Genomic DNA, 138,529 nt, shown 5'->3' on the forward strand with positions numbered 1-138,529 from the left:
GGCGCAGTCGGTTAAACGTCCGACTTCAGCCAGGTCACGATCTCGCGGTCCGTGAGTTCGAGCCCCGCGTCAGGCTCTGGGTTGATGGCTCCGAGCCTGGAGCCTGTTTCCGATTCTGTGTCTCCCTCTCTCTCTGCCCCTCCCCCGTTCATGCTCTGTCTCTCTCTGTCCCAAAAATAAATTAAAAAAAAAAAAAAAAAAAGTGCTCTTAATCTCCTGGAAGCCCCAGGGCCTGAGAAGGAAAATGGTAATAAGGCACGAATAAAACCGCTTTGCCTCTCAGCCAGCAGCTCTTGGTTTATCGAGTTCCCAACTGCTCAATCGTCTCTGCTAAAATCGGGACTGGGTGTGGGTGAGGGATACAGGCCTGGATATTGCTGGACACCCTGCTTCAGTAACATATTTAACCGCACCCCACCTCCCCGGAGGCCTCCCAGCCTCCTTGTCCCTCTCGTGTACAGTACGGTGCACTTCTGGATCCCAGGTGCTGAGGCCTGAGTGAGTCACACTCCTCAATTCACAGCTGCTTGTCCTTGCAAAGCCCCCTCTTGTTCTGTAGATTATTTACAGCCTCGATTTCCAAACCACATTCTCCAACCCCCCATCCCCATGGCTAAAATAGGTTTCCTATTCCTATGGTTTGTAATCCTGGAAAAAACTTGCACATTCCTCATCAGATTACTAGCCCCTTAAAGCTTAAAAAAACCCACTCACTTCCCCCCCCCCCCCCCCGCCTTTGGACAGCAGAATCAAGTGGTTGAGTTCATCAAACTCTTACATTCATGGCACTTTATCATCAGGCTGTGCACTGATTGTCTTATTATATTAATTTAAAATGTTTTTTTTCTTGTCTCCAATCCACCCCTATTTTCCGGCTCTCGGGAGGATGGGCAAGGAAAAAATCGATCGTGCAGACTGGCAGGTCGGGGCCCCAGACGACAGGAAGCCAAATGACTGAGACAAGGTGAAGGTTCGTGCAGGTTGGCTTTGAATTCCAAGTCGAGGGCGAGCGTCTGGGCTGGCCCTCCAGGACTAACAGGGAGACGTCGGGCCCTCCGGATTCTCCCCACACCTCTCTTCCCACAGCCTTCCCCGCAGAGGGTCTATGGGCAGCTCTCTCTTCTACCCGCCCCCGCCTCCAGTGGGAAGTCCTCTCCGCCAGCCTGTCACCACCCCCCCTCCAGGTCCACACAAAGGGCAGCCTCCACCTCCAAGTCTGATGGGGCTCAGTTCTTTGAGTCTGGGCATTCCTGAGCTCTCTTGGAAAACAGACGCTTTTGTTATCCCAGATTCCTCATCTCTCCTCCAAGGCCTCTAATCTGCTGGGGGATGGTGGGGGGGAGCCCAAAACAATGACCTCTGACCCAGCCCCAAAGCTCCCACAGCCCGGTTTCCTGCCGTGTGAACCTCCGGACAGCTGACCTGACACCTGCCCCCCGCGGCCTCTGTCTCAGCTCAAGAACGATGGACATTAAAATATAAAGCCTCAAAAATAACGTTTTTGTTACTTACCAATGTTTTCCATTCCTTTATCCTTCCCAAGCTGTGTGACTTTGGGCAAGTTGCCCTGTGTGCCTCTGCTCTTTGTTTATGAAGTTGGGAGAATAATACAAAGTTTACAGAGCTAATTTGAAAAAAAAAGTAGAGGAGATGATTCATTCAAAGTCTAAACATGACCTGGCCAAGGTAAACATCCAGTGTTGACTCAACTGAGTAAGAAACCGATGCGCAAGTAGAAAATTCAGTTTCCCCAAAGTCATGGGAAATTGTGCACTGCTCCTCCATTGCTGTTATCAATTCCTTGCTCTCTTCACTATTTTCTCCTTGCTCAATGACTCGAGAGCAGAAGACATTTCATCATAAACTCTGACTCAGTGGTGGGACTAAGCGGCCTAAAATCTCCACTGTTTGAGAATTCTGTCCGGGAGAAGAGAAATTTCCAGGGCTTGGGCTCCACGGTGGGAGGGCACTTCCTGTCACCATGGCGTCCCGGTCCACCTGCCCGTTCCAGCACCGCTGCCTCCTCCTCTTCCATCCACTGGAGCCGCTTATCCAGTCCCTGTTGTTGCCTTTCCGGAAGGTGCAAATAACCCCCCTCTTGTCTTCTCTCTTCCAGGTTCTTCACTTCCTGCGGACCCCCGCCTGGCGACCCCCCTCCCCCGATAGGGCCAGTAGGGCCAGTTGAGCACAGCATCAAACCCAGCCTCTCCAGCGTGCACCACGCCTATCTGGACAGGCTCCCGGCCTCCTTCCCAGCACCCCTTCCTGCGATCCCCTGACTTCGCACCAGCCGAATCCATCCAGTCTCTGAAACACACCTCTTTGCACTTATATTCTTGAACTTGGAGGTCAATTATTCCGAGTACTTTGGGATTCCACCCCCCCCCCCAAATTATCTCTATGTTTCTTCCCACCTAGAGGACAAGGATGCAATTTTATCAGATTTTACCAAACAAGATTTTAGGTGGAAACGTTTGTAACCTGAGCCATAGAGTTAAGGCTGGAAACCTGTCCAGACCTAAACTGAACCATAAACTCTTCTCACTTTCTGACTTTAAAAATCCTACACCTTGCCCGTAATCCATGATATTTAATACACAATGATGAAGTTTTAAGGTGATGGTGGGGTGGTCCAGAGCCAACGGCCAAGAAAGAATTCTTGAAGACATCTTTGGTGCAAAAAGGTGATTTTATTAAAGCACAGGGACAGGACCTGTGGGCAGGAAGAGCTGTCCTGACAGATAACTGATTATGTACCCTCAGGTTGGGAGGGGGTCAGGGGTAGAGTAAGTCTGCCAGGAATTTTGGAAGCAGGGTTTCCAGGACCTTGAGGGGCTGGTGTTGCTAGGGAAATGCCACTTATCACCGTTTAGTAAAACCTCAGTCATGAGACCCTTCAGATGTAGGGTGGGGTTGCATATGCTTGGAGTATGTTTGCCAGCATGTATCTCAGGGCGGTTAAGACAAAGGAAGTAGACTTGCAGGATCCTGGGGGGGTCAGGGTAATGTTAAGCCAGGGTTCCCTTTGCCCCCAGCGACGTGTCATCATTGAGGCAGCTGACCCCGTAGAGGGAGGTCATTCTATCAGTTTTGAGGATTTGTCGATGGGCTGTAGGCAGTAAGGGAATTTAATTTTTCATTTGCCTTAGTTTCCCACATCATCATGGCAAGCACTTAAACCCCTTTCTTTTGTTCTTGGACAGCCAGGAGTGTTCAAGGAAACACATGTCCCACCTGGGTGGGGGGGGGGGGATGGGGGGAGGCTATAACCTGTACTTTGCCCTCAGCTCATCCCACACAGGGTGGCAGAAATCACTATGTCTCAACCACTGCCTACTTTTCCCATTCAGACTCCAACTTTTCCTTGAGCTAGGACTCCTTGGAGGAGAACTTTCTTGCCCAAGGTGACACAGCTAATGAGCGGCAGTTAAATAAAACCTCCAGACTCCCCATCCTCACTTCTGTTACTGACTTGATCCTGCCTGAAAATCGACAGCAAGTTTCTTGTGTTTTAATTAAAAGTAACAGAAGTTTGGTTCCTTTGGTTATAAAGGAAACAGGTTCAGCTTTTGCTGAGATGCTGTCCACCTCTTCATCCCAGATTCAAACCCAGCCTCTGCAACGCAGACCTCACATAGAGATTTTGGTCCCCATTTAGTTTTACTTGAATATTTTCCCTGAATTCGATCATCTCCATTGGCATCTGGGATCCCCGTTCAGACCTCCAGGATTTTCTTTACTCTGGGTGCAAGTGTGAGGCATACGACTTATCCCTAAATCTGCAACTTTAAAATAATATTGCATATGTTTATGTAACATTTGTAGTTCACAAATGTCCTTCACATCAGTGATTCCATTTAGCCCTCCCAGCAAGCCGGTTACGCAGATAGGACACGCATTCCTTGCTCGAATTTGCAATGGAAAAGTGAGGTTCAGACAGGGGACATGACTTGGGCAGTGTCAGAATAGTGTAGACCTAGACCAAAAGTTTGAGTTTTTATTTCAAATCCATTTGTCTCTCCACTCTTAGCTCAATTCCCCATAAAACATGTTTGAGAATGGAGGAAAGTCCCAGAGAGACCACAGGCCTTTTGCATTTAATTTTCATCCACACGTGTTCTTAACCTGCTGACTTCCTTTCCCAAACTTGCTGAGGTCTGGGACTCTCCCCTGGTCTGGGCTGACTGTGGCCCCGAGAACTCCCCAGAGCCAGGCGGCCTGGCACACGGCCGTGTCACTGACCCCAGCTTTCTGCTCCAGGGAGAGCTCTGCTGCTTGGAGGTGAGGGTGGGAGGCAGTGAGAGGAAGGGTGTGTGCTCCCCAAGGCGGTGTTCTTGTCTCTTACTCCAGCTCTAATGGGCTGGGGGAGGGCGTGGGAGAGAGCTCCGTGTCCTGGCACAACTACCGGAACCCGAGGAACCTACACGGTTGGAAACCAGAGCCCTCCCACCTGCAGATTCTGCAGTCTGTGCCTCAGGCCCTTGCTCCCAGGGAAAGAATAAATATGCTAAATAAAAGATGCCCTTTGTCAACAATCATGCCCTGCGGCCATCACCAATGACGTCCCAGGTCTGTAAGGCTTTGAGAAAATACCTCCCTAGACCTCAGTTTACCCATTTATAAATCAAAAAATCACCTAAATCCTTTCTAAGGCGACATTCTCAGTTTTTTTGTCTCAGCTTTTGAGAGAGATTCTGAGCTCCTCCGAAGCTGAATTGATCAGTTGTTACCCCTAGGCGATTGGGAAGCAAAAGTAAGAATCAAGAAATTCTGTGGATTTTGAGTTCTCCTGTGGCATATAGGTTTTCCAGGCCACAGCTGTATATGTGAGAGCCAGATGCTCAGTAAAGTAGAAAGACTGGCCGGTCCAAGCCACCAGGCCAGGGCCAGACACAGCTACAACCGTACCCCCACAACTGTCTATCCACGTTGCAATCAGATCGGATGCAGAACAGATTCGCTGTTGAGACCACTTGGCTTCTCTATCACCCCTTCGCCTCTGGCACCCTATGAAGGGTCTGAGGGCACCAGAATAACACCAGGACTTGACCTAGAAAACCCCTGCAGTCACCCCAGGACTTGACCTAGAAAACCCCTGCAGTCACACCCAGGGACAAGGTTGGCTCTCTTTCTGCCTAAGATCAAGAGAGGCAGGACGTATTTACATATGCAGTGATATGATGTTTGGAGTTTGCATCAAAATCATTCCGTGTGTCTGTGCAAGGGGGGAGGGCTGGGGGCACATGTGGATGTCGATGAAATTGGCCGGGAAATGTGCTGATCACGGCTGAAGCAAGTAGGAGGTATATGAGATCAATGATACTCTTCGCCCTGCTGCCTGCGTGTGTTTGAGAGTTTCCATAGAAAATATTTAATCAAAGGTAACAAGCTGGGAAGGGGGCTTCTTAAAATTAATGGATAGAAAAGGAATAGCACAGTTAGAGGGTAAATAAAAGAGATGAATGGAGAGGCAAGGGGAAGGAAGAAAGAAGACAGACAAATAGTGGGATTTTTGTGAGTAGTCACTAAGTCCTTACTCTGTGCCAGGCATTTCTAGGTATAAATTCTCACTAACGTTTATTTTAAAAGTCATCGTTATTATGTTCTTTTACAAAGAAGAAACTAATACACATACAAATTAAAATTGCTCAAAATTGCATAGCTAGAAAGAACTCAAAGCCAGTTCTGTTTAAGCCCTAAATCCCAACTTTTGTCCCTGGACACAACAGGCAGGGAGAGAAAGAGACAGCAGCCATAGACAGCGAAGGGTATAGAGTGTAGAAATGGAAACAAATGGGAGACAGAACAAGGCTCAGTGAGTTAGGCATCAGGGACCAGGTTGACAAGAAGCCCTTTCGAAGCCATTCCCGGATCGGTGGGCAGTCGGGGCTGATCCCTCTCCCCCGCCCCGGACTCTGAGGAGGAGGGTTAATCTTGTATCAGGATAAGTTAATAGAAATCTGTGATGCCATCTGGAGCTTGCTGTGAAGGAAACATGAATTCCATAGTTCCATCTCCTACTGGTGCAGGCACCCAGGAGAATCCACGACCTCCCAGACATTTGTGACTAGCCTTGCCACGAACTTCCTGTGTGTGTGTGTGTGTGTGTGTGTGTGTGTGTGTGTGTTCAAGCTAAATTATAGCAGAAAGGGAACAGGTGGGGAGGGATGTCTGATTGGCTGTCAGGTTAAGCATCCACTTTGGCTCACCTGGTGATCTCCTGGTCTGGGAGTTCGAGCCCCGTGTTGGGCTCTGTGCTGACAACTCAGAGCCTGGAGCCTGCTTTGCATCCTGTGTCTCCCTGTCTCTGCCCCTCCACCACTCACACTCTATCAAAAATAAATAAGCAATGGGGCGCCTGGGTGGCGCAGTCGGTTAAGCGTCCGACTTCAGCCAGGTCACGATCTCGCGGTCCGTGAGTTCGAGCCCCGCGTCAGGCTCTGGGCTGATGGCTCGGAGCCTGGAGCCTGTTTCCGATTCTGTGTCTCCCTCTCTCTCTGCCCCTCCCCCGTTCATGCTCTGTCTCTCTCTGTCCCAAAAATAAATAAAAAAAAAAAAAACGTTGAAAAAAAAAAATTTTAAAAATAAATAAGCATTAAAAAATATTTTTTAAAGTTCAATTGCCTGGGTGGGTAAACTAAAATGGGCACCAATCTCAAAATGGCAATTCATATAAACTTAGACTGACTTTTGGTTGACATTAAGGCCAAAGTGAATAATAAAAAATAAAAATGAGTGAACTGATAGTGTTCCAAGGATATTATTAGAGAAAAGAATGCTACCTTGGACTATATTGATTAGTGCACAGTATTCCAAAAAATGTGCTTTATATTGATCGAATCAGACCTGAAATAGCGTTTCTACCTGCGGGCAGACCAAATAAAAATGTAGATTAATACATCAGAGCATGTTCTAAGGAAGAGCGTCAGGATGTAAGCTGGCTTCCAGTAGGTATTTGTTGAATTATGACGCAGGTAGTTAGACGTGCGTGAGGAGGGATAAAGCAGGTGCGGGCCACAACCTCTGAGCCACCTCCAAGGAATAACAGGACAGGAAAGGCCTAACCGCAGAGCCGGCTCAGAAGCCACAGCGGGGGCGGGGCGTGGGGGGAGGGGGTGGCGAGCTCCAAGAGCTGAGCATGCGCACAAAAGGTACAACTTGCCCTTCCGGTCACAGCAAAAGCTCGTTAGAAACCCATAAATACGCACTGCGTGAATAAATACAATTAGAACAATGCATCAGGGGCAGGCGCATGCTCCAAGCCAAAGTGTGATGCACCCACCAGCTGCCGGTCAAACAAGTCAATCCAAGTCCAATCTGCTCGTACACAAAGCAAATTTAAGAGGATGCGGCCAGAGCTTCCGGGGCCGGTCCCACTGTCGCTCCGCAGTGGCCCGCTCTCTCTGTTGCGTGAACGGTACGTAGCAGCCCTATGAACTATGCCCCCACTCTGGTGTCGGGTCTCCATCCTTCCACGCGTCTGAGTCAAGAACCGAGCGAGCCGGTAACGCAGAGAAACTAGATGAACTCATGAAGGGAGGCAGAAATGATCTGTCATCTGTCTGCCTCGATTCGGGCCCCCACAGGCCCTTTACGATGCAGCAGGCAGAGTGAACGTTGTAAAAATATTCGGTTAAATCTGACACGGTGTTTTCCCGCTTGCAGGTCCCAAGGCTGCTCAGAGAACGTCCAGAATCCAAATGACCACGAGGCGCCCCGGAGTCGGAGCCCTCGCATCCTCCAGCCGCTCCGGTCTGTTCTGGGTCTTGCCAGCCACCTCCACCCGGCGCTGCCTCTAAGTCTTGCCGTGTCCCAGGTCTCACCTCCCGGGTCCCCTGGATGGAGGGACCCCCTCTGACTCCTCCCGGTTACGCTGTGTGATCTCATCTGTGGTCTTCTTTCCAGGGCTTCTCAAATTCTGCAGCTTTCTTGTTTATTCCATGAAACGAGCATGCATCGATTTATGGTCTACCTACCCATGAGGTGTAAACGGCCTGAGTGCAGCTTACTCTGTCCAGCTTGTCTAAAAGTCACCTGCTTTGATTCATTCGGAGCTTAATAAACACTGGTCGGATGAATAGGCAGACCTCTAGATGTCTTAGAGTAATAGCTCATAGATCTGGTTGGACGCACATAAGCCATTTTACAGATCTGTTGAAAACTATGGACTCCTCACTCTCTAGAAAAATGACGCTGCGCACTACGGTTATAACACCAAGGGGTTCCCGACCCCTCAATACTCTTGCTGTCTATAGCGATGTTAGGTTTGCCTAAAATAGCAGGAACAGAAAATCTTTTCCTCTAAGGACATGAGTTTCATCCAGAAACTGAGAGTGGATGTTCTGGCCAAATATTTTTTCCAGTTCCCAATGTATTCAGAGCCTTTGAAACAAATACAGCTACCCCTAGAAGCTCAGAGTGTCTCTCTGGTCCTGAGCTAGTGGTTCAGGCTACAGCTTGAAAAACTGTAAGTCTGCGGCTGTGCCTGTGGGAGGCCCTACCTGCCCCCACTGAAGGAGACACACACACACATAGGCCTTCTGAGCTCTGAGAGCTAGTGCACAGAAGTAACATTCCGTGCTTGTACGTGTGCTGTGGCATCGAAGTGTGGTGCCCAGGACAGTTCCGTAACTGGTGACTTCGTACAAGCAAAGCTTGTGTAAAAAGCCTCTGTACGCTCCTCTATGCATATGCTAGGGCTTCCTGGGGACCTAGACCAATCAAGGCTCAGCATGCTAAGAACAAGGAGACAATAGATCGAAAGCATGTCTTTGCTAGAAATCTAAGAAGTAGAATCACACGCACAGCAGATGCGTGGAAATATCTTGTAGGTCAGCAGGAATGCACGAGTAGGCTTTTCTGGTTGATCCTGTTACTCTGCTCTACGAGATCTGTATACTTTCAAATTTCAAATTTCATTTCATTTCAAATTTATAGTTGGTTTATAGCCCAGCATATGGTCAATTTTTGTAAATATTCCATGTGTGCTTTAAAATAATATGTATTCTGCAGTTGTTAGGTGTTCTATATATGTCTGCTAGGTCTAATTTGATAACTGTGCTGATTAAATCTCATATGCCATTATTCATGTTTTTCCTGCTTTTTCTCTTACTAAAAGAAGTATGTTAGAGTTTTCCACTATATGCAGATTTGTATATTTCTCTGTAGAGTTCTGTCAATTTTTAATAACTTTTTTTTTTTTCTAGTAGGCTTCACACCCAGCACAGAGCCCAGTTCAGGGCTTGAACTCACAACACTGAGATCAAGACCAGGGCTGAGATTGAGAGTTAGATGCTTAACCAACTGAGCCACGCAGGTGACCCAGTTTCTGTCAATTTTTAATTTATATATTGTTAGTTATGCTATTAGGTGCTTACAAACTTACAGTAATTATATCTTCCTGGTGAATTATATGCTTAATCAGTACGAAAAATTTTTCTAAATCCTTTGTTATCCATTTTGCCTTAAAGTCTACCTTGTCTGTAAACAACATAGCAAATTTTATTTTGGTTTATTTATGCTTAGTAACTTCTACCCTTTACTTTCAAGCATTATTTATCTTTCTGTGTTAGGTGTCTATTTTGTCTCTTCTGTTCTATATCCCATATTCTCTCATTCTAGTTTTCTTTTGAACTATTTGGTATATGTTTATTCCCCCTCCCCCACTCCCATAAGGTTGATGATTATATACACTTTGAACATTCTTTGAGATTACAAAATGCATCAGGGATATATGCATCCAGGATATATATCTGAATATATCATTCAGAGTCTATTCATAAATAGTTAATCTGCCTCATTTTACCCTCTTTCTCGGCAATGTAAAGACCTTAGAATTTTATAACACTATATCCAATCTCTTGAATTATATAATTATATGGTATATTACTGTTGTGATTAAACATAGGCATTACCTATCTAAATATATAAAGAAAAAGATGTTGTCCACATTGTCAATCTTCATAATACATTCACCATGATGGTTAATTTTTTGTGTCAACTTGATTGGGCCATGGGGTGCCCATATATTTTGGGTGAACATTATTTCTGAGTGTGTCTGTGAGGGTGTTTCCAGATGAGAGTAACATATATACGTATTTTTTAATTTTTTAAATTTCATTTAAATCCAAGTTAGTTGACATATAGTGTAATAATGGTTCATGAGTAAAATTTAGTGATTCATCACTCAGATGAAAGTAACATTTATTTATTTATTTTGAGAGACAGAGATAGCGTGAGTGGGGGAGGGGCAGAGAGAGGGAGAGAGAGAATCCCAAGCAGGCTCTACACTGTCAGCACAGAGCCCAACGCGGGGCTCGAACCCACAAAACCGTGAGATCATGACCTGAGCCAAAACCAACAGCCAGACGTTCAACCGACTGAGCCACCCAGGTGCTCTGGGAGTAACACTTAAATTGGCAGCATGAGGAAAACAGATTGCTCTCCACAACGTGGGTGGGCCTCATCCTATCTGTTGAAAGTCTAAACATTAAAAAAAAAAAAAAAATGGCTGAGTAAGAAAGAATTCTTTCTCTCTGCCTGTCTTCGAGCTGGAGCACCAGTCTTCTGCCTTCAGACTCAGACTAGAACTACATCAGCTGTCCCGGTTCTCAGCCGGCTGATAGCCGATCTTGGGACTTCCCAGCCTCCACAGTCACATGAGCCGATTCCTCATAATAAATCGCCCTCCCTCCCTCTCTGTCTCTCTACCTATACATATATACACAAACATAAATACACCTACATTGATACAGATATCTATATATTTATTTTTTAGATATCTACATATTTAATAGGAGATAAATGTAGATATAAAGAGGGATATATCTATATATTTATCTATATATTTATATTTATTTATATTTATCTCAAAGTGGCTTTGGAATTGGACAATGTGTGGAGACTCGAAGAATCTTGAGGTTCATGATAGAAAAAGCCCAAAATGCCTTACCTCACTGTTGCAGAAACAGAGATATGAAAGGCTGCTTGTGGTAAGGGCTCAGAAGGAGGAACACGTCAAGAGCAACTGGAAGAAGGTTCGTGACCCCTTCCTGGCGCTGCTCCAACCTCTGCTCCCGTTGTCGTATCTGTCCTGTCTTCTTAGCAAAATCTCCCTGCTTCCCTCCCCTAAGAATGTGTGTGATTGTATTTAGTGCCCACTCAGACCATCCGGGGTAATCCCTTTATCCCAAGATCCTTAACTTGATCACATCTGCAAAATCTGCCAGATAAGATAACGTCTGGGTTCCGGGGATTAACACCTGAAATCTTTGGGGGCCATTACTTCAGTTACCACAGGGTCCGGATTTGGGATCAGAACATACTTGAGTGTGAGTCCCAGCTCGACATATTACTCGGCCTGGAACTCGGGGAGCTATTTGTTTTTACTCTGTATTTATATCCTTACTTATAACACGGAGAAAGTATTAACCTTATGGTTATTCTGGTGATGCTTTCATAAGAAAATCTACCTAAATATTCCTGCTACTCAGTAAACGGGGAGTTGATGCAGACTGATTCTCCTCCCTTTCTGTTCCTCGTACTCTGTTCGCTCCTTCCCCTACCCCCCTGATGTCCCCTCTCCCCTCACCACTGCTCTATTTCTCCTATCTTCTCCCCTTCTGGTTCTGCCGCCCCTTCTGAAGCCTGTGTTTCTACTCTGCTCCTGCAGGTCGTGTCCAGAGAGAGGACGAGTTGCCCCAACATAGGCTGGGAGCTGCAGGGACCTCCCAGGCCAGAACTTGGCGTGAACCATTGGTGGAGAGTCCCCTGGAAGAGGTGACACTTCCCAGCTTCCCTTTGTGGCCCCTGACTTGACCTGATGGCACAGGGACAGAGACCAGTGCTTGCTTTTCAGGTAAGGCCACCCGAGGCCAGAGGGGCAATCGCTCCACTTTCTGGGCCTCTGAAAGCCCATATATGAATTCAAGAAGCTAAAATATTCAAGCATTAAAATTTTAGAGGTTTCCGAGTCAATACTTTCTCTTTCCAGTCTTCCCAAGGTGAAATCTGGTCAAATTAAATCACCAAGAGGTCTGGTGGCCTCCTCTTAAAAGATGTGGAAATATGGGGGCACCTGAGTGGCTCAGTCGGCTGAGCATCCTACTCTTGATTTAGGCTCAGGTCATAATCTCACGGTTTGTGGGTTCGAACCACGCGATGGGCTCTGTGCTGACAGCTCAGAGCCTGCTTGGGATTCTCTCTCTCTCTCCCTCCCTCTGCCCCTCCCCTGCTTTCTCTCTTCCTCAAAATAAACAAACAAGGAAACAACCCAAAAGATGTGGAGAAATGAAAAGATACAAAGCGTCAAAGGCAGTGAAGATGTTCATCTCATAGTCCCAGATCCCTGCCCAGGTGACAGGCTTTGGCTTGCAGTGTCCCTTCCTTCCCAGGGAGGAGGAAGGCCAGACTCACGGAGGCTCTGGGACATCGCCTTGCTGGGGGGCGGTGGGTCTATGGAGGACGAGTCGGTTAACTCTTGTGGCTGCCACGGGGTCTCCAGCGCCCACAGTTGTGCGTGGACACGGGGGTGCTCCCTGGAACATGAGGGTGGGAATAGTGGACGTCGGCTTCACCTGGGAAAGGGCACGTTCCCCTGCACATGTTGTTTCCTTTGTCTCACTGAACACAAGAATGATCTCTCGGAGCAGATGAGGGTGGGATCTCTGGCAATGGTGGCAGGGCCCCCGAGGACACAGTTTCAGGACCAGCGGCCCTCCTGAAGGCCACAGCCAGCCTGGATCTGAGGCATCCTCAAGGGTAAGGCTGTAGTAGTCATGAACTTGGACAGAAATGTACCAGCAAAATCATCACTCTTCTCAAAATCCAAATACGTGTTGTTAGTGCATTTAAAGAAGTCAAAGAAGTTTTAAAATCAAACAAAAAGTTAGATTTGAAGCCAAGTAACATTTCTTTTTTTTTTGAGAGAGAGCAGGAGTGAGTGGGGAGGGGCAGAGAGGAAGAGAGAGAGAATCCCAAGCAGGCTCCACGATATCAGCGAGCAGCCCAATGTGGGACTTGATCCCACGAACCGTGCAATCATGACCTGAACCGAAATCAAGAGTCTGACACTTAACCGACTGAGCCACCCAGACGCCCCATGGCCATCCTTTTATAAAAAACGCCAGTCACATTGGATTAGGGGCCCACCTTACTCTAGTATGACCTCAACTTGTCACACTGGCAGCAATCCTATCTTCAAATAAGGCCACATTCCGAGGTCCAGGGGGTTAGGGCTTCAATATATCTTTTGGGGGAACATGATTCAGCCCATAACACCCTATGATCTGGGGCAGATCACTGATCTGCCTTAGGACCCCTCCCTATCATCTGGAGCAGATCATTGCCCCCCACCCCCACCCCAGGACCCCTCCCGATGTCCTGTAAACTGCTCAGTCCTGACTGGGTCACAGAAACAGCGATTGAGACAAACTGATCTGAGTCTCACCCTTTTCTGCCCTAGGCTTTAGCAGACCTGATCTTGGGTCCAGTTCAAGGCCTGGTCAAGCTCTTTAGGACCTGATTAGTATCTCAGGCCTCAGAGAGTTACCTCTGAAGTCTTATTTGATAGAACTGTGTCCCATTATTTTTGATAAAAATATGTAACTAATCTATCAAGAAACCTTTCAGGAACGATCCCAAAGTACTGGCCCAGGTTTTACCTAAGAGGTCAAGAATCAACACCCTGATAGGTGGACTTGGGGTGATGGAGCAAGTTCAATCTGCCAGAAACGTAGTATTTACAGAGTGAAGGATAGGCCCGGAAATTGGGCCGATGTCAAATCTGGAGTGCTCCATAGAATTTCAAATTAAAGGTGTAGGAATTAGGGAGGAACCAAAGCATTTTCAACATAAGAGTGGTGTCAACAAAGTTGATCTCCAGCAGATCATACAACAGAGGCAGAGCGTGGAGGAAGACGGACACAGAAGACTCTGGAAGGAAGGAGACAAGGGATGGACCAAAGCAAAATTCCTGGAAGCAGGTCAGGATGCAGGCTCCGAAGGAGGAGAGAAGGGAAATGGAGCCCTGACATTCATTCCGGTGGACCGGAGACAGGTGCATCCTGGTGTGCGCCCCACACCTTCACTTCTGGTTGCTGGAGGCCCCAACCCAAGGCGCTCGAAAGTTCACGAGGAATGTTGGAACGAGACCTGGGGAGCTGGGGTTTGGGGCCATCGGCCCTACTGATGATCTGTGATGAAGGGTCCTCACCACTCAAGGGAGGGTTACTGTATGATGAGCAAATGTCCCCATGAGAGATGGTGGGGATTTAGTCACAACTGATGATCCATATGGGAGAAGACCAAGGGGCCTACAACAGGAACCCCGGGTTTGCTCTCATCTCACCATGACCCGCTGGTGACCTCCCTCCAGCCTCAGGTTCCTCGAGCACGAAGAGGAGTGTGTGAATGGCTGCTTGCCCGTGTCAGGCGCTGGGCTCAGTCCTGTATCGTTATCAGCACTGCTGAAGCCTAGCAGGTAGACACTATTAATTATGCCCATATTACAGATGAGAAAACTAAGGTTCAGAGACCTGAGCCTTTTCTGCGTCAAGGAGCTGGTCAGTGGTGCACAGGGGTCTTGAACTCAATGGTCTCCGGCACCTTATAGTCACCTCATAGTCTGCGGTTGGGCCATTATTTGGGGGCTGAGAGCGGGGAGAGGCCGGAGAGCCTGGGAGTGCATGTAGGCCTGCGCACCCCCCCCCCCCACCCCCCGGAGGGAGCCTTCTGCTCAGCTGCTGCAAATGTCCTGGGGACCTGCAGGCTGGAACAGGGATCAGCGACCAGGCCAGTTTACAGGCCCCTGAGAAGAGCCGGGAGATCTGAGCCGACCGGAAGCGTGTCTTTCCAGAGAGTTCGCCAGCCTCGGGGTCAGGCGCAGAGGCGCGCGCGGGTGATCCTGGCAGAGGCGGGGCGGAAAGGGCTTATAGCCGAGAAGGAAGGACTTAGCACCTGCGTTCACAGGGGTCTTGAGCCGAGCCGAGCCGAGCCGAGCCGAGCCGGCGGGCAAACCGGCGGGAGCAGGTGGGAGAGCGGGTGGGGGCGCCTCTCCACCCAGTCACACGCCTTGCAGCGCCCCCGCCCGGTGTCCGTTAGGGCCTCGCAATGACAGGTGTTTCGGAGGAAGCGGGCAGGTGCTTAACAGAGGGAGACCCCAGCCCAGGGCCGCTCGGGACTCACAGTGTAGGTCGTTCTCTCCCGCGACCGCCCTGCAGGTGTGACCCCACCGCCCCCGGCTGCGCCACCTACGCGAACGAGGTCCTCTCCGGGGGACACTCGGGCCCCGCGGCCAGACTGCGTCATTAGGAAACACAGTGTGCCGTGACTACCGATGGAGGTTTGGGACACAGGACCGAGAGGTACCGTCCTCCAGGACTGCGCTTCTCAAGCTTTACTCCGCACACGAACCACGTGACGCTCGTTTTTGAAAAAGCAGATTCTGATTCAGTGGCGGCAGCTTCACTTCCAGAATGCGGGGAGCACCTAGGGGCGGCCGGTCACTTGGAGAGGGTGGGGACGGCACTTCCCGGTCCCAGAGAGTGGCCTCCGCCGCCACCCGCCCGGACACGTGCGCCAGAACAGGTGCAAGACGTCTCCCGGATGCACCCGGGCTAGCGGAGGGCGGTAGGCGCGAGGGAGGGGCGAGCGGGCAGGGGGAGCGGGGAAGGGGAGGGGAGGAGGAGCGTGCAGGGGCAGCGGGGAGGGGACAGGGAGAGTGAGGAGGGGAGGGGGCAGGTGCGTGCGCGTGCGTGTGTGTGTGTGTGTGTGTGTGTGTGTGTGTGTGTGTGTGCGCGCGCGTGCACGCCGCCCTGCGATTGGAGGGCGCGCCTTCGCCCCGCTCCCGCCGGGCGCTCAAAAGGGGCCGACGCTCCGCGGCAGCGCAGAGCCTCCTGGGCGAGCGCGCACCGGCCATGGCCCCGCAGCTCTGGGCTTCGTGCCTCATCCCCCTGTTCCTGGGAGGCCTCGCTCAGCCGGCCCCGAAACCGCAGACCATGAGGGTGAGTGTCCCGTTGGGGACCCAGCGGACCGCAGCGCCCGACGACTCACCTGGCCTGCGGGGCCTCGTCCGAGGCCGAGGTGTCCGGAGCCCTGCTGAGCGGCCCCCTGCCGGGCGGTGGTGCCACCGCAGGTGGGACCCAGGCTGCCTGGGCGCCGCGCCCCTGGTCTGGAGCTCGTGGGAAAAGAGCTAGCTGATGCCGGGATGCACTCTGGGGCGTCAGGGTCAGGGAACAGGGGCTTCTTTTTCCCGGGGAATAATAAAACACACAAGGCCAGTATTTGTTGGCCCAATGTAATTTTAGGGGACGTGGGCTGGTGAGCAGCGGTTGGGGGTGGGGTGGGGGTCCAAAGCTTGTACCAGAGGAGGAGGATTTGCTCTCAGGTCGCAAAGCTCCTGATGCCCGGAAGTCCCCACACTGGAGGTCACCAGCCACCCTGTAAAACATGTGTGTACGAGCCTTAGGACACAGGGTGGGGACTCCGTAGGTGCCTTGAGGTACCGGCAGATTTGAACTTTAAAACCAGACAAATTCATTCAAAAACAGCCTCACTTGTGGCCTTACACCAGTTACGTCCCTTTTTCTTGGCCTCCCCCTGGTCTGTAGAAGGTGGAGAATACCGTGGTAAAGTGCAGGGACCCCCAGACAACAACCAGAGGGGAGGCCCCCCATGAACAGTCAAGAAAGAAGTCTTGAGACGTTTTCAGTGCAGAAAGGTGGTTTTATTATAGCACAGGGACAGGACCCGGGGACAGGAAGAGCTGCACTGGGGTTGTGAGGAGTGACTGATCACAGGAGGTTGGGGGACAGCATAAGGGTCAGGAATTTGGAAGCAAGGCTTCCAAGACCTTGAGGGGCGAGCTGCTGTTACGATAAGGTTAGTTATTACTGTTTAGTAAGACCTCAGTCCTGAGACCCTCCAGATGTGTATTGATCCGTATGTCTGGTGACGATTGCTAACGTATATGTAGGGGGGTGTTTGTGCTTCGTGAAGTCACACTGACCAGAGCAAAGCTGCAGTGGTAAAACGTGAGAGGAAGTCTCGCAGGAGCTGTAGGAGTGTTACGGTCTACACGCCTCGGGAGCCCTGCCTGGAGACTGCGAGCCACAGCAAAATTCGGCCTTTGTTCGTTCTTCTCCCATCACCCGCAGAGTTTCCGATTCCGCAGGTCTCGGGAGAACCCAGGAACTTCCGTTGCTAATATGTCCCCAGGTGATACTTGTCTAGGTCCGCAAACCACTTTGAGCGCTCTGCCATTGGTCCCTGTGATGTGTAAGATGATGCATATAAAATGCCCAAAGACTGGTAGCTGTTGTAAGACCGTTTCCCCTCTCTGAGAGGACAAGACGCAACCTGTGGGAGGCATCCGGTCTGTGCCAGCCACTACCGCCTGGTTGGGGTGGCCTTGGAGCGGTAGAAAGCCGTCCTCTGAATAAACGGCTGCATTTTAGAGTATCCTGATCCCTTCAGACTGGAGCAGAACTCACCTTGGAGTTGGGAAGGCCCACCCTTCAAGTGTACGGCTTTCTTGGGGTTCTGTATCCCACTTACGGGGTGATATCCACGTGAGAGACAAAAGCCGGGAGTTGTTGAGCCCAGACGTAGTAAGGTCGCATGAAGGCAAGAGGTGCACGCATCACAGCTCTTAGAATGATTTCAGTGTGTGTGTGTGTGTGTGTGTGTGTGTGTGTGTGTGTGTTACTGTTTATTTTTGAGAGACGGAGAGCATGAGCAGGGGAGGAGCAGAGAGAGAGGGAGACAGATTCCGAAGCAGGCTCCAGGCGCTGAGCTGTCAGCACAGAGCCCGACGTGGGGCTGGAACCCACCAATTGTGAGATCATGACCTGAGCTGAAGTTGGTCGCTTAACCCACTGAGCCACCCAGGCGCCCCTCCATGTGATGTTTTAAGTTAAGTAGCGAAAAAGGCAACTAGTAGGAAGGGTTTGCGTGGAGCCAAGGCAGAGGCACAGGAACACAGGCGCACGGATGACAGCATCTTAGGGGCGTTCGGAGGCCAGCGTTCCCAGACGTTTGGATCAACGTGTGTGCTCCGGTGTGGACGAACGGGCGGACACCTAGAGAAGGCGCCTGCCCAGGGTCACCTCCTCCTCCAGGACAGTGAGGAAGCAGCTACAGACTCGAGAAGCGGACAGCATGTGGCCTTTCCTTGCGGAAGCTCGTCCATAGGCGGTCCCCTTACTGCTCCAGGCCGTCCTTTATGGACCAGATCCCTGGAGGCTCCCGCTCCATCGTTCTAGAATCCTCTGACTTCTGTGCAGTCTCCGGGGGTCTGACATCTCCTCAGACAAGAGCAGTCCAGCCTGTCACCCGGCCCGGTCTGCCTGGAACACGGCTGCTTGTGGGTGGGCAGCTCCTTCCCCTGTGTCCCATTTCATCCGGGAGCAGTCACGGCTGTCCACAACAGGGGGCAAGACAGATGAGTTCTGCAGCAGTGGGCACCGCACTGGCAAGGCTCTGGGCACGGCCTCCATGGGACCCAGACGGAGAACACGTTATTGGCCCAGCTCTGGGGGAAGGAAATCACAGTTTAAGAACGTATAGATGAAAAATGGATGTAAAACCGCAGAGGTCTCTTAAGCAAACTCTAGAAGGGCTGGGATGACTGGAGCATGGTGTTAGCGTGCAGTGTCAGAGCACAGGGGACACTCGTACTGATCTTCCAGGGACGGCTAGAGCGTCACACGTGCACACACACACATACACACATGTTCGTGTGCACATACATACATGTGTGCATGCATGCAGACATATACACACGTGCATTCACATGCATGCACACACACGTGCACATAAATGCACATGTGTGTGCCTACACATATGTGCATGTGCATATATACACATGCACACACGTACAAACATACACACATGCACATACAGGCACTTTTTTTTTTAAAGATTTTATTTTCAAATAATCTCTACACCTGAGGCACCTGGGTGACTCAGTCGGTTAAGCCTCTAACTTCAGCTCAGGTCCTGATCTCATGGCTCATGAGTTCGAGCCCCGCGTCGGGCTCTGTGCTGACCGCTCAGAGCCTGGAGCCTGCTTCAGATTCTGTTTCTCCCTCTCTCTCTGCCCCTCCCCCACTCATGCTCTGTCTCTCTCTCTCTCTCTCTCCTTCAAAAGTAAGTAAACATTTTTTAAAAATTAAATAATCTCTACACCAAATGTGGGGCTCAAACTCACACCCCCAAGATCAAGAGTCACGTGCTCTACCGACAAAGCCAGACAGCCCCCCACACACACACAAAAAGGAATGTCACTTACAAGACACACATTCTAGTGGTGGCCTCGCCATAACTAAAAATATTGCTGGAAAAAGTGTCCTCAGTTCTTAGACTTCCACGGTACTGCATGAAAGAACGTCAAGCACTTTGCAAAAATCCACGGGTGTTGGGGATCATTGTTTATGTCAATATCATCTCATTATGGTTGTTTTTGTTACATTCCAGATGGATTGCTATACAGGGGTGACAGGCACCATCTACGAGTACGGTGCCCTCACGCTCAGTGACGGGGACTACATCCAGTTCAAGCAGTACGCGGGCAAGGTCGTCCTCTTCGTCAACGTGGCCTCCTACTGTGGCTTGACAGCTCAGTATCCTGGTAAGAACTCGTGTTTCAATTCTTTTGGAACCAGCTTTGTCAGATGGCCACATCCTAATTCCAGAGGTTTTCCCAATTTGCCATTGGGGGAGGGGGTGGTGATCACATGCGTCCGTCCCCCTCAGTCCTGCCACCACTCTACTCCTTGGGGGCCAACAGAATTATCTCCAGATCTGAGAAATAAGATTCTCCCGAAGATGCAGTCAGAGGCCAGGAACGTACCTGTCACCAAACGAGGTGGTTTGTTCCTCGACGCCCTGAGGTAGAACATTTACTGTGGGGAACCATGGGGCTCCTCAGTAAGAAGGTGCTGGAAAGAACTTATTTGAGAATCTGGGCTTGTGTTAGGTGCTCTGGGAAAGAATTCAAGGAGTGGAAGCTTTGCCCTGAACTGGATGCTGTCAGGAAGTGAAGAAGTGGGGACAGTTCTGTGACAATGATTAAGATACACCTTCATAGGGGCGCCTGAGGGGCTCAGTCGGTTAAGCGTCCAACTTCGGCTCAGGTCATGATCTCGCGGTCCGTGAGTTCAAGCCCCGCATTGGGCTCTGTGCTGACAGCTCAGAGCCTGGAGCCCGTTTCAGATTCTGTGTCTCCCTCTTTCCCTGCCTCTCCCCCACTCATGCTCTGTCTCTCTCTGTCTCAAAAATAAAATAAAACATTTAAAAAAATTTTAAAAAAAGATACGCCTTCATAGGGGCACCTGGGGGGCTCAGTCGGTTAAGTGTCCGACTTCAGCTCAGGTCATGATCTCACTGTTCACGAGTTCGAGCCCTGTGTCGGGCTCTGTACTGACAGCTCAGGGCCTGGAGCCTGCTTCAGATTGTGTGTGTGTGTGTCTCTCTCTCTGCCCCTCCCCCACTCATGCTCTGTCCTTCTCTCTCAAAAATATACAAACATTAAAAAAAAAAATTGTCTCAGTAGATCCTATCTATGAGGTAGGAGGATAAAATAAGGCTAAAACTGTAGCCAGTGAAGAAGCAGAAGTCCCTTACATTGACAAGAATAGGGAAATTTGGGGCATTTTTGCAATTTGGACAGGGTTCATGTTTTGTCTGTGTGACAATGTGATTATGGAGCGGTCTTGTTTTGTCTTAAGTCCTCGTGGTCCCGTGTTGTGTGACACTGATGTCCTGTGTAACTGTACCAGGGAAACGCCAAGCCGTGGCTGGACTCCCAGGCCAGAGCCTGGCTTTCAGGGGCCGCCTCTGTCTTTCTTGCCCGCTGGTGACAACAGCAGAGAGGACTGATCTCTGATCTTTTGGAAAACACTCGGGTTCCACGGCACTGCCACAGGACACAAGAGGGAGATGTGGTTTTCTAAGCGATGATCTTTGGTGTGGTGGCCGTTTGGGAAGATGCTGTGTCTCTCCAAACCTGGCCCGACCTTCTGCCACGCCTGAGGTGGATTCTTTCTTTGCGTGAGCTCCTGGGGAAGACTCTGGGTTCCCTGTTGGTCCAGACGTGGTTATTTAAAGTTTTAGATGGATTGCAGTAGAGATAAATGCAGTTTCTGACACACCAAGAATTTTTCTGCCTTTTTAAAATGCTTGTTTTCAAGGTTAATTCAAAAGGTTAAGTGCACCAAACGCTACAAAGAACGGAATCAAAATAATACACGAACAGCTTTTAAGAAGAATGTCCCACATGTTGACATGTCCACATTGGTATCTATTCAACTGATCAAAAACAAATTTCCTGGGCGCCCAGCCTGGGCGGCTTAGTCGGTTGGTTAAGCGTCTGACTCTTGATTTCAGTTCAGGTCGCAATCCCGTGGTGTGTGAGATCGAGCCCCATGCTGTCAGTGTGGAGCCTGGTTGGGATTCTCTCTCTTTCCCTCTCTCTGCCCCTTCCCTGCTCCCTCTCTCTCTCTCTCTCTCTGTCTCTCAAAATAAATAAATTTTTAAAAATTTTTAAATAGAAAGTCCCATCGATTTGTCCTTTTTTCTTTTTATTCCCATCAATTTGTCTTAATGAAACTTCAATAATAAGAAATCCAAGAACTTTCTCTTTTTTTTTTTTTAAGTTTTAATTTAAGTAATCTCTATACCCCATGTGGGGCTTGAACTCACAACCCCAAGATCAAGAGTCTCACACACTTCTGACTGAGCCAGCCAGGCGCCCCCAGGAATTTTCTCTTTTAACACCACTTAAATTTAAGTACATTGCAACCTCATCTCTAAGATACGTGGTTCACTATATTTTGATATTTTATTTTATTTTATTTTATTTTATTTTATTTTATTTTATTTTATTTTATTGTTTAATGTTTATTTTGAGAAAGAGAGAGAGAGAGAGAGAGAGTGCAAGTGGGGAGGGGCAGAGAGAGAGAGAGACACAGAATCCAAAGCAGGCTCCAGGCTCTGAGCTGTCGGCACAGAGCCCGACTCAGGGCTTGAACTCACAAAGCATGAGATCATGACCTGAGCTGAAGGCAGATTCTTAACTGACTGAGCCACCAGGTGCCCCTAAATTTTGATATTTTAAAATTAATACTTAGCAGGTGCTATGGTCTGAATGTTTGTGTCCCCCCAAAATTATATGTTGAAATCCTAATGCCCAATATGATGGTGATAGGAGATGGGGCCTTCAGGAGGTACTGAGGTCATGAGAGTGGAGCCCCCATGGAGGGATTAGACCCCACAGAACACCCAACCCTTGCACCGTGGGGGGACACAGGGAGAAGGTCACGAGGGTGGGACCCCCATGGAGGGATTAGACCCCACGGAACGCCCAGCCCTTGCACCATGGGGGGACACAGGGAGAAGGTCACGAGGGTGGGGCCCCCATGGAGGGATTAGACCCCACGGAACGCCCAACTCTTGCACCGTGGGGGACACAGGGAGAAGGTCACGAGGGTGGGGCCCCCATGGAGGGATTAGACCCCACGGAACGCCCAACTCTTGCACCGTGGGGGACACAGGGAGAAGGTCACGAGGGTGGAGCCCCCATGGAGGGATTAGACCCCACAGAACGCCCAGCCCTTGCACTGTGGGGGGGACACAGGGAGAAGCCGGGCAGTGTGCAGTCTGTAGAGTAGAGAGTCTTTGCCAGAAACCACCACAACGGCACCATGACCTCCGGCTTCCAGTTTTCAGTTCTGTGAGCAATACACTGTTATTGTTCATCAGCTTCTAGGTCTATGGTATTTTGTTACAGCAGCCTACAAGGGCTAACACGGACGGGGCTGCTTGATTTAGGCAAAATTATATGAATTTTATAATTATATCTAATATATATTATAATTATATGTATATAATTATATAATGTACATAATTTAATTAAATATAATATTTAAAATAAATTATATAGTTATATGTAACATAAAAGTATATTATATATATTATAATTAGTTAATTTTCGAAGAACCACAAAAAAAAATGGTTCACATTCACCAAGGGACTCTAAAGACTTTTTAAATTTAGTGGTGAAATTGTGTATAAAAAGATACTCTCAAAAGCACAGATTATGAAAAGATCTTACATTTAAAATAGTTTGGGGGGGGTCACTTTATATTTATTATTTTTTTATGTACAATTGGCCCTAGGAAAAACCCTGAAAAGCTACAGACTAAATTTTTACTTAATTTTTACAACACCTCAGGATCTAATTATAAGAGCCTAAATAACAGTTTAATATCACTTAGCAAGTAGCAATTTTCTCCCTTCAAACAGTTAAATTGGAAACAATATAGTAAGTTTAAAAGTTATGACATTTAGGGGTGCCTGGCTGGCTCAGTTGGTAGAGCCTGTGACCTTGATCTCAGGGTCATGAGTTCAAGCCCCACACTGGGCATGAAGCCTACTTAAATTAAAAAAGCAAAAACAAAGTTGTGATGTATAAACAGCAATTCCGTGGAATGAGAATCTGCTTTTAAATGTTCAGTTTTAATTTAAATTTGTTCTGAAAAGGGACTGTATTCACAACATTTAAAATGTAAAAGATACAAAAGGCTTTAACAGTGCAAACATCCACATTTCTTTCTTTTTGGGAAACCACTGTTATCCGTTTAGGGTGTAGACTTTCATAAACCTCTAATGTCTATGCAGGCAGATACCTCTCTCCTGTAGAAATACACGAATACACACGTGCAGTCCCGCACCTTGCTTTTTCACATAATCAAGCATCTTGGATGTTATTGTGTATCAGTGCGTGATGAGTTTCTTCATCTATTCGAAGGCATAGTTTCCACTCTGTTGCTGCGATATAATTTATTAAACTAGCGCATGAGAATCATAAAGAGCGTCTCATTCACACTTTACTCCAGATGGGGAAATTGAGAGAGTTAAAGGAATCCGCCGAAGCATTAGAGCCAGGATCGGCTAGGTGTTTCTGCCACAGGAAGGGACTGTTCTTGAGGGTTAAAGACAAAGGTGAGTACGGACGGTCGCTGAAGAAACATACACAAACAGGAAGGCACTGTCACTTAAGAAGAGGTTTTGGGGGGAGGCAGCCGCGGCAGAGCCCAGAGCGGAGTCTGCGTGGACTGACTGGCACTGGTAATGCGGACCGAATACGTGGGGACTGAGAGTGGCTGACGATGAGATGCTGGCAGGGTCTGGACACAAGTCAGCAGCTTCTGGCAGCAGGAGAGCACAGGAGTTTGTGGTCTGGAATCCCCGTGAGCGTTCCAAGGCAGCAGAGTAAACAAGAGGGGAGAGAATGCTCTGGAACCAGGCTCTGAATTTCTGCGCCCAGGTGACAGTACCCGAGAGTGCTCCTGGGAGGAGGCCTGGGCATCAGGTGTGTGGTCATGGGGCATCGTGGGGGGTGAGTAGCTTGTCCATTTTGTTTGCCTTTGCCTTGAAAATTTTTGGCCAGTCAGTCAGTCTACCACTAAGGAAGGGGGCAGTGGCATTTAAATCTCACTTCCACTCAGAATCACACAGGCCCCCGCCCCTGCCCCTTTCCTCACCCCTGCCCCACAGGGCTAACCGACCTGTGCTTTCTAACAAGCACCCCCACTGGATGACGCAGCAGAGCCACTTACGGGAACCACCACACAAGAACAATGGCCGCTGTTTGGGTCTGTTTCTGGAAACTTCCGTTCCAGCTTCTTGCTCTGCCTCCTCAGTCTCTGTGACCTTGAACTTCTCGCTCATAGTCCTCAGTTTATTCATATGATCAATGGATCCATCCAGTGGTCTTTCCCTGTGCAGGGTGGCCTGCAGGCCAGTCTGCCCATGCTGCTGTCTTCCCACAGAACTGAACGCACTTCAGGACGAGCTGAAGCACTATGGCGTGGTCGTGCTGGGCTTTCCGTGCAACCAGTTTGGAAAACAAGAACCAGGAAAGAACTCAGAGATCCTTTCTGGGCTCAAGTGAGTGCCTGCTGGGACCCTGCAGAGACCCTGCCAGGATTTCCCTTCCTCCTTCTGCCTGGAGGCCGGCTTCCTCTGGAAACTTCCAGGGTGGGTGGTGGATCGTTGGCTCCAAGAACATCATTGTGAAGCTTTGCTTGCAAACTTGCCTGCTGGCCGTGCTCAAGCATTCGCTCTGCCTTGAGCTCCTTGATAATGACATGAGGGGAATGTCCAATGGAAAAGAAGTACGGGACGACGGCAGGAATGTGGGCAATAAAAATGAATCGGGATCCTGACCTTAAAATATGCCTTCCAGTTTTCTTGGAAGTCTCTACTGGCTCCATAAAGCATGACGTCCTGACTCCCAGAGACCTCTCTTTCCTCACCTTCCGTCTTCCGTGTCTCCCTCTTTATCCTAACTTTTGTGGTAGAGTTATGGTGGCCTTCGCCATCCCTCCTTGTCCTAACTTGCGCCCTCTTGGGAACACGCTGGTTCATTGCAGGTATGTGCGTCCAGGTGGCGGCTTCGTCCCCAGCTTTCAGCTCTTTGAGAAAGGGGATGTGAATGGAGAAAACGAACAGAAGGTCTTTACCTTCCTGAAGGTGAGTGCCCACACACCTGGCAGGCGTTGGTCATAGGCAGAGATGCCCCGAAAGCATGGGGCTCGTTTTGGATCGAGGTTGGACTCCTTGGAAAGAAATGCCTAGATAAGTTCAAGAATCATGGCAATGTCCACGGTGAGGCTCGAGCTTCAACTACAGGAAACGTAACCTGTGACAGTCCTGATGTGGACCAGCGCCCCTTACTGAAGGGTAGCGATTCACTCTTCGGTGGTCGTTTATGGAATCCCCATAGGTGTGAGGATCCCTGCCCACTGGGAGCCCAAAAGTGCTAATAGGGCCCAGCCCTTCCCTGGAGGCTCCTCTCCAGTCAGGGAGACGGACATGGAATTCATGGAATTCATAACGTAGAGTGCGTATGGCAACTTGTCTTAGCGTCACCGAGTCTTAGAACCACCCAGGTTCTCTTAGGCCACAGGTTCCCACATGCTGGTCTGCCAAACAAGTCTGGTCCCCGTTGAAATTTTCACCCATCCATTGCAAACTGAAGAAAAAAAAAAAAAGGCAATGTGGGGAGTTTTTCGCAAAGCTCAGCTCCTTGAATCTAAGAGACCATCATTTATTCTGATATTAAATTATTTGTTAAATCCTATAAATTGCCATTTCTGTTGCTCAAAAATGGTGATGCTATTGATATTTCTTCGACCTACTCCTTTCAAAGTCTGCTAATTTTAAATTTTACAGTTAGGTAGACTTTTGATTTTTCTTACTGTCAAAATAAATGTGGGTTATTCTACATTCATCTCCGGAAAATAGTTATTAAACCTTTACCACCCTATGCAGCCCCAAACTCTGGGAACCGCAACTCTAAACCGAACCATTTCTCTTTTCGGGTAAGAAAACCAAAGCTATAGAAATGGTAGGACTTAGCAAAGAAAACAAGCTATTATTTTACTGAAGCACCATGATATAACCATGGGAGAGGCAGACTGGGAAGGGAGGAGTATTTTCTGTCATACTGTCTAGCTCTTGGTTGTTGTACTGGTGATGTTGCATTGAAATGTGTGGTTCACTGGGGGCACGTGGATGGTGGGTACTCTGGGGCTCCAGATAAAACTGGACCTTACAGAAGCACGGGGGAAAAAAAAACTTTTCTCTTTTTCATCTCTCTGCTCCAGAACTCCTGCCCTCCGACCTCGGATCTTTTGGGCTCACCAGACCAGCTGTTCTGGGAGCCCATGAAGGTCCACGACATCCGCTGGAACTTTGAGAAGTTCCTGGTGGGGCCCAACGGGGTCCCTGTCATGCGCTGGTTCCACAAGGCTCCCATCAGCACCGTCAGATCGGACATCCTGGAGTACCTGAAGCAGCTATAAACCAAGTAGAAAGGCCCAGAGGCCGTCAGAAAAAGCCACCTGCCTCCCACCTGAAGGACGTGGTTGAACACTGGGTCCATCTTTGCTCCACATGCCTTCCTACCCAGCGTCCCTGTGACCCCGCCATCCTGGATGTGCGTGCGTGTTGGTGTGCGTGTGTTCGTGCGTGTGCTTGAGAACAAGGCAACGAAAACCTATCTCCCCAGCTCTCTGCTCCCCGAATATCAGGTTTTTTCCACTGCATTGCAAAGGAAAAGCAGATTTCCGGGTAGATGGCTCAGACTACCAAATATCCCTGAAAAAGGTGATCCCCAGGAGTTCTGGCGTCTGTCCTTCCCCATCCTGGAGGTTTGAAGAAAGCAGGAACTGGCAGTGAGACCCTCAAGACCCCCTTCATAACCTCTCCTGTCCTTGAAGATAGCCCTGGGGTAGAAGCTCTTCCTCTCCCAAGTGAGGCCTTCTGTCCCCCACACCCTGCACACTCCTACAGGGCCTCTGAAGTCGGGTGAGGGTGGAAACCTGGGGTCCCTGAAGGAAGGCAACTCCCTGATGGGGGCCCCCGGCCCCTCTGGGTTGGACCTACCCAAGCTTCCTTGGCCCCTGTCCCTTAGTGGTTCCAGGGCAGGGATGTCCCTTCATTCTGAAGTTGGGGCTTTGTCCTCACCCTGAGCCTCCCCTGCCACACACATACCTCTTCTCATCACTGACTCAAATAAAGGAAATTCTGCAGCAGAGTTGGTTTCCCGAGGTGTCTCCCTGCTCCCGGATTACATCCCTGCACCCTCAGTATTTTGTATTTCCCACATGCACTCTGGATGCTTCCCTGGCCCATCCAGACACCAGGTGGGGCTGGCGGCTGTAACCGTGGACACTGACCTTGCAGAGGCAGCCGCCCCCTCCCACTGGGGTCTCCTGGGGGCCTACATGTGAGGTAGCCCTGCTTCTCTCCAAAGACACAAACATTCTGTCTGTAAAATTCCTGCTCACAGTTAAAAATCTAAAAACACAGAAAAATGGAAGAAAAGTGAAACAAAATGCCCCCCAATCAGGGGCAAAGAACGTGCTGGGATGCCCCGTCCAGCGGCTGTTTTATCACCGGGGTTCAGTCCTTTCTGTGAGCACAGACTGCAGAACACCGGAAAGTAGGAGAGGCTTGTACGAGGAAGTGAAGCGAAATAGCTGTTTTTCTTTTCCCTTTCAGAAATTACTTTCAACAAATTTCAAATTTTTTTTGCACTTTAAATATTTTTTTGCACTTAAAATGTAGAGGGAATTTAAGTGTCAGTGGTGAGACATGATCATCGGCTGTGCGCCGGGACGGAAGCAATCCCTGACTTAACCTCTGTGTAGAACGTGCAAACTGGCAAGGCCAGCGATGGCAGGGGAAGAGATTCAGACCTGGGGACTCCAGCTTCCAGAAGGAACAGGTGCTCTGGGAGCCCAGGAACGCAGGCGTTCACGGGGTCCTCGGGGAAGACCTGGCCTCCTGGAGGAACTGCCGTGGAGACTCTTGGGGTCTGGCCTCCAGGGCTGGGCTGCGTCTGACCTCAGAGGAAAATGTTTTCCCCACATTTGGATGTTTTGTCTTCTTGCACTCAAAATCCAGTCAGGAAAACAAAGCCTGGCCGTCTGTGGCGTCCGCTCGGGATGTGAGACCCCCAGAGGCCTCGCCAAGCAGGGAGGGAGTGAGGAGGGGCTGCAGGGCCTCTCCGGTCACGGTGGGAGATGTGTTCCTTGTGGAGTTTCTCCTGAGAACCCCCAGGGACCGTAGCAAGGCCTCAGAAGCTTCCACACCTGTTACTATTTTCCGATGAGGATCATCAGGTGCCAGGAAGTGGGTGCAGGAGGCGGGGGCCACTCGAGGTTCCAGTACAGCATAAAGCAGAGAACTGCTGTGTGAGAGTGAGCGCTCCGGGCAGCAAGTCCCCAGTCCGTGGGAGAGTCCCGAAGCCAAGAAGGAAGAGGACTCAGCTTCCCCGAGTGGTTATGCTGAGCGTCTGTGACAGGCTCCATCCTGTAGCTGCTGTGAAAAATGCAGGTTCCCTCCGTGATGCCTCCCCCCAGGGCTGACCCTGCAGGGAATCCTTGATGCCCCCCCAAGGCTGACCCTGCAGGGAACAGAAAGGCTGATCTGAGGCCAGAGAAGCGGGGGAACTTCCTGGCGCTGGGAGGTCGGGGAACTGGGGCAGGTGTGGGGGCAGGTGTTGCAGAGGATGGTGGCAATGATGAGGAGAATGTAGAAGTCTTTATAAAGGGGGGATCCGGAGATAAAGTGCCCACTTCTCCCCTCCTCACCGACCCCTGTGACAGATCTTGGTCCCCCGGGAAAGCCACACACAGAACCTTCTGGGAGCGGGCGGGCTGCGCAGGACTGCTCAGGTCCGTTAAGGAAGTTGGAACCTTACTGTTGCCGTCCTGGTGCTCATCATGACCTCATTGGCTCTATTATTGCTGCGGAGTTTTTTCTTCCAACCAGAAGTTCCCACAAACTATCATGCAAATTAGATACACTTGATGCGGTGTTTTCACAGGCATCTACCCCACCAGCCACCTAACAGGTGTCTGAAATGACTATTGCTCTGCGGATCACAAAACCTTTGAGGACAGTCCCCAGGCGGGATGGGGGGTGGGGTGCGGTTTCCAAAGTCCAGGGAACCAGGGCTCAGACCCTCTAACCGCCTACTCCCAGAGTTGAGATGCGGCCACTCCCGGAGGCCAGACCCCAACACACTCTCCCTCCGGCAGTTACCACGTAGAAACGAGGCCTCCCCGAGGACTGCGTGAACGTTGGCGTTCCTGGGCTTTGGGAGCACCTGTTCGTTCTGGAAGCTGGAGTCCCCAGGTCTGAATCTCTTCCCCTGCCATCGCTGGCTTTGCCAGGGTCCATGCCAGAACACATCGGATCTCATCCTGTGACCCCCACAAATACCCCTTGACTTGGCTTCGGTTCCCAGGAAGCAGACTGAGACTGAGATGTGGACACATGTCGCTTACTGAGTGGTCTCAGGAGAAGGGACCAGTGATGCAGGATGGGGCAAAGGAAGAAAGAAGATAACGCGGGATTTCTGCTGGAGATTACCTCGGGATAAAGCCCGCTATCATCATTCCACCTTGAAGGAAGAGGATGGTCTTTTGTAACTCAGGTCAGTCAACCATTGGCTGTGGGGTCGCCCCCAGCCCCAGGGTGAGACCTCCAGGTGAGGTGACTCCTCTGGCTGGAAGGGGCAGCTGGGAGCCACAGGCGGGGGCAGGGGCACCATCCTGCCAAAGCAGACCTGGGTAAGGCCATGGAGACTGCCCACTACCCTCCACAGTTCCTTACCCAGAGGGACCCCCGAGAGTCTCCACCCACCCACGTGTTCCCCTCCTCACCCTCCATCCATAGGGAGTTCATTCTCTCGGCGATGTGTCCTGACCAGGACCAGCAGCAACAGCATCACCTGAGAACTTGTTAGAAACGCAGTTCTGAGGGGCGCCTGGGGGCTCAGTCGGTTGAGCGTCCGACTTCAGCCCAGGTCATGATCTCGCGGTGCCTGAGTTGGAGCCCCGCATTGGGCTCTGTGTTGTCAGCACAGAGCCTGCTTCACATCCTCTGTCCTCCTCTCTCTGCCCCTCCCCCCTCGTCTCAAAAATGAATAAACATTAAAAATATTTGACAAAGAAATGCAGTTTTTAGCTCGCTCCCAGACTTACGGAATCAGAAACTCTGGGGGTGAGAACAGCAGTGTGTGCTTTAAAAGGCCTTCCGCCTGGGTGGCTCAGTAGGTTAAGCCGCCGACTTCGGCTCAGGTCATGATCTCACGGTCTGTGAGTTCAAGCCCCGCGTCGGGCTCTGTACTGACGGCTCAGAGCCTGGAGCCTGTTTCAGATTCTGTGTCTCCCTCTCTCTCTGCCCCTCCCCTGCTCATGCTCTGTCTCTGTCTCAAAAATAAATAAACGTTAAAAAAAAATTTTTTTTAATAAAAATAAAATAAAAAAATAAAAGGCCTTCCGGGCGATCCTAGTATATGCTGCCCTGGGGAGTGGAGGCTGTGCACAAAATGCTGGCGTCTTGACACAGGATGAAAGAATTGCCCCTGCACTTCACGTGGTCGCCCACTGTGCTCAGCCCCAGCCCCACTGCCTCCCCCGTTCAGCCGGTAGGTGTTCCTAAGACCCAGGGTCGACATGGACCGTTCAGCCATCCCCCGGCTGTCAGTGCCCTCAGTGTCTGACCTCTGTGGTCTCCACGTGGGCCCAAATTCAAGGTGTATCATCACACACACCTCCTTGACCAGACCTTGGTCAGGCTCCTCCGATCCCCCTTCTCAACTAGGACTTGACGTTGGCCAGGCTTTGCCAAGAATCCTGCTACGTCTCAGTAGTGCTTGGCCCACTTCCCCTCACCCTGCGTGTCAGCTGTAAGCGCCCACACGTCCCTGCTGTGTGCAGAGCGGAGTTCAGTCTGGCTCCCCTATTTCCAGACTTTGGGCTCTGTTGCAGATGTCTTAGATAAAGTCTTCTGTCCGTTTGAACAAGTCAGAACAATTTTCCTTTGTCCTCCCAAAGACTCAGACTTGCAATGTGATTTGGGGCCCGGGAAAAGTCTCACTTTCTCTTCTCCCGTCACCACCCCGCCTGCCAGCCCACCTCACCCGCTGCTCTGACTACAGAATTTTCTCTTGCTTTCCTCAGGTTTCGGGTCAGAAACATTATTTTCTTTGAATCTGGGAAGTTCCTGATAGAGATTCTGTTCCCCTTCCCCCCCCCCCGCCCAAATTTTCCTTGTGAAATCACACAGACTACCCACCCTTTTGTTCTTCTAAAAGGAAAGAGCAACGTACGTTGAATTCTTTCAGACGCCGTTTGGCCTCAGAAATGTAGTGGCCTCGACACGGTGCAAACCATTTCGTCACCTCAGAGCGACACTTAGGGCAGACGTACAGCTCATACCAATTCTTAGTTTTAGGTTTTTTTTATTTTTTAAAAAATTCTTATAACATTTACTCATTTTTGAGAGAGACAGAGCATGAGCAGGGGAGTACGGAGAGAGAGGGAGACACAGAATCGGAAGAAGACTCCAGGCTCTGAGCTGTCAGCACAGAGCCCGATGCAGGGCTTGAACCCATGAGCCATGAGATCATAATATGAAGTCGGATGCCCAACCAACTGAGCCACCCAGGCACCCCGTCAATTTTTAGATTATAATTTCAGAGGGACTAGAGAAAAGATGACTGGGGATCTTTTCTTTTTTCAGATCTTTTCTCTCTTTCCAATTTCTTTGCTTCCGGCAGGCAAATCTGTAGGAATTGAGATTGAGTATCACCCAACAGATTAGTTTTGAAGAACCTGATATGCTGACACCTTGAGCCTCACACGGTAGCCCTGCCAGCCTGGGCCTGGAGCTCTGTCTTCACCTCTGGGACCTCAGGACCGTTCGTGTACAGGACACTGTTAGCCTGCCCAGAAATACAGAATGCTCAGTTGGTGGGTCGTGAAATATGAGCTTGCTGTACTATTTGATAATATGTGATATGGAAAGTGGGAAAGCAAATTGGATGGATAAAGCCTATCTAGGGGGTAATTAAGGTAGTCGCTCATGAGATAAAGGCAAAACTTCATAGGATGTGGGAAGCATAGATAATAAGTCGCTGGTGAGACAGGCGGAATTCCTAATTGTGTTAAATATAGATACCAAGGACATTAGTAACTTGGAAGATAAACTAAATGGAATGTAAGGAATACATGGAATGCACAGATTATATGATGGAACAAAGAGGACTGTTACTTAGAAATGGTCATCAAAACTAAGTGATACTCAGCAGGGCAATTTTTCTATTCCCTTAATTAGGGAAAACTGAGTCTCAGACAGTGACTTCCCACCAAAGGAGAGAAAATAATTTACGACTTTAATAGTCTATTTAAAATTCTAATATAAAATTGGGGGTGCCTGGGTGACGGAGTCAGTTAAGTGTCTGACTCTTGATTTCGGCTCAGGTCATGATCTCATGGTTTGTAGGTTTGAGCCCCACGTTGGGCTCTGCTGACAGTGTGGAGCCTGCTTGGATTCTCTCTCTTTCTCTTTCTCTCTCTCTTTCTTTCAAAATAAATAAACAAAAAATTTAAAAATAATAAAATTCTAATATAAAATAAATCGTGATCAATCACTGTGTTCTAAGGGTATCTCCTGGCTTCAACATATATTCCTAATTTGCAAAGTTACGTAGAAGCCATGCCTCTATGTCTGCTATCAAGTTCTCCTGAAATCAGCCACTTTATGCCAGTACATTTTCACGGACCATGTCTAAAAACCCTAGCCAAAATGTGAGCTAACTTTAAACTTTCTACTTGTCTTCTCTCAGTGCAAAGAGGATGAGTAGTTGATGTGAGCCTGGCATTAGCCACATGGAGCATAAGACCTGGGGACGCAAGACTGTGGCAGGTGCTCCATAACTGGATTATTCATCAGGAACCAAAGCCCACACCTGTCCTGCATTTTAAGAGGTACCATCCATCAGGGGACAGAAGGTAGCAAGAAGGCGAGGACAAAACGCTTGCCTTGAAGTTTTGAGGTGCCACGGGGCTGCGGCTCATTCTGCCCTTCATGGTCCCAGCCAGGAGGTCACCCGATGTCTACAACTCCCTCCATGCCAAGAAGGACAAACTTGGGACGCTACATAGCATCATTTAGGATTGGTTTTCATAATTTGGGGGGCAAATTCAACTATCCCTCATGGGAAACTTGATCCAGAATGTTTTTGTCCAGGCAAAACCTCAGGTTTGTATCTACTTAAACTACAAGGTTCTTTAGAGACAGTATCAGATTAAAACTAGAATTTTATCTTTGGAATAGCTGGTTTATTGATGGGTTACCTGCATTAATAGCAAAAACTCTCAATGACATCAAATTATGATTTCACAGTAGCAGGCGCCACTTGGAACACTCTACTAATGCTGTGATTGCCGTGGTGAGTTCCCAAAGATCCCTATTTGAGCCTCAACAGCCGTGACTGCATATTCCCTTATGAATACATGCGTGAGGAGGGAACAGATGATGGAGCATCATCTCGGGTACTTACCCGGTTTCTGGATTGTGGTGTTGACAAGGAGAAAAGAATAGGAAGGACTGGATGTGCTCAGGTATCTGTGAGATAATAAGGTGGAAATGTCTCATAGGCAGCTGTCTACAATCCTGTGAAATTCTACAGAGGTCTTTGTGAGAAAGATATTTAGAAGCCATCAGCCTATTTTGGGTAGTTGGGAGATGTGAATGTTTGGAATAGTATGAATATTCTCTCCAGGAAAAGTAGGACAATGAAGGATGAGACCTAGAAAACACCAACATTAAAAGGGTGATTCTCCCGCTCGTCCCAGATTTTCAGGTCAGAAACACATTTTATTCAAGTCTCTGGGAAGTTCTTGGCCAGAATGAGAGATTCCATTACCCCTAGATTTTTCTCTAAAAGGCACACAGTAGGTCTACTCAAAAATCTCAATTGCAGTTTTTCCCAGCATTTTAAAATTTCAAAACCATGGATTTAAAAATACTAAAAGTTATAAGTGGAGTTACAAAGATTTTTGCCTTTCGATACTTATGCTCAAAAAAATAAAGCAGCAATTTTCATTCAGCAGAAATTCATCAGAGATACAAGTAGAAAGACACAATTAATAATTGGCTTTAATTTACCATTCTCACTCCAAGAAATATCAATGGACAAAGAAATAAGCAATAAGAAACTTTAAAAATAATCAACAAAACTAACCCGATAAATACAATCAAATTATTTCCTAAAGATGGAGAATACACCATTTTAAAATTACCCATGGAATTTCATAACTTGACTATATATTGGTCAGTAAGAAACTGTCAAAATATTTTCTTAATTTAGAAAATAATGTACTAGAAAATAAGGATAAAAAAATAAGAATCAAAATATAATTTAAAAATATAAATTTTTTTGCTTAAAAAAATCAAATTCTTCTTAAAATATCTCAAAGAGAAAATCAAAACTAAAACTGAAGGCTATGCACAACAGAATGAGAAGACAACATATATCATTACCAGTAGGATGTAACTAAAGCATGCCAGTGGGAACAATTCATAACTTCAGATGCATTTTTTAAAGAATAAGATGAAAAATGACTGAATTACTGTTTAGTACACCACTTAAAAAATAAATAAAAGACCACAAAACCTATCAAATGAAAATGGAAGAAAGAAATTTAAAAAGAAAAACTGTTTACATGCTAGGAGAGCTAAAAAAAAGTCTTCTTGACAAATGAAACCAAAATACAACCCAGTGGAAAGTCTAATCAAAGGAAAATATAAAATCAGAATTCAAAATTAGTAATGAAAGTGTAGAGATATGAATAGATGAGAGATAGTTTAAGCAAAAATCAAATATTATTTACAACTTTATACCTCTGTATCTGATGATAAGAGTAATGAATGACTGAGTTTAGGACAATATAAATGGCCAACATTGATGTGATAATAATAATGAGCAACATCGACTGAAGGCTTGCCTGTGCCAGGAGGACAATATACGAGGACAATAGACACAGTGAATCAGTTAGTCTTTTAGTGTCGTTGTCTCTCAACAAATACACCGAGAATCACAGACAGTAGGACATGCCCAAGTTAAACATTCCGCTGGAATGTTAACCAGAGAAGCAAATGAACAGGGCGTCAGGCCTCTTTTCCACTCTGAGAAGCACTCACTCCCTTAGGCAAGTCCCTTCAAATTGCCAAGGATCAGATCACTCCCGTGGTCAGTTGAAAACAGTTCCAGGGCATAAGAAATGGAAAGCTGCCTGACCTGCTGGTCAGGGCCACCAAAACCTGATATAAGTAGCACCCAAAAGAAAACCAAGTGAGAACAATTCAACTCTAACGTCTAAAGATCAACATCTCAAATAAAATATAACTAAGAATCCAGCAAGAATAGGTAATTCAACAACACCAAACAAAACTCACTCCAGGAGTCCAAGGATTTTTTTTTTTTTTTTTTTTTTTTTTTTAATGGCAAAACTCATTTTACAAATGCAGACTGTGGTCTCATGACTACTGGCTAAATAGAGCGGCCAGAACTTCTCTCCTACCTCCATGACCATAATAGACAGTTCAGATCCCTCAAGTGTTTGGTGAGTCATGTCTATTTTCCCTCAGTTTGTGAACCTCAAAATAGTTTGCCGAGATTCAAAAAACAAACAAAACTTCCAAGTAAAGTGAAAAGATAAATGAGTAACTGACCCAAAAGTATTATTCACAGTTCATCGCGCACACGCGCCCCGCGCACACACACGATTCTTTCGGAGCTATTTCCCGTGTGGAGAACACACACCAGGCGGCCACGTGCGCGTCACCCACTCCCTTTGGCACAGGCGTCGGGAGTCCCACGGCCTGCAACCCGCACAGTCCGAGGCTACGCGTGTGCTTAGACCGCCCCTTGAGCCCACCGACCGGACGCCAGGTGCCGAGCCCCCGGATTGGATCGTCCGCCTGAACTCTGCCCCCGGGACACGGGGCTGGGGGTGCGGAGGGGGACCCGGCCGGGGAATAAAATCCGGCCCCGAACCCCCGCGCGGTCCGGGTGGGCCCCCGACTGTACCCCCATTGCCGTTCTGGCCTCCCAGCCGCCGCCCCCAGTCCCGGCCCCTCCAGGTCCCCCCCACCCCGCAGACCCTCGGGTCCCAGGCCCCGCCCCGCCCCGACGCCGCGCCTCCCGCCCGCGCAGCGCAACAGGGCGCCTTCCGGGTCCAGGGTGCAACCGAGGAGGTGAGGGTCACCGCGGGGCTGCGACCTCGGGAGGGGGGCAGGGATGACCTGGGGGGGGGGGGCGAGTCACTGCAGGAGGGCGACCTGGAGGGGGCAGAGGTGACCTGGGAGGGACAGGTCACCTCAGGGGGCGACCTCGGGGGGGAAGGGGTCACCTGAGGGCGCGGCGGGTTCGAGCGGAGCAGGCCTGCCATGCTTGGCGAGCTGATTTTCAGACTGTCGCCGAGAGCAACCGAGGGGACCGGAGATGCGGGAAACCAGCCGACAAACGGCTTTTTCCTCGTGGATGCTTCAAAACTTGACCACGTGGCTCGCACTGCGCACCCCTCCCGAGAGGCGCCCCCTGCAGAGTCGTTCCCGCAGATGTTGGCTGAGCCCTGGAACAGGGCCGGGGGCCCGCTGCCACCTGTCGCTGAGGGCCCCCTGACCTCGGCCTCCTCCGCTCGCCCGGGGACGCGCGGCTCTTCGTGTCCCGGATCTGGAGGCTGCAGGCGCCTCGGGCAGGTACGCGGGTGCCCGGGCCCGGCCGCTCTGTGCAAATCCTGCGGTCATCCTTAAGTTGTAAATAGCCCTTCTTGTCACGGTCTTCGCCACGGATTGCGTGGCCTCGACCCGCTGTGGCACTCTACCTCCGGAAAAACCTTGGTCCGCCCCTGCGGCCTCCTGGTGCTTCTGGTGTTCTGCCCCCAGCGTGTCCTGCGGGAGGGAAGCCTCCCTCCGCACCTGCGTGTCTTCCGGAGACCACCGCGAAGCTCGCTTCCACCCTGTCCAAGGGACACGAGGCCTCAGCGCGGTGCCGGCTCCCGGGTGGCTCTATGGCTTAGCTGGTTAAAGCGCCTGTCTCGTAAACAGGAGATCCTGGGTTCGACTCCCAGTAGGGCCTGGCGTTTTCTGAAACCCACTCTTCCTGAGAATCGTTTTACGTTGGCGAGGCCCCTCGAGGCAGTCCTACTCACCCCCCACACTCTCACCAATCTCCCAGCGGTGGAACCCGAGCTGTTCGGTTGCAGCTTGCTCGAGCTCCTTGCTCCTGAAAAGTGGATTCTTAGGGAGATGACAGTTCAAATGCGACCCACTGCCGAGGAAGGGTGCTTTTCCTAGTAGAAGGGTGTTTGAGCACCTGCGGGGTGTTACAGTTTAAAGCAGGCAGACACGGAGAGATGCGTAATGTCTCTAGATTCTAGCAATCTCCAGCTCTATTGATAATGATTTCATAAAATAAGAGAAATTCATGAACCATGAATCCTCTGTTGACTACAGAGAAAACTTGGGGTGTTTGCGGGGGCGGGGGGTGTGTGGAGAATAAACAGTTAAGATCCCTTGTTAATCCTCTTAAGGAAACTTTAGGAATAATGATCAACTGCAAGTTAAAATGTCCGGGACCCAAGAATTCCCAGGGGAGGACAAAGTTACTGTGGGAAAAGAGCAGGTTGGGGGACACCTAAGGCCGCTTCGTTTGAAACGAAGTTTGTAAGATTGAACCCTGCATGTGGGCTCTGTGCTGACAGCTTGGAGCCTGCTTGGAATTCTCTCTCTCTCCCTCTCTCTCTCCCTCTCTCTCTCCCTGCCCCTCCCCCGCTCTCTCTCCCTCCCTCTCAAAATAAATAAATAAACCTTAAAAATAAAAAAGAAGACATCCAGATGGCTAACAGACACATGAAAAGATAACTCCTAAAAAAACCCCAAACAACTCAATTATTTTATTTTTTTAATCATGATAACTGTAGTACTCTTTAATCCCTACTCCCTATCTCCCCCAGCCCCCCACCTACCTCCCCTCCAGTAAGCATCAGTTTGTTCTCTATAGTTAGGAGTCTGTTTCTTGGTTTCTCTCTCTCTCTCTCTTGTTTTCCTTTGCCTATTTCGTCTCTTAAATTCCACATGTGAGTGGTCATATGGTATTTGTCTTTCTCTGACTGACTGACATTTTGCTCAGCATTATACTCTCTAGCTCCATCCATCTTGTTGCAAATGGCAAGATTTCATTCTTTTTAAGGCTGAGTGATGTTCCACTGTATATTCTATGCCACATCTTCTTTATCCATTCATGTATCCATGGACACTTGGGATGTTTCCATAATTTGGCTATTGTAGATAATGCTGCAATAAACATCCAGGTGCGTGTATACCTTAGAATTAGTGTTTTTATATTTTGGGGGGGTAAGTATCTAGTGGTGTGATTCCTGGATCATAGGTTAGTTTTATTTTTAATTATTTGAGGAAACTCCATACAGTTTTCCACAGCAGCTGCACCAATTTGCATTCCCACCAACCCTGCGAGAGGGGTCCTTTTTGTCCACATCCTCACCGACACTAATTATTTCTTATGTTTTTGATGTTAGCCGTTTTGTGTGAGGTGATAGTTCATTATGGTTATTTGTATTTCCCTGATGATGAGTGATGTTGAGCATATTTTTGTGTGTCTGTTAGCCATCTGGAAGTCTTCTTTTTTTATGTTTAAGGTTTATTTATTTATTCTGAGAGGGAGGAAGAGAGAGCGGGGAAGAGGCAGAGAGAAGTTTCCAAGCAGGCTCCAAGCTGTCAGCACAGAGCTCACATGCGGGGTTCAATCTCACAAACTTCGAGATCATTACATGAGCCAAAATCGAGAGTCAGGGGCTTAACTGACTGATCCACCCTGGCACCCCTGGCCATCTGTATGGCTTCTTTGGAGAAATGTCTGTTCATGTCTTCTACCCATTTTTAATTGGGTCATTTGTTTTTTGGGTGTTGAGTTGTATCAGTTCTTTATAGATTTTGGATACTAACCCTTTATCTGATATGTCATTTGCAAATATCTTCTCCCATTCTGTCGGTTGCCTTTCAGTGTTGTTGATTGTTTCCTTTGCTGTGCAGAAGCTTTGTATTTTTTTTTTAACGTTTATTTATTTTTGAGACAGAGAGAGACAGAGCATGAACAGCGGAGGGGCAGAGAGAGAGGGAGACACAGAATCTGAAGCAGGCTCCAGGCTCTGAGCTGTCAGCACAGAGCCCGACGCGGGGCTCGAACTCACGGACCACGAGATCGTGACCTGAGCCGAAGTCAGCCGCTTAACCGACTGAGCCACCCAGGCGCCCCCAGAAGCTTTGTATTTTGATGTAATCCCAAACCACTCAATTTTTTAGATGTGCGAATATCTGAACAAGCAACGCAACCGAGATAGAGTTGGCAAATAAGCATACGGAAAGGTGTTCAACACCGTCTGCCGTATCAGGGGATTGCAGACTGAAACAGCAGTGGGATACCACTAGGTGGCTACTGCTATGGCCAAACTCCAATACACGAACAACGCCAACTGTTGGTGACCACGTGGAGCAACAGGAGCTCTGATTCGTTGCCGGTGCGGAAGCAAAATGGGCAGCCACCGTGGAAGAGACGCTGGCAGTTTCTTACTAAATGAACAGAGTCTCACCGTGTGACGTAGCAGTAACGCCTCTCAGTACTTCACCCTTGTCCACGCTGAATGGATTCCGAGAAAAGCCCATGTAGACCTGGGATTGAAATGGTGACTTCTTTACCGTTTCCTCCTCAAACCGCCTTCCAGGAGGTGCGGGGACTTGACACCAACTGAATGAAGTCTTTTACGGAAAAGGGTGATCTGGAGCCTGGCGACTTCGGGGAGGGAGGGCCTCCTGCCCCAAGCCTGTCATCCGTGGAGCGCACACTCTGCATGGCATCCACAGGACACTCACCCGGGTCTTGAGTGTGAGATGGGCAGACACTCTGCCAACTGGGACAGAAGGCAGACCACCCGGAAGGACGCTTAACTCCCAAGATGTCAGAGTGAGGGAGCCGGCTGAGCGTCCTGCCTGGCCGGGAACCTGCGCTGCCTTCAGGGGGAAGGAAGCCCAACTCCCATGGCGGAGACCCGGCGGGAGGGGATTTTTCCCAGGCCTGGAGAGCCGGCCCAACACGAAAATCCAAAAGGGACTGGGGAACTTCATTTTGAACTTGCCCAGGACTGGTGCCTCCTTCTTCCCTCAAGGGCTTCCCTTTGCAGGGGGAGTCTCTACCATGGTTATCTATGCCTGTCCCACCGCTGCATTTGGGGGAGCAGATAGCCTGTGAATGTCGCACATTTGCAAACGGGGAGGAATTGTGTCCGGAATCGCTCACGCGTAGAGCCACCGCTCACACACCCTTCCTAACTGGGCGATTTAGACGAGTTGAGATCTGGGGAGACTGGGCTGGGGTGCGTGTTTTGTCCTGGGGGACCCGTGGAAGGCTTTGGGGAGCAGGGGGCAGGTTGTTAGGTGCCATAGCGTCTCCCCGCCCCCTCCCCGGGATCTCCGCTTCCCAACCTCCAAACCTGTGAGCACGGTGTCCTGCACGGCAAAAGGGGCGTGGAGGGCGGGAGTGAGTCACGGGTCTTGAGGCGCGGTAGTGGCCTGGCTTCTTGGTCCACAAGGCGTGGGGAGGGGACAAAAGTCGCGTGCCTTCTCTGAGGCTCGAACTCAGGACCTTCAGATTATGAGACTGACGCGCTGCCCGCTGCGCTAAGAAGGCACCTGCCCGGCGGGCCTCTCGGCCTCTCCATCCGGTCCAGCCCCGGCACCCGAGGCACACCCCGGACCCGGGAGGTCCTGCCCGCTGTCGTGCGGCCCTCCGCGGACACTGTGTCCCCGGCAGGTCTCAGTGACCGATCCGAGTCCCCGGGCTTTACCCTCGAGGAAAGAACCCGCCCCGAGCGGCGCCGCCACACGGCTGATTTCACCCCAGCCCCACGTCGGCCCCGCGTGGGGCCAGGGCGCGCACCCTCCCCACCCCCCGACCCCCGTGGGACCTCCGGACCGCGGGCCCCGCGCCTGCCCCGCACACCTGCCCCCTGCCCCCGGGCGGCCGCGACCCCCGTCCCCGACGTCCAGGCAGCAGGTGCGGCGGGACCTCCGAGGACCGGGAAGGAGCCGCCGGGTCGGCCCCGGAAGACCACCGGCCACGCGGACCGCGTCCTGACTCAGTGCAGGCCTCCCACGTGCCATCTGGCAGCCCAGGAAACGATTCGCTTGGTTTTCCTGCGAGTAGAAGTTCCTGATTGGAAGGGCCTCGTGGAAGGGCTTCGTGATGTGCGAAACGGGATGACGTCTAACAGGAGTGTTTACGCCACCGAACCCTGGACACAAGACGGCCGCGGATGCTCGGGAGGGACGCGGGTAGTGACGGTGAGCTCCCCTGGGCCGTGCTCTTTGAAGCCACTTACCTGAAGTGACACACGTCTCTCCATCCCTTCTGTGCGCACGTTTATGTCCACGGTGTAGATGGGCAGTGGCCCGGGCCTGGGCGAGAGGGGGGCGGGGGTGCACTGCCTGGCCGCACCCCTGCACGCTGCGGCGCTGGGGCTCTAAGCGGCGCCCCCCCCCCCGTGCGGACCCCGCGGGGTGTGCGGTGTTCTGGCCCCTGGGGTCGTGGGAGGGGGAGAACCCCAGGGAAGGATCGCGGGGAGGGGGGGGGGGGGAGGGAAGTTTCTCATCACCCGCAGGATCCACGAACGGCAGGCGTGCGGTAGCGTGGCCGAGCGGTCTAAGGCGCTGGATTAAGGCTCCAGTCTCTTCGGGGGCGTGGGTTCGAATCCCACCGCTGCCAGCCTTTATATTGTGAGCAGACCTTAGAAAAAAGTCTGGCTGCTAATTATTTATATGTAATGTAAGGTCATGAGGTTCACACGGAGGTGAGATCTCCACCAGCCACACCGAGCTCCCTAAACGGCAGGTGCGCGGTACCAGGGGAGCGGTCGTGAGACCCGACCTGGGGTGGCACTTTTGTTGAGTCTGGCCTCCCCCAGATGTTACTAAACTGTCTTCCTATAACGCCTGGGAAGGTCCTGGTTCCCCACCAGCCTGTCGCACAGTGTGAGCATCACAACTGCCACGTATGTCCTGCTAGTCCCCTGATACTGTCATGGGTTCCTTAAACATATTAAGCCATCTAATATTCTCAATAATAGGCAAGGAGATTTACATTAGAGATGCAAGGAGAGAAGGAGACTAAAGTTAAGACCAGGAAACCCCGTGCCTGTAGGTGGATTCAGGACGTAGTGACGGTGGTAGACTGAAAAATACCCCTTCCTCCCCATTCCTGGAAGCTGTAAATATCACCTTATATGGCAAAAAGTTGAAATGGGGAAATTATCCTGGATGGTTCAGGCGGACCTCAACTGCCTCACAACTGTCCAAGAGAGAGGGGGAAAGAAAAAGGGTATGGATACGAGGCCGAGACAAGCCACTGCGACCCTGTCAGCGCCTTGATTTCCCCCCAGTAACACTGACGTTGGGACTTGTGGCCTCCAGCGCTGGGAGGAAATACCTGTGGCTTCAAGCTGCTGAGCCGGTGGTAACCTGTCACAGGAGCCTGGGACTCTCAATCAGTGTGTGTAAATGCTAAGCAACACCAGCCCAAACAATTGTTTTTGTTAGCTTCTTTGATTGCCAGTCTGACAGGTGCAACGTGGGGTTTCACTGCAGTTCTGTAGCTGCATTTTTGCATTTCTCTTAAGAATAATATTACTTATTATAATCTCATACATCTTATAATTATTAAAAGATTAATAATATTTCCATGTTTCACAGCCATTTGTTTTTCCTTTTTCATGAACTCAGTGTCTATACCCTTTGCACATCTTTCCTGTGAGTTGGAATGTACTTGCTGAGGTATAGAAGTTACTTATATTAGGAAAATTAACTTCACAACACAACTTACACATTTCCCCACCACTTGTTCATTTGATTTTTCACTTTGCTTATGCAATTTCCTTGAGGGGACGACGGAGTATCTAAGCAGAATATGGCTTTAATATAGTGAGTTACGTCACTTTCATTGTTTCTGAATTTTTTTGCAAAAACTCGTTTTCTACACCAAAATCATAAAAATGTCTCCCTTGGCAGTGCTAAGAATTATATTTCTGCCCCCCCCCACTTCTAAAACTTGTATCTACTTGGAAACTTTTATTATTGCAGGTGGTGTATTGCTGTAAGCTTTGTTTTCCCAAGTAACTACTCAACACCATACGCTGAGCAATCCCTCCTGCTCTGTTTACTTAGTTACCACTGTTATCATACTCTAATGTATATATTTGCCGCTCCCTCCTTTGGACTTTTTATTTGCTATACCAATCACCGTCACTACCCGCGTCCCTCCCGAGCATCCGCGGCCGTCTTGTGTCCAGGGTTCGGTGGCGTAAACACTCCTGTTAGACGTCATCCCGTTTCGCACATCACGAAGCCCTTCCACGAGGCCCTTCCAATCAGGAACTTCTACTCGCAGGAAAACCAAGCGAATCGTTTCCTGGGCTGCCAGATGGCACGTGGGAGGCCTGCACTGAGTCAGGACGCGGTCCGCGTGGCCGGTGGTCTTCCGGGGCCGACCCGGCGGCTCCTTCCCGGTCCTCGGAGGTCCCGCCGCACCTGCTGCCTGGACGTCGGGGACGGGGGTCGCGGCCGCCCGGGGGCAGGGGGCAGGTGTGCGGGGCAGGCGCGGGGCCCGCGGTCCGGAGGTCCCACGGGGGTCGGGGGGTGGGGAGGGTGCGCGCCCTGGCCCCACGCGGGGCCGACGTGGGGCTGGGGTGAAATCAGCCGTGTGGCGGCGCCGCTCGGGGCGGGTTCTTTCCTCGAGGGTAAAGCCCGGGGACTCGGATCGGTCACTGAGACCTGCCGGGGACACAGTGTCCGCGGAGGGCCGCACGACAGCGGGCAGGACCTCCCGGGTCCGGGGTGTGCCTCGGGTGCCGGGGCTGGACCGGATGGAGAGGCCGAGAGGCCCGCCGGGCAGGTGCCTTCTTAGCGCAGCGGGCAGCGCGTCAGTCTCATAATCTGAAGGTCCTGAGTTCGAGCCTCAGAGAAGGCACGCGACTTTTGTCCCCTCCCCACGCCTTGTGGACCAAGAAGCCAGGCCACTACCGCGCCTCAAGACCCGTGACTCACTCCCGCCCTCCACGCCCCTTTTGCCGTGCAGGACACCGTGCTCACAGGTTTGGAGGTTGGGAAGCGGAGATCCCGGGGAGGGGGCGGGGAGACGCTATGGCACCTAACAACCTGCCCCCTGCTCCCCAAAGCCTTCCACGGGTCCCCCAGGACAAAACACGCACCCCAGCCCAGTCTCCCCAGATCTCAACTCGTCTAAATCGCCCAGTTAGGAAGGGTGTGTGAGCGGTGGCTCTACGCGTGAGCGATTCCGGACACAATTCCTCCCCGTTTGCAAATGTGCGACATTCACAGGCTATCTGCTCCCCCAAATGCAGCGGTGGGACAGGCATAGATAACCATGGTAGAGACTCCCCCTGCAAAGGGAAGCCCTTGAGGGAAGAAGGAGGCACCAGTCCTGGGCAAGTTCAAAATGAAGTTCCCCAGTCCCGTTTGGATCTATTTCTGGGCTCTGTTCTGTTCCATTCTATTTTTGCCACCAACACCACACTGTCTTGATCACTATGGCTTTCTAGTAAATCCGAGGTCAGGTAGTGACAGTCCTCGAAATCTGTTCTTCTTCAGTTTTGTGTTGGTTATTCTGAGCCATTTGTCTCAACTTTGGAATCGGTTTGTCAATATTCTAAGTAACTTGCTGGAGTTTGGGTTGGGATTTCCTTGAATCTATCAACCAGGCTGTGTTGAGTCTCGGGTCTGCGGTCCGGGTAGACAGCAGGGAAATGTTTTCAAGGTCTGCAGGTGGAAGTCACCAGGGTTCCCTCCCCGTCCCTGCCTCCCCCCCAGGGGAGCTGCACTCGGGGTTGTGCTTGCCTGACTGGCGGAGGGTGGGGGAGGGGAAGGAAGGGAGGGAGAGAAGTTTGGGGAGGGAGGGAGAAAAACAAAGACCCGGAGTTTAGGTCCTTTGGAATTCGGTGCGGATGTCACGCGGGGCAGAGTCCACACGCGGTCTGGGCGCGTCCTCCCACGCCGGTCCCTGCCTCCCGGTCTCCCGCCCTCCGCCCCTCACCTCCGGGTGTCCAGGACCCCTGCCCGCAGACATCCCCCCAGTCCCAGACCCCACCCCGGTCAGTCGCGGAGCCTTTCCGGGGGCGCAGCGAGACCAGGTGTCCGGCTTGTGCGCCTGGCTCTCGGCGCCCTGGGTACGACCTTGGGGAGGGGGTGCGGGCCATCACTGGGGTGCGACCTCGGGTGCGGGGTGCGGGTCACCGAGAGGGATGCGACCTCGCGGGGGGCGGGGGGGCGGGTCATTGCAGGGAGGTGCGACCTCGAGGGCGTGGGTCAGGTCACCGTGGGGTGCGACGTCGGGGAGGCGGGGGGAGGGGGCGGGTCACGGCTGGGTGCGACTTGGGGGACGGGGGGGTGGGTCACCGCGAGGGATGCGACTTCGAGGGGGAGTCGGGGAGCGGGTCACGGGTTGGTGCGACCTCGGGGGGTTGGGGCGGATCACCGCGGGGGATGCGACCTCGGGGGTTGGGGCGGATCACCGCGGGGGATGCGACCTCGGGGGGTGGTGCTAGAGGGGAAAAGGCGTCCCCGTCGCCAGCTGAAGACGCCCCGCCCTCTCAGGCGGCCCGGGCTGCGCGGGGTGGACGGAGCAGCGTTCGCCGGAACCGTAAAGCCCCAGGAGGACCGACCCGGACCCACGAACCAGCTGGAGCGCCCGGGGCCTCTCCACCTCCCCTTCGCCTCCAGCGGGGCACCTGCGCGGGTCCCGGCAGCGCCCTCCGCGCGGGCGTCGTGGATTGGAGACGCGGCATGCCTCGCTTGGCCGAGGTCCACACCCCGGCATCCCGCTCCCAGCTCCTCACCCTCCCTGCAAGTGACTGCTTGCGCAGTGCAGGTGCCGGGTGCCCGGGCGGCGCTCCGAGAGTCCTGCGTGAAGCTCCTTTGTTAGAGACCCCAACTTCGCACATTCGAAGGTGGAGTCCACGTTACAGAAGGGGCGTAGCCCCCGCAAGGTGTGATTTTGGAAGACGTCATCCCGCTTGGGGGTTACGGGGGATGGCGTCGACTTACTGAGGGCTAGCCTCGGCCTGAGAGAGGTGCTGTGGGTTATCCTTGGACCGAACGAAGCGCTGGGAGGCCTAACAGGGCAGAGGCGCGGAGCGTGTCCGCTTCCCACCGGGTCCTGCACCTGCACCTGCTGGGACGGGAACGTTTAGTCTAAGAGCGAGGACAGACCTAGCACCGACCCCGCTGTGTGCGCAGGCCCCATGGCTTAGTTGGTTAAAGCGCCTGTCTTGTAAACAGGAGATCCTGGGTTCGAGTCCCAGTGGGGCCTCGGCTTTTCTCTTATTGATCCATTAACCCCTTCTGCTCCTTGTTCTGCACTGTATTCAGTGTTTCTATAAATTCTGACACAATCGTTCATAAAGCACTTGTGACCGTGAAATTCTCACTCTCAAGGGAAAGTGATGTTCCTTTATGATCAAAGTGATAACGACTGTAAGAGAGGGAATCAATAGAAATGGACCTCCGGTGACTCTCAGAGCCGAGAAACACAGAAATCGGCAACTCCCTACTTCGCTGAAGCTCCAACGTGTCCTCGCTTTTTTGGGGGGAGGGAAGTGGCGAGGGAGAGGGGGGAGACAATATAAATGTTCCCAAGTCTTAAAACCTTTTTCTGAACTCCCACAGAATTTATTAGTGATTGTAGAAAACCCAGCATGGTATGTTTTACATGTGATTTTCCAAATACTACTAAATTATAAAATAGTAATTTATATTTTCTTATGTGTCTTCAGTCTTCAAGGGAGGCTTTTAGTCCCCAAGAAACTAAATAAATTGGCCCCACGGGAAACTGAACTTCAGTTCTGCAGTTTAAAACGCAGAACGATCCTACAACGCAGTGATTGCCAAGCTGGGTATGCACTGGAGTCACCTAGGGAACTTGTTAAAACAGTTTCTTGGGACTCATCCCCAGAGGTTTTAATTTGGTGAAGGACCCAGCTGTGTGTACTTTTAGCAATTACCTTTGCAAAACTCCAGCTTAAAATATTGCAGACAGAGCTGAACCCAGAGGGAGGTGGGTGTATGCCCTTCGCATTTTCGTGCTGGTTCACGAACATCCACTTACCCTCCTATCATCAAGTTCGAATTGTGGGACGTCTACAATATTCCAGGTGTTTCCAGACCCACCCTCTCTTAACCCACCAATCCTGTCGAACACGTGTAATAAATAGATCTTTGTCAATATGAAAACAGCCTCGATAATGTTCACAGACACATAGTTAAGGACAAAGTTCAATGTCAAACCCAAGCCTGTCTGATTCTAGAACCCATGCTTTTCTCATGATACATGTCTTCTATTTTATTAGAGTCAATAATGAAGTCTTTGGTCACAGAACTGAACAAAGTTAAGTGACTTGGACTGATCTCAAACCTAGTCCAAAAAGGAAAAAAAAAAACCTAGTCCAATGGGTTTGGGAGCAGGAGATAACTCTGGTTTTTGTTTGTTTGAGAAAATTCTTGCCCAGTGAACGACTGCTCAACTCATGTTTGAATCATGGAAGAGGAAAATGTAAAACAAAACCTCAGGAAATGATGTAAGAAGTTCTCCGTGAGGAATGAACAGACCCTGTGAACAAACTGGGCCTGTCTCCTAGGATCTATCTTCTTTTGCCCTGGACAAGCTCTCCTCATCCCCTGCTTCTTTTGATTTAAACATAGTGTATTAGTCAGCTGGGGCTGCTGTAACAAAATATCACAGACTGGGTGGTTTAAACAACAGAAGTTTATCTTCTCATAGTTCTGGAGGCTAAAAGTCCAAGACCAAGGTGCCATCAGAGTGGTTTTCTGGTGAGGCCTCTCCACCTTGTAGACATCAGCCTTCGTGCTGAATCCTCACATGGCTTTTCAAGGGGAGAGAGAGACAGCGAGACACTGTGATAGATCTGCTAGTTCTTTCCCTTCTTATCAGGACACCAGTCTTTCTAAGTAAGGGCGCCACCCTTATGACCTCAGTTAATCTTAATTAATTCCTTAAAGACCCCATCCCCAAATACAGGCACATTAGGGGTTAGGGCTTCAACATATGAGTTATGAGTTGGAAGGGTGGGGGTGGGGGGACAAAATTCAGCCCATAACAAGCAGGAGAGGGAGAATTGTGTGGCTGAGCTCTGAGGAACAACTTCGTCATGACAGCATCTAAGAGCTGCTAAAGTGCTACCTGCTGAAAAGGGAGCTTTGTGGATGTGAAGAAAGTGTTGAGAAAAAAGTGTTGTCATATAGTCAGCAAGGATTTGGCCTTTAAAACACTTTTTAAATGGCTTTTTCTGTTCTGCCTGGTCCTGAGGAGTGACCTGGTCTGACATATTCTCCCATATCATAATGGAGATAGCTGGAAATTTTCCCAGCCTTTGTAGGAAATAAAAGGAAGACTTAATTGGATTAACACCATCCTGAAGCCAGCTGAGAAAGACATGAGCCTTGTCTCCAAGGAACCTCCAATATGGTTGAAAAGACCAAATAAACACATATCCTAAACACTACAGGCATAAGAAAACCAATGCTTACTCATGACATTTGCAAAGAATTCACTTGGTGTCTGAATTCTGGAAATGTGTGAGCCTTGGGTACATTGGACAAATTACACCTTTTTAAGCTTCAAGTTCCTCAGCTATAAAATTAGGACATTAGGGGGCGCCTGGGTGGCTCGGTCGGTTAAGCGTCCGACTTCGGCTCAGGTCACGATCTCGCGGTCCGTGAGTTCAAGCCCCGCGTCGGGCTCTGTGCTGACAGCTCAGAGCCTGGAGCCTGTTTCAGATTCTGTGTTTCCCTCTCTCTGACCCTCCCCCGTTCATGCTCTGTCTCTCTCTGTCTCAAAAATAAATAAACGTTAAAAAAAATTTTGTTTAAAAAAATTAGGACATTACGGGCGCCTGGGTGGCTCAGTTGGTTAAGTGTCTACCTTTGGCTCAGGTCATGATCTCGTGGTTTGTGAGTTCAAGCCCTGCGTTGGGCTCTGGGCTGACAGCTCAGAGCCTGAAGCCTGCTTCGGATTCTGTGTCTCCGTCTCTCTCTCTCTCTCTCTCTCTCTCTGTCCCTCCCCTGCTTGCATTCTGTCTCTCTCTCTCTCTCAAAAGAAAATAAACATTAAAAAAAATAAAATAAAATGAGAACATTCATAGTGCCCATCTCAAGGAGTTGTTAGGAGCATTGTATGAGAACATTCGTGTAAAGTGTCTAGGATATATTAAGCTACTATCATCATCATCATCATTAATGCAATATATGCTTTCTGCAAATTGTTGGGGTAAATCCTACTCACCCTTGCTATTACAATGGGACTAATGGGTGGAGGCAGTGACGCCCTCTATAATCATAACCCAAACTATAAATAAAAGATGGATGCTGTTTCCCCAGGGAGATTCACTTGCCAGGGATGTGCCCCACCCCGCCCCCAGGGGCCACTGGCATAATGGGTGAGAACTGGCTTTATATGCCTTTGAACCAGACTTGGCACCCAGGCCTCAGGAAACACATTCACCCTACCTGCCGCATCAAGACCCTTAGTGGCTCTTACCGAAGCCGAATCGTACTTGCTTCCCTCTCCCAGGACTTTTGGGATCCAACCCTTTGGCAATCTTTCTCCTGACTAAAAGCTTCTATAGCTAAAGACACCTGCTTAATACAAGTTCAGATGAGAAGAGGTATGTTCTGGTGATGTCTCTCTCTAGTCACACCAGCCAAGAGGGAAATGGGTATTGTTTGTTTTGAGACAGAAAGTGAAGGTTCCAAACTGTGAACAAGATCAAGCATGGTGAGGCGACCCCATGAGCTAAAAGAATTCTCATTCTGCCAGACCAATGGCTAGCGTGTATCCACTTCAGTCCAGAATCATGTGCAAAAGATCCCATTGTCCAGGAGACAGGAGGAAAGAGAGCAGGTGTCACTAAAAATCAGTTCTCTAAAGGCCAAGACTCTGAAGATAAATGCGAAGATCAAACGTTGTGAACAGTGACCAATAAGCCAACGTATTGAGGATTTTTGGTGGGGGAGGGGATGCTGTGGGATCTTGTTTTATTCTTTTCCTCTGCCATTTCATATGCAGATGTAGGAACTTCCTGGCAAATGTAGTTTATTATGTTCCCTGTTTTGTGTTTTTAATTTATTTTTGAGAGAGAGAGAGAGAGAGCATGAGTAAGGGGGGCAGAGAGAGAGGGAGACAGAATCTGAAGCAGGCTCCAGGCTCTGAGCTGTCAGCCCAGAGCCCAACATGGGGCTTGAACCAACGAACAGCGAGATCATGACCTGAGACAAAGTTGCCCACTTAACCGACTGAGCCACCCTGGGTGCCCCTGTCCTCTGTTTCCGGAGACATGTTCCCTTACCACTGCCTCTGCCCTGATATCTGTCCTTGGTGGTGAAATAGCAGCAACAAAGCGTCCTAACCGTAGATTCAGGTGGTTGTGTGACACTTCATGAATGGGAAGTTGGTCAAGTTGACACAGAAGTGACTTGAGAAGCAGAATTCATCCTCTGGACCCCGAGGACCCTTTGTTACAGGCCAAGCTTTAAATTTACCTTTTTTTAGGATGCCTTTTTTGGTTAAATCACATACTCCTCTCAATCCTCACATACAAGCCCCTTCCTGTCCATTGCATTTCCATTCTCTCAGCACCTCGGACTAACACTTCAGATTTCTCCCCACTGCTTCCTCTGTCTTGCACACATACCTGGCTCCTGATCATTTCCTAGCCGACACTCTCAGCCTCTCTCCCTGGACTCCTGCAGCAAATTTCCAACCGACCCCCCAGTTTCCAGTCTCCTCCCCTCAATCCCTCATTCTGCGGCCCTAGTAAATGTTCGGAGTGCCGCTCCCGTCATTTCACAGCCCTTCTGAAAAAAGTCCTGATTCGCTCAGACCCCTTAACCTCACATTCAAGATTTTCCGTATCCTGGACTCGAGTTATTTCTACAACCTAGTTTTCCACTGCGCCAGTCTATGCATCCTAGGCTGCATCAGTGCATGCTTCCAGTTTTCAAAAAAATGCGTCTCTCTCTAATGCCCTTTGCCATCACTTAGAGATCTCAAGATACCCTTCCATCCCTTTTCATTTAATTTTCATTTCCGTTCAAAGTTAAGAAATAAAAGAATACTATGAGCTCGCATCGAAAAACCTTCCTCATCGCTCCTCACTCTTGATTCCTGTTCGCCTGAGGTAACACATTTTTAATAATTTTGGTGTTTTCTTCTATTCACCCATATTTCCTAATAACCAGCTTTCATTCTGTTTGGATTTTTTCACTTTAAACATGATTTGTTTATTATTTACTATGAAAAATGAGAGGGGCGCCTGGGTGGCGCAGTCGGTTAAGCGGTGGACTTCAGCTCAGGTCACGATCTCGCGGTCCGTGAGTTCGAGCCCCGCGTCGGGCTCTGGGCTGACGGCTCGGAGCCTGGAGCCTGCTTCCGATTCTGTGTCTCCCTCTCTCCCTGCCCCTCCCCTGTTCATGCTCTGTCTCTCTCTGTCTCAAAAATAAATAAAACGTTAAAAAAAAGAGAGAAACTTTAACCCTTACATAACAAAGAGTGAGTGAAAGGAAGAGCAAATGAGAGAAGACAGAGAGAGAGCGCTCTACGCCTCACCCTTCGAGTAGTCACACATCACCCTGTTTAGTTACAGCAGCATTGAGGGTTCACGCTTTCGTGGCTGTGTAAACGTTCGTAAGGATGGAATCATGTAATGAACCACAGCTGCTTAAAACTCTCCTCTCAGTTCTATCGCAGATGGTACAAAATTCCTCTTTTTTATTTTTATTTTTTCATTGTTGGAGCTATGCTGTTCGACCCTTGCTGTACTCTAACACGTTCCCAAGACGCCCCATTGCTGTTGTTATGGGATTGCCCCTCATCGCGGGTTCCCTGTCTCCTGGGGTCGTCCTATTGTTTTGTTCTCGCCCCTATTTTGAAGGTGCATAGCTTCCGATAACTCCCTAAGAAATGGTGCCTGGGAAATGGCATTTGGGGTTTTGTTCATGCCTTCAAATGTCTTCTTCTAACTTCATACTTGATTGCTTGGTTGTGAATAGAATTCTAGGTTAGAAATCATTTCCTTGAGAATTTTAAAATCATCGCCCTTCCCTTCTCACTTCCATGGTTGCTGTTAGGAAGTTCAGTACCATTTTTTATTTTGTTGTACTTCATATGCATATTTTCCCCTCTGGAAGTCTTTGGGATCCTGTCATCCTGATTTATCTGGATGCCACCTATATCCTCATTCCAATTCTTGGAGTCCCGCTCTTTCCTCCTCAGTGCCCCGACTTACGAGAGACCTGCAGAAAATTTCAACCGACTTTCTGGTACCATTTTCTATTTCAGTCAAGGTCCCTGGTCGTAAACAAAGATAATGATTATGATAAGTTAAGCAGAAAGGAGATATTGGAAGAGTGGTAGTTTACAGCGCAAAAGGAGAAGAACCAAACTTGATCAACAAGCAGAAACGAAGGGAAGCAAGACACAGCCAAGATCCCACTCCAGAAAGACGATGAAGGATATATCCTTTAATGCTGTCACATGGGACATCAGTCAGGGAGGCACCTGCTCTGACAGTCCGTTTCCTCCTCCCCATTCTTTTGCATCATTTTACCAAGATTCAAATCCTGTGTAGAAGAGTCTGACTGACCACATGTAGATCACACGTACCCTTTAGCTCAAGGTTGCTGGGAGAAGAATACACTGCCCACCTCCCAATGGCTTCTTTAATGATACAGAAGAGCCACAACCACTAATGTCCACTAACCTATCACACAGTGCTTTGATTTAGGAAAGAGATAGATAGATAGATAGATAGATACATATAGATACATATAGATACATATAGAGATAGAGATAGATAGCTATAGATATAGATAATATAGATATAGATAGATTTGAAAGCACTTTCTCTACTGAAAGGGCTTTTCAAATGTTACTTTATAATGTTAATTATAATTATGATATTCATTAATGTTATGATTTATATTGAGCATGTCCCCCACCTGTCTCGCATAAAAGTATATTTTTTCTCATGTCTTCAAAACTTCTGCTAACTTGGGGTTTTAAAATCAACCTTATCTTCCTTGATCTTAGCAGGTGTCTCCCATCAACATTCAATGAAGCACATGAATGAAAGTTTTCCAGAAGATTTAATTCTTATGGGTTTTACCAAATACCCTTGGTTGGATCTCCCTCTCTTCTTTGCCCTCCTGATCTCCTACACGTTGACACTGTTGGGAAATATTGCTATTATTCTGGTTTCTCAACTAGATTCCCAACTCCAAAGTCCTATGTATTTCTTCCTCACAAACCTCTCCTTTTTGGACCTCTGTTTCACCACTACGACTGTACCCCAAATGCTGTTCAACTTGGGAGGCTCCAACAAGAATATCACTTATATAGGCTGTATGGTGCAGGCCTATATATTTCACTGGCTGGGCTGTACTGAATGTGTCCTGCTTGGCATCATGGCCTTAGACCGCTATGTGGCTGTGTGTAAGCCTCTGAGGTACTCTGTAATCATGGACCACAAGCACTGCCAGCAGCTCTCCAGCTCAGCCTGGCTCATTGGTCTGGCAAATTCACTGCTGCAGTCGACACTCACAGTCCAGCTGCCCCTGTGTGGGAATCAGGAGCTAGATCACTTCTTTTGTGAGCTGCCCGGGCTTATTAAGATGGCTTGCACGGACACCACAATCAATGAGGTCACTTTGGCAGTGGTGGCCACCTTTCTGATAATGGGACCCCTCTCCATGATTCTTGTCTCTTACAGTTGTATTGCCCAAGCTGTATTTCGAATCCCTTCTGCTGATAGGAGATTTAAGGCCTTCAACACTTGTTCATCACACTTACTGGTGGTGTCTTTATTTTATGGCCCCGGCATCTACATCTACATGCAGCCCTCAGGGGACAGCCCTCAAGACCTTACCAAAGCTCTGACACTGTTTTACTGTGTTATTACTCCTATGGCCAACCCATTCATCTACACCTTGAGGAACAAGGATGTTAAAGGAGCTGTGAGGAGATTTCTGAGGAGTGCCATTTTGTCCAAAAGAATATGAGAAAATGATGCTTTACTCTGAATTGAAAAGCTCAACAATAAACTGAAATATATCCTCCTTTAAATATATGTTTCACCAGAATTGTGCTCAAAAGCCAACTCAAGAAAACCTTCATGTGCTATATTTATCTACACCACTTTTAACACCAGTTATGTTGGTTTATTTCCAACACCAGCCAATTCTCTGACACCAATGGGGTGGCCTACAATTCGATTCAATTCTGATACTAACTACCCAGAGTTAGCATAGACTCCACAACTTAAGGGCTCAGTCCCACAAAAACAGCCTCCACCTTGGATGTCAAGCAGAAGTCCAGGCCACCTACACTTATGACCCACAAACTAAGTCAAGGATTTCTACAACCTCCTCAGGTTTGATAATTGGCCAGAACAGTATATAAAACTCAAGGAAACACTTTTCTTACTTTTACCAGTTTGTTACTAAAAAAACAAAACAAAACAAAACCACCTAGGAAGTGCTGAATGCAAGAGGTGCATGTGGTGAGGCTTGGCAGGGAGGGGGGTGGGTAGGGTGTCCATTCATTCTCAGAGCATGACACCTCCCAGCACCTCAATGTGTTTACCAACCTTGAAACTCTCTAAACCCCATTGTTTAGGGGCTTTTATGAAAGCTCCATTACACAAGCATGATTGATTAAATTATTGGTGAGTGATTCAATCTCCAGCCTCTTCCCCTCCGGGGAATCCAGGGAAGGGGCCAGAAATTCCAACCCTCCAATAGAGGTAGTTCCCTCTGGCAACCAGCCCCTTCATCCTGAGGCCATGAATCACGTTATTAGGATAAACTCAAGTATGACTGGGAGGGCTTGTTATGAATAATAAAAGATGCTCCTATCACCCCTATCATTCAGGAAAACACAAGTTCTGTGTCAGGAACTGGGGGCAAAGACCAAATATATATTTCTTTTTCTCACACTTTGCTTGTGAAAATAGGCACCTTCATAAAAAACACATTTACAACAGGTGTTGTTAATTGCAACACATTAAATGTGAATCAAAAAGTTGGTATGGTAACTACTTAATTTGGGTCTATTCTTCATAGTCTAAATTATAACAAATTATATTTGAATCAAAAAGTTAACATTTTTAAAAAGCTTTTCATGAAAAATAGTATATTTTTCTGTCACATTTGTAGAAGGGAATTGAATTTATGACAATTGAATAAATGGAATGTAAGACCAAACAAGATGAATAGAAATGATAAAGATGTGTGTCACAAAATAAACATAAAAAGTAAAGTTGTGGTTTTGAAAGTGTAGGCAATAGTATATTTTTTTCTATGCAAAATATAATAATTATGTAATATATACATTACCCTGCAATCACTAAATACGCAACAGCTAATAAATATACAGATAGTTTATGTATGGGGAAACATAGGGAAATATACCATTATGTGACAAAACTTGGTCTTGCAAACAAATTTTTAAAAATGCAGACAAGGTTGCAAACTGACGTGGGTTCCTGGCTCCTTCTGCTAATACAAGCTGGGAAATGTGATAGGTATATGAAAGAAGTTGAGGGGTCTTAGAAAATAACATTTTTTAAATGTGAGAAATAGTTGGAATATGTAAATTAGCTTAGTGCTGTTATCTGGAGGGCAACAGGACCCTAGAGAAAGAGCTTTGAGGGCCAAGACTAGAGGGTAATCTTGGGAAAACCTTCTCGCTCACATGTGACATGAGGGGATCCTTGTCCTCATTTTGGAAAAGCTGTCTGTTGTTCTTTGAAATATGAGGTGGTTACAGCCTTTTGGAAAGCAATCTAACAGGACCTGTTATTATTAAAAATATATATGTTTTTCTACCCAGCAATTTTACTAGAAATAAAATCATCTGTGAGGAGGGCATGCATAAGAATAAATGCTGCAGGGGCACCTGGGTGGCTCAGTTGGTTAAGAGCCAACTTCGGCTCAGGTCATGATCTCGTGGTTCATGAGTTTGAGCCTGGAGTCAGGCTCTGTGCTGACAGCTCAGAGCCTGGAGCCCGCTTCGGATTCTGTGTCTTCCTCTCTCTCTGCTCCTTCCCCACTTGTGCTCTGTCTCTCTCTGTCTCTCAAAATAAATAAACATTTAAAAAATTTAAAAAAAAAGAATAAATATTGCAGACTTGTTCGTTATAACAACAACAAACAGAAATATTTTTTAGGGGGATCCTGGGTGGCTCCGTTAGTTAAGTGTCCAAGCCTTGATATCAGCTGGGGTTGTGATCTCACAGTTGTGGGATCGAGCCCTGAGTTGAGCTCTGCATTGACAGTGGGAAGCCTGCTTGAGATTCTCTCTCTCCCTCTCTCTGCCCCTTTCCTGCACGCTTTATTTCTCTTTAGAAATAAAGAAACGTCAAAACAAAAAGAAATATATTTTAGTATGCTATTGATAGTAAATTAGCTATTAAAATAAATGCCTTAAGACCATTAAAAATAATGCTTAAAAATTATTCCAGATGACTTGGAAGGATCTATCTGGCTGTAGGGGCTCTTTACACATGATAACTGCCTGATATGTGTACTGTTATTCTTATTTTACAGATAAGGAAATGAGGTACACAGAGATTTAGTAACTGGGTCCTGTAGGGACCAAGGGCAGGCTGTCCCAAGATGGGCCTCCTAGGTGTGAAGGCTATTTTGAGTTAAAAAGCAATAGAAACCCAGCAGATTCTGGAAAAGCTCTTTACCGCCCCCACAATTACCTAAAAAGAATTTAGGTAGAAGAGCTGCTCCAGGAAGAGCGGTAACCATGGACAACCACACTATGGTATGAAGTAGGCATGGTGGACAGAGAGGAACCTGGCAAGGCTTCTTTGATCAGGGTCCTCCTCTATTTCCCATTGTTTCTGAGCGGTCGTGAAAACGTTTGTTTACCACTTAACTCTTTTTCATCTGGTGAACTGCATTCCTTCCCTTGGAGTCTCAGACTCCGATCCCTTCTCTTTAGTTGAGAATGACATATGTGCCTCATTTTGCCAGTCTTGGCAATTTCATGTCTGTGTGGCTTCCCCTCACGTATACTATTAAATTTGATGTTCTCCCTTCAATCCGTCAATTTGATTCTTTTTGGGCTAGAAGGATCTTTAGGGCAACAGGTATTCTTGCTCCCCCACAATCCATAGCACAAAACTAACCGACCGGTTAAACCCCACAGTGCCCGTCTGTAATTGCACATGAACATGTGTCTGCATATATGATCACACGAGCCGGGAGGAAAATGCGGAAAGGGACAAGGGGAAGTGTAGACTTCGGGATGGCAGAGGTGGAGAGAGGAAGAGGAAAACCGTGGGGGGGGCGGGGGGGGGAGTGGAAGAAGAACAAAATCAGTATCTCCAGACTGACGGTCATTTCTGGACCAGCCAGCCAGGTGTTGACCCGGCAGAGCCCTGGTTCTGCCAATTCCCAGGCCACGCGAGACCACCTGGGACAAAACGCAGCGGTTTCCGGCCGGCGGGAGCCACAGAGACGAGAACTCCTAGAGCGGCACGGCGCACTTCCGGGTTATAGGCCGGCCGGAAGTGGGGTTTCTGGGCTTCCGGGTGAGTGAGCCCAAGCTCACCGACTTAGCTCCGGACCCGCCGCGCCGAGGGTAAGACCCCGCATGCAGGAGACGGGTCTCCTGGTGACCCACGAGGGCCCGCCCCGGCGGCTCCCGTCCCCAGGGCTGTCCGGAGTGTCAGAGGGGAGCCCCGCATCCGGCTCTGTGCTGTTTGCAAAGCAGGCCGAGCCTGCTTGGGATTCCCTCTCCCCTTTCCCTCCCCAACTTGTGTGTGCTCTCCCTCTTTCTCAAGAAAAATAAATAAACTTGAAAAAAAATTAATAAAATTGAAAAGGGTTTAATTGGAGTAGAGTGAGCACAGGAAAGACTGGTAGGAAAAGGATTATTCCCTTAATTTCGAAAATAGTCAGAAATTTCCATTAGAAAAAAAAAATTCCATTACCAAGAATGTCAACTCCTCAAATCATCTACATCAATCATTGTTAGCCAAACTTCAAAAATCTTTTCTGTCCTCTGGGCAGCCTTTAACGTAGATTAAATTGTAGATTTTCCTTTTTAACTGGTGGTAATTTTTCATCTTAGCACTTTCCTACATTTTGTGAAGGGGAATCTCCTTGCAGCAGAGAGCCGTCTTCGCGGACCCCTCCCCTCGCCCCCAGCTGAGAGAAAATGGCTACAGATCTTATCCAAGAAGGACAACAGGAAGGACCTGCGATGGTAAAGGTGGAGGAAGATCACTTTTACGTACAAGAAACTGACTTGCAGCTGAACAGCCAGTCCAATCAGATCTTCCACCAGCGCTTCAGGCTCTTCCGTTACCAGGAGACGCCTGGACCCCGCGAGGCGCTGCGCCGGCTCCGCGAGCTGGGCCGCCAGTGGCTGAGCCCAGAAACGCACACCAAGGAGCAGATCCTGGGGCTGCTGGTGCTGGAGCAGTTCCTGACCATCCTGCCCGCCGAGCTCCAGGCCTGGGTGCGGGGACAGCACCCGGAGAGCCGGGAGCAGGCGGTGACCGTGTTGGAGGATCTGGAGCGGTTGCTGGACGAGCCCGGAGAGCAGGTGGGAAGAGAGGCATGTTCTGTGGTGACAAAGGGCAGCATTTACCGGTTAGGTCAGTAGGAGAGCTGTGAGGGCAGCCATGAGCTTCCGTCCCTGTCCTGCATCATTGTTTCTGTCTGTTCCTTTTCCTGCCTCATCTCTCCTTCTAAGCCTGTTGAGTCCTTTCTCCCTGTCCTGGCTCCATGGGAAGTACTTCCCAAGGTTTTACATCTAGTTCTCAGGGCACTTTCTTCCCAAGCCCCGTGGTCCCTAATTGTCCCCAGGGCACATTCCAAGCAGATGGACAGGAAGTGCTCTGGGAGGAAGTGACATCCCTGGGAGCCGGCTGCCAGTCACCATGTGATCAGCTCCAGCACGTGGAGACCCCGTCCAGCATGACCTTGGAGCCCCATTCCCTAGAGAGAGGTGAGGAGAAAGAGGAGGATCTGTCTGGAAAGGTGGATCAGGGTAGCTGGGCTCCCGCTTGGCCAATCACAGCCATTCTTTACAGTTTAATCAGGAGTAGTATCCAAGAAGACTGATGGCCGTGCATGATTTCGCCCAAAATCCTCCCTGGCTCATCTGCCTCTCTGTTTGCAAAGTATAACCGGTATTCTTGACCTTTTAAGCAAAAGATCTTTATTTACTTATTTACTTACTTACTTTAACATACCCATCTTTGCTTTTCATTGAAACATGGAATTATCACCTCATTCAGTGGCTTCTTATATTATCTCTCCATTATGATCTTTACAGAGGCCTCCTCAGTGTCTTGCCCTATCCTGTCTTTCTAAGTTTTCTCTACCCGTTAGGATAGAGCCACCTTTTAAACCTTTCACTTTGACTGCACTGCTCCTATCTTCTTCCACATTAAATTCCCTCCTGTTTTCATGCCCATACCTTCCCCTGCATCTCCAGTCTACTTTCAACCCTTTTTCCCTCCCACATTCTCTCCATGTCAGGAAGAACTTCATACACAGCATGTCAGATGTGCTTCCCACTAACAAAGTTTCCTGATCCCCTTTTTACGTCCTGATCCCCTTCACAATCTCCAGAAAATAGGGATAAAGTGACCAGAACAGCCAAGAAATCAGACCTTTTCCGGTATTTCCTTTGAGTTGAGGTAGAATCTTCATCTTAATGAGTTTGGTGGGACATTTATCTCCCTCGGGCCAAATTTCAGTAAAACTGTTTTTCCATATCTTAGTTAATATAAGGGAATTGTCAGTTTACACTGAATCTTCAAGAAGTGCCCTATTTGGGGGAAGATTAAGAGGAAGTTTTCTTTCCAAGCAATAGAATGAATACACGTTTGCCTTTCTGCTATAATTGAATTTGATTGCAGTTTAAAGTGCTCTTTATACACTTAGACTTTTTTCTTAAGTTTATTTATGTATTTTGAGAGAGAGAGAGCAAGCACAAGCTGGGGAGGAACAGACAGAAAATCCCAAGCAGTCTCTGTGCTGTTAGTGCAGAGCCTGACTCGGGGCTTGATCCCACAAACCACGAGATCATGAGTTGAAGTGAAGAGTCTGATGCTTAACCAACAGAGCCACCCAGGCACCTCCTATAAACTTAGACTTTTAACAAACATTTTAATAATCTGTGCCCTTTGGTAAATTCTGTTCTCTGTCCTACCTTGGTAAGTATCACTTTCACCTTTCCTCTCTAGTACTTGCCTTCCTTAACTGAGCTGAGGACATATTTATTGATTGTTGGGGGAACATGACCACAAAAGAGAAAAATGGTCTCTTGGGGTGTAATAGACCATCAGCTCAAACAGGTGACATTTCCATTTTGTTTACTTTTATAGATGTTTAAAATTTTCCATAACAAAAAGTTTGGAAAGAAAGTGACATTGGAACGATCCATGCCCTAGTTTAGATAGTGAGACCAAGCCCAAGGCTGGGACATTGGCTGGGAGGCAGGAAGTGTCCAAAGGAATGGAATCAACAGAAGATGATACTCTGTGGAATCTGCAGAGGCAGGACCAGTTTCCAGGGGACCCATCTTGGAGACCTTCATGAATGCAAGGACAGGTCTGGCAGGCATCAAGGAAATTCAGAGGAAGGAGAGCCACACAGATGTGATCAGTGTGGGAAAAGCTTCATGCGCAGCATCAGTCTTCTTGGATGTCAGAGAATCCACACGGGGGAAAAGCCCTTTCAATGTGAAGAGTGTGGGAGAGCCTTCAGTCAAAACAAAGCTTTATTTTAAGTGCCCCCTGATTCACATGGGTGAAAAACGATATTAGTGTGATCAGTGTGGGAAAAGTTTCAGTCAAGACTCAGTCCTTCTTAGATGTCAGAGAAATCACACTGGGGAGGAAGCTTATGAGGAGCGAACGTGGTAAAACCTTCAGTAACAGCACAGGACTCGCTCATTGGAGATGCCGTTCCTTAAACCAGCACACTGACTGTGGGAGGGTTTTCAGTGAGTTCAAACCTCACCAAACATGAGCGAGTTCATATAGGAGAAAAACCCTAGGAATGTGATGAATGTGGGAAAGTCTTTAGTGGAAGTTCTGACCTGAACAGACATCACAGAATCCACACTGGAAAGAAACCCGATGAACGTGGGAAGGCCTTCTGTTTGATCATGTGGCAATTCTATTAATTTTTTTTTTGAGGAACCTCCATACTGTTTTCCATAGTGGTGGTACCAATTTACATGCCCACCGGTAGCGTACAGGATTCCTCTTTCTCCACATCCTCATCAACACTTGTTATTTCTTGATTTCTTGTCTTTTTTATTTTAGCCATTCTGACAGGTGTGAAGTGATACTGTGGTTTTGATTCGCATTTTCCTGATGATTTGTGATGTTGAGCATCTTTTCACGTGTCTGTTAGCCATCTGAATGTCTTCCATGGAAAAGTGTCTATTCAGGTCCTGTGCCCATTTTTTAATCGGATTATTTGGGCCTTTTTGGTGCTGAGTTATAGAAATTCCTTATATATTTTGTATGTTAACCCTTTATTGGATATATCATTTGCAAATATCTTCTCCCATTCGGTAGATTGCCTTGTTATTTTGTTGATGCTTTCCTTTGCTGTGCAAAAGCTGTTTATTTTGGTGTAGTCTAAATAGTTTAATTTTGCTTTTGTTTCCCTTGCCAGAGGAGACATATCCAGAAAAATGATTCTCCGGTCAATGTCAAAGAAATTACTGCCTATGTTTTCTCCTAGGAGTTTTATGGTTTTAGGTCTCACATTTAGGTCTTTAATCTGTTAGTTTATTTTTGTGTATGGTGTAAGAAAGTGGTCCAGTTCCATTCTTTTGCATGTAGCTATTCAGTTTTCCAAGCACCATTCATTGAAGAGACTGTCTTTTACCCCATTGGATATTCTTAACTCCTTTGTTGAAGATTATTTGACCACATACGTGTGGGTTTATATGTGGGTTTTCCATTCTGTTCCATTGATCAGTGTGTCTGTTTTTGTGCCAGTACCACACTGTTCTGATTATGACAGCTTTATAGTATATCTTGAAATCTGGATTGTAATACCTCCAGCTTTGTTCTTTTTCAAGATTGCTTTGATTATTCAAGGTCTTGTGGTTCCATACAAATTTTAGTATTATTTGTTCTAGTTCTGTGAAAAATGTTTTTAGTATTTTGTTAGAGATTGCATTTAATCAGTAGATTGCATTGGGTAGTGTGCATGTTTTAACAATATTGGTTCTTGCAGTTAATGAGCATGGAATATCTTTGTTTCTGTTATCTTTAACTTTTTCTATTATTCATAATATACTATGGATCCATTTTTAACAAGGATTTAATCATTGGGGTTATGATTGCATAAGAAATACCTAATGACCTGTCATATTAACAAAATTTGAATGTTTAAGAACATACAGTCTGGGAGGCTATGTGAAAAGAGGCACTCTCAGAGTGCAAAGTAATACAGCCCTTACAAAGACACCTCCCTTTCTCTCTCCTCACTTCTCTTTTCTGTTTCTTCATTGATCATTGATCATTGCAGCATTGTTTGTTAAAATATTGGAAACAATCCAAATACCCATCCCTCAAAGACTAGTTGAAAAAGCCACACGATGGAGTACTATGCCACTGTAAAAAAAGAAAAAAAAAAAAAAAGAATATTTGAATGAACAAATTTAGAATAATTTCCAGGTTTTTTAATAAGTGATAAAGCAAGGTATAAAAGAGTGTATATAATATAATTTATGGAGGTAAAGAAGGCAGGTGGTTATTTTTGCAAGAGAAAGGAGAGAAGGAAGGAAAGAGGAAGGAAGGACAGGATAAATTAAAACTAATGAAAATGGGGCATGAGTATATAGCTGACCCTTGAACAAGGCAGGGATTGGCGTTCTGACCCCTGTGCAGTCAAAAATCATGTGTAACTTTCCGGGCATCTGGGTGGCTCAGTCGCTTAAGCAGCCAGCTCTTGATTTCAGCTCACCGTTTGTGAGATGGAGCCCCACATTGAATTCCGTGCCTGCTTGGGACTCTCTCTCTGCCCCTCCCCTGCTCCCTCTCTCTCTCAAAATAAATAAACTTTAAAAATTGTATTAAAAAATGAGATAAAATCCTGAATAAAAAAAAATTATATATACACTCAATGATATGGCCTAGAAGCAATGATATATCCTACTACCCATGGCTTATCCGCTGGTTTCTGTATACCATTCTCCACTGAAAGGAACCAGAGCTTCATGCCTTATGGAACAATGGTGGATTCTAGGTCCAGGGCAGGTAATATATAAAGTGAACCTGAAATATCTCGTGCAATTAAGTAAAGTGCACAAAAATGATTTCTTTGCAGGAATGGCAATAAATGCAGAGGGAACGTGCGTCAGTTTCCTCATCTGTTAAATGGGGATAACTATCTAACTTACAGGGTTGCAATGCAGAATGAATAAGTTAATATGGGCTAAACACTATGTTGGCTGTTGTCCCATTGCCCCCGCGGGGCAGAATACACCTCCCAGCGCCTCGCTCCACCTGTGGAGCCGATTCGGCGGGGCGACCATAGAGGCGTGAGACCTCCGGGCTTGCTAGAAGGAAAGCGGCCGGAACGCCGTCCCGGAGGTGGCACGCGTGACGCACTTCCGGCCTTTGTAGCCGGTCACTGTGCGGGCTGTGGTTGTCAAGGACGGGGAGGCGGTGGGGCCTGGCGGGGTGGCCTCTCCTCCCGCGGATGCTCGGTGAGCTTCGGAGTCGGGCCGCGCCGGTGTGTGAGCTCTGTCACCGGGCCGGGTGCGGGAGGCGGGGGCGTCCTGGCCGGACCCGAGCTCGGGCGCCTCGGGCCGTCTCCGTCCCCATAGTAGGATGAGGGGACAGGCGCCGACGGACGAGCGTTCCTCTCGGCCTCTCGGGGTCTGGTTCACCACCCACGGGGGCGCTCGCGATTTGCTTATGTTTGTTAAGCGAATATTTCAGCAGCAGGTAGTACGTTCTGGGCAGGCGTTGTTCAAAGCACTTCCCAGGTAGTAACGTATGTAGGTAGGCTCCGAGTACGGACCAGCCCTCTCCTGCCCCCTTTTCTAACATCGAGAAGGAAAGTGAGGCCCACTCACTCGACCGAACTCATACCAGCTGGTAAGGGGTGTAGTCAGGGTTCAGATCCAGGCCGTTTTCTTAAACCTGCTGTGCTGACTCTGTTCTCTTCTCTATATTAGCTTCACGGCCACAGCCCAGGGGTTACTTATCTCGTTTGAATCTGGTCCTCCTCACTTTCAGGCCTCAGGAGTCCTGGGCTTCCGGTTAGGATTTAAAAGTAGAGAAAAGTGTTATCTGAACACATGGATGTCTTCCAGAGTATGTTTGCAAGGTTGGTGAAACAGCTACTTTAGTGGTGTGTTAACACGTGCTTCCCCGCCCACTTACCCTTGCTGTGCTTTGGGCAATAGGAAGGAAACCTTACAGTCTTGGCCCCAAGGGTAGGTAGCAGGTATTGATTAAGCCACCTGAAGCCAAAAATTGTACAGTATTTCTTTAAAAGGTGGAAGTTTATTGTGTGCCAGGCTTTGTGCCGAACCATTTTGTATGCATTGTCTCCTGTAATACTCTTGACAACTTTGCAAAGGAACTGTCCTCATTTTGTACACGAGATTGAGGATCAGAAAAACCAGTCAAGTAACTTGCTCAAGATCACATTGTTAGTCAGAATTCATAACTAAATCTGCTACCTTATACCACTTTCTACTTATTGCAGATGAATAGGAAAGGGTGTGTGTGTGTGTGTGTGTGTGTGTGTGTGTGTCTGTGTGCGTGCACACATTAAAGATGCACAGACGACGAAAAGATACATTCTAATCTTTTTAAATTTTTTTTTAATGTTTCTATTTATTTTTGAGACAGAGACAGAGCATGAGCAGGGGAGGGGCAGAGAGAGAGGGAGACACAGAATCCGAAGCGGGCTCCAGGCTCTGAGCTGTCAGCACAGAGCCCGACGCGGGGCCTGAACCCACAAACCGCAAGATCGTGACTTGAGCCAAAGTCGGACGCTCAACCGACTGAGCCCCCCAGGCACCCCTGATACAGTCTAATCTTTAACGGTGTCTACTTCTGGGGAGTAGAGCTTGATGAAGGAATTGGCTATTCTGTACTTCTGGGATTTTGGTTTAATGTGAGAGCTAACTGCAAGATAGAGACTGGGGGCAAAATGATAGAAGAGCTGGAAGGAGGAAGAGGGTGGGCTGGAATGCATGAGGAAGACCTCAAAGGATGTGAGATTCAAATCAAGGTGCAGAGGTTGGGTAGGGTTGGAACAAGTGCAGCTGGCAAGACCACGGATATGGAGCAGGGATGAGGAAAGCCTGACTAAAGAACAGTGAGAAGAGAAGCCGGAGTGGAGCGGTTTTGCATGTGGAATGTGGGAAAACAAGAGGGGCCCAACAGTTGAAGCTAGAGACCTGACTGGTCTTGAGCCGAGCTTGAGTGTTTCGGGGGCCTTAGATGGTGATATCAGGGGGCAGAGTTTGGGAGTGCGTACAGTAAGTAGTCGGGGGCCTTAGATGGTGACCTCAGCGGGGAGAGTCTGTGGCTGCATCCAGTAAGTAGTGGGGGGCCTTAGATGGTGATGTCAGGGGGTGCGTTATGATAAAAACATACTTGGTTGCATGCTGCTTGATCTTCAGCAGCATGTATTTCTTTGGTAAAGAGCATTCCTCCCTGAGGGCAGTGGTAGATTTGGGAGTATCAAGCTTGCTGAGACTCTAGGAGAAACCGGCTTTAAAATGCAGATGTGGTTCTTTTAAGTGTGAGAGATTATTATGCTAACTCTCTACCTGGCATGTACCACCCCATGGGTGGTACACGTTCATACTACTTCGAATTATGAGTTTGATCTTTCTCGAGTTGCTCGTGAGAAATAACGGATACATTTATAACCATTCTGTTTTTCACTGTCAGGACAATATTCCCTAAGGTACATGAGATTTTCAGCACTTAACAACAAAACAGGATTTGTGTTAGGTGATTTTGCCCCGCTGTAGGCTCATTTTTACGGTAAGTGAGGCTAAGCTGTGATGTGTGGTCGGTTAGGTGGACTCTGCATTTTCAGCCTATGATATTTTCAATTCATGGTGGGTTCATCAGGACGTAGCCCCACGGTAAGTCAAGGAAGGTGTGTACAATGGGGTGGTGAACCTAAGTGAGATTAATAGCTGTATGTTTGTGAGCAGGAGGGCAGCACTGGGTTCAAAAAGCAGCAAAGATGTGCCGGTGTGAGGCCACCAGACAGAAGTGAAATCGGGAGGAAAGCGAAAGGGAGCCTATCCAGAGAAGAGAGGGAAATCGATCTTCGTGAAACTGAGTAAAAATGTGAAACACCACAGAGCGGAGATGACGTTCTATGAGCAGAGCTCAAAGCTGCAGCTGCATTTTCTGTGAATAGAAAATCTTTGACTTAAAGCCAAAGCAGACAGGCAGCAAATAGGAAAGAGACCTTTTTCAGGGCCTAGAAGATTGACAAAACAAGAGGGCATGAGTAGCCGTTTAATCCTTTGAACCTGTGTTCGGTTAACTGAGTGACATCAGAGCGCATGTCCTTCACTTACCTGTTTGATACTTGCACCCCAAACTTCCACACCCTAGAATAGACCCTGCAGACCACGCTTGCAGCCACAATCATCGCTCCCTCAAAGACTAGATAGCTTCTGTCTCTGCTTCCACTTTTCCCATAGTCTGTTATCACGGCAGCTGGTTATACTTTCATATCAAGTGTAAGTAACATCTCATCGCCACCCCCCACCCCACTGTAAACCTCAATGGCTTTCCACATGTCTTAGACTAGAAGGCAGAGCCCTCCCGTGGCGTTTCATAATCTCCCGACCTGACTCTGTCACTGTACCCTTTGCTCTCTCTGCTGTCACCACATTGTTCAACTGGTTGTTGCTTGAAGAACGCAGCCGTGCTCCGGCCTCCAAGGACTCGGTTCCCTTTGCGTGGAACCATCCTTCTCCAGGGAGTCCTGTGACCGCCACTCACTTCTCGAGTCTCTGCTCAGACGTTACCTTATCCGCAAGGCCTTCCCTGATGCCCCACATGAAATGGAGACCTTTCTCCCCATCTCCTTTACCTTGAATTTTCTCTGTAGCGTTTGCTGCTGTTTGGCATATTACCGTCTGTCCCTGTTGGCCCCTTCCATCTTCCTTCCCACGTAGAGGAGAACGAGTGGTGTAGTGCTCAAGACTGAATTCTGAAGTTAGATTTGTGGGGTTTAAAAGGCGGCTTCCCCACCTAGGCCTGTGAAACCTGTTTCACGAAGATTTAAAGTCTTTGTGCCTCCATAATAACAAAAGCTTACTTGAGGTTGTTTGAGGATGAAATGAGGTAATATATGTAAAGCGTCTAGTACAATGCTCGGTACCTCAAAAACAATATACGTCAGCTGTTACTGATATTGTTATTAGAATGTAAATCCCATGGAAGTAGGAACTTTGTTTTTTTTGCAGCTTATCTCTAGTGCATAGAACGGAACCTGGAATATGGCAGGCTCTAAGTAAATGTTGGCTAGATGCATGGGTGGTGTGTGAGAGGTTTGGACAAAAAAGATAACGTGGTACTCAAAGTGATGGTGAGTCAGTGCCAGGCAAAGCTGGGGAGGGAATATGAGCTCAGGGATCCTGCCTTTGGAGGAAAAAACTCTCTCCACTTCTCCTGGAGTGGTGACTATAAAAGTTAGTGAAGCCAGAAATGTTAGGAATTTGTGGAAAGGATAATATTTGCAGGTTACCCAGAACGATGCTTCCCTGCCCTGGTAGTCTTTCTCTTCCTGATAAGTATGCCTAATACTGGCGATGCAGATTTAACTTCTCTTGTACTCGTAAGTGATCCATGTTCGGTTGTAATTAAATACCCTCTCCTTAGTTTTTCTTTTTATTTTGTGATGGATCCCAATACCTAAGAACAGTGTTGGGTTATATTTACAATGAATTATAAAAATTTTACTTAAATTTGGCAACTTTTTAAAGCTATAGGTCATGACTCGTGTGGATCATGAAGTCCATGTGGGCTGTGACCAGGGTTTTTTGTTTTGGGGTTTAAAAACAACAACCAGGATTTAGAAAAAGAATAATACGTATCACATAAATAAGGGTGCTTAGTTTTTGTGAAGTTATTATTTCAGTTATGTGTGTGCATGTCTCATATACATTCATGTACACACACATGCATATATGTGTTCTGGGTCTCAGTATAAAATACCTCTTACTGCGGGTCCTGGTCAAAAAAGTTTGAAAGCCTCTGCCCAAAAATGATCCTTTGAAATCACTAGGCTACATAATATTCTTTCAGAAAATTGCTTTCCTTAATTACTATTCTGGTTTAGATTCTTTCATAAGCTTTATGTGGTCATAGACATTTGTGTCTTTATGAGCACTGATTTTATTTTACGCATTGCTGTCCACTGTCCATCCTCAAAGTCTCAAAGATAAACAATTTCCAGGAAATTAAAGGACGAGAAACAGCTCAGACCTTACCCCTGTTTTAAAATATCAGAACCAGAGGCTTGGATCAGTCGATTGAATGTCCAACTCCGTAGGCTCAGGTCACGATCCCAGGGCTGTGGGATCGAGCCCTGCATTGGGCTGCGTACTGAGTGTGGAGTCTGCTTAAGATTCTCCCTGGTCCTCTGCCCCTCCACCGTGTGCACACGTGCGCTCTCTCTTTCTCTCTCTCAAATTAAAAAAAAAAAAATTCTAAAATATCAGAACCGATATTTCTTTCATTTTAATATCTCTTGACTACTTTCTGATTCTTTTGCCGTGGTGTTTTGATTGCTAGGATTCATTTATTCCTTCAATAAGATTTATAAGAAAAATGACAATAGTAGTAATGTATCATACTTTAGGATTTACCGAGCTGCCAGCTTCCTGTGCTCTTTATCCATGATCTTATTTTATCTTCATATCCCCTAGAAAGATGGGCCCGCACAGATTGTACCTGGAAGATCGGGTCTCAGCCCAAGTACAGAACTCTTTCCTGCACACCTCACCCGACTGGACAGACTTGGCCTCTCCTCCCCAGTACATTTCTTTGGCTCCTCATTCTGTCCTTTTATCTTTACTTCTCCCTTCTCCATTTTGTTTCCCTTTTCTCCTTGACTCTTAGTGTCCTCTGTGACCACTTGGCACCATGATGCTCGTTTACCTCCATTCAGCATGACACGCCACGTCCAGGATCTTGCCATTCAAATGGAAACTCAGTTTATTCTAACTGAGTTACTTGAGCTGATTCATTGAGGATGATCAAAATGGTCCCTTCTTCAATAAAACCGTGGTTGGCGGGGGGCCGGTTCTGGGGAACGTGTTCTGTTTCTGTTTTCCTTCCCCTGTATCACCTGCCTCAGGATTTGCAAAGTCCTTACTGTTAGTCATGCATTCTCTGCTCTTCACTAGACAGTGACTGCTTTTGCTATAAATACCCCAGTGCCCGCGAGCAGAAAAGATTTTCTGCATTTTAATGTTTTTTTTTCTCTGCAAAATATGTTTTAGATTTTAGGATTTTCAGAAGAAAAGATCAAAGGGAGTCATCAAGGATAGATTCTTTTTCTGAATAGTGAAGCCTAAAATGGCCACAGCCTCCGTCCTTCAGACTCCAGAGATGCAGGAAGGACGTCTGGCAGTAAAGGTAGAAGAGGAAGAGGGGGATTGTGCCTCTGGGCAGGAATCTGGCCCGTGGAGAGATCACCCGCATAGCAGAGAGATCTTCCGTAGACGCTTCAGGCAGTTCTGCTACCAGGAGACCCCTGGACCCCGCGAGGCTCTTCGAAGGCTCCGCGAGCTGTGCCGCCAGTGGCTGCGGCCCGAGACGCACACCAAGGAGCAGATCCTGGAGCTGCTGGTGCTGGAGCAGTTCCTGACCATCCTGCCCGAGGAGCTCCAGGCCTGGGTGCGGGGACAGCACCCGGAGAGCGGGGAGCAGGCCGTGGCCGTGCTGGAGGATCTGGAGCGGGAGCTGGACGAGCCGGGAGAGCAGGTGGGAGAGGGCAGGACAGAGGTCGGTAGCTGTAAGAACGAGTGTGGGGTTTCTGCGCAGCAAGAGGAAGAGGACGAGGATTTCTTTGTGCCTGATGTGGTCTATTGTGGGTGCCCCATCCTTCTGCCTGTTTCTTCCTGCCAGTTTCTTGGTCCTTCTTTTCCCGTGCAGTGGGCCTGAGGAGGCCTCCTTACGATGTCTTCTCTGACAGTTGATTTCTAACCGTCCTTAATTTCCAGCAGGTTCCAGCCTGTGCCCGTGAGCAGGAAGAGTTGGTGAAGGAGGAGGCAGGTCGGGGAGCAGCCCAGGACTCCTCAAGCGGCCAGCCCCCAACCTTGGAAGGGCCGCATCAGTGCAGGTCGCGGGAGGTGTGCCTGCTTCGGGAGATCGGTGAGGACTGGAACTTCCTCAGAGGCCTCCCTCACTCCCTCACCGTCCATCTGCTCAGCGTCTGCTGTGTGCCAGGCGTTGTGCTTGGTCCTGGGGACACGGTGACCAGCAAGGAGGTTTGCGGCCTGGTTGGGGGAAGACAGTCCCCTGACAGTTACAGTTCAGTGTGTCTTCTCCCTGAGGTCCGGGCATCCTTGTCTAGGTGGGGGAAGTACACAGAACCGTGCTTATGCGTCCCCTGCCACCCACCCTCCTGGTTGCTTTTTTCTTTTCCATTTGGAAACATGACGTTCATGTGATCCATTTCTCGTTTCAGGGGATGAGGCTGGGGCTTGGAGTGTGCAGTCAGCCCCGAAGAGGGAGCTCTGTAAAGAAAAGAAACGTCTTGTGGAAGTTCCTGAGAAACTGAACCGTGACACTCTTCTGGGGCCTGAGTGTGCAGACACATGTGACCAGGAGGGCAGGTGGGAGAGGCAGCGGGCCAGCTCCTCGGCGGAGAGACCCTACGTCTGTGGTGAGTGTGGGAAGAGCTTCACCCAGAACTCCATCCTGATCGAGCACCAGAGGACACACACCGGGGAGAAGCCCTACGGGTGTGATGAGTGCGGACGGGCCTTCAGCCAGCGCTCGGGTCTGTTCCAGCACCAGAGACTCCACACCGGGGAGAAGCGCTACCAGTGTGGCATCTGTGGCAAAGCGTTCAGCCAGAACGCGGGGCTCTTCCATCACCTCCGGATCCACACGGGGGAGAAGCCCTTCCAGTGCAGCCAGTGCAGGAAGAGCTTCAGCCGACGTTCTGTCCTCATTAAGCATCAGCGAATTCACACTGGAGAAAGGCCTTACGAATGTGAAGACTGTGGCAAGAACTTTATTTATCACTGCAACCTCGTCCAGCATCGGAAGGTCCACCCTGGGGTGGGTGCCGCTAGCCCCCTGGAGCAGGTAGGGCAGAGGCTCCCGGTGTCGGACCCTAGTGGAGGTGGTGGGGCAGGCTCTCACTTTGTCCCTGAAGCAGAGTCCTAGGAAAAGAATCGTTCGGTCCTCTGGAGTGCAGACTGTGGAAGGTGTCCGTGTTTTTATGCTGAGAGAAGCATAATATGTTAAGTCCATCTGTCAGCTTCTCTGGGGTCTGTGACATCCGTGTTTGCAGTAGTGAACACTGTTGTGGTGACTTCATCAACTGGTCCCACACCTGTCTGTGCAGAAAGTTCTCCAGGTGTGCTCTAGGAAAACTCCTTCGTCCGAGTTCTAAGAAACTTTTTTTAAAAAGTTTTAAAAAATTACATGCTACCTGAATACACAATTATGTTAAAAGTAGTTTGAGTATTTAAAAATTAATTTAAAAACAATGGCAGTAAAACTTGCAACTTAAACGATTTGATTGTTTTCTCATAAGATATGATAATTTGCTTTTTAACCTACAAAAGGGGACAGATAAATCCTCCCATAGATACACAGAAGGCTTCTCCCTGTTAAGAACTCTGTCGAGTTCCACTGACTCCGCCTTCAGTGAGGAGCCAAGGACCCAAGTGAGGACACATCGATGTGTTACTGTTGCTCGAGATTTCAGATTTGTGTAGACCAAGAAACTTATCTAAAAATCTGGTATCTCACTTCTGATCTTCATTACGAAAATATAGGCCTCTTTGCATTTTTCCTGTGATTTATAAGCATTTTTGGATTTTGCTTTCTTTATTTAACCCTTAGTTATACAAAATTTCAAACATATACAGAAGTTGAAAAGTATGATCAGTCTTCCACATTGATTGTTTTTCATAAGCTCCATGCTTCTCAGCATTACCTATTAATTACCACCAAGGTCATGCTTTAAAAAACTTCTTTCCCTTAACACTGATTGAACGTTTACCAAGCTTTATACTAAGCCTAGGACACAAAGAAATGGGAATCTATGGTGATGACAATCCAGATTGGAGTACCAAATACACTGCAGGTCACTTAACCATGATAGAAACATCATAAGGGACCCTACAGATCACTTCTGTGCCCCTTATATGATACAGAAACGGAGGCTGGAAGTGACTGCGGACCTTTCAGCTGGTTCACCGAGCTGGAGCCGAAACCCTGTCTCCTGATTCCTAGTGTTCTTTCTAAGCATCTGGAAGCATTTTATCACCATGTAGAAATGACTAGTATAAGGAACTTCCAGGATTTAGAAGGCACTGAGGCACAGCTCAATAAAGCCTCCCGTCTGTGCATGTTGCTCTGTTCGGTTTACAGCCGAGTTCCAGGAAGGACTCCTTCCACTGATCCCTCATTTGGGGCATTTTATTTATTTATTTTTAATGTTTATTTATTTTTGAGACCGACACAAAACACAAGCAGGGGAGGGGCAGAGAGAGAGGGAGACACAGAATCCAAAGCAGGCTCCAGGCTCTGAGCTGTCAGCACAGAGCCCAACATGGGGCATGAACCCACAAACCACGAGATCATGACCTGAGCCGAAGTCAGACGCTTACCAACTGAGCCACTCATGTGCCCCTTATTTATTTTTGTAGTGAATGATTTTTTTTTAACTTTTAATTTACTTAGAGGGACTTTTCAAGAAGATAGTTCATTCTTCGTCTGATTCAAGTATGAAAGCAACATTAAAAAGGGAGCCTATCTTTTCCCTCATAGGTAGCCATTTTTCTAGTATCTTACATATCTTCAGTGTTTCTTCATGGAAATACAAGAAAACGTGAACATATATAACCTTATTTCCTTTGTTCCACGGAAAGATGGTGTATATTTACACTCTTCAACCCCTTGCTGTGTTCATGAAACAATACAATCTTTAGAGAAACAGCCAGCCTCCTCTCTGTTTACAAGTGGACAGTATCTCATTTGCTGATGCTCCATACTTTAACACACTGGTGTAAATGCACAACCACTACTTTGAAATGTTACAGATTATTTCATTCTCCTCCCAAATGTACTTCAAGTCAAACTTTAAAAGCTAACAACTTCCACGTGAGCTGGCAAACAGGGTTTCGGCAACTAGAGGTGGACATAATTCTTCTACAGAGAAATGCAGAGTGATGGGGATGGTTTCAGTCTCGTGTATTTGGCTCTGTTAGGTATTCTCAGCATTTCAAACCATTAGTGTCGCTGCTTATGGGTAATTGTAGGTCTTCTCAAAAATCTTAAATTTTCTCAAGATTGTATTTTACTGTATCTTGAGGTTTAACCATTTCCAAAGGAAATACATATAGATTTTAAAGTGAAGAAAGATATAGTAGACTTAAGTTTGAAATAAAATCAACTTCTCAAGTAAACATATATTCCATTCAGTGATATGAGACATACACTCTAATAATCTGAGTTTGTAAGCATCACAGATACCTCTGCATATGCCAAAACAGCATGTTTGGATAATTCCATTATATCAGCTCTTAAAAGATTTAAAATATGAACAGATCAGGATTTTAAAGGATATAGTTCTAATGGATTGTTTTTACAGCTGCAATTGAAGATTGAATGTTTGGTTTGTTTTGTGCTTGTTTTTGTTTTTTTGTTTTCACAGCTTTTCAAAAATTCTAAATTTTCTCAATAACTGATAAAAATGCCAAGAAAGAAAAGATGTTATCTGTGCTGTAGAGGCATATACCACTCGAGTGCAGTGATGGTTAACATGATTAAAACTACTGACAGTTCACCAAACTAACTTGCCTTGTTTTCTGATACGAATACTTCTAATTCTTTTATCTGGGATGCACATTTGTCATTAGTTGACTTAACCGCTAGACAGGGGCATGTAGGCCCTGGCCTTTCCTGTGATTACTCCAGCCTTCCTGGTAGGGTGCTCTTAGGTGTTGTCTCCCTTTACATTTCTGAATTACCCTCACTTCTCTTTTCTTTTTCTACCCTGGCTCTTTTCACTCAACCCATCGAGTCTCTGGCATTGATCTCCTTTCAGCTGCTCTGTAAACCAGTAACCATCTCTCCTTATGCCTTTGAAAAGCCCCAGTCTGAAAGACTAGTCAGTTTTATGGCTGAGCAAGGTGTAAGAAGTATTGATTCAAATCCAATTAAAAAGACTTATTGGTTCGAGGGATGCCTGGCTATCTCACTCAGAAGAGTGTGTGACTCTTGATCACAGGGTCATGATTTTGAGCCCCACGTTGGGTGTAGAGATTACTAAAAATATAAAGAAGCCTTACTGGTTCTTGAGGAATAATACAGCACCCCTCTGAGCATTGTTAGGACAGTGAACACTGTATGTCAAGAAATGACTGAGAATTTTGCAACTGAAAGCTATCTAGAGCTGTAGGTAAGAGCCCTGAAGACTCTCCTTCACTATAATTTTTATTTGAGGAACCAAATCTTCAAGGAGAACCAAGTCTCTGTCCAGATTTTGTATTTGAAAATGACTTCTATTTTCTCTATCTGACAATATTTTTCCTTTAAAAAACAATTTATAGTGGAAGATTGTTTTACATTTTTCCAATAAGACAAAAAATACCTCTGAGAAAATTTTAAAACAATGGCATATCTAAAGTCAAAATTATAAAATATGAAGTATCTTCTCAGGAGCAGTTTTGAAATCTATGTACCAGTATACATGTGTGTCACTGGTTAAATGTTGAGTTAGAAGTTGAGAGAGAACGTAAAAGTTGAGAGGAAAGTAGATTATTTGTAGAAGGAGCTGGAAGATAGCGGAAAGTATCTGCGATAGAGGAAACAGGGTGAAGAAGGCCCAGCTAAGACAGGCTCAAGAGCCGTGAGTGTGCAGGGGTGGGGGCCAGATGCAGAGGTCACGGAACACTTTGTTAAAGCATAATGGAATCATTGAAAGTATTTTGTTGTGCTATAGGAGTTTCTTAACAAAAAATGAGAAAATATTAGCTTTAAGAAGAAATTTTGAGTTGACCAATTTCATACCTGCATGAGAAAAGTGAAGTCCAAAGTGGTTAAACACTCGTAGTGATCTATTTTTTAATCACATTAAAAATTTTAAAGTTAGGGGCGCCTGGGTGGCTCAGTCGGTTAAGCGTCCGACTTCAGCTCAGGTCACGATCTCGCGGTCCGGGAGTTCGAGCCCCGCGTCGGGCTCTGTGCTGACTGCTCAGAGCCTGGAGCCTGTTTCAGATTCTGTGTCTCCCTCTCTCTCTGACCCTCCCCCGTTCATGCTCTGTCTCTCTCTGTCTCAAAAATAAATAAACGTTAAAAAAAAAAAAAATAAAAAAAATAAAAAAATTTTTAAGTTAAAAATCTTAAAAATGTTTAAAACAAAACTGCAAACAAAGATCATTGTGAATTATATAAGGTTTCACAGGCACTTGGACTTGGAGGCTCAGAACCTTTTAGGCCTCTGCAAACAGCAACAGCAGCAACAAAACAGGATGGAAAAAGGAAAGGGAAGAATGAAATGTGAGAACATAAAAAGGAACCAGGCAAACTTACACGCTAAAACTGGATTAGGCCAACAAGTGGTGACCAAAGAGAAGGAAAAAATAAAAAGAGACGTTGTTACCAAGAAACGTGCTTTGTCCGTAAATAATACCTATTAGCCCTCCGGCTCTCAATTGGTCCGTGTGTCTTAGCAGTGGAAAGAGTCCCACTGCTCTTCACTCCTCACTCTTCTCGGTGCTCTACGTAACAAAGAGGACGCAAGCACAGTGTGTAAATCACTGATTTCTTTTTTTTAGGTCTCTCTGGACTCACACCCAGTTTTCCATGCCAACGTCTCAGCTCTATGATGAAGCCACTGCTTCTGAATATATACCTGTGTTAGAATCACCTGGGTTGTTTGAACTGCAGTTTCCTGGGCACTACCACAGACCGGCTGAATGTTTGTGAGGGCAGGACCTGGGAATCTGCATTTCAGCTAGCGTATCGGTGGTTGTCAGACTTGAGGTAACTATATATAATGTATTGCCCAACCTAGGACACTTCTGAGAATGAAAGGGATTGCTGTTAATAATTACAGCCAGCCAAGAGGCATAAATCAGGATGTATGGTCTTCCTACTTAAGACTTTTCCTGCTGAGGAGATAGAAGAGACAGGAAGAATACAATGTTCTCATGAAAGCTAAGGTAGAGCATCTATGAAGGAGGCTGTGGGATGTTTAGGTGTAGCCACCTAGAGCAAAGTAGCCACATCTGCCTGGTTTGAAATAATCCCCATTAACACATTTATTGGATTAGGTAAGAAGGGGTGGGTATGCCTATAAAAACAACACCCACCCAGAAAAGCCCTCCTTCCCCCCCCCCAAAAAAAACCCACAAACAACAACAAAACGCTTAAAATAGCTAGTTACCTAAGATGAGCCTGTTGAGACTATGGCTTACCAGACAAGAGAGATGACGTTCCAGAAGCATAGGAGCATTTCAGTGGTAGAGGATCGATGGACTAGTGAGGGCTGTTCACCTCTAACACACAGAGGAAGCGTGGGAATATAGCGCGCCAGATCCCAACCTCGCAGGAATAAGGCAGAGGGCAAGCCGTTTGAAGCAAGTAGCTAGGATGAATGAGGTCCAGATACTGTGCCAAGTTTCCTAAGTTATCATAATTGATGCACATTCTTCACGGACTGTGCAACCAGAGCGCTCTTAACACCGCAGGGTACCAAACACAGGCTGACCAGGCCCCACATTCCGCAGTTGCCCCGGGGCCATTCACAGCGGGGACCGGGCATGTGGCTTCCCCTCACTTTCTGCTAATTCTGCAGAGTCAGGGATCTGTAAGTGGTTAGGTTACTCAAAAGGACCGGAGTCACATGCACAAAGATTGAGACGGTGGCCAGCAAACCAGCACCCGCGCCTCTTAAGGCCGCTTTGCTCAGGTGGGTGTCGATTATTGCTTCAGACCCTGGGGGCCGAGTGGACCAGGGTCCTAGGGAACGGAGGGCTGCGTCGCATTCCCTCAGTGTAACAGAGAGACGGGCCCAGGCTGAGTGGCTGCTGGACACCCGGTGGACCCGCCTGCGCTGTGCAGAGGCCACCGAGGGCCCCTGCGGTGGGAGCCGGCCAACCAGTGAGATGCAGGACCTCTGTGCTTCCTAGAGGGGCGGTGTGGAGCGGGTGGAGGCGTGCCCGGGCGCCGTGACGTACTTCCGGTCTCGTGTGAGCCACGGCTAGCGCGAGCCTTTTCCGGCGGGAGGCGCCCGCGAGGCTTGGTGGCCGCTCCCCGAGACGCAGGCTCGTCTGTGTCGCCGCCCGCGGACGTGGACGCGAGCGCTGCGCGGACCACCCGCTTCGGGGCTCCGGGCGCTGGTGCGTCTTTACGGCCGGCGGTGGTTTTCTGTCCCCCTCCGGAGTCCTGTTTTCATCGAGGCCTTCGTGGCGGTGGTCATAACCTTGCACGCCCGTGCCGGGAGGGTTCGTCCCGGAGGACGTACGGTGACGGGATCTCAGGACTCAGAAAACGGAGGAAAGTGTGATTTCCTCGGCTCAGAGAACGTTGAGAAGTGGGCGCGTCCTTCGAGCGGACATGGGCTGCCGGTCGCGTAGTGCGGGTCTCCAGGTGCTTTTAAGACCCCTCCAGCTCACAGTGCCGTGGGGACGGGGGGAACACCCCTGCGATACCGCGCGGATGCCCGGAGCCGGGGGCGGGGGCACCTCCCGGAGAGGCGGAGAGCTGAGCGGAAACGGGCGACCGGAGGCAGCCGAGGGAAGGTGGGTGTGCTGGGGCCGGGGCGGAGAGGATGAGCAGGTGACAGCTGCGATACCCCAGGGAACTTGGACTTGAAAAGGCAGTGTGCCTCTCCGTCCTTTCCGTGTGACGGCTCCCGCACAGAATGCACGCGATGTGTGTGCGCACACTGCCTCGCAGAAGGGAGCAGGCCCCGGCTACGCTGCCCCGGGTCCGCGCGCGTAGCCCAGGTGCTCAATGTGCTGGCGCTGCTCCGGGAGGCGGACTCCGCAGAGACGGGAGTCCCTGTCTTCACGCACGGGAGCAGCGTCATCTTACTAGGCTTCTAGAAATTCCAGGAGCGGGGTGGCAGATGGATTGGAAGGGGGTAGGACTGGAAGCAAGAGAGGGGAGAGGTGCGCAGGCGTCACGGAGAGAGCCGGTACCGTGAGTTGGTGAAAGCCAGGTGCTGGGCGTGGAAGTGACGCGGGTGGAGTGGGTTGTGTGGAAGACGCGGATTTAACTCCACTTGATGTCTGAGGGAGAACGATTGTTGAAAAGGTGCTGAGGACAATGCCCGGCACGTAGTACGTATTACAAGCTTTATTTTTAACATAGTTAGGGATGATTAGGTTTTTGGATTAGTAGATGGTAAGGGGAATGAATGTGTCATTTTTCAACGTTTTTTATTTATTTTTGGGACAGAGAGAGACAGAGCATGAACGGGGGAGGGGCAGAGAGAGAGGGAGACACAGAATCGGAAACAGGCTCCAGGCTCCGAGCCATCAGCCCAGAGCCTGACGCGGGGCTCGAACTCACGGACCGCGAGATCGTGACCTGAGCCGAAGTCGGACGCTTAACCGACTGTGCCACCCAGGCGCCCCTGAATGTGTCATTTTTAAAGAAATGGGTAGGGCCGCCTGAATGGCTCAGTCGTTAAGTGTCCGGCTCTTGGTTTCGGCTCAAGATCTTGTGGTTTCTGGGAGCCCCAGTTGGGCTCTGTGCTGACAGTGCGAGAGCAAAGTAAAGTTAAAAAAAAATAAAAAGAAATGAGTAATTTTGGAAGAGCCATTGATTATGAGGGGAAAACGATGAGTTAATTTTTGGTGGTGTTGAGGTGCTTTTAAGACCTAGGACTGGAAGAGTCTTATACCATTGGACTACAATGGTCTTGATCTCCAAAGTAAGACTGGGAAAAGAGAATAGATTTAGGAGTTGTTAGGTGAAAGCGTCTCAGTTCTCAGATGCTACTGAATGGACGAGATTGCCCAGAATGAATGTGGAATGAGAAGGCCGGATCCCAGCTTGGGGTGACCGGACATTTCTTGGCAAGCTGAAGAAAAGCCATAAAGTGGACTTAAGAATGAGCTTTTGACAAGTCCTTATATAAGCTTGAGCACCAAGTGTTGGTCTAAGCACTTTACCAAAGCCAGCTCATGGGAAAACGGCCAGAAGATTGCAGTTCCTTAGGAGATTGGGAGTGGTTGGAGTGTTAGGGACTGCGGGGGCATCTGGTAAGTAAAGCACTGAAAAATACTCACTGGGTTTGTATACAAGGGGGGCTTTGGTTAATTGACTTGGGCCCCCTAACTCAAATGTGGGACACCCCAACTGACATGCACACTGGTCTTTTCTAAAACTAAAAATGCCTTTGAAAGAATCTAGCATAATTCTTGGCACAGAGAGGTTGATTTATTAATATGATTGACTAAATCTGTGACACGCAATTCAAGTAAGCAAAGCTGTTTGCGTTGTTTTTGTTATCGGGATATTTCACATTATCTGAATATTTCACTCCAGTTTCTAGATCTAAAAGCTACTAGTACTGTTCTTTAGTCCTAAAGTAACCGAATTGTCTATAAGTCAATTTTAGGACATTTTTCTAATTGCATTTTGTGCTTGTCTTATCTTTTACAGGGCCTCTTTACCTTCAAATCATTGACTTGACCACAGCGATTCACTCTGAGTAAATATGTTCTTAGTTTGGAGTTGATCTCTGTTAACAGTGATGTGTTATGCCTTATCACCAGCCTTATTAAGCCCCTGCTACTGTTGTGGTGAACTGCTTTGCCCAGGAATGATTCAGTCCAACCCTTTTGGGCTGCAGAAGAACAGAAGGGATGTCAAATAGTTAAAGCATCTAGCCTGCACAGAAGTGGTGCTTCTGACAGTTCTTCGGACAAAACTCATGGCAGTTCTGTTAGGAGGATTCCCTCGGGCCTCAGGAGTCCGGCTCCAGGCAGGCTCTCCGCCGCCAGTGGCTGCGGCCCGAGACGCACAGCAAGGAGCAGATCCTGGAGCTGCTGGTGCTGGAGCAGCTCATGACCATCCTGCCCGAGGAGCTCCAGGCCTGGGTGCGGGGGCAGCATCCAGTGTATAGGGAGGAGGCTGTTACTGGACTGGGGGCTTGTTGAGGAAGCTGGACCATCCAGGAGGAAGGTGAGATAAGGAAGAAACAATCTATTACCAGAGGCAGGTATTCTCTCCAGAGAGAGAGCAGAGACTTGAAGTTTCCTCTCAAGTGTAGTGAGAGGAAATGGCTAAGATGCATTGGCCAGAGTTGTGTTCCCCTCCCTGTCCATTTATTCCCTGTCCTTGTAGGTCAAAGGAAACTCTGCTTTCTGTCGTCCTCTTCTGTTCCCCGATTAATACTGGGATCTAAGCTCTAGAACCCTAGCAGATACCACCCTGGTCAAATTTCTCTAATTGTCCCTGGGTCCTTTGTCCTCCTGTGGGGACAGGAAGGGCAAACAAGGGCCCTAAGGGCAAATGGCTTGCCTGGCAGCAGCATTAAGACTCACGGGGTGGGGAGGGCAGGGCAGCTCCAGCCAGAAACAGGGCAGCTCAGATCTGAATCTACTGAGGAGAAAGAGGAGATCCTATCGGGGAAAAGATCAGAAATGTCTTTTGCGTTTTTCCAAATGAACCTCATCACTAAACCTTTTGCCTACCTTTCACTTGATGTCTTCTTTCATTTTTTACCTTGTCCCTCTAAGCACATTGTTTTAACCTTGATTGTCATTCTCCCTTCACTACTTTGCACTAACATTGTTGAAAATCCTGATTCTATTGAAGGGTTGTTTCTCCATTCTAACTGAATACTGCCAGCTTCCCTGGGCCTGACCTTTTATGCCAAAGGCAGGACAACATTTTTCTACATTGAAGCCAATAGAAAATGACTCAAAGGCTACATACAATAGAAAAGTTATTAAATGTGCATTATCAAAGACTTCGTGTAGAAAACAAAACTTATTTAGTATTTTTATGTGCTCATTGGACAAGCACACATATATGCCCAAATTGTAATCATACTGAACATACCAACTGACAGTACTTTTTTTTTTTTTTTTTTTTTAATTTTTTTTTTTAACGTTTATTTATTTTTGAGACAGGGAGAGACAGAGCATGAACGGGGGAGGGTCAGAGAGAGAGGGAAACACAGAATCTGAAACAGGCTCCAGGCTCTGAGCTGTCAGCACAGAGCCTGACGCGGGGCTCGAACTCACAGAGTGCGAGATCGTGACCTGAGCCGAAGTCGGCCGCTTAACCGACTGAGCCACCCAGGTGCCCCCTGACAGTACTTTTAAATTTAGTATTACATTATGGACATATTTCCCAAGAGTTACATGTAATGTATACATATGGCTGACATAAGTTCCATTGTACAGATATCAAATTATTTTTCATTTTTACTTTAATCATGTCTTTATTAAAAATTAGCTGTCCAGAATGATTTGACATTTATGGAACAAATAAACTGAAGCTTATGCAGCAGGCTTCTTGTCTTACATGGTGGGTTTCTCTTCTGCACACTTCTCAGCTGCTGGTCTCCTATATTTATGACATGAGTCTAGGCATTTGACAGCTTTCTTGTTTCTGGTATAAAAAGAAGTATAAACTCATCTAATTCCTTTCCTCCTCCTGAAATCAATCATTTTCCCAAGAACCCCAGATTCTGTTTAGTGAGAAATGGTATTTTAAAACCAAAAATAAGGTGCTAGGAATGCTCATATTGTTATTGGACATTGTTCCTAGGCCTTTCAGTGCTCAGAGCTAGGAAGAATTTAAGATAAAGTATGTATTGTGAATTCATACTGACAGTTCGAGTTCAAATTCAGGGCCTTAATCTTTCATCTGCATCTCCTTTTAGAGACTTTCAAAGATACCGGGAATGATAGAGTATGAAATACTCATCTGTTTTATCCCACAGTATCTCAGTGGCCTCAAAAAAAATGTTAACATTACCATCAAATATGGTTTTTATAAACAGCTTAATGGTGGTGCCTGATTTTTCCATTCTTTTGTCCTTAAGTTCTATATCATTGGGTATATACAAAAAAATTACTCTTCGAAGGACATTGGAAATAATTTCTCTTTTGTGTGGTTATGTCACCAGCAGGTACACATTTAAATTCAGTTTGTTTCATTTCTGTTTCAATGTTTAGGGATTGCTTTTTTTATTTTATTTTTTATTTAAAAATTTTTTTTCATTTTTTAAATTATGTGAAATACAAAATTTTATACATGAAATCTATAAAATGTTTTCAAGGAAATTCTCCTTTTCCTCCTCCTGTTCCCTCTCTCATATAGGTAATCTTTTTTGCTCTTTAATGGTTTATCCTTTTATTATTTATTTATTATAGGCACATGTGTACATGCACACCCTTCCCTTTTAAAAATAACACACTATAGGGGTGCCTAGTGGCTCAGTCAGTTAAGCATCTGACTTTGGCTCAGGTCATGATCTCACAGTTGGTGAGTTCAAACCCTGCATCTGGCTCTGTGCTGACAGCTCAGCCTGGAGCCTACTTCGGATTCTGTGTCTCCCTCTCTCTCTCTCCCTCTCTCTCAAAAATAAATAAACATTAAAAATTTTTTTTAAATAATAAAAAAATTAAAGTAACACACTATAGTTTAAGTCATAAACTCAATACACATCTGTCTTACATGAAACATTTTTTTCTTCCCTCTAGCATGTAGTTTGAATGAGACTTGTTCAGTGAGCAAGTAACTGAGTAAGGTATGTGTGAATGAGGGAATTAGGCTGAAATTTTCAATCTCTTCTTTCAGGTGATTTGGTCAAACTGGAAAATGAGAAGGTGTTTCCAAAGTAGAAGAAATCTGAAGAAATAACATGCCAACAGGGACACACTGTTAGATTTGATGGCAATATTCTTAAGTGCCTGAATTATGTAGAAGTCCCAAAATACCAGAGAACCCTAGAAATAGATCTATGATTGCATAAGTGATGAATGTGGAATGAGTTTCAGAGCTCCATCCTTATCCAGCATCCGAGATACACAGGAGAAATGCCATGAAAATGAGAAGTGTGGAAAAGCTTTTAGTCCAAGAGTGCTGGCTTCATTGAAGATAAGAGAATTCCCACTGAATTAGACCCACAAATATGGAGAATATGGAAAAGCTCTCAGTGTAGACACTGGACTAGTTCATCATAGAGAACCCATGCTGGAGAGGGACCCTATAATAAAAGTGACAAGTATGGTAAAGCCTTGGACGGTCAGCCCTTAGCCAGGACCAGAGACTTCACACCAAGGAGAGGTGTTACCATCTTAAGTGTGGGAAAGGTTACAGTCAGAACACAGAGATTTTTCACTGTATCAGAGTCTGTGTTGGAGAGAAACTCTTCGTTTAATCAATGTAGTAAGAATTTTCCTGGATATTTCATTCCTTATTAAATACCAGAAAACTCGAGTGTGAGAAGTTGGTAAATGTGAATGGAAAAGCCTGTGAACAGTAGCATCTCATCCAACATTAAAAATTTTAGGGGAGCCTGGGTGGCTCAGTTAAGTGTCTGTATTTCAGCTCAGGTCATGATCTTGGGGTTGTGATATCGAGGCCGATGTCAGGCTCTACACTCGGCATGGAGCCTGCTCAAGATTCTCTTGCCCATCTGCCTTGCTTGGCGCTTGCTCACTCTCTGTAAAGAAAACAAAACAAAACAAACTCTTAAAGTGTCCAGCATCTGAAATCAGCAAGGCAGAATTTCTCCATACCAGACCTCTGGGTGGTCTTTGATGGGAACTGGCCTTTCAGAATGTCCCTCAAAACCTTGTCAGATTCAACAGAACAAGCCATTTACTTTTCCTTAACCGTCTCCTCAAGCAAGGTGCCTGGGTGGTTCAGTCAGTTGAATGTCCAGCTTCAGCTCAGGTCGTGATCTCGCAGTTCGTGAGTTTGAGCCCTGTGTCCAGCTCTGTGCTGACAACTCAGAGCCTGGATCCTGCTTCAGATTCTGTGTCTCTCTGTCTGCCCCTCCCCAACTTGCACTCTTTTTCAAAAATAAACATTGATTTTAATTTTTTTTAAGTCTCCTCAAGCAGCTACATTATTTTAGTGATTCAAAGGGCTGCTTATGGACCACCAGTTCAGATTTCCAGATGTTTTAATTAGTTCTTAAATACAGTTCTTACAAAAGCTTGGACTGTTAAATTATTTTAGTGAAAATTTAAGTTATGTATAAAATACAAATAGGAATGTTATTAGATGGTTAATTATTTTAAATGCTGCAGTTATGATTTGCCAAGTCAAAAAACTTGTTCAGCATCTTTTTAATGATGACATGGTGAGTTCTTGCGCCTTCCGTTCCTATCTAGGGTATGATGTATGACGTAGCCCCCAGCTAAGACTCCAGACAAGAAAGATGCATCTTTATTTATTTTTTAAAGTTTTTTTTTTTTTTTTTTTTTTTTTTTTTTTTGAGAGAAAGAGTGTGCACACATGAGCAGGGAAGTGGCAAGAGAGGATCCCAAGCAGGCTCCACAGTCAGCAGGGAGCCCAATATGGGGATTGAACTCACGAACCGTGAGATCATGACCTGAGCTGAAACCAAGAGTTTGGACACTCAACTGACTGAGCCACCCAGGAGCCCCAGGTGCATCTTTTTTTCAAAAAGAGGTGTATTGATTTGTATTAGGAAAACAGAAAAGACCCAAGTTAGTGTTCAAGGGAGAATAAGCAAACTCAAATGCCCAGAAAAGGCAGGTAATAAAAATGAAGCAATCCTAGAGTCACAAAGAAAAACAAAAACCATTATTTTACATTGCATTAGGTTCAGGGAAATTGTTAGGATTCTCTTTATTGATTTTGAATTCTACAGGAGAAAGATGATCAGGTTAGTTATTCATTGCGACCACCATAAACAATGATCTTTTCCTACTCTTGAGTATAGTACAGTTGACCCTTGGACAACATGCAGTTAGGGGTATTGATCCCCTATACAAAAATCTCAGTATAACTTGACCCCCAAACACTTAATCATCAAGAGCCTACTATTGACCAGAAGACTTGCTCATAACCTGAAGAGTTGAACACATATTTTGTATGTTATATACATCACATACTGTATACAAAGAAAAAAATTTTTTTTTCAGTTTTTAAAATTTTTTAAAAGTAATCTCTACCCCCAGTGTAGAGCTCAAACTCAGGACCCCAAGATCAAGAGTCACACTACGTGTGAAAAAAAGCTAAGGTTCTGAATGATGTTACCTTCCTCTAGATTTACTTTTGCTTCTACAGGCACTTAAGAATATAGTTGGGAGCGCCTGGGTGGCTCAGTGGGTTAAGCATCTGACTCTTGACTTTGGCTCAGGTCATGATCTCACAGTTTGTGAGCTCAAGCCCCACATCAGACTCTGGGCTGACTGTGCGGAGCCTGCTTGGGTTCTCTGTCTCCCTCCCTCCTTCCCTGCTTCAACTCTGCTCATGCTTTCTCAAAGTAAATAAACTTAAACAAGCAAACAAAAAAATGAAACAGTTGCTTGGAATAACCATCCCATGAGATTTCTGGCCAGGAATTTGGTGAGGTCTCAGCTGGAAATTTCTTCCATTTCGTGTGGCATCTTACAGTGGCACTTGGTGGTGTTTATCTGGCAGCTGGGTTTGTTGGAAAATCCAAGCTGCACTGCCATGCCCAGTGCCTTGGGGCGAGAACAGCTAGAAGGACGGTCTTGGGGCCTCCTTATGTGATCTTTGCAGTAGGGCCATCGGACTCTTTCTGTGGTGGCTCAGGATTCCAGGAGCAATTGTTCCAAAAAACAGTGAAAGCTGCTGCTGTCCTTAAGGGCTCAGGCTGGGAAACTAAAACAGCATGCTGTATTTTATTTGAGCTGTCCTCAAGCCCACTCAAGACTCAAGGGGAAATGACATAGACTCCACAGCTAAACAGGAAAAGCACGGAAGAATTTGTAGTCATCTTTAATTTTCCAAAATACCCTTATCCACCCAGATATAAAGCCTGGGGAAAAAATAATAAAGTTGTTTTTGGATTCTCTATATAATTAATTTTTTTTCTCCTTTCTTGCCTCCTTTTTAACTTCCCTAAAGACACCCAGCATGACTCTGAGCTAATCAAGTGTATCTATGCTCATTTTTTATGTACAAAGTAACAAAGTGATCTGACATTACAGTTTCACCATTTGAGTGAATTTTTCTCTTTTCGTTTTAGAAGTAGTTAGAAGGCTTATCAAAATATCACAGGAGACGGCATTTTTTAAATGTTGGAATCACCTGGTTTATAAATTGTCCAAATGTTAGTAATAAACTAACGTCTATTCTGTGCCCCTACATCCCTGGGTTTCCCGCGTGTACGAGACAGGAACTCTGCTCCTCGGCTTCCCGTGTCTTGCCCCTCGACGCGCAGGTGCTTTCTCCTGGCACTTGCACCGGTGACGAGACCCGCAGCGCGCCGGTCGTGCCTGGGGCTGGCACCCACGCGGCGGAGCCTACAGAATCGGACGAAGTCACAGAAGGGAAGACGACGGGCCAAGATGTCCCACGAGCAGAGACGCCAAGTCCCCAACAAAACACTGGCAAGTTGACGCTAAAAATCTATAAAATGAATTACACACATGACAAAGTGGCACCGATTCCAGGTGTGCCAGGCCTCGCTCACCGTGGGGCGGGGCAGCGGGGACGGCGGGCGGGACCGGCAGGGCCGAGACCTGCAACATCAGTCAGCTCCCCGGCCACCTGCCGCGACCCGTGGGGCCTCCGGCTGTAGCGGAAGTGCGCTCGCGCCCACTGTGCCCACTCTCGCGACCTCGTGGGGCAGCGCGGGATCCGCCCGGCGAGTGCCCGCCCCTTCCTGAGGCTGGAGCGGAAGTGCGCGCGCTCCCGCCCGGCTCGCTTCCGGCCTTTGTGGGGCGCTGTGGGCTGTTCGGGCTCCCGGCGCCTTGGACCGCGTGACCCGTGGTCTCCCCGGGAGGGACCCGGCTGCCGGCCTCGGGAGCTGCAGGTGAGCGCGCTGCTGCTCTCCCCTGCCCTTCCCCGCCGGCCCGAGAAGCCGCAGGGGCGGGGGGCAGCCTTCGGGAGCGGCGTCCGCCGCCCTTTCACCTGCTGCGGGGCTGCCGCGCCGGTTTCGTGGTTTCCGCCACACGCCTGCCCGTTAAAAGAGGCCGTCTCAGTGTTTTATTATTACTTGTTTGCTCTGAACGTTGGTTGTGTTCCATTTGGTCGTCCTTTATTCTAGGGCTAAATGGAAGTGTTGCCTTTGTGAAGTCCTTAAACCCTTAGCACCTTTTACTGAATCTTTCTCTTTAATGTGTTCTTAAGTCTTTCGTGTTCAGTTTCCGTGAGTGTCGTGAATTACCCTGGGGGTGGCTTGCAAAGCGCAGAAGTAAATTGTTAGAATTTGCAGTTTTCGCTTATGGTGTAGCTTGTGTTAAAAGCGACGGCTTCTCCCTCAGGTCCACCCTTGCTGGAAGCACCGCTAGAGCTTCTGCACGGCCGCGATGGCGTCGGCCTGGGCTGCGCCGGCCCACGAGGAACCGGGTGCGCTTCTGGAAGTAAAGGTGGAGGAGGAGGAGGAGTACAGGAATACCACCAGACGGGATCAGAACCTGCGGAAGAACAACACCCACAGCAGGGAGGTCTTCCGACAGTACTTCAGACACTTCTGCTACCAGGAGACGCCTGGACCCCGCGAGGCGCTGCGCCGGCTCCGCGAGCTGTGCCGCCAGTGGCTGAGCCCAGAAACGCACACCAAGGAGCAGATCCTGGAGCTGCTGGTGCTGGAGCAGTTCCTGACCATCCTGCCCGAGGAGCTCCAGGCCTGGGTGCGGGGACAGCACCCGGAGAGCGGGGACGAGGTGGTGACCGTGCTGGAGGATCTGGAACGGGAGCTGGACGAGCCTGGAGAGCAGGTGAGAAAGTGAGAGATGGTTTGTGACTGAGATAAGGTAAGTTACAGATTTGTAGGCCAGAGCGAAGGACAGCATTATTCCACCAAGTCATGGAAATTTGGTGAATGTAGTCCTAACTTATTTATATCTTTTTTATGGGAGGATCCTGTATTTCTGTAGTGAGCTTATGGTTTCCAGTTGATGAAATGCTACTCAGAAACATTAGAAACAAGATTTATTTCATTATTATTTTTTTAATTTACATCCAAGTTAGCATATAGTGCAACAATGATTTCAGGAGTAGATTCCTTAGTGCCCCTTACCCATTTAGCCCATCTCCCCTCCCACAACCCCTCTCATAACCCTCAGTTTGTTCTCCATGTTTCTGAGTCTCTTCTGTTTTGTCCCCCTCCCTGTTGTTATATTATTTTTGCTTCCCTTCCCTTATATTCATCTGTTTTGTATCTTAAATTCCTCATATGAGTGAAGTCATATGATACTTGTCTTTCTGTAACTAATTTCGCTTAGCATAATACTCTCCAGTTCCATCCACATAGTTGCAAATGTCAAGATTTCATTCTTTTTGATTGCCGAGTGATACTCCATTGTGTATACACACACACACACACACACACACACACACATACCATATCTTCTTTATTCATTCATCTGTTGATGGACATCTGGGCTCTTTCCATACTTTGGCTATTGTCGATAGTGCTGCTATAAACATGGGGGTGCATGTGTCCCTTTGAAACAGCCCACCTGTATCCCTTGGTAAATACCTAGTAGTGCAGTGCTGGGTCGTAGGGTAGTTCTACTTTTAATTTTTTTTTTTTTTTTTTTTTTTTTTTAACGTTTATTTATTTTTGAGACAGGGAGAGACAGAGCATGAACGGGGGAGGGTCAGAGAGAGAGGGAGACACAGAATCTGAAACAGGCTCCAGGCTCAGAGCTGTCAGCACAGAGCCCAACGCGGGGCTCGAACTCAGAGTGCGAGATCGTGACCTGAGCCGAAGTCGGCCGCTTAACCGACTGAGCCACCCAGGCGCCCCTCTACTTTTAATTTTTTGAGGAACCTCCATACTGTTTTCCAGAGTGGCTGCACCAGCTTGCATTCCCACCAGCAGCGCAAAAGGGTTCCTCTTTCTCCACATCCTCGCCAACATCTGTTGTTGCCTGACTAGCATTACTGTTACTGTTAGCCATTCTGACAGGTGTCAGGTGGTGTCTCATTGTGGTTTTGATGATGAGTGATGTGGAGCATTTTTTCACGTGTCAGCCATCTGGATGTCTTCTTTAGAAATAAGATTTCTAAGAGAAAATGTTAAGTGAGCGTAACGGGGTGCGCAGCAGTCTCTTGGAAGGGACATCGATCGCTTCTGTTGCAGGACACAAGTAATTAAGAAATAAGGTCTTGCAGGTATATCCACTGCTCTGCATCCATTAAAGGATTAAAAGATGGAGAAATCAAGGTCACCATCTTGGAGGAATGTGAGGTCAGAGCAGAGAGGAAGGTTCAGAGAGCAGGGACGCGATTCCTGGAGTAGTAGAGCCCGGTTAGGTCCGACACATGGGTAGTGAGTAGAAGGGTTGAGAACAGAGTCCAGGACCTTGAGTATCACCTGTGGAGTGTAGAGTCTGTTCTGTAGGACACAAGCTTCTAACCTTTTCTCTTTAAGTGAACTTCTCTAACGCCAGGATCTAACCAAATTATGTAGAATTCTGTTCTATTTTGTTCCAACATTGATAAAAGACAGCAGTTCTCAACCAGTGGCAATTTTCTGCCCTGAAGGGCATTTGGTGATGTCTTGGCACATTTTTGGTTGTCATAGTGGGGGGAGGTGCTACTGGCATCGAGTGGCTATAGGGTAAGGATGTTTTGAAATATCTTATAACGTATAGGATGGCCTCTTATAACAGGGATTTTTCTGACCCAACATGTCAATAGAATCAAGACTCAGAAGTCTTGGTATGAAGAGTATAAAACAGGGAAGTAATAAAGCAAGAAGTGCAACCCAGCATTGGCAAGGGGGAGGAACATGTGGCAGAGTTTGAAGATCTGAGTTTGAAGTAGAGTCAAGACGGTGAGGCTATGAAGGATGAGGCATCTCTTAGGTAAGTATTAATTGGAAACGATGATAGATTAGGTGGATAAAAAAGGGAAAACTAGGGGCGCCTGGGTGGCGCAGTCGGTTAAGCGTCCGACTTCAGCCAGGTCACGATCTCGCGGCCCGTGAGTTCGAGCCCCGCGTCAGGCTCTGGGCTGATGGCTCGGAGCCTGGAGCCTGTTTCCGATTCTGTGTCTCCCTCTCTCTCTGCCCCTCCCCCGTTCATGCTCTGTCTCTCTCTGTCCCAAAAATAAATAAAAAACGTTGGAAAAAAAAAAAAAAAAAAAAAAAAAAAAAGGGAAAACTCTCTACGGAGCCATGGATTCTAGGCTAAGCGTGGGGGATTTCAAGCTTGAGAGACTAGTGTAATTGAGGTGCTCCTAACAGAGTTCAAGGCTATCAGGGATGGTGGATTGGGGGAAAGTTCATTCGTTCAGAAGACATTTATTGAATGTTTAATATGCACCAGGCACCATTCTAGGCACTGGAAACGCAGCAGTGCACAAAGCACAGAAGTTGCCTCTGTCTTGTAAACAGATTCTAGTCTAATGAGAGTAGTAACCAGGTGGTGCCAGGTGGAGATAAATCCTATATGAAAACAGCAATGAAGCGGAAAAAAGGTAAACAGTGAATGAAGCGGAGACTGTGCGATTTTTGACAGACTGGTGAGGGAAGGCCTTCCAGATGGGATGACATTTAGAGCAGAGATCAGGCTGTGCAGTCACCTAGGCTGAGGACACTCAGCCAGAGGAAATAGTGGGCAGGTGAGAATGTGCTTATCGTGGTAGAGATATAGGAGATGAAATCAGGTAGTTATAACGAGATCAAATCATGGGGGCACTTACAGGCCATTATAAGGACTTTGGATTTTATTCTGAGATGGAAAGTCATTGGAGGGTTTTGAACAGAAGAGAGGTTTAATCTGACCTAAATGTTATTTATTTATTTTTATTTTTTTAATGTTTATTTATTTTTGAGAGAAAGAGCATGAGGAGGACGAGGGCAGAGGGAGAGGGAGACACAGAATCCGAAGCAGGCTCCAGGCTCCCAGCTGTCGGCACAGAGCCCGACGCGGGGCTCGAACCCACGAACCGTGAGATTATGACCCTGAGCCGAAGTCGGGCGCTTAACCGACTGAGCCACCTAGGCGCCCTATGACCTAAATTTTAAAAATAATCACTCCAGCCGCTCTGTTGGAAGAGTCCTAGATTAGGGTTCGTGGTGGGAGTGCTGGAGGCCCAGGGTCAAAGGTCAAAGCCGGGAAGCCCAATCAGCACTAATCCAGGCAGGAGGTACCAGTGGCTTGAACTGTGACAGTAGCAGTGGAAGCAGCGAGATGCAGTTGGATCTTGAGGGGGTTTGTTTGAACATCGCATCGTGTCACATGGGTTTGTCATTCAAGGAGATGATAAAGGCGGGGAAAGAAGAAGGTTTGGAGTAGGGGCGGGAATCTAGAGTTACTAGGTTTTGGATGTGTTGAATTGTAGATTCCTCTTAGAACCCAATTGGAAAAGTTGGGCAAGCAACTCCACTCAGCAGAGGGATGTGTGCTGGAAATAACAAAATTGGAGCTTGTCATAATATGGGTGATATTTAAAGCTGTGGAACAAAAGGATCGACAGGACGGTGGAAACTGAGAGGGAGTGGCCAGGGAGATGGGAAGAGAACCAGAAGAAAGACTGGCACTCCCAAGTGTGGGCAGAAGTAATTTGGTTTTAAACATGTTGTCTTTGTACTGCCCTTTCCCTCAAAGCATGCTGGGGGTGGCTGATGGAATTTCATCCTGATTTCTGAGGCCTCACCAGAGATCCAGGGACAGAAGGAAGGCACAGCTCACTGTACCGGCCTTTTTCTCCTTCCAAATTTGAGGTCTGAAAACCTTTTTCTGTCCGCCTCTGAGAGCATCCTACTGACTTTGGCTCTTATTCTGGGGTCAGAAGTTACAGAACGAAGCTGTGTTGGAAGTAGAGGCAGCGTGTGGTGATTTCTTACTCCCAGAATGTAGCTGTTGCAGGATTGGGGGGTAACTTGAGGGTCTGTTGTATGCCGGTGCCCCCGCAATGTGCCTCATGCATAGTCTGAGTCATGCACGGTCTGAGAAACCACCCAGGGACATGGAGCTCCTGAACCAAGAAGCAACTAAGTGGCCCCCGAATCGCTGCCTTTCATACCACGCTGGGGAAATACGATTTATTTTTAAATACAAGAGGGAGTGATTCCGTGGAGGAGTGGAAGCCAGAGTGAGTGAGTTTAGGGAGCAGAGGTCAGAGGTGCAGGAAGGGATGGGGTTGAAGGCAAGAGTTGAGGTTACAAGGTACGGGCCTTGATGAAGCAAAGTCCTCTTCCTCTAAGTGGAAGGGAGTAAGTGTATGTGGGGTGATGAAGAAAAGAGTGGGTGATCTCTGATGTGACCATGACCTTGGACAAGGAGAGAACAAGGTCATCTCCTGGAAGGAAGTGGGGGAGGAGCCTCAGAAGAGCAGAGACTGTAGGGAACAGCTTCCTCCTCCCATCCCCTGTCTTTCCTCCCTCTTTCTCCTTTGTACCCTCTGCCTTTTTGCCTCGTTTCTCCATCATTTCTCTTCACTTACCCCGTCCTTTTCTTCTTTTTCTCTTCTGTTTTAATTTCCCCCAAGTTCTTTTCTTGTGCTCGTTGCTTCCCTTTACCTTCTCTTCCTTCTCTCCTTCCTATTTTCTTCCTCTCACATCTCCACTTTGAGCATAAGACAAAGACGTGACGGTGGCACAGGCAGCATTTTTTAGCGGTTCGGAACAGGAGGGCGGGGTTCCTGGAGGAGGTGGCTTGTATACAGGCCTTGAAGAATGAGGCGCGTTACAGCAGGCTGATGTCTGGAAAGAAGTGCAGGTGCCGGAGAGCCGGGTGTCACTGCCTCGGATCGGATCCTATACCGTTGTTTCCTGTTGGCAGGATGAATGTGGCCACCGTGTCCCTGTCCACACTGAGCAACAGGACACGCTCTTGCAGGAGACGGCCCTTGTGGGAACAGCACGGGAGCCCGGCATGTCCCTCCCATCCGGGGTTGCCCGGCTGAAGTATGAATCTCCAGGACCTGGAGCCCAGCCGGAGGAACAAGGTAAGGAAGACGGAGCAGCTTGGCAGGAAGGGAAGACAGGCAGGCACAGGACCTGGGGCCTCTTTAGTTCCGTGTACCGTTTCTCCTCATCACAGTCAGGAAGACCTCTCGTGCACGGACTCTCAGCTGGTGCGGTTTGTCACGCTTCAACTCTCGTTTTCTCTTCATGTTAATATTTTGTTCTCCACTCCTGCAGTATTTTATGAGATCGCTTAATTGAGTCCTTCTGATAGTTACTTTCCTTCATACTGACTTCCCTGCTATTTCTGGCCTTTATCCTGTCAGATGGTGCTACTGTCCTCCTGCCTTCAGTAACCAGGTTTTGGCCCAGGATGTCTGCAGTTTTCAGATGGTTCAGGAGAAAGCATCTATATGTCTACTCTTAGGAAAAGGAGGAACACAGCAAATGTGGCGGAATGTTAAGTTGGTGAATGTGCGAAAGACCCCATATTCCTTATCTCTGTGTTCTCTACTTTTAATTTTTAAAAATAGGTAAAAATTCATATAGTTAAAAGATAAAAATTTAAAGTTACCCAGTGACAAGTTTTCCTTCCACTCATTCCCTCGGCCATCTGGTCTTCTCCCTGCCCTGAGATGAGTTGTCACTGTTCTGTTTCTTGTACGTGCTTCTCTAGAGATCTTTTTATATGTATACGTTTTTCCACATTCAAGCAAATACATTTTCTTCTCTTTATTACTAAGATGGTAAAGGTTTGCGTTTTTAAAAAAATTTTTATTTTTTTTATTTATTTATTTTTTTTAATGTTTATTTTTTGAGACATTGCGAGAGACGGAGTGCAAGCAGCGGAGGGGCAGACAGAGGGAGACACAGAATCTGAAACGGGCTCCAGGCTCTGAGCTGTCAGCACAGAGCCCGACGCGGGGCTCAAACTCACGGACAGTGAGATCGTGACCTGAGCCGAAGTCAGACACTTAACCGACTAAGCCACCCAGGCGCCCCTAAAAAAAATTTTAAATAGAGCATGCATGCACGCACATGAGTGGGGGAAGGGCAGCAGGGGAGAGAGTCCCAAGCAGGCTCTACACTCAGAGCAAAGCCCGACTCTGGACTCTATCTTACAACCGTGAGATCATGACCTGAGCCGAAATCAAGAGTCAGACGGACGCCACCCAGGCGCCCCATATTTTTTATTTCCTAACGGCACCTTAATATTAAAATGTACGGATGGGGGTGCCTGGGTGGCTTAGTCAGTTGAACATCCGACTTCGGCTCAGGTCATGATCTTATGGTTTGTGGGTTCGAGCCCTGCGTCAGGCTCTGTGCTGACAGCTTGCTCAGAGCCTGCAGCCTGCTTCAGATTCTGTGTCTCCTTCTCTCTCTCTCTCTGCCCCTCCCCGGCTCATGCTCTGTCTCTCTCTGTCTCTCAAAAATAAATGTTAAAAAAAAAAATTTTTTTTTTTTTTTTTAATTTTTTTTTTTTTTTTCCAACGTTTATTTATTTTTGGGACAGAGAGAGACAGAGCATGAACGGGGGAAGGACAGAGAGAGAGGGAGACACAGAATCGGAAACAGGCTCCAGGCTCCAAGCCATCAGCCCAGAGCCTGACGCAGGGCTCGAACTCACAGACCGTGAGATCGTGACCTGGCTAAAGTCGGACGCTTAACCGACTGCGCCACCCAGGCGCCCCCAAAAAATTTTTTAATGTATGGATGAACCACACAACTTGTCCATTCCCCAGTTGTCCCCAGTGATTTGCTCTAACAGGTAGTGCTGTGGTGAGCGTGTGTGAGTACTTCAGTATAAATTCCCATGTGTGGAATTCTAGCCCCAAGGTTAAATACAGTTGTCATTTTGATGGACATTGGCAAGTTGGTCTGTATGAAGCCCGGGTCAGTTTACACTCCCACTGGCGATGTATACCCATTGCATGAACAGTGTTCTACTGATGGGCGGAGGTGATGGGTGCAAATTGTACCTCAATACTCAAATTTGCTTTTCCCTTATTTTGAGGTGGGCATCTTTAAGAGCTATTGTATTTCCTTTCCTGGAAACAACTTTTCCTTTCCCCAGTTTTTATTGGATTATTGGTGTTTTCCATAACAATTTTTGGAGTGTTTTATGTATTAGGTCTGTTGTATGTTTTAATACCATTGTACAGTCCTGCAGAAACTCTGGGTTCTTAATATGTTTTTCACCTGAATAATGAGTGTCTGGTGAGGTGCAAACTAGTAACCGTGATCCATTGCAGTTTCAGGTGTTGAGACTGGAAATAAGTACAGGAATTTAACTCTAAAGCAAGAAGGGTCTGAAGAAGCAGCACCGCAGGGGAATATGTGTAGCGGATTTGAAAGTGCCATGTCCCAGTCGGCTAGGTGCAGAGAAGCTTACGGATCCGAAGCAGAAACAGAAGAGTCTTCTGGACGCTCCAGGGAAGGTGAACAGTCTGCGGGTGATGAGAACAGACTCCGTCTGACTGAACAGCAGAGGGTCTGTCCAGGAGAAAAACCTCATGAGTGCGAGGAGTGTGGAAAAGCCTTCAGTCAGCACTCGAACCTCTTAGAACATCAGAGGGTCCACACTGGAGACAGGCCCTACAAATGTGAGGAATGTGGGAAAACTTTCCGTGGGAGAACTGTGCTGATTCGGCACAAAATAATACACACCGGAGAGAAACCATATAAATGTAACGAGTGTGGCAAAGCCTTTGGCCGCTGGTCAGCTCTTAACCAACATCAGAGGCTCCACACAGGAGAGAAACACTACCACTGTAACGAATGCGGCAAAGCCTTTAGCCAGAAAGCGGGCCTCTTTCACCATCTCAAGATCCACACGAGAGACAAACCATACCATTGTGCTCAGTGCAATAAAAGTTTTAGTCGGCGTTCAATACTCACTCAACACCAAGGAGTTCACACTGGGGCAAAGCCCTATGAGTGCAGCGAGTGCGGGAAAGCCTTCGTTTATAACTCCTCCCTGGTTTCCCACCAGGAGATCCACCACAAAGAAAAGTGCCATCAGTGTAAGGAGTGTGGGAAATCCTTCAGTCAGAGTGGCCTTGTGCAGCATCAGAGAATCCACACTGGGGAGAAACCTTACAAGTGTGACGTATGTGCAAAAGCATTTATTCAGAGGACGAGCCTTGTAGAACATCAGCGAGTTCACACTGGAGAGAGACCTTACAAGTGTGATAAGTGTGAGAAGGCCTTCACTCAGAGATCAGTTCTCACGGAACACCAGAGAACCCACACCGGAGAGAGGCCGTACAAGTGTGACGACTGTGGGAACGCCTTCCGAGGCATCACCAGCCTCATTCAGCATCACAGGATCCACACTGGGGAGAAACCCTACCGATGTGACCAGTGCGGCAAAGCCTTCAGGCAGAGGTCAGATCTTAGCAAACACCAGAGAATCCATAGTAGACGTGCTCCCTCTAATGAGTGTGGGGAGTCGTTCAGGCAGCCCTCAGCTCACAGGCAGCAGCGGACTGTCCGCGAAGGGGAGGAGTCTGTTTCTGGGATGACCACAGGGACGCTGTGTCCCAGAGTACAGGCTGGAGAGGAATACTAGCTGGGGAGTGATTCCAAAGGCAGTCACCGTTGCTACAAGGACACCTCAGACGTCTTGTAAAGGGTTCGCCGTGTGCCACGCGTGACGTCAGCTGGTGTGTAGGACAAAGAGCGTAACACGAAAGTCCTCTTCTCGCCAGTTTACGGTGGAGCCTGGGGTCCGTCAGGTCACGTGTGAGCTTAGATCGGACTGCAGGACGGCAGAAGTGATCTGAGCCGCGTGTCCGTGAGGTGGCGGGTGGCGGCCAGTGCTGTCCGTCCTGAAGGACGGATCACCAATGCCTGAGCGGGCCAGCCAAGATTGTATTGAAGATCGGGGTTCAGTGGGCAGATTTGGAAGGCGGGGTGGAAACCAGGGTAAAGCCCACGTAGGGGGAGGCGAGGACGCTCAGGGCTTGTGGCGCCAGTGGCAGCCTGAGGTGGGGCATCTGTTCAGGTGGGCGGTGGCGGAGATACCCTGGGAACGGCTTGGGCCGGGCTGGGAGGGCGCGGACGGTGCCTCTTACAAAAGGCACAAAGCACTTTTCTTAACTCCTAAGATCTGCCTGTAAATTAAAATCCTCTGTTTTAAAAGTGAGGGTACGCCTGCTTCTGGAGAGGGTGACCTAGCTACAGTGTCACAGGGAGGGGCCGGCAGTAGGTCTCTGACTTGTCCTGTCCCTTGCTCTCGTGGTTCTCCCCTTCAGTGCACGTCAGAGTCCCCTGTGGAGTTTGGTTAAGATGCCTGCGACCCCCTCACATCCTGCTTCGTGAAGTCTGGGGCAGGGGCCGAGAATCCCCACTCTCCAAGCTCCACAGTCACCTGATTCTAAAATTCGAGGAACACTGCATTGAATCGCAGCTGCCTTCATGGTCGCCTGTGAGGTGGGGGAGCGTGAACACGGGCCACTGAACACAGGCCACTGCAGATTCTTAGCTTGGGGAAAGCTCTGAAGGACAGGAGTGAACAGGGAAATTAGCCATCCAGCATCAGGGGCTTCGGGATGGCCTTTCCACCTCTTCCAACTTAAGTCTTAAGGAAATCGGAGACTGACCTAACATTGTGAGGCACTAGAGCACAAGGCTGTGTGTTAGTTAGGGGAGAGTGCTGGTGTTCTGGTTTGCTCCTAACCTCTCTTTTTTCCCAGCTTATGTTCTGAATTCCCTAATAGTTGCTCTTCAAAACTGGTTTACAATTTTTTGGTTTGTATACCTTCTTGAGCACATAAAAGAGCCAAAGATTGGTGACTCTATCCCTTGAGGCTTGTGCAAAAACATCAACCAAAAGCTAGTTGACCGGACTCCCGTATCACTGAGTAAGCAGTTCCGTTGTAGATGAGGGCCTGTGACTCAGTCGTGGACAACAGGCACGCACACGTGGCTCCTGCTCAGTTTATCTTTTCTTTTTTTCCTTTTAATGTTTGTTTATTTGGAGAGGGAGTGAGAGAGAGGACTCTGCACTGACAGTGCAGAGCCCGAGGAGGGGCTTGAATCCACAGCCCTGGGATCATGACCTGAGCTGAAATCCAGAGTCAGATGCTTAACTGACTGAGCCACCCAGGCACCCGGTTTATCTTTTTATTTACAGAGATTATTTTTAATCTTCATTGACATGTCCTCTGATTTCCTTCTCTTTGTACCTCACCGCAACAGGCCCTACAACTTCTGGGACTGTCCCCACGCCCCCTCCCCCAGATCATCCCACACAACTCCAGGATCCTCTTCTCCCCACACCTCTAGCTCCTTAGTGGGCCTGAAGTGGTGAGACACACAAGGGACAGGGGAGAAATGAGGGTAGTTAACGTCTTTACTCCTAACTGCCGTTCTGTCCAGCTGCCATGTCTATCCTGTTTCCTCCCCACTCCTGTATGTACTCTGCCCCCCTTTCCCGACGGCCCCCATCTCTTGCCCCTCTATCCATCACCCTATCCAGAACACAGTATCATCACTGGCTGGAACCAGAAGTCCCTGGAGAAATTGATACGTTCTAGCTTCTAAGCTTTAAGTGTGAGCACATTTTCATAATATAATAATAATAATAATAATAATAATAATGGTATTAGTACTATAATTTAGGTACATTGTGTGTCAGATTTGCTTTTGGGATTGGGATTTCCGTGACTAAGGGAAAACATCCTGAGTTCACAATAGAGGAAAGCAAATGAGCATTTGAAAAACGGCTCATTCTCAAGTTGAGGACCCTTGAGGTGTTATATCCCAAGACCAACATTAGAGCTGCACACAGAAGGCGTCGAGGCAGCTGGGGTTGGGTACCTCCTTTTTTACCTCCAGAAAACTGAGTTTGTTTCCCTGAGTGAGGGTGGGGGCTCTCAGCCGGGTGTGTTCCTGTTCTCTTCCCAGCTTCCCCTGCCATGCGTCTCTCACTCTTGCAAGCTCTTTGTTGGAGGGGACGTTGCTCAGAGATGAGAACCCAAATGAGAATGTCCTTCAGATGCTGTCCATACTTGTCACCTTGCCTGATTTCGGACATGTTATCCGGACCGAAGTTACTCTTCATAGTAACCTCAAACCTCTAATCTTACTGCTCACTGGAACACGACTCTTAATTTAAACTTGCTTTCGGCTCTCAGTGCTGTTATCTGTGGGTTCCGCCCTTCTTCTGCTGCTAAACACATCCTCTCAGGGCAGACGTGTTCCTCCATTTGCCTCTAACACCTTTATTTGCTTAATATGAATGAACCCTAGACAAAGATCCAGAAGAGTGGGCTATGCCTATCATATAGGATACAGTTCATAACTTGGTTAAAAATAAAGGTGGGGGTTTTGTTCTGGTTGTTTCTTGTGCTTAAATGTAGTTGCACTACCAAGAAAAGGTGAGTGACCTGGCGTTTCCAGGTAGACATCAAAGGGGCTCAAACTATCCAGGATAAGAAAATAGAACAATTGGAGCTAAATGGGCAACACAGGGGTAGGAGACCCTGAGGGGCAAGTGGAGGACGTGACCGAGGTTAGACACAGAATGGGGGAGTGCGGTGCACAGAGAATGCCTCACAGTGAAGTCCACAGTACGACGTTCTGAATAAAAGGTAGACGTAGAACAGCGACAGGCTCTAGGGTCATTTGAATAGCTTATCTTTGCAGATTTTGAAACCATCAACAACAGGTGGCAGGACGGAAAGGAAAAAGGACACTGAAGGAAGTCCAAGGTAGAAATAATGTCAGTCCAGAGTAGTGACGTAACAGCCAGCTTGAGCAATTGGTGCGACACTCAAATGATGAATCGCGAAGCGGTGGCTTGGAAATAACATTAAGGATAAGAGTGAGATTGACTGGCTTCTCTTTTCTGGTTGATTCAAGGTAAACAAGATATTCAGTGTTTAAGACAAAAAGCTCCTGTAGGGTTTGGGGGAGACTCAAATTGCTAAAGCAGTGAAAAGTGAAGGAGGCTCGGGATGGAAAGTAACGTGACAAACAGGAGCTCCAGGGGGTGTAATAGGGGTTGCAAAGGGAAGAAAGATGGGCCTCCTCCAAAAGAAACCTCAGTTGTAGGAACAGGCTCCTGGAATTTTGGGTATGAGATAAAGCTAATGCGGAAAAAGTGGGACTGAGCAGGGCTCCAAATTGAGAAATGTCCGCTGTGTGTTGAGGGCAGAGGTGGAGAGCACGAAGGTACCAGAACGTGGAGCAGCTCTGCACTCCCGTACCCTGAATGGAAGTAGCCTCCTGTTACAGTCCATAGATGATCTGTTCCAGAACTCTTAGAGTCAGAGTCCTTATTGGCCATCTTTTGGAGTCAAGAAAAGGGTTTGTTAGTAACATGTAACATTAACAGCTTATTAAGGGCCAGGCATTACTAAAGTGCTTTACATGGTTTTATTTTTAGCCGTGAATTGGAGGAGTTGAAGCTGCCTCAGGTCACAAAGTTAGAATGTGGTGGGGCCAAGATTGGAAGGCCAGCGGCCCAGTTCCAGAGCCCATGCTTCCTTGTCTAGTTCAGTTGAAGGAACCCTGTGTTGCAGTCATAATCAAGTAATTATCTGGAAAATCTGTCACTATTCTGGAAGATACTTCAGAAACCCCAGAGTCCTGGGTCCAAACACCCAAGGCTAATAATACCACCACCACCCTCTCTGCATACCAACTCTTGGATGAGGTTTGGTCAGCATAACATGAGCCCTAATTCTTGTTGCCTCATGAGGAGGGTGTCCACAGGAGACATTTCCACTAAAAATGGGCTCTTCAGGGGCGCCTGGGTGGCTCAGTCGGTTAAGCGGCCGACTTCCGCTCAGGTCATGATCTCGCGATCCGGGAGTTCGAGCCCCGCGACGGGCTCTGTGCTGACAGCTCAGAGCCCGGAGCCTGTTTCCGATTCTGTGTCTCCCTCTCTCTGACCCTCCCCCGTTCATGCTCTGTCTCTCTCTGTCTCAAAAATAAATAAACGTTAAAAAAAAAAGAAAAAATTTTTTAAATGGGCTCTTTAGAGAAAGGGATCCCCCTCCTGGCTTAGAGCTGAAATTCACTCTCCTTTCTGACACAATAGGAGATTTTTGGCAGTCTCCATTGATGCACATCAGAAAGCTGTCCCGTTTTGGATCTACCCAGTAGCCCAAATGGATCTCTTCCATGTAGCTAATACCACTTCTAAGATGAAAGAACCCATCATTATTATATAAAGTCGTCTTTGAGGTGCCTGTCCTGTCCCCACAGCCCAGAATTGGAGCAACAAGTGCGTGTTCAACTTGGTGATAATCATGTGATAACCTTTATTTTCAACGTCCATCCTTTGGCACTGAAAAGTTCTGTCACAGCTGCTCTAGCAGTTCCTTTTATTGGAATTTCTGTAGATCCTGCCATTCCAAATACTGGGTATAATTGGTAAGGAGTCCTTGCACATTTTTTACACATGTATTTCTGTAAATATATGGAGAGTACGTGTGAATATATTTTATAAAAATGTGTGTTTTATACATACAATAAGATTTTGACAAAGCCAACCGTGATGAGTATTTTCAGCTCCTCAGTAGATCAGCTCCTTAGCTCACATAAGACCACCGTTGAAAGCCAGTTTTCCCTTGATTCCATGGAAACCATTGATTCTCACCCATGGGTCTGAACGCCCATCAGCCCTTCAGTCAAGGCTCGTCTTCCACCCCTCTCAGTTGAAGGTGGTCTTTGGGTAGGTCTTTAGCCTAAAAGGCCCGGTCCTGGATGTCCCAAGGGCTTTCTAAGTGAAGGTTACTAGTAACCAGTAACCTAACTACTAGTTAGGTAACTGTACTAGAAGGTAACTAGTAACAACCAAGGGTTAGCTGTTTATTGGTTCCTCTCTAAGCCTGATACGCATATTTTACTTTTTGAGCTAGTGCTTCAGTGTGCCTACTTCACTGAGATACTTAGGAGCAGGTATCTATCTCATCATTTCATACCCGCTAAAAGTGGCAGCTTGCAGTTTACTGTAAATTCCAGCTGAGTGAGTTTGGGCAAGCGGTTTACTAGCCTTGTGTCTCACTTTCCCCTTGGGGAACATGGCAATAGTACCACCATCTCCTGGGGCAGTCAGGTGGGCTGAGTGGGTTACACGCGAAGCACTTGGACGGCGCTTAGCGCCTCTGAGGTGCTGTACGGCCGTTGGCGGTGTTCGGTCACCGGGAGCGCCCGCCGCAGGGGTCACCCGTCCCCGCGCGCATTTCCCCCAGGACTGGTGCCAGGTGCGCCACCCAGTCCCGCAGTCACTGTCCTCCGTGGGGACAGGCCTCCCCGTGGTTACCGGAGATGACGCGGCCCAGGTTCGCGCCCTTCGTCTTCGGGGGTGGGGGAAGGCGGCTCTGGCTCGGTCGTGCGGCGGGAGGTGGGCCCCGCCGGGATGCTCTGCGGGGCGGGGACTCTGCCAGGCAACCACCGAGAGGAAAAAGCCTCCAGATTCCTAGAGGAGACCGGCGGCGCCGCGGCTGGGGCCCCGCAGCTGACCGGGAAGCGCGCGCTCCGCCGGCCTCGGCGCGCACCTGTATCGGGAGAGGGGGCGGTGCACCTGCGCTCGCCCGGCTGGCTCCGCCTCTGACCCGGCATCTGGGACTGCGGGGGCGGGGGACGGGGGGGCTTCGGTCAGACTTCAGCGTTCCAGGGGAAGTCAAGCATGGCCTCCGAGTTTTGAATTGTATTAGGATACCTTGGCTGTGGGACACTGAGAGTGGCTGGGGAGGTGATCTGACTCACGACTAGAAGCCACTTCCCGGTTATGTGATTTGGCAAACGATTTGATCCCTCTGTGCCACAGTATCATTCAGCTGTCAGTGGAATTATAATAGTGTCTACTTAAATGAGTAAATTTGTAGTCACTTTTAAATAAATATTAGCTGTTATTATTTTCTCATTTCTCATGTTATCCTCTTACCATTTATTTGGGATTCTCTGGGAAGAACCGAAGGGAAGAGCGTCATGGTCTTTCAAGCTTTATTAACTAATATTTAGGAAGTAAAATATTTTAGCATAGGGTGCTAGCTAATAATTTGCAAAGCCACTCCCGCTCTTCTAATGTATTTAGCTTCCTAACAAAGTTCCTTTTTCTTTCAGTGCATTGTCTGAGTAGTGAGTTCTTGAGTAAAAAAAGAGCTTAACAAAGTTTAGAGGTTTTGTTAACAATCTTATTTTGTGTCCCAGGAAGAAGACCGACTACAAGGAAATACTTCTGAAAAACCAGCGTGAACCTCAAGCTGGAGTGAATCTTCTCCTGAGTGCTCTCATTCCAGAATGGCGTTCCTCCTGTGGGAAGGACCCTAACGTGACTGATGGCTGAGGGAGAGGGCTATGCCTGGGACCACGCTGACAAAGAAGTCACGGATATTCCTTCAGACTTTTAAGTTGCTACTACCCAAGATAGCTGCCTGCCCCCCCACCCCGGGGCTGCCAGAAGACTCAGAGAACTTTACTTGCAGGTGCTGAGATCAGAAACAGACCAAGGAGCAGGTGCTGAAGTAGGTCCTGACACCTACCTAGGGAGCTGCACAGTTAGGCAGGGATAATACCCAGAATGTGGAGAAGAGGCATCACTTGTGCTAGAGAAGTTGGAGACAGCTTGGAGGGAAAGCCATCAGGTGGAAAGGGTCGGGATAATCGCTTATGTTATGGCTTGACTAGTGACAGCCTTCTGGAATGGCACAGAAAGCAGTAAAGCTGAACTGTAGGATCCACCGTATGTCTCTGAAGCGAAAACCCAGCGCCTCCCTCGGGGCTTTAATTCGCCCTGGTATTTGTGCACACCGGGAAACTTCCGATGTTGGGTTCCGTTTTCCAAGACCAGCTTCATCCTATTGGCTCTAGGGTCCAGGCTAAAGGATAGAACAAGATATGGCAGAGAAAGTACTTTGGAATCCGAGGCTTCACATGCAGCCTGTTAAGACCCAATTTTAGTTTGACTTTCATCATTATTGCCTTTTGAAACAGAAATCCAGTGAGAAAGGGTGTCTGCAGAGAGAAGAGATCCTTGAAAAGAAGCTTTTTGGGTCTCTCATTAGTTCATGTCCTTTCCCTTGAAAACTTGCCCCTGTCTCCTTGTTGTCTGCCCAGTTCTTTAGGTGGAAACTCAGCTATGTTTGTGAGCAGTTTTGTTGTTTGGTTTGACCTATTCAGCTACTTTACTTCAAAGTGCTGCTTTCTTATGTTTTAGTCCTGAACATTACTGGAAAAATTATTTTTCCCCACTTTAGTTTTTCCATATCAAAATAGTATGTAATTTTGAAACATTTTCCCATATCAAAACAGTATGTATTTTATAACTGAAACCTAGCTATTGCTTCAAGTTAACTTTTGTCATTACCCACTGTTCATTGATTCACTCAACCAATATTTGTAGAGCATTTATTTGTCTGTAGTAGTGGCCTAGGTACATTTCAGTTGGTATAAATGATCCTTTTAAGTAGTCCTAACAAATTAAAATTTCTCTTGATTTCATTATATTCTATTTTTTATCTCTGGATTCAAACTGATCTCTTCTTAAGTTTTTTGATTATACCTTCCTGGTTCTTTGTCACATTTTGTGGGAAAATCCTCCTTGCTCTTCCAAACTTTCTGCCCAGCTGTCTCTTCTTACTCAGAGTGGAACCTCACGTGCCTTTTTGGGCACTTTGCCAACCTGAGATGACAGTTTAGATACATAAAGTCGTGTACTTTAAGTAAAACTGGGTTTTACCTTTGTCACTGTTCTTCATTTTTAGTCTCATTATCTCAGCAGAAGAGACAACTGACATTTGAATTATCTGTGCATTTTTTTAGATGGTTATACTAAGAATAAAAATAAGGACTTGTTTCCAATTCTGCAGATGTGAAATGCTGTGGTGGGATCTCTCTAGAACTGCAACATCTATGCGGTCAGTGTAGTAGCAGCTTTAGTAACTGATGAGTCCTTACTCAGCATCAGGGAATACAGATGCCGCAGAGAACCTCCTTGAGGGCAACAGGTTTGGAAAGGCTTTTCTTTGTAGCGGGTCCCTCCTTTCCTGCCAGGGGATCCACCACAAGGAAAAGTGCTCCGTGTTAGGAGTGTGGGCATGCTTTCATGTATTGTGGCCTTATTTTACATCAGAGAATCCACGTAAACGAGAGACTGCATAGATGTGGTGACCGTGAGGAGGCCTTCATTCAGCACAGAACCTCAACGAACTGTACGTGAAGGAAATGGGAACACCTTGACCCCGAAGTCAGGACCGACTGCACCAGAGAGTCTACGCAGGAGGGAGATCTTGTCAGCGGGATGAATGTGGGCATGCCTTGCATGGAATCACCAGCTTTATCATTCAGCAGTGGAGAATTCGCACTAAAGAGAAACCCAGACAGTGTGAGGAGTATGGAAGTCTTCAGGGTGGTTCCACCTTGGTAAACATCAGTGAATCCGTAGGAGAGAGGTTCTTATAAATGGCAGGATCACAGGAAGTTGTATGGGCAGAGACCAAATCTCAACAACAGAATCTCCACAGTATTGAAAAATTAATTTAATATAAGTGCACAGGTTCCATTCCCCATGGAATGGGTATTCTTAATTGCCCAATTTGGCCAATAAAAACATTCAGTGGATGCCTCAGATCAAGAAAAGGAAAGGTCAGCAGTTCTTTCTTGCTATCTAGAGGAGTCTATAGATGTGACCAACCAGGAATTTTGAAATGAGCTGCTCACCTGTGTGTCGGGACTTGGGACACTGTCTCCTGGGTGACAGTGCACACTGGGGACATGTTTCTCCCAGGTCTGCTCTTCTCAGAGCTTCATTCAACAAGAGCAGATTACTGTCTACTGTGGTCATTTTATTTTACTTGTTTATGGGCTGAATAGGTTTGTGTCTGTACCCCAGGGCACACAAATCACATTTATAAAGTTTCAGTACATGTAATGAAGAACCACGTCGTTAATTTGTTGGATGCTCCCCTAAATTTGGGACTGCTTCTGTGTTCTCCAGCATAAGGCCATGCAAGTATCCTTCAGAGTATATATTTTCCAGCTTTGGTTTAATTGTTGTTGTTGTTTTTAAGATAGTGAAATTGAGAAATAATGATGAAGATATTTCCCCTTATAGATAATACATTATATAATGTGAAGGCTAATACTTTATGTAACTTGCTTATTATCCTTTTCAGTTCTGAAACAAACTAAAAGGGGAAAGGATGTTTAGAAGCTTTTCAGCAAGTTGTTAATATAGCCCAATCGCTATGAGACAGAATGAGGCTTATGTATTTTATACTAGGTTACTAAATACAGGAATACTTAGGAATATAGGAATTTAGGAATTCCTAAATATAGGAGTAAATATAGATTTTAAAACTTTGCAATGATTATTTCAGAATTCTGAGTATATTTGCTGTACATCCCTATTTTTTTTTTTTTTTGCATAGGTATTACAGTCCATTTAGAAGATGGACTGCATTCTATAAAAGGTCTTTTTAGCATCTATAGAAATCACGTTTTTTTAAAATTATTTTTTAACTTCATTATTATATTATGTGCAAGGCTTTTCTAATATTGAACCAACATTGCATTCCTGCAATAAGTCCTGCTTAGTCATGGTGTATTCTTTTCTTAATGTGTTAATGAGTTTGACTGCTAATATTTTATTTACTCCATTTTCTTCAATGTTTATGTGAAATTGGTCTGTAATTTTTTTTTTGTACTATATTTTTCAGGTTTAGGTTTCAACATTTTATAAATTTTTAAAAACTGTTTTATTTATTTTTGAGAGAGAGAGAGATGGAGTGCAAGCAGGGGAGGGGCAGAGAGAAAGGGGAAGAATTCAAAGCAGGCTCTAGACTCCCAGCTGTCAGCACAGAGCCGGACGCGGGGCTTGAACCTACAAGCCATGAGATGGACACGGGGCTTGAACCCACAAGCCATGAGATCATGACCTGAGATGAAGCCAGATGCTTAACCAAGTGAGCCACCCAGGCACTCCTAGGTTTCAACATTTTAACTGCATTTTTAAAGTAATTACATTTTTGTTCATTGTTAATACTCTAGAACAATTTATAGAGCATTGGAATTAGCTAGTCTCTGAAGTTTGAATTCTGATGTAAAACCATCTGGGCTGAGTGCTTTTCTGTGGGATAGTTCCTTGGTAACCTTCTCTGTTTCTTCCATTAAAAAATAGTCTGTTTGGAGGGCACCTGGGCGGCTCAGTCAGTTGGGCATCTGACTTCAGCTCAGGTCATGATCTTGTGGTTCGTGGGTTTGAGCCCCACATCAGGCTCTGTGGCACAGAGCCTGGAGCCTGCTTTAGATCCTGTGTCTCCCTCTCTCTCTGCCCTCCCCCACTCGTTCTCTGTGTCTCTCTCTCAAAAATGAATAAATGTTAAAAATAAATAAAAAGCCCTTTTGGGCTTTCTATTTATAATGGGGGTCAATTTTGGTGATCTAATATTCGCCTAGAAAATCAACCATTTCATCTATATTTTAAAATTTATTTGCCTCGAATCTGCAATATAATCAGTTATGACTTTTTAAATAGCTTTATTGAGGGAAACTGATGTACAGTAAACTGCAAAGGTATACAGTTGTACATATGTTTTAACATGTACACACCTGTGAAATGATCACCACAATCAATATAACGAACATATCACCCAAAAAAGTTGCCTTGTGTGTTTTGGTAATTCCTCCCTTCCACACTTCCCTGCACCCTGCCGTCATCTCCAGACAATCTCTGCTAGAAATCCCTATAAACTATTATAAATTTGCATTTTTTAGAATTATGTATGGATGGAATACAGTATGTTCCTTCCTTTTTTAGGCTTCTTTCATTCAGCATAATTATTTTGATATTCATCCATGTTGTTGCATATATCAATAATCCATTCTTTTTATTGTTGAGTATTTCATCGTATGGATACACCAGTTTGTTTATACAGTTACCCTTTGATGGACATTTGGGTTATTTCCATTTGGGGGCTCCTAAAATGAAGTTGGTATAGACATTTGTGTACAAGTCTTTGTATAGACATATACTTTCATTTGTTTTCAGTAAATACCTAGGAGTGGGATGGTTGGATCTACGTGATGAGAATATTTTTAACTTTTAAAGAAACTCAAATTGTTTTCTAGTGTCTGTCCTCTTTCACACCCGTACCAGCAGCGCACGAGCTTTCCTTCACTACACATTCTTCTAATACTTGGTAAGGTCGGTCTTTCATTTCACACGTTCTAATAGGTGTGCAGTAGGACCTTATTGTAATTGTGATTTGCATTTCCTAATGACTAATGATATTGAGCATCTTTTCATGGGAACATTTGTCGTTCCTATAAAGCCTTTTCCTGAAGTATCTGTTCAAGTTTTTGCCCATTTTTCCCCTTCTCTAAGAAGTACCATTTTGTCAGTCAGCTTTGATAGGTGTATTGTGCTGGGTCAGCCATTTGTTAAATGCAAAAGCGAGGTAGAAAAATATGACCTTCTAACCTCTAGGGAACTTACTAATTGGGAAGACAGAACTTTATACCCCAAGAATACCTATGGAGCTACCGCCATCACATAGAAATGACCAACTACCCCTCACTCCATACATCCCTTCATGATACCGTTTTCTTCGCTGGTCTGTAGGTATGAAAGAAATCCATGATCTGGAGCCCTGACAGTTTATTCATAGTTTCATTCTACTGGGGCACCTGGGTGGCTCAATCAGTTGAGTGTCTGACTCTTGATTTCAGCTCAGGTCATGATCTCACGGTTTGTGGGATCGAGTCCCACGTCGGGCTCTGCACTGAGGACATAGCCTTCTTGGGAATCTCTCTCTCCTCTCTCTCTGCCCCCCCCCCCCCCCGGTTATGCACTCTCTGTCTCTGTCTCTCTCTCAAAATAAATAAACTTTAAAAAATAGTTTCATTCCACTGCTTTTACCCTACAAGGGCAATGCTGTCAGCCATAACAGAAGAGGTAGAGTGGTGACACATCATTAGACTTCATGCTAAAAATGAAGTAACTTAGGGGCGCCTAGGTGGCTCAGTCGAAGTGCCTTACTATTGGTTTCAGCTCAAGTCATGATCTTATGGTTCATGAGTTTGAGCCCTGCATTGGGCTCTGTGCTGACAGCAAGGAGCCTGCTTGGGATTCTCTCTCTCTCTCCCTCCCTCTCTCTCTCTCTCTCTCTCTGCCCCTCCCCCACTCTCTCAAATAAACTTAAAACAATTTTTTTTTTAATGAGGTAACTTAGATTTAATATGGACTACTGGAATCTGAAAGGTCGGGAAAAAAGAGCTGCTTGGACTGCTTCAGTGGAGTTGCCACGAGATGTGGGTGGGAAAAGACTATATGAAGAAGGTCTTTTATGAGTGTTTTCAAATGTCTTCTCAACCAGCGTGATTTTGTCCCCTGGGAGTCATTTGACCATATCAAGAGACTTGTTTCACAGCTGGCAGGAAGGTGGGGGGTCATTGTTGGGGGAGGTGAGTTAGTGGTTGGGAGGGGAGAGGAAGGAGATACTGGAATCTAGTGGGTGGAGGTCAGGGATACTGCCGATCGTACAATGCACAGGACAGCCCCTCACAACAAAATTATTCAGCCCAAAATGTAAATAGTGCTGAAGTTGAGAGATTTGTTGAAAAGAAGAAAACTGGCAAGAAATGGAAGTAGGAAACACATGTTTTCTTGGTTTAAATTCTGGAACGTTTCTGAGCTTGCTTGCTTTTTTTTTTTTTTTTTTTTTTTTTTTAATGTTTATTTTATTTTTGCGACAGAGAGCAGGGGAGAGGGGCAGAGAGACAGGAACACAGAGGATTCAAAGCTGACTCTGCGAAGATAGCGGAGAGCCCAATGTGGGGCTGGAACTCACTAACCTGAGATCATGACCTAAGCCAAAGTCAGATGCTTAACTGATTGAGCCCCCCAGACACCCCAAGACTAGCTTTTTAAATGTACTACCTGATTCCTTAGGCTGTATTCTCTCAACCAGGAAATGAAACGCTGAAATCGTCATCCTTTGACTCATGTCCCCACCAGTATTGAATTTAATACCCTACAAAGTTTTTCTGTGGGAAGTTTGTTTTCTCAGCAGGGTATATTAACAGAAAGAAGGGGGGAGAAAGGAGAAAGAACCAGGAGGAGGAAGAAGAATCAACGGGGCTGCCCACTCATATTTCCTACGAGCAAGGCACTTCTTTTGGATCTTGCATGTTCATTGGCTGGTCCCTGATCAAAGGCAGGACAGATAAGTAGCAGGCCGGTAGGGGTAAGGCGCTATTTCTATCTAGCAAGTACTCACAAAGCACTTACTTGCTAAAGGACCATATAGAACAAGCCTGGTCAAGTGGGCAAACAACCCTATAAGGAAAGCGTCTGAACCTTACAGACGGAGTTGAGCCCCCACAGTCCGCGGGAGGAAGGGGTGCAGAGCGCCAGCTTCGGCAGGGAAAGGGAAGGCGAGCCTGGAGAACCGCACCCCGTGGCCCGCTAGGCCCAGCCAGCCGCTCCCTACAACGTCCTCAAGACAACCATCGAGTTAGGGACCTTCGTGCCATCCTAGAGCGGCCGGGAAGCGCATCCGGCAGACGCAAAGCGCGGCGGCTCCCGCGGTGGCCGGGGGCGCGCTGCGGAAGCTGTTCTCGGTTGCCGTCTTCTGCAGGTAGGGCTGGGAGCCCCGGGAGGACGCGGAGTTGGGGGTCGGGCCCGGGGAGGCCTCCATCGTCCTTCCCTCCTGGCCCCTCCCCGGCGGCCCCGCGCTGAAGTCGGCCCGGGGCGGGACCGCGCGTGGTGGCTGGGGAGCCGCGGCATGGCCTTTGGGAGGCTTCGGCCACGGGTGGAGGGTCCGGGCCCCGCTCCGTGGCCTGCGGGACTCAGGGGTCATCTCAGGGAGGCCTGTCCTACGTGCATCCCTGCTGCTCTTCATACAGCTCCTACTGCTTCGTGTCCTCTAGAACCCGCTCTTCGTTTTCGTCTGTTGCTTATTGCCTCACAGCCAACTCACTCCCACCCCGACATGGGTCTGAGCCCCCGACGGCAGAGATTCGTGTCTGTTTTTAACTCGTAAGAAATGTAAATTGCCCAGAACCGTGTCTGGCGGGAGTTAACAATTGTACGTGTCGACTGTTACTATTTTGTTCAGGCAGCATCTGGGGCGCCTAAAACAGGCCTGGGACGTAGTAGGAACTCAGTGTTTATCGAATGAATGAATGAATGAATGAATGAATGAATAAATGAATGAATGAGGTTCTTGCCAGAACCTTATGACCAAGAAAGGAAACAGATTTTCTGTGATTAGTTAAGCTGTGTCAGTAAATGCTTCTGAGTAGGGCACTGAGCTGGACGCTGGAGGTAGAGATTCTTAGCAGAGAGAGGCTTTTAGGGCAACAGGGAAACAAGGAGAGCTAATTGTATGTATGTATGTATGTATAACATAAATAGCAAAGAACCACATGGCTAGCAGTGACAGAAAGTGCTACTGTAATCATTTTTGCCTCTCACCAGTAGGCACTCTGGGTTGTTTTATTACACTGATTTTTACCCAGCATCCAGTTTCAGCATCACAGACATCAGTGGCCAAATGACTTGAGGTTACATTGGATTTTTCAGGGAATACAGAGCTAAAAAACACAGCACTCTGTTCCCTGGAAATAATGCAGGTAGAAATTAAAATGTGAAATGAAAAGGAGAATGGAGTGTTTGTGATCTCGTTGAGAATGCTTTAGCTCACATGCTTCACTCTTAGGTTGTTTTTGTTTGCTGGGAATTTTTGCTGGTTGGTTGTTTCGGGTTTTGTAGGAGTCGTTGGGACTTACTTGGATATCAGATCTGGGATATTTGCTATTGGACTTGGAATGAGACAAATGGGATTAACAATTTTCTGTTTTCTGACATTTTAGCTACTCCATTTTCACGTTCTTCACATTTTTAGTGTTACTAGCAAAAGATGGAATTCAACATACTTAGAGTCCTTAATCACTTAACACATCTTTTGGGGAAGGTACAAAACATTAATTATACAGGATTATTGCTAGGATATAACCTTTTCTGTTAACAGAAATCCAGTCACTCTGAGGCATCCACTGAATAACTTGAGGGTTTAAAAGATATATGTACCAACTAAATTGTACATATTCAAATAAGGAAGCATAATTTAGCCGAAGAATCAGTCATTAATATCATTTAAAATTTACATCTCCAAAAATGTATATATTTGGGGGCCTGGGTAGCAACGTGTTTTACTTTCTAACTCTGTATGGGTAAAACCTCCCCTAGAAGATGGCTTTTGGGGCAGAAGACATAATCCTTGTTGGTGCCCCTTGTAGTTTTGTTTATTTGGTGTGTCTAAGTCTGACTGTCCATGCATATCTATCTCATATGGAGCACCCTTTGTGGATTTTCTTTTTAGATTCATTTGTTGCCTTTCAGTTTTACGGTGACAAAACTTTGCACGTGTAACTATTTTTTAAAAATTCTATTTCCGGGGCGCCTGGGTGGCTCAGTCGGTTAAGCGGCCGACTTCGGCTCAGGTCATGATCTTGAGGTCCGTGAGTTCAAACCCTGTGTCGGGCTCTGTGCTGACAGCTCAGAGCCTGGAGCCTGCTTCTGTTTCTGTGTTTCCCTCTCTCTCTGCCCCTCCCCCATTCACGCTCTGTCTCTCTCTGCCTTTCAAAAATGAATACATGTTAAAAAAATTTTTTTAAAATTCTGTTTCCCTCAAAATGCATGCCTATGTAGGTATGGGAGGCCAGCACTCCCAATGACACCTTTTAACTTGCCCTGCTTTTACTCCTTGAAGGGCAGCCATCTTGCTCATTTAGTACCTATCTGCCTTTTTCACCCCCCCTTTCCCCTTTATTCCCTCCTCCATCTAGTTTTCCTAAATGATAGTCCTCCCTGCAATCTACGGCTACTTTCTTCCTTTCAGTTAATTGGCCAAAGTAGTGAAAGGCATATGAATTTTGGAGTTAGAGACCTATGTTTAAGTAAAAAAGCTTTCGTTTCTTCCTTTTTTCTTGCATATGTCACTGAACTATTCTGAACTTCAGTTTCCTCATTTGTAAACAGATTATAATACCTAAATTGGTCACTTGTAGGAATTCGAGCATCAATATAAGCATCATAAATGTAAGCCCAGCACAGTACCTGGCATACAGAGGATAGTCACTAAATACTAGTACTTGTCTCTTCACCTACTTTCCTTCCCGTTAGATGTCTAGTAGCACCCAGCCTTTACCAATGACCATTTCTTTACATGCTTATCTAAAGGCCATTTAAGTCAAATCCATCTTTGGCTCCCTACTCTCTAAAATAACCCAAACTTTCCAGATTCCCCTTTTAAGTAGGTTGGATTACGCCCTCCCCCCTCTTTTTAAAGTTTATTTATTCATTTTTGAGAGAGAGAGAGAGAGAGCACACATGAGCCAGGGAGGGACAGAGAGGGAGGGAGACAGAATCCCAAGCAGGCTCTGAGCTGTCAGTGCAGAATCCAACATGGGGCTCAAACTCCCCAAACCGCAAGATCATGCCCTGAGCCGAATTCGGCCACTTAACCGACTGAGCCACTCAGGTGCCCCAGATTACAGCCCCTTTAAGTGCTCTTTTAGGAACTAGAAATTCCTCCCACATAATAGAGAGTATCCAGTGTTAGATAGAGATGTTTCTTAAAAACACTGGCATATCCCAGTGCAATCTCTGTCAAAACACTAACAGCATTTTCCACAGAGCTAGAATAAATAGTTCTAAAATTTGTATGGAATCACAAAGGATGCTGAAAAGCCATAACAAACTTGAAAAAAAAAAAAAGCTGGAGGCGTCACAATTCTGGACTTCAAGTTATATAAACAAAGCTATAGTAATCAAAACAGTATGGTACTGGCACAAAAATAGACACATAGACCAATAGAACAGAATAGAAAATCTAGAAATGAAGCCACAACTATATGGTCAATTAATCTTTAACAAAGCAGGAAAGACTATCCAATGGGAAAAAGTCTATTCAACAAATAGTGCTGGGAACACTGGACAGCAACATGCAAAAGAATGAAACCAGACCACTTTCTTACATCATACACAAAAATAAATTCAAAATGGATTAAAGACCTGGGGCTCCTGGATGGCTCGGTTGAGTGTCCAACTTCGTCTCAGGTCATGATCTCATGGTTCGTCAGTTTGAGCCACATGTCAGGTTCTGTGCTGACAGTTCAGAGCCTGGAGCCTGCTTTGCGTTTGGTGTCTCCCTCTTTCTTCTGCTCCCTCACTTGTACTCTCTCTCTCTCTCAAAAATAAATTAAAAAAAAATTTTTTTTAATTAAAAAAATGGATTAAAGACCTAAAATGTGAGACAGGAAACCATCAGAATCCTAGAAGAGAACACAGGCAGTAACCTCTTTAACATAAGCTGTAGCAACTTCTTTCTAGATATGTTTCCTGAGGCAAGGGAAACAAAAGCAAAAATAAACTATGGACACTTAAAAGAAAAAGCTTCTGCACGGCAAAGCAAACAGTCAATGAAACTAAAAGGGAACCTATGGAATGGGGTAATATATTTGCAAATGACATATCTGATAAAGGGTTAGTATCCAAGATACAAAGAGAACTTTTAAAACCCAACACCCAAAAAATAAATAAGCCAGTTTAAAAAATGGGCAGAAGACATGAGTAGGAAAAAAAAAAAAAAAAGGTGCCTGGGTGGCTCAGTTGGTTAAGCGTCTAACTCTTGATCTCAGCTCAGGTCTTGATTTCAGAGTCATGAGTTCAAGACCTGCCTTGGGCTTCACACTGGGCATGGAGCCTACTTTAAAGAAAAAGTGGGGTGGGGAGACATGAATAGACATTTATCCAAAGAAGACATACAGATGGCCAACAGACACATGAAAAGATGTTCATCGTCCCTTACCGTCAGGGAAATGAAAATCAAAACTACAGTAAGCTATCACCTCACATCTGTCAGAATGGCTAAAGTCAACAACACAAGAAACAACAGATGTTGGCAACAATGTGGAGAAAAGGGAACCCTCTTGCACTGCTGGTGGGAATGCAAACTGGTGCAGCCACTCTGAAAAACAGTATGGAGGTTCCTCAAAAAGTTAAAAATAGAACTACCTGTACCATGCAGCAATTTGCTGGAAGGTATTTATCCAGAGAATATAAAAATGCTAATTCAAAGGGATACATGCATCCTGATGTTTATAGCAGCATTATATACAGTAGCCAAATTTTGGAAATAGCCCAAGTGTCCATCGACTGAAGAATGGATAAAGATGTAATATGTATGTGTATGTGTGTGTGTGTGTATATACATATATATATATATATATGTTACTCAACCATAAAAAAGAATGAAGTCTTGCCATTTGCAATGATGGATGGAGCTAGAGAGGATTATAGTAAGTGAAGTAAGTCAGAGAAAGACAAATATATGATTTCACTCATGTGGAATTTAAGAAACAAAACAAATGAGCAAAGAGGGAAAAGAGAGGCAAACCAAGAAATAGACTCAACTGTAGAAAACAAACTGATGGTCACCAGAGGGGAGCTGGGTGGGGGGGATGGGCTAAATGGGTGATGGGGATTAAGGAGGGCACTTTGTTGTGATGAGCACTGGGTGTTGTATGGAAATGTTGAATCATAATATTGTACACCTAAAACTAATATTACACTGTGTTAACCAACTGGAATTTAAATAAAAACTTTCAAAAAAAAAAAAAGGACATTGGCAGATTCCTATAGGTTAATCACAGAACAGACTCTTAGGGTTTTGGAGCAAAGCCATGCCATTCTTTTCAAATAGTTATTCTCTTTCTGAGAAACAGCTATTGGCTTGCTACTGAACCTTACTATAGAATAAATGTTTGGCCACAGACCACTAAGTTGTCATGTAACCTGATCTGTTCATCATGAATTGGATGTTATCCGATATACCAAGCCTTAAAATTGGGCACGCACAGCAGCTTCATTATTAAATGGAAGTTGTATACATATGGTCAGGCTTGAGCAGTCTTGCGGACAAATGTAAGTTGCATGAGGAAGTGACCCAAGTACTCAAGACCTTTACTCTTGTTGCATTACTTCTCTATTTGCCTGAACCTATAGCCTCATGAGGAGTTCTCTATGACCAGTTGAAGGAGTAAGAAAACAACTCGGGCCTGGTTTACGGATGAATCTGCATGACATCTACAAAAGCAGACCATTGCAGCACTATAGGCCTACTCCGGGATGAACAGTCTAGAACAGTGATAAAAGGAAGTTCCCCAGGAGACCTAACTTCAAGCAGTGCCCCTGGTTGTTTGTTTAGGAGAGAGATGGCCAGAAGTAGGAGTCTAACAATTTTGGGTTGTGGTTCTTGGTTTGACTGAAATGTTCAAGGAACCATTAGAAGGAGGTCTGGGGAAAACTGAATAGACCTCTCCAAATGAGCAAGAACATGAAGTTACACATGTACCATTAAGTGTTTCACCAAAGGGTGACCTCAGCAGAGGATTTTAATAATTGGGTGGGTAGGGTGACCTGTGTCATAGTTGTCAGCCTCTTTCCGTAGATACTCCTGTCGTTGCTTAATGGGGTCCTGAACAAAGTGGCCATGGATGCAGGGATTGAGTTTACGCATGGGCTCACTTCCACTCACCAAGGCCAGCCTTGTTAGAGCCGCTGCTGAGTAATCTGTGTGTCAACAACAGAAACCGACACTAAACTCTCAGGATGCATCATTTCTCGGTGTGATCAGCCAGCTACTTAAGTACACTCAGCTGCTTCCACCATGAAAGGGAAGTGTTTTGTTCACACTGGAATAGACACTTACTCTGGATATGGATTTGCCTTCCTGGCCTGCAGTGCTTCTGCCGAAGCTGCCTTCTGTGCACTTACAGAATGTCTTATCCACCATCATGGTATTCCACACAGTGTCACTTTTCTTTTTTTTTCTTTTTAAATTTTTTTTAATGTTTGTTTATTTTTGAGAGAGAGACAGAGTGTGAGTGGGGAGGAGCAGAGAGAGAGGGAGACACAGAATCCGAAGCAGAATGCAGGCTCTGAGCTTTCAGCACAGAGCCCGATGTGGAGCTCGAACTCATGAACCATGAGATCATGACCTGAGCTGAAGCCAGATGCTTACCGACTGAGCCACCCAGGTGCCCCACACAGCGTCACTTCTGACCTGGGAACCCATTTCATAGCAAGTGAAGTGGACACTGGGACTGTGTTCATGGATCTCCCTGGTCTTACCATAGTCCTCATCATCCTGAACACGTGGCTTGATAAAACAGTAAAGTGGCATTTTAAAGCCTCAATTATGGCTCAGCTAAGTGGACATGCTTTGCAGAATTGGTATTGTTTTCCAGGATGCGATATATGCTCTAAATCAACATCTAATATATGATTCTATTTCTCCCATAGGGAGGGTCAAAAAGTCCAGAAATCAAGGGGTAGAAATAGAAGATACTTCACTCACTCTACCCCTACCAGAAATGCAGTAGCAAAATTTTTATTTCTGATACTGACCTTAGTTTCTGCTGGTCTAGGGAGGAATGCTCACCTAGACGACACCACCTGGCACCACAAGGATTCCATTGACTGATAGCTGGCCGCTTTGGGCTCCACAATACCCCTGAATCAACAAAGTGTCACTAGACTGGCTGGGGTGACTTATCACCCCAAGGGGAAAGTGGGTTGGTACTAGACAATGAGGAATAAGGAGGAATCCAGGAGTTTCTGGGCATATTTCAGTGCTATACCACCTGTGGTTAACGTCAGTGGATGACTGTGACAACTCAGCACGGGCCTCAGTCTCTTTGGGAATGAAGGCTTGGGTCACTCCACGGGGCAGAGAACCACAAGCAGCTGAGGTGATTGCTGGGGCAATGGGAACATGGAATGGATAGTGAAAGAAGGTTGTTACAAATAACAGTGAAGACCATGTGACTAGTTGCAAAAAAAAAAAGCACAGTGGTAGTTATGACTGTTTCTTGTTTTGCTATGAATGTTTATGTGTATCAACCAGATTTTTTGTTGTCTCCTTATCATTTAACACCTGTTGCTGGCAACATGTCGATATAAAGTTAAGTTTATACTTCAGTATTTGGGTTATGGGGTTTCAAAAGGAGTGAATCAGGTAGGAGATGAATGAACATCAGCAAAGACAAAAAAAAAAAAAAAGTAGGGGAGGGGTAAGGAGAGGGAGAGGGACTTCGTATTGTTTCTTGAGGACAGAGTGTGGTGATGGTTCTTTGAGGGTTCCAGTATGGTTTAGACGGAAGTGCAGTTTTGTATCTGCCTTTATTAGGCGATTAAGTATGGTTAAGGAAATGGGTATTGGTACCACGTTGCAGGGGTGGATTTTGATGGCTTATGTTGCGTCAGCTTGGCCAAGCTAAACTACACTCCCCAGAATCCTCTTTCGAGTATGTTGCGATTAGGATGGGCTGCAAAGATGGTCCCTTGAGAGTTACCGGGCAGGCAGGAGGCCGCAGCCACTAGGTGGCACACAGGTGCTGTTGCTAAGCCGCTGGCTCACCCGGTTGGTCTCAGGTACCTGGATCTTCCTTCTGGTTGACTCCTGACCCAGCCCTGTGTGTTCAGCTCCACACAGGCTCACTTTCCACAGGATACCTTTGTCACAAATGTCAAACGAACAGACACAGGTTTGCTGGCTTGTGATCTTCCCTTCCTGACTACCTGCTTGTGGGCTTTGGAGCCTCATGAAGGCTGTTTAGCCAGCCCCCCAAAGGCATAAGCCTGTTGACAGATACACAGATGGTAATTAGGTAGCTAGACAGATATCCTCTGTTCTCTGGTTGAACCCTGACTGGTACGGGGAAAATAAGACTCTCTGAACCCAGAGTCTTTGGCCCGCGTTCCTTATAAGGTGTTCTTTTTCTTTTCTGGTCATTTAAATTTCTTTCTTTGAACATTCAAGCCTGGGTTCTTTTTCAGTTTCTTTGTTTCACTTCTACAGCAGGCAAAGTTTGACCAGTGATTTTCAAAAATGAGTATAAGCAAATCACCTGGGATCCTGTCAAATGTAGATTCGGTATCTGTAGGTCTGGATCTTAATTTTTAGTAAGTTCCCAGGTGACACTTATATTATCTTTATTCATTTTCTACTGCCATCTTAACAGATTACCACAAACTCGGTGGTTTAAAACAACCTAAATTTATTATCTCAGAAGTCCCAGTTAACCCAGCTGGTTTCTCTACTCCAGGTTTCACAAGGGCCAGAATCAAGGTGTCAGCCAGTTGGGTTCTCCCTGGTAGGCCCCTGGAAAGAATCTGATTCCAAGTTCATTGGTGGACTTCAGTTCGGAACTGGGTTCCCCAAATCCTGATAGAAGAAAGCAAAGAAGATCTGAATGAATGGAGACACACTGTGTTCATGGATTAAAAGACACAACACAGTAGGGATCTGTTCTCCCTACACCGACAATAAATCAGGTTTGATACAGATCCTATCAAATCTTAGCAAAGAGTTTTCGTAGATACAGATAAGCTTCTTCTAAAATTTATATGGAAAGCCAAGGGATCTGGGAAAAAGTAAAATATGAAAAAGAATAAAGTAGGAGGAGTCAATGAGCCTGATGTAAGCTTACCATCCACAGTGGTGCAAACAGAGTTCAGTGCTGTGGACCACAGGTCCACACAGAAATGCCCAGCTGATTCTTTGCAAAGGTGCAGAAGCAATTCAGGGGAGAAAGGATAGCCTTTTCAGAAAATGGTGCTGGCACAAATGCATGTCCATAGGTCAAACAGAACAAAAACAGCCTAAATCTCACACCCTATACAAAAATCAGCTCAAAATGAATCATGGATGAAAATATAAGACCAACACCTATAAAGCTTTTAGAAGAAAGCATAGGAAATAATCAGGACCTAGATTTAGGCAAAGATTCTTAGAATTGGTATCAAAAGCATGGTGATTAAAGGAACAGTTAATAATTTGTTCTTCACCAAAATGTAAAAGTGTTGTTCTGTGACTCTTTCCACCATCTTGGAGCCTGTGGATTCAGGACTCCTGAAACGACAAATATGTCTGGAAGGCTGTGGTCCAAAGCCATTTTTGCTGGCTATAAGTGGGGTCTCCGGACAGAGGGAGCACACAGCTCTTCTTAAAATTGAAGGTGTTTGTGCTTCAGAACTGAATTCTGTCTAGGCAAGAGATGTGCTTATGTGTGCAAAGCAAAGAACACCACAGTGATTCCTGGTGGCAAACCGAATAAAACCAGGGTAATCTGGGCAAAAGTAACTTGTGCTTAGGGAAACAGTGGCATGGGTCGTGACAAATTCCAAAGCAGCCTTCCTCCTAAGGCCACGGGCCACAAAACCTGTGTGATGCTGTACCTCTCACGGATTTAAAGTAACTGAAAAGTAAGAGCACCTGGGTGGCTCAGTCGGTTGGGCATCCAACCGTGGCTTAGGTCATGATCTCACAGTTTGTGAGTTCGAGCTCCTTGTTGGGCACTGTGCTGACAGCTCAGAGCCTGGAGCTTGCTTCGGATTCTGTGTCTCCTCTTTCTGCCCCTCCCCTGCTCAAACGGTCTCTCTCTGTCAAAAATAAATAAATAAATAAAAATACTACAGTTGACGCTTGAACAATGTGGGGCTTGGGAAAGCAACCCCTGCCCAGTTGAAAATCTGCACATAACTTTTGACTCCCCCAAAACTTAATTACTAATAGCTTGTTGCCCGGAAGACAACAATAAAGTCAATTAACATGTATTTTTTGCTATATATAATTATATACTATTTTCTTACATTAAAGTAAATAGAGAAAATGTTACTAATAGTAAGGAAAATATACTGACAGTACTGTATTTATCGAAAAAAATCTGCAAATACGTGGACCTGTGCAGTTCAAACCACTATTGTTCAAGGGTCACTGTAATGCTGACTTGCAAAATTTTTTCTCAACAAAATTTGACTATCATGAGGGGAAAAAAGGAGAGTCTACAAAGTGTGCTTCAGGAAAGTGATAGGGGTGCCTGGGTGGCTTAGTTGAGTGTCTGACTTGATTTCGGCTCAGGTCATGATCCCAGGGTCGTGGGATCAAGCCCCGTGTTGGACTACGTGCTGAGCATGGTGCCTATGTCCCTCTCCCCTGCTCACACTCTCTCTTTCTAAAATTAAAAAAATTTTTTTTAAATATTAAGGAAAGTAGATAGCCTCATGAATTAACTTCATGGCTAAAATTCTCATCGTGAATAATTAAGGAGATGGTACCACATTGGTGACGTGGAAATTAATATTTAAGACCAAGACGGTCCCACATTAATAATGGAATTTTGAAGCCTAAGTAATACTTGCTTTAAATATTTGGTATGAATCTACTGACCTAAAGGAAGTTTGAACTTAGGAGGCGTAGGTCGTGACTCGGTCTACTATCCTTTTCGGTGGAGTGGGCTATGGGCAGGATAGTGTCTGTAGCTTTAGAGAGCACTGGGCCCAAGAGAACGAAAAGGTGAGAATCAAGATGCTGAGCATTAGAGAATTTATCATTTTATTTTGATTTGATTAATTTTCATACAGTCCGCATAGGACTATTTTCTCTGCAAAGAGTAGCGATATTAACGAATGGAATCCCAAGAGTGGCACACATTCACAGTGATTTAATGATGAAGAGCCTGTTTGAGGTATTCACATGAAAATTTCCAGTCTGGTCAAGAAATTGGATTCCTTCTATCACAGTAACCCCACACGCACCCCACTCCCAATCCTCTGATTGGCAAAAAATGCACTAGATTAACTCGGAGTCTAGAGCCTCCGAATTAGACACAAGCTCCACCAGGTTTCATGAGAAGTTCCTCACAAATCTAGGTGGTATTGTGATGCAGATCTACGAAGGTCATTTCAGTGTTACATTTAGTGTTTATTAGCACCTGTGTTTAAGGCACACTGGGAGGCATAAGATGTCACAAATCTGACTGTGGAGGATCCGTTATATGTAAAACGAACAGTCACAGCAGCAGCCCCCACATCGGAGCCATCTCGCCAGGAGACGTCATCAAGTGCTGGCTGGAGGTGGTTAGCCAGTCTGGAGGCCCATTTCAGTCCAGTAGGTGAGAACAATCATTTCATGTCCTACCTCTTCCAGAAAACTCTCCCAGAGCCTCCTACCAAACAAGCTGTTTCCCAGCCACCTTCTAGAATGCAGAAGACCACGCATCCCTCCAGACTCGGCCTTCTAACCCAAGATGGCATGTAGCGGTCAGTGAAGCCTCAGCCCCGTTCTGTGAGGAGTGAACGACTCTGGCACGTACGACGGGGCTCACTGTGACAGAACTTTCTTTCCAACATGGCTCCTCCGGTGTTGAACAAGGTATGAAGTTCGGGTGAAGCCTTTCCCGCATGTGTCACACTGATAGGGCTTCTCACCGGTGTGGATTTTCTGATGTTCGAGAAGGCTTCTACTCCGAGTGAAACTCCTGTCACACTCGTCACACGTGTAAGACGCGGGAGCCTCGACGCTTTCCCACCGGCTTTCCACCCTCCCCCGACCCTCCCGGGTCTCTGCACATTCACGATCCTGCGCATCTTTATCGCCGTGGATCCTCTGGTGTCTGAGGAGATGTGAATTCCGCCTGAAAGCTTTGCCACACGTGTTGCACTGGTACGGCTTCTCCCCCGTGTGGATTTTGTGATGTTCAAGGAGGCTGCAGCTCTGGCTGAAGGTTTTCCCACACTCCTCACACCCGTAGGGCTTCTCCCCGCTGTGGGTTCTCTGGTGTTTGATGAGGTTTGAGCTGTGACTGAACACCTTGCCACACTCCTCACACTCGTAGGGCTTCTCCCCGGTGTGGACTCTCTGATGGATGACGAGGGCAGAGCTCCCGATGAAGGTCTTGCCACAGTCTTCACACTCATAGGGCTTCTCCCCGGTGTGGATTCTCCTGTGTTTGGTCAGGCCTGAGCTCTGAGCAAAACTCTTTCCACATTCGTGACAGTAGTGCCTCCTACTTCCCGTGGCAGCTTTCTGCTTTCTCGGGAACCTGCCCTCCTGTTCGCCAGCTTCGGTGCCTTCAGGAATCTGGGCGGTGTCTTCACGCGGGGGGCGTGGCATTCCCCCGGACTCTTGTACTGGCCGGACCTCGTCCACAGGCAGGGCCCGGATCTCGGCCTCTGTCTCACCACCTGAAATAACAAGTGGCCACACGTGGTCAGTGATGCCCTGCCACGCAGGAGAGCTGTGACTACGGTTCCACATACGCGGGGATGAGGGTTTCTGTACAAGAACGAGGATGGGGACGAAGGGGAGAACGGGCCTGGGGTCATTGGAAGCGGGGTGATGGGGGGTGGAGGAGGGTGGGAAGGACCGTGCTGGGGACACTCGCAGAGGCTCTAAGTCCTGAGGACGAAGGCAGGGCCCTGCACTGGGGCTGGACTCGAGGAGGGCTGGGCAGATGGCAGCGGTAAGCAGGCACGCGTGAGGACCTGGAAGTGTTCGTGCGACACAAGGAGAGCAGGCACGTAGAAAGCCATCGTCGGTCAGGGACGGTCCTCTTGGCTCTTATCCCAGACGAAGGCAGGGGCCCCAACACGACGGGCTTCGGTGCTGACAGGTCTGAGCCAGAGCTCCTGCTGCACCACGGTCGAGCAGCACGAGCTCAGACGGGCCAGGCTGTCCCGTGTGTCCTGCACCCCGATCTCTAGCTCGCTTCTCGCTCTCGCCCTACAGTCCCACGGCCCATTTCCCGAGGACACCCCAGCTCTCGTCCCGTGTCGGAACCAGCAACAGAGAGGGGACCAACGGTGACAGTCCTACTATGAGCCAGGCCTGTGCTCGGGGCTCTACCTGCCGTGTCCCACTTAACCCGGCCAGGACGCGGCAGGAAAGGGAAGGGAGCCGGGCCGGGAGGGTTAAAGATCGGGTCACGCACGTGGTTAGTAGCTGGGTTCAGAAACGGTGGCTCTGAACGCAGACAGAATTCAGACAGCGTCTTACGGCCCAGTAGGTTCCAACCGACAGAGGAAGCCACGAAGGCCTACGACGAACCAGCCCCCGTCAGTCTTACCCGGGGAGGTCAGGCCGCCGGGGTTCTCCTGCCCTTCGTCTCCGTGGAAGCTCCCCCGAGAGGAATCCAGCTGCGCCCAGCCAGAGGAGAAAGCCAGGGCCACGTCTTCCGTTTTCAGCAAGCCCTGAAACGGCACACGGGCCTCCTAGTTCCTCTTACCCAGAGTCCCTCCCGGAGCCGGGTGCTGCGCAGAGGGGCTCAGGCGGTGAGGGGACAGTCCCCGAAGGCTCCGCAGACCAAGCCGGCGCGGCACCTAACGCTACTTCTCCCGGTCTCAAGTGACGGCTTCATCAACAAAACCACTGCGGAAGTAGAGTGACAGCACGTGAGGACAGGGGTCTCCACACAAATACGCCAGTCGCCTGCGTCTCTACACAAATACCCCGGGCGCCCGCGTCTCCACACAAATGAGCCGGACACCAGGGCACCAGGTAAAGAGATTTGGAAAACGGAGGCCACGCCACTGCAAGGACCGGAACTGACCCCCGCTAGTGATGGTGGCTCACTTGTATTAACAGTTATTCAGATACAGTGAAACGTGGGTCTGAAGTGAGGAAAGTCAGGGAAGCCAATGGACACCACAGAGCCTCCAGGGCGTGGAGGACCGGGTAAGAAGTTCAATCCAGTTTAAGTACAGACTGTTGCGATCGTGTGACTAGTTGAGACACGTGGGCATGCCGTATCCGTCCCGGCAAGCTAAGGGACCACGTGGTTACCCCCCGGTAACAGGGCAGGAAAGCAAAAGAAAACCTTTGGAACAAAAGCACCGTCACAACAAAAGCTTCAGTTTGCTTTTGCAGAATCACCGTTACTGATGAAGAAGATCCCACTGAAGAAGGGGCTGGCCAAGGACACGGAGTAGGGGTCTGGCAGACGGCACCCAAGCTAGTCATGAAATAGGACGAGGCTCCCAACTAGGCACCAGGAAGTCAGACAGCGACAGACGACACTAGCATACACGAGAAAGTTGACATCCCATCTGGCATTTGGCTGGAGGATGTAGACGGGGAGGGGGCGACCCTCCCAGGATGCACCACGGTAGCGAAGGGCAGGGAGGGGCTCCGGCTCACCTGGGGCTCTGGGGGCAGCCTGGCCGCCACCACTGCGTCTCCTCTGCAGCGCCCTCCCGGGGCAAGCCCAGGACCCTGGAGAACTAGGAAGGAAAGAAGCTCTGGATGAGACGTCCCTGGCACTCAGCCTCCCTCCCTGGCCTGCGGAATCCAAGCTCAAACACTGGGCCTGGAACTTCGTACAGAGTGTGTCTTCCCAAAGGCCCGATCCCTACCCGCTCCAGTCCCGGGGGCTAGAGACCTGTGCTGTGCTCTGCTGACACACAAAATCTATGCAAAAACGGCAGGATCCTTGGAAGGGATGGTGAGTTTAAACCACATAAAACAAGCTTTTCATCTGAAGATACCCTGGGTTTTGCTTGCGAAGGGGAGAAGAGTAAGATTTCAGTTAAAATGCCTTTAGGGGTCATTAAGGGCTTTCTGCTTTGGTTTGGAAGAACTAGAGGTAAAATAAAGCTGGAACCAGAAGGCAGAAATGGGCATCTGCTTGTACAGAACTTGCTCAGCGTCCAGAAGAACCCGAGGTCTCCCTGGAGGAGGCAAACTTTACATGGAGCACAAAACAGCTGGTTTAGCTAGAGCCTGTGTTGGAAGTCAGGACTGCGTGTTGGCCGGCGTCTCAGTGCTGTGTGTCTTGGGACACGTTCAGGGCACGTGAGAAGACACCGCAGGACATACAGCCAGTCCTGTGGAGTAAATCCTGCTATTTTCATAAGACACCCAGGGTTTAGACATTTATACTCTAATCTGCAGTAGTCCTGTAGTCTGTGGGATATTCCGACGGGCTTTACAGAGTCTGTTCGTTTTTTTCTTGGCACTTACCACTACTGGAAGCTGTACTGTTGTGTGTATGTGCTGTCTTCCCCACTCGAATGTAAACCCCAGTGCCACCAGGAAGGACTCCGTCTCACCAGCGGCCGGTCCTCAGCACCAACCACACTGGCTACCACGTAGGAGGCAGAATTACATGTTACATGAATGGGGAACCGATTCTTTCCAAACCACCGTTTCAAATTTCCCTTTCAGTCTCAAAGTGGAGTTTGTCAGTGATGGCCAAATAAAGTCGCGGTCAGCGCCCCTATCAGATGATCGTCAGTGAAGCTGGACGAAGTCTGCAGATTCACGTGCCCAGAAGAGAACACTCACCTGTGCCTGGTAAGGCCCGTGATCCCAGGGATTCATGCTTGAGCAGAGCCCTCACCGGCTGGAACTGGGCACTCCGTGATCCGCGGGAAGGTGTCAGTGCTGCCATCTCGCAACAGACAAGCTCTTGGCCCTGGTCACCACCTGGGACCTAGAGGTTATTCATTCGTTTTCATTATTTGTCAGACATTTCTGGAGCACTTCCCATGTGCCTCACAGTTTCCAGGGCCACGAAAAACATTAACTCAGGTAACACAGACAACAACCTTGAGGTGGGTACCGTTACCGTGATCATTTCACCGATGAGGAAGCGAAGGCACACAGAGAGTAAGTTTTCCCAAGGTCACCCAGCTAATAAGTGGCGGTGCTAGGATGGGCACTCGGGCAGAGGGACCCCAGAGCCCGTGCTCTTTGCTATTACCAGGTGCTCCCGCGTTGTATACGTCATGCTTTTACAAAGACTTGGGAACCGGTGCTGGCTCTCAAAATACTCCTATCTTATCTGACAAGTGAGGGTAATAATTTCTCGTTTATAGGGTTTTGTTATTGGTTTTGAGAACCAAGAAAGATCACAGAATGTGAAATCACCTAACGCAGGACACACGGTCTATCCCCACTAAAAGGTGGCTTCCGCGCATTTATGGGCAAATTGCACTTGTCAAGTTACTTTCTCACGTGCAGCTCAGAACTCCCCACATCTTCTGTAATGACTGAGGAGGCTGAAGCTAAGAGACTTGAAACGCCTTCACTGTGAAGGGCTCGCGGGCAGTGGGCCCCAGTGCAGACCCGTACCTCCTGGTCAGTGGTTAGGAGGCTCTGGCTGCAGTCCCCTGAAGGAACATTAACTGGTGCACAGAGGACACCACCTTAGAACAGACTGGCAAAGCAAGAAGAGGCGGGGAGATCAACCTGTTTTCCACCAGGGGTGTTCTCTAGCCTGGGGTCCTTGGACTCCTCCCATGTGGTCCATGAACTTGGAATAGGAAAGGAGTAGTTTTATTGTTACCAGCCTCTAAGGGAACGTGGCCTTCCCTTCTGTTATAAATTGAAGCAGCAATCATGTGGCATAAGCCACGGCACTTCGCCACCAATAGAAATTGCAGATGTTTTGGGGCGCCTGGGTGGCTCAGTTCGAGCCCCGCATCGGGCTCTGTTCTGACACCTTAGAGCCTGGATGGAGGCTGCTTTGGATTCTGTGTCTCCCTCTCTCTCTCTCTGCCCCTTCCCCGCTCATGCTCTGTCTCTCTCAAAAATAAACACTTAAAATTTTTTAAAAAGAAAAATTGCAGATGTTTTCACACCACATTACAGCACAACGAACAGTGTCAAAGTCACTCATGCTTCTAACGACTTTGAAACTGCACCCGGGCTATTGGGCCTGTGCCCAGGTCTTACTGATTAGTGCAACATTTTTAAAAAACGCACGCATAACGTTGTCACTCATTTGTTTAATGCTTTGCTGGCTGTATTTCAACATAATCGAGTTCTTCTGTGCTCCTTCATGTATCTAAAAATTCTGTTACGAGGAGGGGCCCAGGGACTCCACCCGAGTGGCAGGAGAGAGAGAGAGAGAGACGGGGGAAGTTCCGATGTTGACGGCACGCCCCGCCCTCGGCCCCGAGACTTGGGTTAGAAACCCGGCTGGGGCCTCTACCTGCGGTGTCGGCGCCTCCAGCTGTCTCTGCAGGTGCTCCAGGAGCACCACCACCTCGTCCCCGCTCTCCGGGTGCTGTCCCCGCACCCAGGCCTGGAGCTCCGCGGGCAGGATGGTCAGGAACTGCTCCAGCACCAGGATCTGCTCCTTGGTGTGCGTTTCTGGGCTCAGCCACTGGCGGCACAGCTCGCGGAGCCGGCGCAGCGCCTCGCGGGGCCCCTCGGCCTCAGGGTAGCGGAAGCCCCGGAAGCGCCGGCGCGAGTCTTCAGGACCCCGATGGGGGCTGGCGTCCTGCACGAGGGCAGGGGCCTCTCCCGCTTCCGGCTTCACCACCAGAGGCCCCATGTGGTTCCCTGCGGACTTGGCGTCCCAGGCTGTGCTCTCCGCCGATTCTCCAGCCATCCTGGATCTGGCTCTAGTGGGCCGCCGTGCTCCTGCAGGAGGATCCTACCGGTGGAAAATCACTATTAACCAGCGACAGTGCTGGCAGCCCCCTCCGCTCATGCCCGGGGGCCCAGACACTGCCAGGGGGCAGCTGCGATTTCTTCTAGCTCCATCCTCTGCAGCACCTGAAACCATAATCCCACAACAGGCTCCTAGGGATCCTAGGGGGTGGGCCTGAAACCCCCCACCCCCCATCTCAAGACTAGTCAGGAAAGAAACAGTGACCGCTCAGATCATCCCATTTGCAGCCTGCTCTGTGGGTGGCCTAGTTCTAAGACCCCAAGGAGTCCTGCCCAGGTCCCAGGATTGGAATATGATGATGTAGCTCGTAGCTCTCATGCCTGGACTGAGCACAAGGAACTGAATTCCAGCAACTTCCACGAGCTTGTAAGCAGATCCCACCCCAGAACCGCCCTACCAGCACCCTGAATTTGGCCTTGGAAGACTGTAAGATGAGGAGTCTGCTGAGCCTGCCTGGCTTCTGACCTACGGGATGGGGAACATCTGGTCATTTTAAGCAGACAGATTGTGTAGATTGTCACGCAGCAGCGGAAAGTGAATACCAGCTCCTTTTCTGCCATCAGGGCCGCACATTTGGGGGAAGAAATTAGGAAAAGGCAGGCCCTGAATCAAAAGCAGTAGGACTGGATTTAAGCCCTGGACACCTGCCAGTGAGGCTCCCAGTTCTCTCTGAGGTGAGTCTCGCCCAAACAACAGGCATAAAACTGACCCAAATTCAGCTGGAAGTAGGGCTTCCCTAGGCCCCTCCCAGCTTTGGGCTGGAGACCTTTAGTGTCTGTGAGAGACATCAAAGCAGTGGAAACCCGCACCGTGTGCTGCAGAGTGGCTGCACCTCGTCCTTAGCGATCCTCACCCTGCCACTCCTCCTCCCCTTCAAGCTGAACTTCTTGAAAGGAAACATCCAGACTCCCGCTGGCCTTCGGCACGCCGTCGGCAGCAAGCCACCAGCGGTGACCACTGAGAGCTCCTGCGCCAGAGGTGCGCCCCCAGCTGGCCTTTTCCGTGGCTGCTTCTCAAGAAGCTCATGCTGCTGTCCACTTCCGGAAACAGTCTTGTCCCCGATCCCGGGCCCCACTCCTGCTTGTCTCCTTCCCGTTTCTTTCCAGCCCCCATTTACAGCCTGGCCAGGTGAACTCTCCCGCCAGACAGCCAGGCTCATGATCTTGGCTCCACTGCTTCCTTACTGAGTGGCCGTGGCAAATTAGTCCACATCTCTGCCTCACCTCCCCCACCGTACCAGGGATATTGGGAGCATTAAGTATGTGCATACAGTTCTCATGACACTGCCTGGCTGGTGGTAATTAGCACGTACATGTCAGCTAATAGCATATAGTTCACTGGCCTTTCTCCATTCTGTTCTTCACCCTTTCCTTTCTCCACATTCTTCCCCAGGACTGTCTTCAACCGCCTGCAAGATTTTAACTCTCACTTCTAGGCTAAAGACTCCTAATCCCTATTCTGAACTTCCTCCCTGGCAGTTCTGGCTGGAAATCCTACAAATAAACCCAATTCAGACCATGCTGGTTTTCTTCCCCCTACTCTGCTCCTTCCCCAGTCTGGCATTCTCTAGAAACAGCAGCACGACCTGCCAGGTTTTCCCTCATCCCTTGGGATGTCTCCAGAGCTGTCCCTTCTTGTCTGCTCTTGTCCTTGTCCTGGCCCAGGTCCTCAGCACTGTCTCTAGCCTTTTCTGCTTTCAATGCCTCTCTTCCTCCCCACCTTCCCCCCAAGGGACCTCTTCTAAAATACATACTTAATCAAGTCCCTCCTCTGCCATTCCTTTTTTTTTATTATTTTTTTTTTAATGTTTATTTATTCTCGAGAGAGAGGGAGAGAGAGAATCCCAAGCAGGCTCCAGGCTCTGAGCTGTCAGCATAGAGCCCAATATGGGGCTCCAACTCATGAACAATGAGATCATGACCTATGCCAAAGTTGGACACTTAACCGACTGAGCCACCCAGGTGCCCCTTTCCGCTGCCATTCTTACCCAAGTAAAGCACTTGTTTCTTCTCACACCCACTACTCATCCTCTGTCCCCATGAATTGGTAAATAAACTCTGGTCCTGCAGGCTGAGAACTGCTAAATGCACCCAGCCAAGGAGCCAGGGGGGCTCAGGTAGGGCTCACCATCCAAGGCCCTCAGATGGTGTCCAGTCAACGGAGGTATCGGCTTTTCAGTGGGCACAAAGTTTGCCCAAATCTGTAGGAGGCCAGCTGCTGCCCTGACAGCTTAACGTAGTATTTGTTTCCAGGATGTCACATCTCTGCAGGCCAGCCACGCCAGCTCTGAAGCTGAAATGCCCCCTGCCTAGCACCTTTTCCACCCTCTTAGGCAGAATGAGGTCTCCTCCCCTGACACTTCCTACCTTCCTCAGGAAAACCAAACAAGAGAGCTTATGGAAAGCACACCGGAGTACTCAAATTCGTAGGAAAAACAACAGTCCTTGTGCATCTTTGTTCTCTATTTAAAATTCTGCCAAACCTGATGGACTGCGAGCCTCCTGCCAACAGCTGTGTCTTTAGCTTACCCATGTTTGTATTCCTAGGTCCTGACACGTAGTAAGTGAACCGATGAATGAATGCAAAAGCATTAGACACGAAGGGTGCCTGCTTGGCTCAGTCAGTGCACCATTTGACTTTTGACCTTGGGGTTGTGAGTTCAAGCCCCAAGTTGGGTGAGGAGCCTACTTTAAAAAGAAAAGCACTAGGTAGTTAGTTATTTCTGTAAGCCATGGATTCTGCACTTGGACACCACTGACATTTTGGTGGGATTAACGGTGTCTGGGAGGCTGGGGGTGCTTCTCGGTAGAGCAGGATGTTCAGCACCCCCCCCCCCTGCCCACTAAATGCCAGTAGCTCTGTCCACTCCCAGTTATGACCATCGAAAGAATGTCTCCAGACATTGCCGAATTTTACCTTGGGAGCTAGAGGGCCATAGTTTAGAAACCCTGCGTTCACAGAACGTGCTTAGTCTCAGTTTGGGGGTACCTTGGGACCAGAGGAGGGACTCCCCTGGCAGGTGAGTCAGGGCAAAGCCGCCCCCAGGGAACAGAGGCAGGCACTGTAGGGACCAGGTGTCCCCTGGTTGGACACCGGCAGCAGAAGGGTGTGCAAACAGGCTGGGGGTCTGTGTCCCCTGCAGACGGTCCCAAGGAGGAGCCAAGGGAAGGGTGACCACTGCTCTGACACTGGGGAGTGTCAGATGTCAGGAGGGTCACAGGAGAGCCACCTCACAGGACAGCAGGCATTAACCATAACTACTGCCGGCACCAGGCTGCGTAAACTACCATTCCTCGTGGTTAGAACACGGGCATGAGGGTCACATCCCACCTCTGCCACTTGTTTGCTGAGTGACGCTGGACATGTTGCCTATTAACTTCTCAGCGCCTCAGTCTCCCTGTCTCGAAAAGGGAGATCACAAAAGGGTCTACTTCGTGCAGTTACACATGTGATCTCTGTAAAGCACTTAAGAACGCTGACACACAGAAGCATTTATTGGAGTAAATGGAAGAGGATGGGATTCTAGATCCGTCCCCTCCAATTTTAGCACAGACAGGTAAGAAAACTCTTCTCCCACCTTGCCTGCCACTCCCCCCCCCCCCCCCCATGAGTCCACTGATCCAGGAAAGGGAGAAGGGAAGAGTGGAAGGGAGAGCCCTATCAGGCTCTGCACTGACAGTGCGGGGCCTGCTTGGAGTTCTCTCTCTTCTCTCTGCCCCTCCCCTGCTCGCTCTCTCAAAACAAATAAACATCGAAAAAAAAAAAAAAAAAGGAGAGGAGGAGGGAAAGAAAAATGTCATAGATTAAAAAGGACTGAGTAGACAAATCAGCCAAATCCAAATGGTAAATTGTATTTGGACCCTATAGGGGAAAAAAATAAAACCAGCTGTAAAAAGGTCGTTTCAGGAGTGCCTGGCTGGCTCAGTCAGAAGAGCATGCAACTCTTGACCCTGGGGTTGTGAGTTTGAGCCCCACGTTAGGTGTAGAGATTACTTAAAAATAAAATCTTAGGGACGCCTGGGTGGCTCAGTCGGTTGAGCATCCAACTTCGGCTCAGGTCATGATCTCACAGTTCATGAGTTCCAGCCCCGAGTTGGGCTCTGTGCTGACAGCTCAGAGCCTGGAGCCTGCTTCAGATTCTGTGCCTCCCTCTCTCTTCCCCTCCCCTGCTCATGCTCTGTCTCTCAAAAATAAACAATAAAAAAATAAAAATAAGAAAATAAAATCTTAAAATACATATTTCAAACAATCAGGAAAATTTGAATACAATATTAAGGAATTACCGGCAATTTTGTTGAGTGTGATAATGCTATGATTACATTAAAAATTCTATTTGTTAGAAATTAACATTGAAGTACTGTAGTTGTATTTATGGGTGAACAGAGATGATCGCTGGAATTTTCCTTAAAGTACTGAAAGAAAGAGGGAAACAAGGGAAGGAAGGATGGGGGGGGCGGCAAGGGAAAGAAAGAGGAAGGAGGGGATAGAGGTATGAAAGAAAATGGCCAAAACAGGGGCTCTTGGGTGGTTCAATTGGTTAAGCTTCCGACTCTTGTTCTTGGCTCACGTCAAGATCTCACGGTTTGTTTAAGTTTGAGCTCCCTGTCGGGCTGTGCACTGATGGTGCAGAGCCTGGTTGGGATTCTCTCTCTCCCTTTCTGCCCCTCCCCTGCTCACACTCTGTCAAAATAAACTTAAAAAAGAAAAAAGAAAATGGACATAGATAGTAGTTGTTAAAGCTCAGTGATGGGCATACTGGGGTTCATGGTAGTGTTCTCTCTACATTGATCTAGGTTAGACATTCCCCCACCCCCCATTTAAAAATTAACATCCTACCTTCCTTTTTCCCTTCCTGACCAATACAGTCTAGAAGCATTTAGGTGGGGTCACACGAGGTGAGAGGGCCTCGGCCAGCCACCTGGGAGCCCAAGTGGTGTGAGGAGGGCGTCCCCAGAGCTGGGGGGAGGCACGTGTGACAGGAAGATTAGCACTGATTCATCACTACCATCAGTCTCACATTCCCCATCCAGGTTTCACCACCGGTGGTATTCGGGGTCTAAGCCCAAATGAACAGAGTGAGAAGGCACTGGATTGGGGGACCTGCTATAAACAGGAAGTGTGATCAAATAAGTAAATATCTTGAAGATAAGGAGAGCAGAATTTCTCATTATCATAGAAGAGAGTTACAAATATGGAAAAAAATCTAGTGTAAATCCTGTTATTAGGACTGGAGTTACAGGTGTTGGTATGAACTCAGTTTCCCAAACTAATAGTAACAAGGAAACCTACAAGTAGAAACACTAAGTTACAGACAAATACATCAGGCTAGCACGTAGGGCTCTCCTGGAGGCTTGCAAACTCGAAGATCTGCAGCTCGGGGACAGGACCCGTGACCTCTAACACTGGGGTCCGAAACCTTCACTGTTAAACCATTCCTGCTCCTAGTGAATCCAGGCGCCTCGAGGAAGGGGCACTCCCAAATTTTAAAGCCTTGGGGGAGTCTCAGCATCACAACACACAACACATACCAGCTTGGGTCTTTGCTTAGGGACAGGCTCTTCTTGAGAGTATTTTATTTTCCTTTCTAAAATAGAGAAATCGTTCATCACGAAGAAAACTGACAGATGGCCCTAAAAAACGTAAGAAAAGCCAAGATCACTCATGAAAGAGAACAGGCCGTCATAATGAGAAGTAACAGTAGCAATGATAACAGCAAATCTTTGAATCGTTCTTACTCTGTGCCTGGTGCGTGTTACGCATCTTAACTCGCTGAAGCCTCACAACAACCCCACGACTTAGGTGATATCATTTTCCCCGGTTTACAAAGCAGTCAGGTGAGGCACAGGTCAAGGGACCGGCCAAAAGCCACAAAGCCAATACGTGGCAGGGGGATGAATCGAACCAGGCGGCCTGACCGCACAGAGACTTAGGACCCGGGCACTGACCTTGTCTTCGAATGGAGCGCGACCTGGCCCCCATCGTCGCGGCGGGTGTCTGTGCGTGCGTGCGTGCGTGTGTGCGTGTGTGTGTCCCGGAGTCCCGATTGCACACACTGCGAGGCTGCGGCACCTACCCGGAGGCGGGCTCTGCCTCCCCGGGTCCCCTCGCGGGAGGAGGCGGCTCCTCGGCAACCCCACCCGGTCCAGGGGAGCCGGCTCGCCGCACCCCAACACTTCCGAAAGTAGCGCCCCCGGGGCGGGGCGGGGCTGCGGCTGCGGCTGCGGCTGCGCGAGGGACTTTTGGGCCTCTCTAGCCGCCGCCGGCCGCCACTCGGTGGTCCCAGCCACCAGAGCTCCCCGCGCCTGACGTCCGCGTGCGCTGCGTGGTCCCCGCCACCTGCGAGCCTGGCGCGTGGCTGTCAGCGTGCGCTCGGCGGTCCTGGCCGCCTGTGCTCCTGGAAGTAGTCTCCTCACTGGTCCCCCTTCGTCTCAGATGCTTCCCATCCTGCGACCACAGCCACAGTAACATGTGCTCCCATCACCTAACTTCTGCTGAGGGACCAGTACAAGTCCCATCCTGCGCCATCCAGCAGTGGTCACACAGTCCTGTCGTGCTTCTCCTCCTGCTTCTCCCCGCGCTCCTCCCCTGGTCCTCGTCCGATGCTCCGCGCGCTCCTCCGTGATCCTCCGATGCTCTCCGCGCTCCTCTCGGGTCCTCCTCTGATGCTCCTCCCCGGATCCTCCTCCGATGCTCTCCGCGCTCCTCCCGGATTCTCCCCGGATGCTCCCCGCGCTACGCCAGCTCTCCTATGCCTTCTGGGCCGCCTATTCGGCTTAGTACGGCTGTCTGTGTTCTAAGTACACAGCGGTCACTACAGCCTGGTCGATTTACAAACATTTATTTCATTTCGGCTACACATCAGCTTTATGTAGTCACTTGTTCACGTGTCCGCGTCTCCTCCTCGACTCCGAGGATCCAGACGACGGTCAAGAGTAAATCAATCACCCCCACAACCACCATCTCCTGTGGTGCGGCCAACACCGAGGGAGCCACGGGTGGCGAGCGCCGGAACTGGCGGAACTGCTGCGTGCCCGAGGCCGCCCAAACGGGAGGGCTGGCGGGGCTCGCGGGAGCCGGAGCTGGGCGGCGGGGTGGCCACCGAGACGCAGCGACCTGCGGGGTCCTAGAGAGGACAGGAAAGCTCCTGGAAGACAGCGGGGGCTCAGGCGGCTGACGAACTTCCGGCCTTCACGGCCGCTTGGTTGCCAGGGCGCCGCTACCCGCCGCGGCCCCGGAGCTTCCCTGGACCCGAGGTGAGTTTCGGAGCCCTCGCCCCTCGCCCCTCGCCCCGGGCTCCCGGAAGACGGTCCCGCCCCGTCGGGCGGTGGGAGAGACCCCCGCAGGGGGCGGGGAAGAGGCGCTCGGCGGCGGGTCCTGCTCCCCGGGGAAGGCCGGACTCCCCGGTACCCGCCCCCTGTGCGTCGCCAGTGTTAGCATTATTGCATCTGTTTTTTCTCTAAATATTTCGAAAGACCTCACAAGCGTCCTGACTTGTCATTCCTAGTTTAAAAATTGAGGTTTTATAGAAGCAAATCACTAACGCACCTGACTAGATGTAGGAGCATTCCCTAAGATCACCTAACAGCTAGTCCCTAGTCGTCCTACGGATGTCTTTTCCAACTGATGTGCACCGACTAGGATCCAGCTAAAGACTATTCATTGCAAGCAGTTGTCTTTTAACATTTAAAAACGAGTCCTGCCTTTCCCCTCGCTTCTCCCCGTCCGTCGAAGGGAGGAGCTGACAGACCTCCAGGAGGAGAGCACCGTCGTTTCTGGATTTACCTGCGGTTCCTCTACTCGTCGTTGCAGTTGGGCGTGCTTTGGGTTGTATTTTACAACACAAGTGGTTTACGATTTTTGTGATCTCTCTGTTGCTAATGCGCTGAAGCTAATAAGAAAAATGCTCTTTTATGCTTTTTCCTCCCGTGTTTTTAGTTCAGCTAAGGAACAGGAGGACGCATGTGTTTGCTGCCTGGCACATCATTGACACTTAGTATCTGTGAGTTCTTTAGTGGGTTATAGGTAATTCTAGGAGCTGACGATTAGGGGTGGCTCAGTAGGTTGAGCGTCCGACTCTTGATTGCTGCTCAGGTCATGATTTCATGGTTTGTGGAATCGAGCCCCAAGTCGGGCTCTGTGCTGACAGTGTGGAGCCTGCTTGGGATTCTACCCCACTCACTCTGTCTCTCTCTGTCTCTCTTTCTCTCTCTCTCTCTCTCTCAAAATAAGTAAACTTAAAAAAAAAAAAAAGAAAGAAACTGAATACTGGATTTAGGATGAGCTCACTTACTTCCTCCAGGAGTCTGCCTGAACACACCTCCAAAATCATGCCTTGTATTTCACCAAATTGTAATTCTCTCCCCTTGAGCTATAAACTCTGTAAACCCAGCTCTTAGCCCAGCTCCATAAACATCTGTCCAAAGACTGAAGCATTTTTGTACAGTAAAAATTAAGCTGTTTTGCCTTTCAGTTGTATTTTTCAGAGTTAAATAAACTTGAAGAATACATTATTGAGGCGGAAGTCTTTCTGGATCCCATGCGACGGCCTCCCTCCCCACTCTTCTTTCACCTCTGGGCTTTTCGGCTTGCACTTTGGCTCCACCGTCATTCCTTAAGCTCATTCGCCATCCAGTAGCAGAGCTTGAAACATAAATCCAGTCTCTTCGCTTCCCTTCGTAAAAGCCTACTGTGACTTTTGCGCTTCAAATGAAACCCATGCTCCTGGCCCTGCACAATCTGGCTTGTCTTGCCGGCCTAATTCTTTGCCACTCTTCACTCTTCTGTCTGCATCCGCTCCAGCCTTTCAGGTGTGTGACCACATGGGCCTTGAACGGTGTCACGTGCTCTTCCTGTCCCCCATCTCTGCTTTTTGCGTGGCTCGCTTCCTTTTTGCTGTTAAGGGCTCAGCTTACACGTTTACCTCCCATCCACCTGTCTTAACAGGTCCTCCGTTTATTTGGTAACTCAGTGGTTGATTTTCCTCACAGTACTTACCACGACTGTCATTGTATCATTTGCCTCCTCACTTTTACCATTGTTGCTCTTACTTTTGTTTTGTCTTTCATAAGCCCCAGCAAAACAGGGGCGGGGTCCGTCTTTTTGACGATTATATCTCTGGTGCCTCGCTAAGTGGCCTGGTGCATTGTAGGTGCTCAGGGAACGTTTACGGATTACAATGAGGAAATGGCAACATCGATCTAGAACACAGGAATCGACATCAGAAGAAATCAAATAGGAAAACTTTGAAACTTTGAGTGTGTAACAAAAACGGCACCAAATCTATCCACTATATTTTAGAAATACAAGTTGTCAACGCTCAGTTTCTTGCAGTTGTAGGACAGAAGTTCCTGGTAAAACTGAGGTCCCCCTTTCCTTGCTGGCTGCCAGCAGGACACTGGTCTCAGCTTCCTTTACACGTGGCCCCTTCCTCCAGTGACCA

At 47.9% G+C, this 138,529-nt stretch overlaps 7 protein-coding genes, 1 long non-coding RNA gene and 5 other non-coding genes across 24 annotated transcripts in view; 11 read left to right on the plus strand and 2 right to left on the minus strand.

Moving 5' to 3' along the window:
* The first annotated feature begins 7,131 nt into the window (after positions 1-7,131).
* LOC122219464 lies at positions 7,132-9,084 on the plus strand. 2 transcript variants are annotated; one of them, XR_006202384.1, is made up of 2 exons: positions 7,132-7,417; positions 7,666-9,084. It is a non-coding gene; the product is annotated as an uncharacterized LOC122219464 (long non-coding RNA). The 2 variants fall into 2 exon arrangements; XR_006202383.1 differs by lacking the exon at positions 7,132-7,417 and adding an exon at positions 7,457-7,504.
* Positions 9,085-9,274: 190 nt separating this feature from the next.
* On the plus strand, positions 9,275-27,623 carry GPX6 (glutathione peroxidase 6). 4 transcript variants are annotated; one of them, XM_042937628.1, is made up of 7 exons: positions 9,275-9,316; positions 10,875-11,036; positions 11,672-11,857; positions 19,474-19,627; positions 24,831-24,948; positions 25,434-25,533; positions 26,670-27,622. In XM_042937628.1, the coding sequence occupies exons 3-7, from the start codon at positions 11,822-11,824 to the stop codon at positions 26,865-26,867; spliced, it is 606 nt and encodes a 201-aa protein (XP_042793562.1). In that variant the 5' UTR covers positions 9,275-9,316; positions 10,875-11,036; positions 11,672-11,821; the 3' UTR covers positions 26,868-27,622. The 4 variants fall into 4 exon arrangements, with proteins under 4 accessions (XP_042793562.1, XP_042793561.1, XP_042793560.1 ...); XM_042937627.1 differs by lacking the exons at positions 9,275-9,316; positions 10,875-11,036; positions 11,672-11,857 and adding an exon at positions 15,874-16,001; XM_042937626.1 differs by lacking the exons at positions 9,275-9,316; positions 10,875-11,036; positions 11,672-11,857 and adding an exon at positions 17,866-18,361 and having other exon boundaries at positions 26,670-27,623.
* Positions 27,624-37,433: 9,810 nt separating this feature from the next.
* Positions 37,434-37,507, plus strand: TRNAT-CGU. Its single transcript has one exon. It is a non-coding gene; the product is annotated as a tRNA-Thr (tRNA).
* Positions 37,508-41,058: 3,551 nt separating this feature from the next.
* TRNAM-CAU lies at positions 41,059-41,131 on the minus strand. The gene has a single exon. It is a non-coding gene; the product is annotated as a tRNA-Met (tRNA).
* Positions 41,132-42,123: 992 nt separating this feature from the next.
* Positions 42,124-42,205, plus strand: TRNAL-AAG. Its single transcript has one exon. It is a non-coding gene; the product is annotated as a tRNA-Leu (tRNA).
* Positions 42,206-44,388: 2,183 nt separating this feature from the next.
* On the plus strand, positions 44,389-44,461 carry TRNAM-CAU. The gene has a single exon. It is a non-coding gene; the product is annotated as a tRNA-Met (tRNA).
* Positions 44,462-46,745: 2,284 nt separating this feature from the next.
* TRNAT-UGU lies at positions 46,746-46,819 on the plus strand. The gene has a single exon. It is a non-coding gene; the product is annotated as a tRNA-Thr (tRNA).
* Positions 46,820-53,634: 6,815 nt separating this feature from the next.
* Positions 53,635-54,579, plus strand: LOC122219288 (olfactory receptor 2B11-like). Its single transcript, XM_042937467.1, has one exon. The coding sequence runs from the start codon at positions 53,635-53,637 to the stop codon at positions 54,577-54,579; it is 945 nt and encodes a 314-aa protein (XP_042793401.1).
* Positions 54,580-58,099: 3,520 nt separating this feature from the next.
* On the plus strand, positions 58,100-70,168 carry LOC122219401 (zinc finger and SCAN domain-containing protein 23-like). Of its 3 annotated transcripts, none has more exons than XM_042937645.1 (3): positions 58,100-58,174; positions 58,689-59,143; positions 60,936-61,874. In XM_042937645.1, the coding sequence occupies exons 2-3, from the start codon at positions 58,754-58,756 to the stop codon at positions 60,999-61,001; spliced, it is 456 nt and encodes a 151-aa protein (XP_042793579.1). In that variant the 5' UTR covers positions 58,100-58,174; positions 58,689-58,753; the 3' UTR covers positions 61,002-61,874. The 3 variants fall into 3 exon arrangements, with proteins under 3 accessions (XP_042793579.1, XP_042793580.1, XP_042793578.1); XM_042937646.1 differs by lacking the exon at positions 60,936-61,874 and adding an exon at positions 70,079-70,168 and having other exon boundaries at positions 58,113-58,174; positions 58,667-59,143; XM_042937644.1 differs by having other exon boundaries at positions 58,113-58,174; positions 58,667-59,143.
* On the plus strand, positions 70,155-84,357 carry ZSCAN23 (zinc finger and SCAN domain containing 23). Of its 3 annotated transcripts, XM_042937564.1 has the most exons (6): positions 70,155-70,562; positions 70,802-70,952; positions 71,269-71,894; positions 76,601-76,808; positions 80,442-80,963; positions 83,595-84,357. In XM_042937564.1, exons 1-4 carry the CDS (start codon positions 70,155-70,157, stop codon positions 76,649-76,651), a joined length of 1,236 nt encoding a protein of 411 aa, XP_042793498.1. In that variant the 3' UTR covers positions 76,652-76,808; positions 80,442-80,963; positions 83,595-84,357. The 3 variants fall into 3 exon arrangements, with proteins under 3 accessions (XP_042793498.1, XP_042793496.1, XP_042793497.1); XM_042937562.1 differs by lacking the exons at positions 76,601-76,808; positions 80,442-80,963; positions 83,595-84,357 and having other exon boundaries at positions 71,269-72,325; XM_042937563.1 differs by lacking the exons at positions 76,601-76,808; positions 80,442-80,963; positions 83,595-84,357 and having other exon boundaries at positions 70,805-70,952; positions 71,269-72,325.
* Positions 84,358-87,697: 3,340 nt separating this feature from the next.
* ZSCAN12 (zinc finger and SCAN domain containing 12) lies at positions 87,698-107,425 on the plus strand. Of its 2 annotated transcripts, XM_042937529.1 has the most exons (5): positions 87,698-87,777; positions 88,229-88,684; positions 93,704-93,869; positions 96,081-97,215; positions 103,996-107,425. In XM_042937529.1, exons 2-5 carry the CDS (start codon positions 88,274-88,276, stop codon positions 104,129-104,131), a joined length of 1,848 nt encoding a protein of 615 aa, XP_042793463.1. In that variant the 5' UTR covers positions 87,698-87,777; positions 88,229-88,273; the 3' UTR covers positions 104,132-107,425. The 2 variants fall into 2 exon arrangements, with proteins under 2 accessions (XP_042793463.1, XP_042793462.1); XM_042937528.1 differs by lacking the exon at positions 103,996-107,425 and having other exon boundaries at positions 96,081-98,808.
* Positions 107,426-122,926: 15,501 nt separating this feature from the next.
* LOC122219348 (zinc finger protein with KRAB and SCAN domains 4-like) lies at positions 122,927-135,291 on the minus strand. The gene is made up of 6 exons (XM_042937538.1): positions 135,036-135,291; positions 128,626-129,072; positions 126,975-127,122; positions 125,829-125,911; positions 124,759-124,882; positions 122,927-123,877 (listed from the first exon to the last, which is right to left on the minus strand). The coding sequence occupies exons 2-6, from the start codon at positions 129,025-129,027 to the stop codon at positions 123,015-123,017; spliced, it is 1,620 nt and encodes a 539-aa protein (XP_042793472.1). The 5' UTR covers positions 129,028-129,072; positions 135,036-135,291; the 3' UTR covers positions 122,927-123,014.
* A 735-nt stretch (positions 135,292-136,026) lies between these two features.
* The window catches only part of ZSCAN31 (zinc finger and SCAN domain containing 31), a 9,210-nt gene continuing 6,707 nt past the window's right edge, over positions 136,027-138,529 (plus strand). The window contains exon 1 of one of the 3 annotated variants that reach the window (XM_042937548.1): positions 136,027-136,343. The gene's annotated coding sequence lies outside the window, so the exon portion shown is untranslated. The remainder of the gene's footprint in view (positions 136,344-138,529) is intronic. The other 2 variants (XM_042937549.1, XM_042937550.1) reach the window with 2 other exon arrangements.

The sequence above is a fragment of the Panthera leo genome, chromosome B2 (assembly GCF_018350215.1).
Source record: "Panthera leo isolate Ple1 chromosome B2, P.leo_Ple1_pat1.1, whole genome shotgun sequence".
Lineage (NCBI taxonomy): Eukaryota > Metazoa > Chordata > Mammalia > Carnivora > Felidae > Panthera > Panthera leo.

Excerpts from the sequence above, each read along its gene's own strand:
- ZSCAN12 (XM_042937528.1), top strand. The coding sequence starts at position 88,274 with ATGGCGTCGGCCTGGGCTGCGCCGGCCCACGAGGAACCGGGTGCGCTT. Across the intron at positions 88,685-93,703 it reads TGGACGAGCCTGGAGAGCAG|GATGAATGTGGCCACCGTGT; the intron begins GTGAGAAAGTGA and ends TCCTGTTGGCAG. Across the intron at positions 93,870-96,080 it reads AGCCCAGCCGGAGGAACAAG|TTTCAGGTGTTGAGACTGGA; the intron begins GTAAGGAAGACG and ends GATCCATTGCAG.
- LOC122219348 (XM_042937538.1), bottom strand. The coding sequence starts at position 129,027 with ATGGCTGGAGAATCGGCGGAGAGCACAGCCTGGGACGCCAAGTCCGCA. Across the intron at positions 127,123-128,625 it reads TGGAGGCGCCGACACCGCAG|GTCCCAGGTGGTGACCAGGG; the intron begins GTAGAGGCCCCA and ends AATAACCTCTAG. Across the intron at positions 124,883-125,828 it reads GGCTGCCCCCAGAGCCCCAG|GGCTTGCTGAAAACGGAAGA; the intron begins GTGAGCCGGAGC and ends GTGCCGTTTCAG.
- ZSCAN23 (XM_042937562.1), top strand. The coding sequence starts at position 70,155 with ATGGCCACAGCCTCCGTCCTTCAGACTCCAGAGATGCAGGAAGGACGT. Across the intron at positions 70,563-70,801 it reads TGGACGAGCCGGGAGAGCAG|CAGGTTCCAGCCTGTGCCCG; the intron begins GTGGGAGAGGGC and ends CTTAATTTCCAG. Across the intron at positions 70,953-71,268 it reads GTGCCTGCTTCGGGAGATCG|GGGATGAGGCTGGGGCTTGG; the intron begins GTGAGGACTGGA and ends TTCTCGTTTCAG.
- LOC122219288 (XM_042937467.1), top strand. The coding sequence starts at position 53,635 with ATGAAGCACATGAATGAAAGTTTTCCAGAAGATTTAATTCTTATGGGT.
- GPX6 (XM_042937626.1), top strand. The coding sequence starts at position 18,221 with ATGGACCAGATCCCTGGAGGCTCCCGCTCCATCGTTCTAGAATCCTCT. Across the intron at positions 19,628-24,830 it reads CTTGACAGCTCAGTATCCTG|AACTGAACGCACTTCAGGAC; the intron begins GTAAGAACTCGT and ends GTCTTCCCACAG. Across the intron at positions 25,534-26,669 it reads AGGTCTTTACCTTCCTGAAG|AACTCCTGCCCTCCGACCTC; the intron begins GTGAGTGCCCAC and ends TCTCTGCTCCAG.
- LOC122219401 (XM_042937645.1), top strand. The coding sequence starts at position 58,754 with ATGGCTACAGATCTTATCCAAGAAGGACAACAGGAAGGACCTGCGATG. Across the intron at positions 59,144-60,935 it reads TGGACGAGCCCGGAGAGCAG|ATGTTTAAAATTTTCCATAA; the intron begins GTGGGAAGAGAG and ends TTACTTTTATAG.